The 144,179-nt window shown below is 43.8% G+C and overlaps 1 protein-coding gene across 1 annotated transcript; it reads right to left on the bottom strand.

Moving 5' to 3' along the window:
- Positions 1-50,452: 50,452 nt before the first annotated feature.
- Positions 50,453-131,334, bottom strand: PPP1R3A (protein phosphatase 1 regulatory subunit 3A). The gene is made up of 4 exons (XM_068276481.1): positions 130,539-131,334; positions 88,362-88,417; positions 88,149-88,273; positions 50,453-52,962 (listed from the first exon to the last, which is right to left on the bottom strand). Exons 1-4 carry the CDS (start codon positions 131,306-131,308, stop codon positions 50,767-50,769), a joined length of 3,147 nt encoding a protein of 1,048 aa, XP_068132582.1. The 5' UTR covers positions 131,309-131,334; the 3' UTR covers positions 50,453-50,766.
- Between the last annotated feature and the right edge of the window lie 12,845 nt (positions 131,335-144,179).

Below are 144,179 nucleotides of genomic sequence, written 5' to 3'. Positions count from 1 at the left end.
CCTTAGTAAGTCAGGCCCATAGTATCTTTGCCACTGTCTCAAGGTCAGCGGTAGGAAAAACTTGTTATTGCTATGTTTGTGAAAGCTATATGCGACATGCCAGAGATATCAATAGATCATGCACCACCTTCTGAGCCATATATAAACATGTCAACTCACATACATCATTCAGTCAATACACCTCACTGATGATTTAAAAATATTTTGACTTAATAAATAATACTTTTCAACCAAGATTGTTAAAATATGTAGTATGCAGATATAACAGTTAAGCAAGTTCAGCCATTTTTAAAGTGCAATAAAAGTTGGAAAGGAACTCAAGAAAAAAAATTAAATACTCAGGCCTCTTTTCCATGTTCCCTTATAAGGAATGCCATGCTGTTGGTTTACTTTTCTATTAGCAAATACCTTCATTTTAGTGATTTATTATTATTATTATAATTTTTTTGTTGTTGCTGACATCATTATTTTGGGCCCTTGTCTTTTCCAAACCCCAAAAATCGAATTAAGGGATCAACTGTCTCTCCTATGAAAAGGCCAGTGAACTCGTGAGTGGGGATTAAGGGACCCAGGCATTATAATAATTCTTAAATTCCAGTCCTAATATCTATTCCATTTGTTTTGTAGCTATTATCATTATTATTCATTATTATAGTGGCAGTATTTATGTAGCACTGTAGAGAGTAAAAAAAAAAACAGACAATAGTGGGGACCAGACCAACAAGCAACATAAGTGAAAAATACATACATAGTTCATATGTGGTTTGATACATCATTAATAATGGTACATGTTCATTTCATAAAGTACAGCAGAAACAGGAAAAATCTAGAGGCCAATGCTATTAGTTGCTGCGTGTTCGGGTCAGCGGAAAAACAGAAACTAGAACTCTTGTTTAATATTCACTGTATGAGAAGGGCCAAAAACATTATCAATGACAACACTCACCCTGGAAATGCCAGGTTTGAGCTCCCTCCATGAGGTAGACTTTTTAGATCAATCCACATACAAACAAACAGACTGAAACCAGCTTTTTCCCATCCGCCATAAACTTGATAAACTCTGAATCCTCTCTGAAATAATTAACACTGTATACAAATTGTTTAAATATTTGTAATATATTCATACTTATATAATTTATTCTATTTCTACCTTTATTACTATCACTATATTCCCTATATGCACCGTGGGGTTGTCATGAAAAGTAATTTCATTGTGTTACAAAATGGCAATAAAGTGCTTGAATCTTGAACCTTGAGACTCTTGAGAAATGCATTTTTAGCAATAAAAACAGCTGCCATCATCAGCCTGAATATGATTGTGTCCATCTTTGGCATTTTACAAATGTGTGCAAAAAGAACCATGAGGCAATGTACTGCACCAAGCAACGTTTTAGTATGGAACTATCATATGTACACATTACTGTTTTTTCATTCACAGTCCGGAGCTTTTCTTCATTTTTAAGTCAAACTCTGCCTGGGATACATTTAAAGAATCGTTTTAAGGATCGCTTTAAGGATATACTATATTGAATTTACCAGAATTCACCAGCAATACAGCAACATTAAGCAGTCACTAAGGTATTTGCATTATTTATAACTTTAAACACTGCTAAAACATCTCGGCCTACACAGACAATCCCTCCCTACTCTCAAACTCCATGACTCCACCTTTCTGCACACCTCTTCCTCCACTACCTACATATTACAATATGCTCTTCCTCCACCTGCTCCTTCACCACCTGGTCCTCACTAAGGTCACCTTATCTAACTCTAGCCTCCCATTTTGCCCTCCACCCTCACGCATCTCCCATACCACTTCAGCACTGACTCCCTGCACACCCCACTCCAAACAGGTCTCCACCCCCCTCACAGTCCCTTCCCGTACCCACACTCACTCCCTTTCCTCCCTCATTCCCATCCAGACCTCTCACAAGCACACCACCCCTCTCTCCTGTGGCCTCTGGAATTCTAGATCAGTCCGTAATAAACTCACTGAAATCCATGACCTTTTCCTCTCCAACTCCCTCACCCTCTTTGCCCTCACAGAGACATGGCTCACCCCCTCTGACTCTGCTGCAGCAGCGGCCCTCTCCTATGGGGGGCTTCAGTCACACCCCCAGACCAGAAAACAGGTCTGGGGGAGGGGTGGGTCTGTGTCTCTCCCCGTCCTGCACTTTCCATGTCCTCACGCCACCCCCTTCCCTAAACTTTACCTCCTTTGAGACACATGTTATCCGCCTCTACCATCCCATTCCGGCAGTCATTGCAGTCCTTTACCGCCCCCCATCCACCTCCATTAAACAATTCCTGGACAACCTGGCCTCTTGGCTCCCACACACCCTCTCCTCTGACCTCCCCACCATCTTACTTGGGGACTTCAACATCCCCATGGACAGTCCTTACTCCCCTGAAGCCTCTCAACGGCTCTCCCTCACTACCTCCCTTGGCCTCTCCCAACACACCAATTCCTCAACCCACCGCGCTGGCCACACTCTTGACCTGATTTTCTCAAAATCCGCCACACTCCCTAACCTGGACATCACACCCTTCCCCCTCTCCACCCATCACCTTCTCACTTTCTCGATCTCCCCATCATGCTCCCCCCACCCTCCACCACCCGCAGGTCGTTGGCAGAGAGATCTGCGTAACCTAGACCCAACTGCACTAGCCAACCCCCTCCACTCCCTCACATCCACCCTCCCAAACTTTACCTGCTCAAACCAAGCTGTGGCCAAATACAACCAGGCCCTTTCAGCAGCTTTAGACATTGCTGCACCCCCCACATTCTGCCCCAGCCATCCCATCAACCCCCAGCCCTGGCACAATGCACACACTCGCAACCTCCAAAAACAGACACGCGCCTATGAACGCAAATGGAGGAAATCCCACCTCAACTCCGACTTCTTGGAGTACAAGGCCAACCTGCAGCTGTTCTATTTCGCATTAACTGATGCTAAACAAAAATACTTTGCTGTCCTGATCAGATCCCAAGCCTCCAACCCTCGGCGCCTCTTCGCCACCTTCAACTCCCTCCTTAACCCCACCACTCCTCCCCCCACCTCCGCCCTCTCAGCCCCTGATCTGTCCACCCACTTTTCTGACAAAATAGCCAGCATCCGACGGGAAATCTCATGCCTCCACTCCACCACTTCTTCCTCTCCTACCTATAACTCTCCCCCACCCCACCCACCACTCACTGCCTTTACTCCTATCAGAGAGGATGAAGTCAGCCATCTCCTAGCCACTTCTCCTGCCACCTCCAGCCCCCTAGACCCTGTGCCATCCAACTGCCTCCGTCCTCACTTCCCTGTTCTGGCTCCTGTCCTCACCTCTCTGTTTAACCTCTCCCTCTCCACGGCCACCTTCCCCTCTGACTTCAAACAGGCCACTATACTTCCCCTACTTAAAAAGCCCTCACTAGACCCCTCACTTCCATCCAGCCACCGCCCTACTCCCTTTTGCATCTAAACTCCTGGAGCGTCTAGTCCACCAACGCATGACCCATTACCTTGACTCCAACTCCCTGTTTGACCCCCTACAATCAGGATTTCGGCCAGCCCACTCCACCGAGTCTGCCCTCACCAAGGTCGTCAATGACCTCATGGTTGCCAAGGCCGAAGGAAAATACACTATCCTTCTCCTCCTAGACCTCTCATCAGCATTCGACACTGTCGATCACTCCCTGCTACTCCAGTCCCTGCAATCTGTGGGTATCCAAGACCTTGCCCTAGCATGGTTCTCCTCCTACCTCTCAAATCACTCCTTCAAGACCTCCTTCAATGGTTCCTCCTCAACCTCCATCCCACTTTCAGTTGGGGTCCTCCAAGTTCTTGGTCCCCTGTTGTTCTCCATTTACACCACCTCCATCGGAAAACTCATCTACTCCCTGGGTTTCAACTATCACCTATATGCAGATGACACCCAGATTTACCTCCATACCACTGACCTCTCCACCATCACCATGGAGAAAGTATCCTCTGGCCTCTCGGCTATTTCATCCTGGATGTCTGCCAGGTTCCTAAAATTAAACCTGGATAAGACTGAACTCCTAATCTTCCCACCCCGTGCTGCCTCACCCCCCACTGACCTCTACGTCACTGTCAATGGCACAATCATTCATCCAACCACACAAGCCTGGGTGTCACCCTGGACTCGGCCCTCTCCTTCACCTCCCACATCCAAACCGTAGCTAGGGCCTGCTATTTCCACCTCCGCAACATCTCCAAGATCCGGCCTTTCCTGACCCCAGACACTGCCAAACTCCTTGTCCATGCCCTCATCATATCCCGCCTGGACTACTGCAACTCCCTCCTGTCAGGCCTCCCTCAAAACCGCATAGCCCCCCTACAATCCATCATGAACGCAGCAGCCAGACTCATCTACTCCTCCCACCGCTCTGTCTCCATGACTCCCCTACGCAAATCCCTTCATTGGCTTCCAATTCACTTCAGAATTAGCTTCAAGGTCCTATGTTTGGCCTACAAATCCATACACAAGTCCTGCCCAAGCTACATCTCTGACCTGGTCAACAGATATACACCTGGCCGCCCACTTCGCTCCTCCAACAACCTCCTCTTAACCACCCCACGCATCTCGCACTCCCATGCATGACTGCAGGACTTCACTAGAGCTGCCCCCATCCTGTGGAACTCTCTCCCACTGCCCATCAGGCTCACTCCCACCTTCAAAAAAGCACTCAAAACTCACTTCTTCAAGGAGGCCTAAATCAACTCAACACTGTCCTAATCCTTTCTGCCAATAACTTCTTGCTGCACCCCCTCCTTTTGTGTCACCAACCCCTCCCTCTAGATTGTAAGCCTTTGGCAGGGCCCTCTCTCCTTGTGTATCATACTTGACAGTGTGCACTTTACCCAGAATTTGGAACTTGTTACCACTACCACTCCAGTTTATGATCTGGCATTGTACTACTGTCTGCATTGTGTTGTGTATCTTTTTGCTATTACCTGTATTGTTGTATCTATTGTCTATTACCTGTATTGTTCTGTCACCCCTGTTATCATTGTCTGTAACCTTATTTATTGTACAGCGCTGCGTAATATGTTGGCACTATATAAATCTAATAAATAATAATAATAAATAATAATAAAGGAATATTGTAGGGGGGTTGGGGGAAAATGAGTTGAATTTACCCAGGGCTTCTAATGGTCAGCCGTAGACATCCTGTGCCCACGCAGCCACTCACCGATGCATCGGCCCCGCCTCCGGTTCATTTCTGGAATTTCAGACTTTAAAGTCTGAAAACCACTGTGCCTGCGTTGCTGTGTCCTCGCTCCCACTTATGTCACCAGGAGCGTACTGTGTAGGCACAGACCATACTGGGACTGCGCAGCACGCTCCTGGTGACATCAGCGGGCACAAGGACATGGCAACGCAGGTGCAGTGGTTTTCATACTTTAAAGTCTGAAATTCCAGAAGTGAACCGGAGGCGGAGCTGGAGCATCGGGGAGTGGCTGGGCGGGCGCAGGATGTCTGCGGGGGACCATAAAAGCCTCAGGAAAGTTCAACTCATTTTCCCCCGACCCCCCTACAGTATTCCTTTAACAAAAGCATGTGTAATCTTGGGTGCCAGGTATTGTTAATAGTTATTTCAGTAATGTTCAATTACCAATATTCTACTATCTACTACTATTACCTGCTCCTAACTCTAACCCCCCATCCTAAAGTAAGCCCCATCTATACACCTAACCCTTGTTCACCCACTAAAACAAAGAAAACCCAAATATTTTCAGCAATCCTTTGATTGGTCAGCAATAATCTCACAAATCATTTTAGTGAAACTGGCACATTCGATTAGACAAAACGATTGTAAGTTGAAGTTAAACAGTGAAAAATTGAAGTGAAACAATGAATAATAACAATGAATAAATCACATATTTCGATCAATATTAAGGGCTATAGTTGATAAGGTATAATTTACAATCATTTACAAGGAAAATCCTTGTCAATCCTCTTTCTTGCATGGATTTATGGTTACCTTGGCTGCAATTTTGCAAGAATCTTGGTAAGCTAAACTGGGGCAGATTTGCAGTGAGACTACTCTACCAAAACAAACCCTTCTCTACATGTCTAACACTTACATCCTCCCCCCAAAAGTAAACACCGGGCCGAGGCGAGAGAGGCTCCGGACTCAGGGCTGAGTGTAGGGAAGGGCGCACAACTCAATCAGCTATCATTCCCCTATTGAAATAAGAATACATGGCAGTGACTGAAAGCAAGATAACTAGAGATTAAGATGTTGTGGGGGTTGGGGGCCCTGGGGCGCCTCTTAGTCTAATAGCAATCAATTTGTGATGGTTGGGATGGGAGGGGGTGCAGTTTGGTGTCTCAGCCTTGGGTGCTGAAGGACCTTGTCCCGGCTCTACTCCTAACTATATGTCTAATACTTACCCCCTCCTCCAACCAATACAAAACCCTTATCTATATGCCTAATACCTACACCCTCCACAAACCAAAACAAACCCTTATCTATTCGCCTAACACTTACTCCCTTTCTCCAACCAAAGCAAACACCTATCTATACACCTAACACTTACCCCCTTCCCCAACCAAAGAAAACCCCTGTCTATCTAACACTAACTGCAGCCCCAACATACTAACCTCTCTCCTCTCTGCACCTAACACTAACCCTCACCACCTATGCCTAACATTAACATGCCCACACCACCACCACCACCACATACACCACCCTCATACCTAATCCTAACACTAACCTCCCCACACCTACACCTAACACTTCCCTTCCCCATGCCTAAAAACATCACCCTTACACTAACCCCCCTCCCCACCTATGCCTAACCTTAGAAGTTTCTAGGCTACACCCATTCTCCACCATGGCACAATGCACTCACCCCTTTCATCTTTGGATGGGGGTGTCATTTAATATCCAGCACTGGGTGTCCTGGACTCCCAGATTTACTGCAAATAGTTTTCTCTGCAGGTAATTGGCCAAACCACCATGTTAATTACAGTATCTATTGGCAATTCTTACTATGATCTGACATGACAGAAGTGGGCCTATTTATTTATAGCCTTTGCCACCTAACAGCAGGTCATTTTAAACATTTTCAGTCCAGGTTTCTTGGCTTAATGATTTCCATCCTTGAACATTTAAGGGCCTATGAGTTTGTCATCTAAGTGTGCTGTTTCTCAAGCTACAAGCACTAACTGAATAATCTGGCCTTTTAATGTAAAACTAAACAGGATACCTTGTAATAGAGACCTATAGTCATCTTAGGCTGCTAGAGGTAAGTGCACCGCTGTTAGAATAAACAAGCTCACATCTGCCAGCTTCCTGAAGGAAACACCTTTTGACATTGCAAGTATCTGAGAAAATGCATGTGCCCACCCACCTTCTGTTCACAACTAGCATTGTTTGTTTTTTTGTTTGTTTTTTGCCAAGGTCTACAGCTATTTTACATGAAGTCATCATGACAATTTAGATCTGTGTACTAGTTACAAGTTTTTCATCCTTTGGCTTCAAGTGCTTTACAAGTTTACAGTGCACATACATTTTGTTGGGCGTTCTGCAAACTATGTAATGCACAATATGTAGTTTGTGTTTTTTGCAGTTTTCTGTAATGCACATTACACAAGCAATGTATAAATTAGACTATGTACTATTAGCTTTTCTCCTGAGTTTTCTTCAATAAGATAATATTTCATCTAATCTAAAACATTACTTTTTAGCACTTTGTAATTGAAAAAGTACTAAAACATAAGTAAAAAGTTAATATCAAACTTATTTTAAATAATTTCTTTCTTGGTGGGGGCTTTAAAAGCACTTTGTTGATAAGGTAAATAATATCTCCTTGGAGAAAAGTTAATAAGATATGGCCCATCGTGTGTATAACGCAAGTTATGCAACCTACACTGTCTGCACGCAGTTTTTTTGTGAATATACCTCACTGTATGTTACTTGGACTAAGCCATCACCAATCATCTTATAATTAGTGATTAAATTCACATGGGGATTTTACCATATGTTTTTTTTTTATATTAAAAAAAACGTATGAGATAACGAATTGCATGTGTATAAATATCACTAACAAAACGTAAGGGCACCAACAAGTGTAATTCCTAGGGGATGTAAATTCACCAGCTGGGGATCAATGGAGGGGGGGGGGGCTGGGGCGACCTGGGGCAAGATGGTCAAAGAACCTTGATTAGGGGCGGTTTCTTCTGCCACCACTGTCCCATATCAACAGGACACCCCTAGTTTTGTGCATGGGGTGTAACCATGAATACCAGGAGGGACGATGCAGTTTGGGAACTGTTCACCCTCTCTTCTTTTTCTGGTTTTGTTCTTTGGACTTTCAAAGTTATGCAAGAAGAGTCATTTTGTATCTCATTGACTGGAAATGATGGTACTGTATTGTCAGACAATACATCTCATGTGTGTTATAATATTTCCATGATGTATCAATAATAATACCAATAGTTGTAGCCGATCGTACCAACATTTAAATCTATGTAGTAACCAATTGGCTACTACATAGAATTAACTGTTGGTATGATCGGCTACAACTATTGCAATTTGGCCATCTGAAAATTATTAGGGTTGAGATTAGGCATTGGGAGGGGGGGGGGGATTAAGGTTAGGTAGCTTGCATTTTGTGCCCAAATGACCAGCTGAGTGATGGTTTAACATAGGCTTCTATTAGATAAGTGACAGTCGCAGCACTGAATCCACCTGATACGAGTAGTACAAGGGATTCACTACTATCTCTGCAGATAAAACATGTGAAGCTGTTTATCCCTTCTTCAATAATGCCAACTAAAAATGATAGCATTGTCCATTGACCTCCTGTCCCATGACTGTAGTCAATGGGTCTATCGTGATTAACCTGTTGCTGCTCCTGTCTTCACCTTAGATTATAAGCATATAAAGAAGACATAGAAATCTACAAAACAAACTGTTTTCAAAAACTGCAGTACACATAAAAGGCATCATAAAATTTTAAAGGCAAAAATAAATAAATACAATCAAATTTTTTTGTGTGCAGTCCATTGCAAGCTCTGAGGCTTATTTTAGCAAGTGACTTAAGCCTCATACACATGCTAAACTGTTCTTGCCGAGGTGGCTGGTTGGGGCTGTCTTAGCCAAAAATCTAGCATGTGCACAGTTGTCCCCAAAGTCTGTTGAGGTAACAATGATCTAGCATGCTGGATCTTTAAAGGACAACTGCAGTGAGAGGGATATGAGGGTGACATACTTATTTCCTTTTAAACAATACCAGTTGCCTGGCTATCCTGCTGATCTTCTGCCTCTAATACTTTAAGCCATAGCCCCGGAACAAGCATATGCAGATGAGGTGTTTCTGACATTTTTGTCAGATCAGACAAGATTAGCTGCATGCTTGTTTCTGGTAGACAGCCACTAGCGCAGCCAAATAAATCATTGGGGCTGCCAGGCAACTGGCATAGTTTGAAAGGAAATATGGCAGCCTCCATATTTTTCTCAGTTCAGTTGTCCACTAAGCAACAATTGGTGGCCAAGTCTATTGTTCCCCTTCTTACCCTTCCGGTGTTTCTCCCCTACTCTCCTACCCATAGCAACAGAGGCATCACTCTGCTACAGGAAAGCAAGGCATCTGCACAGCACTCAAGTCCTGTACCAATCCTATTGGGGGACAAGGATTGTGCAAGTGTATGCACCTTAAATCTGACACTAGGAAGATGCCATTGCTGCTGCAATGAGTATGCAAATAATGTGCTGTAGTCTCACTGACTTTGTGTCTGTTCTAGAAGTGTGATTCATTTTAATCTAAGATATCAGCATAACATACAGGCAATTAATGTTTTTAAAAAGTGTGTAAAGATGGCATTTTTATACTCCAAGTTTTCTGGTGGTGAGGGGAGGTCAGAGAGGAAGAGCATTGGCATTATATTGGCAGATGGCATCTTTCTGAAATGTATGGGTCAGTGCAATGCGGTATGTAGAACTTGTGTACTCAGTGACCAGTCCTAACGAAAGCTGACTGTCCTTCTTGAAGCCACTGATTTCAGTCATACAATTAACATACAGTACTATCTCAATACAACCCTGGTGTAAATAACTCAAATTCTCTGTTAAACAGTGCTGGGCCGAAATTACGCATGCGCGTAATTACGCACCGTAATTTACCGTTATTTTACGCGTAAGTGCTACGCGTAATTTACGTCTTACGCGTAAGTATGTACGCGTAAGCCGTAAAGCGGTATTGTAATTACGCCGCCTACCGTAATAGCGTAGGTATGCGTAATTTTACGGCGAATTACGCGTAATTTTACGCGTAATTTCGTAGGCACAACTCCCCTTCTCCAAGAGTAGCCAATCAGTTATCAAGTTTGTTTGGGAGCTACATCCTAAGCAACCAATAGTATCTTCTCCCGCCCTTCAGTATATAAGCTGTCAGCCATGATCTGTGTTCTTTGTGGGTTGCTTTCACTTTCTGAGGAGAAGGAGTGAGACAGAGAGTGATACAGTTACACATCCATATTAAGTGCAATTCTATTGCATTTTCTTAGATCTTTGATCTGTGTGATTGTAAGCCTGTGTTAGGAAGTTGATTATTGTAGTTAGGGCTTTGTTTAGGGTTAGAATTCTGTTGTTTAGTGTTAGAGGCAGGGAAAACTGATTATAGGGCTTGTGATTTTACAGTGAAAGCGTGTAGATTGTAGAGACAAGAGAGGGCCTGTGATATGTAATAGAGTGAAATCAGTTAGATTCAGGGATCGTGTGCTGAGAGTGAATTGTATTTGTTTTTTTTGTTTTTTTTTTATCATTTTAATTATTTGATTTGATTGAATTTTATTTTCATTTTTTTTGTGGGGGGATTTATTTCAAGTGCGTTGTCCAAAAGCAATTGATATATAATTTGGACTAGCTCTCCAGTCCTCTCCTCCCTCATTACATTGAAATTTTAATTTGATTTATTTTTATTTTATTTTATACGTTTATCATTTGTCACTTTCCCCTACATTTCAATAAAACAATAACGTTTGGCACTTGCTGAACATATTCCCTACAATGTCTGGCAGAGGTGGAGCAGGCCGTGCCCGTGGCCGAGGAATTGAACCCACTGCAAAAAGATGTTTGTTTGACACCTTGACAGGCAGTGATCAAGAACCAGCAACCCAAAAAGTACATCCCTATTTCACAGCAGGAAGGGGACGCTCTGCACCAAGCAGGGGATGCACTGTACCCGGCAGGGGTCAGTCCAAAACTGGCAGGGGACAGTCAGTTGGTAGTGGACAATCAGTGCGAGGTAGTGGCCAATCCTCAACAGGCACAGTGAGGAGTGAAGATGTAACTCCAAAAAAAGTCTACAACCTTACGCGCGATTCTATGATGATGAAGGGCCCACGACGCCCCATTAGGGAGAGCCAGGCTGCTGATATTGTGGAGTTTGTGACGAGAGATAGCGGTTCTCAGTCCCCCAATCTTCAGGCCCTGGAGAGTAGCAGCAGTACCAGCAGCACACCCATGCCTGCTCAAAGATCTGCCACCAACATCCAAAATGAGCCTTCACTTCCATATACTGCACATATTGCAGACCTTGTGGACAAAGCTCTTTCGCAGTCCGACATAAACCTAGAGTCTGATGCCCAGAATTTTTTTAATGAACCTCAGAATGTTATCGATGAGGGATTGGCGGGTGATGATCATGATGACAACTTGTACCATGCCCGCGATCAGTCTCAGTCCTCAATGGGAGAACATAACATCCAGGATGAGGGCTCTTCCAACCTTCTTTCTCCCAATTATCCTGATGATGATGAGCTGGGTTCTTATAAGGGATGTAGTGACGATGATCTGGATAGGGACTATGACCCGCCTGAACATCATGATGATGCCAGCTCAGATGATTCAGAGCCGCAGAGGCTGCATCAGCATACCGTGAGACCTAGTGGAAGCAGTGGCTCCTCTGGTAGGCTTTTTCAAACGAGGCAGCAGCCACAGGCTGAGCCTGCATCTGAAAGCACCCTCTCCCAAATTGTTGTGCCTGAGACTGAAAAAACAGTTAAAAAATCATCTAAGAAAGCCCCAGTTTGGAAGTACTTTACCGTTGATGAATCTGATCCCCACATTGTCATATGCAACATTTGTGGTCATAAAGTGCGTTTAGGGAAGGACTTGTCAAGAGCGGGCACAGGTGGTCCACTCTCCCACATAAAAAAGCATAAGAGAGAAAATCAGCTTGTTCAGGAAGCAATGGGTAAAATACCCCGCACAGTGCCCCATCCTTCTTCCCATTCAGGTTCTGACATCGGCACCCCTTCCCCCTGCCTTCACTCCGCAACACAGTCTGGCAGTAGAGGCCACATGTCAGCTACCTCAATTGCACGTTTCTCGTCAGTGGCTCACAGCACCCAGCCCTTAATTACTGAGTCGATAAGGTCGACAAAGCCACTGCCTTCCCATCACAGCAGGATCCGGAGGTTGAATGGGCTGCTGTCACAGGCTATGGTCCAGCAGTTATTGCCCTACAGTCTTGTAGAGGAGGGTACAGCCATTCGCGAGCTGCTGAGGTTTGGCATACCAGAATGGCGGATCCCCAGCCGCCATTATTTTGCTAGGACAGCAATACCTGATCTGTATCGCCACACTGTGGATAATGTGACTCTGTCCCTTGACTATTCTGTAGGCAACAGGGTACATCTCACGACGGATTGCTGGACCAGCAGTCATGGCCAGGGACGTTATATGTCCTTTACGGCACATTGGGTCACCCTCCAATGTCAACAGGAGGGTTCCAGTCCTGGGGCGGCCAATGAGCTGGTTGCGCCGCCCCGTGGTGTCAAGGGGAACAGTTCCACACTTGCCTCTAGTCATGTCGCAACCGCTACAGCTGAGGCCCCCAGTAAGCGTGCCCGTGGGGCTGGCCACAGCAGAGTGGTACATCGACGCTGTCAGGCGGTTCTGGGTTTAGTCAGCGTTGAGCAGCAGAGACTTACTGCACCAAATGTCCTGGCCATTATCAACGGACAGGTGCAGAAGTGGCTGACCCCAAGAAGACTCCAGGCTGGTCATGTTGTATGTGACAACGCAGCAAATCTGATTGCCGCCCTGAATCAGGGCAACATCCCCCATGTGCCATGTTTTGCCCACATACTCAACCTGGTGGTGCAGCGCTTTTTACGCACCTACCCAGGTTTGAGTGATGTGGTGCAGCATGCAAGAAGAGTTGTATCGAAGTTACGTTATTCTTCAAATGCCAAAGATTCGCTGTCTAAATTGCAGGAGAAACATGGCCTGCCCCCCCATAGGCTCATTGCAGACAGTGCAACACGGTGGAACTCCACACTTCGCATGCTGAATAGGTTGTGCGAGCAGAAAAAGGCGGTTGCAGAGTACCTCCGAGGAGGACATGGCACCCAGGGCGCACCTGCCCGATTCACCCAGGAAGAGTGGCGGCTGATGTATCAAGTCTGCCGTGTCTTGTCCCCATTCGATCAGGCTACAACATTCGTAAGTGGGGCACAAGTCTGTATCAGCGAAGTGATCCCTCTCGTGTACATGCTGGACGAGAGTCTGAGTAGCCTGATGGCAGCTGGGGAGGATGCGCTTGATGAGCTTGAACAACAAAGCTTGCTCCAAGCCACCCAAACTCAGGCACATGAGGAGGAGGAGGAGGAGCTTACTTTCACGCGGGACTTACTTGAGGTGCCTGACCATTGTGAGGAGGGAGAGCAGGCCAGTGCGGCATCTGTGGTTCATGGGTGGGTAGACATTGGAAGGCAGGACGAGCAGCAGCAGCAGTCAGAGGATTTTGATGTGTTGAGCAGACCGGATGATTTGGAGGCGCAGGCTCATCTCTTCCCCATGGCTGTTCATATGTTGAAATGCTTACGCAGAGATCCCCGGATCCAAAACATTAAGGAGAGGGATGACTACTGGTTGGCCGCCCTTTTAGACCCTCGATGCAAGGGGAAACTGGGTCAGTTCATTCCAGCAAGCCGGCAGGAGGAGAGGATGCGGGAGCTGCAGCAGGCCCTAATACGTCATGTGCAGGAGGCCTTTCCACAGTCTGAGATCACAGCTATCCCCACTCATCGCACCCAGCAAGTAGCTGAGCCAAGCAGACCCATTCTTCCTGGAGACCTTTTTGGAGCAATGAGAAACTTTTACTTCTCTGAGCGTCCAACAATAACAACAAGAACAGTAGAAGGAAGTTTTCACCAGCGGCTGAGCCGCATGGTCAGTGATTACATGGGGTCACTTGGTGCATCTGACAGTATGCGTACAGAGGACCCTATGGAATTTTGGTCCGCCAGACTGGAAACCTGTCCCGAGCTGGCGCAGTATGCGCTTCAACTTCTGGCATGCCCGGCTTCCAGCGTCATTTCTGAGCGTGCATTCAGTGCGGCAGGTGGAGTGGTTACTGAAAAGCGATCCTGTTTGTCTACAGATTCAGTGAACAGACTGACCTTCTTAAAAATGAATCAGTCCTGGATTGATGGTGAATACTCAGCCCCTGCCCTCAGAGACAGAAACTGAATGAGATCGCTTTAAACTCCCTCTGATATACCTATATGTCTGTAAGATAACATTAAATATTTAATGTTCAGTTGTGTTCCCAACATTAGGGTGCACTGCACAATTTGATTCAAAGGTACAGCAGTCTTCCCACTCTTATGGAGCCCTAGGGTTAAAAAAAAAATAAAAAAATAAAAAAAAATGTTATTGATATCGTTGCTCACACCGTTAGAGTGCACTGCACAATTTCATTTTTTTTCTGCTCCTGCTGCAAAAGTATTTCAGTGTTCCTACTTTCATGGAGCACTGCTATGTCCTGCTATGTTTACTGGTGTCCCTGATGTTGCTGCTGTTTTGTTTATTGGTCTTCCACCTTTCGGGTGACTTTGCCTCCTACCTGCCACCAAAATGGCTTGGGCTTACTGAGGGTGATGGTCAACTTACTATATGACTGAGCCGCTGCTCCTCTCAGGGCCACAAGCTAGGACTTTGCCTACTACCTGCCACCAAAATGGCTTGGGTTTACTGAGGGTGATGGTCAACTTACTATATGACTGAGCCGATGCTCCTCTCAGGGCCACAAGCTAGGACTTTGCCTACTACCTGCCACCAAAATGGCTTGGGTTTACTGAGGGTGATGGTCAACTTACTATATGACTGAGCCGCTGCTCCTCTCAGGGCCACAAGCTAGGACTTTGCCTACTACCTGCCACCAAAATGGCTTGGGTTTACTGAGGGTGATGGTCAACTTACTATATGACTGAGCCGATGCTCCTCTCAGGGCCACAAGCTAGGACTTTGCCTACTACCTGCCACCAAAATGGCTTGGGCTTACTGAGGGTGATGGTCAACTTACTATATGACTGAGCCGCTGCTCCTCTCAGGGCCACAAGCTAGGACTTTGCCTACTACCTGCCACCAAAATGGCTTGGGCTTACTGAGGGTGATGGTCAACTTACTATATGACTGAGCCGATGCTCCTCTCAGGGCCACAAGCTAGGACTTTGCCTACTACCTGCCACCAAAATGGCTTTGGCTTACTGAGGGTGATGGTCAACTTACTATATGACTGAGCCACTGCTCCTCTCAGGGCCACAAGCTAGGACTTTGCCTACTACCTGCCACCAAAAAGGCTTCTGCTGACTTAAAAAAAAAAACTCACCTTTTTCTTTTTCAGTTTCTTGGTGTCCCCACCGTTAGGGTGCACCGCACTTTTTTAAATAATTTACCACCTTCTCTTGATTATAGATAGCTGTGTTCCCACTGTCAGGGAGCACTCCACAAAAAAAAAAAAAAAAAAAAAAAAAAAACTCACCTGTTCCTGTTCAATTTCTTGGGTGTCCCCACCGTTAGGGTACTCCACACTTTTTATTATAATGTACCACCTTCTTTTGATTATAGATAGCAGTGTTCCCACTGTCAGGGAGCACTCCACACAAAAAAAAAAAAAAAAAAAAAACTCACCTGTTCCTGTTCAATTCCTTGGGTGTCCCCACCGTTAGGGTACTCCACACTTTTTATTATAATGTACCACCTTCTTTTGATTATAGATAGCAGTGTTCCCACTGTCAGGGAGCACTCCACACAAAAAAAAAAAAAAAAAAAAAAAAACCTCACCTGTTCCTGTTCAATTTCTTGGGTGTCCCCACCGTTAGGGTACTCCACACTTTTTATTATAATGTACCACCTTCTTTTGATTATAGATAGCAGTGTTCCCACTGTCAGGGAGCACTCCACACAAAAAAAAAAAAAAAAACCTCACCTGTTCCTGTTCAATTTCTTGGGTGTCCCCACCGTTAGGGTACTCCACACTTTTTATTATAATGTACCACCTTCTTTTGATTATAGATAGCAGTGTTCCCACTGTCAGGGAGCACTCCACACAAAAAAAAAAAAAAAAAACTCACCTGTTCCTGTTCAATTCCTTGGGTGTCCCCACCGTTAGGGTACTCCACACTTTTTATTAAAATGTACCACCTTCTTTTGATTATAGATAGCAGTGTTCCCACTGTCAGGGAGCACTCCACACAAAAAAAAAAAAAAAAACCTCACCTGTTCCTGTTCAATTTCTTGGGTGTCCCCACCGTTAGGGTACTCCACACTTTTTATTATAATGTACCACCTTCTTTTGATTATAGATAGCAGTGTTCCCACTGTCAGGGAGCACTCCACACAAAAAAAACAAAAAACAAAAAAAAAAAACTCACCTGTTCCTGTTCAATTTCTTGGGTGTCCCCACCGTTAGGGTACTCCACACTTTTTATTATAATGTACCACCTTCTTTTGATTATAGATAGTAGTGTTCCCACTGTCATGGAGCACTCCCCAAAAAAATAAAATATACTGAAACTGAATTTCTGGGGGGAGGGTGGAAGGGGTTCAGGTCTGGTTACCTATGGATTACTGGGGGGAAGAGGAGAGGTCTGGCTACCTATGAACTACTGGGGGGAGGGTGGAAGGGGTTCAGGTCTGGTTACCTATGAATTTCTGGGGGGAGGGTGGAAGGGGTTCAGGTCTGGTTACCTATGATTTCCTTCAGGGAGGGTGGAAGGGGTTCAGGTCTGGTTACCTATGAATTATTGGGGGGAGGGTGGAAGGGGTTCAGGTCTGGTTACCTATGAATTATTGGGGGGAGGGTGGAAGGGGTTCAGGTCTGGTTACCTATGAATTTCTGGGGGGAGGGTGGAAGGGGTTCAGGTCTGGTTACCTATGGATTACTGGGGGGAAGAGGAGAGGTCTGGCTACCTATGAACTACTGGGGGGAGGGTGGAAGGGGTTCAGGTCTGGTTACCTATGATTTACTGGGGGGAGGGTGGAAGGGGTTCAGGTCTGGTTACCTATGGATTACTGGGGGGAAGAGGAGAGGTCTGGCTACCTATGAACTACTGGGGGGAGGGTGGAAGGGGTTCAGGTCTGGTTACCTATGATTTACTGGGGACAGGGTGGAAGGGGTTCAGGTCTGGTTACCTATGATTTACTGGGGGGAGGGTGGAAGGGGTTCAGGTCTGGTTACCTATGGATTACTGGGGGGAAGAGGAGAGGTCTGGCTACCTATGAACTACTGGGGGGAGGGTGGAAGGGGTTCAGGTCTGGTTACCTATGATTTACTGGGGACAGGGTGGAAGGGGTTCAGGTCTGGTTACCTATGAATTATTGGGGGGAGGGTGGAAGGGGTTCAGGTCTGGTTACCTATGGATTACTGGGGGGAAGAGGAGAGGTCTGGCTACCTATGAACTACTGGGGGGAGGGTGGAAGGGGTTCAGGTCTGGTTACCTATGATTTACTGGGGACAGGGTGGAAGGGGTTCAGGTCTGGTTACCTATGAATTATTGGGGGGAGGGTGGAAGGGGTTCAGGTCTGGTTACCTATGGATTACTGGGGGGAAGAGGAGAGGTCTGGCTACCTATGAACTACTGGGGGGAGGGTGGAAGGGGTTCAGGTCTGGTTACCTATGATTTACTGGGGGGAGGGTGGAAGGGGTTCAGGTCTGGTTACCTATGGATTACTGGGGGGAAGAGGAGAGGTCTGGCTACCTATGAACTACTGGGGGGAGGGTGGAAGGGGTTCAGGTCTGGTTACCTATGATTTACTGGGGGGAGGGTGGAAGGGGTTCAGGTCTGGTTACCTATGGATTACTGGGGGGAAGAGGAGAGGTCTGGCTACCTATGAACTACTGGGGGGAGGGTGGAAGGGGTTCAGGTCTGGTTACCTATGATTTACTGGGGGGAGGGTGGAAGGGGTTCAGGTCTGGTTACCTATGAATTATTGGGGGGAGGGTGGAAGGGGTTCAGGTCTGGTTACCTATGGATTACTGGGGGGAAGAGGAGAGGTCTGGCTACCTATGAACTACTGGGGGGAGGGTGGAAGGGGTTCAGGTCTGGTTACCTATGATTTACTGGGGGGAGGGTGGAAGGGGTTCAGGTCTGGTTACCTATGGATTACTGGGGGGAAGAGGAGAGGTCTGGTTACCTATGATTTCCTGGGGGGAGGGTGGAAGGGGTTCAGGTCTGGTTACCTATGGATTACTGGGGGGAAGAGGAGAGGTCTGGCTACCTATGAACTACTGGGGGGAGGGTGGAAGGGGTTCAGGTCTGGTTACCTATGATTTACTGGGGGGAGGGTGGAAGGGGTTCAGGTCTGGTTACCTATGGATTACTGGGGGGAAGAGGAGAGGTCTGGCTACCTATGAACTACTGGGGGGAGGGTGGAAGGGGTTCAGGTCTGGTTACCTATGATTTACTGGGGACAGGGTGGAAGGGGTTCAGGTCTGGTTACCTATGATTTACTGGGGGGAGGGTGGAAGGGGTTCAGGTCTGGTTACCTATGGATTACTGGGGGGAAGAGGAGAGGTCTGGCTACCTATGAACTACTGGGGGGAGGGTGGAAGGGGTTCAGGTCTGGTTACCTATGATTTACTGGGGACAGGGTGGAAGGGGTTCAGGTCTGGTTACCTATGAATTATTGGGGGGAGGGTGGAAGGGGTTCAGGTCTGGTTACCTATGGATTACTGGGGGGAAGAGGAGAGGTCTGGCTACCTATGAACTACTGGGGGGAGGGTGGAAGGGGTTCAGGTCTGGTTACCTATGATTTACTGGGGACAGGGTGGAAGGGGTTCAGGTCTGGTTACCTATGAATTATTGGGGGGAGGGTGGAAGGGGTTCAGGTCTGGTTACCTATGGATTACTGGGGGGAAGAGGAGAGGTCTGGCTACCTATGAACTACTGGGGGGAGGGTGGAAGGGGTTCAGGTCTGGTTACCTATGATTTACTGGGGGGAGGGTGGAAGGGGTTCAGGTCTGGTTACCTATGGATTACTGGGGGGAAGAGGAGAGGTCTGGCTACCTATGAACTACTGGGGGGAGGGTGGAAGGGGTTCAGGTCTGGTTACCTATGATTTACTGGGGGGAGGGTGGAAGGGGTTCAGGTCTGGTTACCTATGGATTACTGGGGGGAAGAGGAGAGGTCTGGCTACCTATGAACTACTGGGGGGAGGGTGGAAGGGGTTCAGGTCTGGTTACCTATGATTTACTGGGGGGAGGGTGGAAGGGGTTCAGGTCTGGTTACCTATGAATTATTGGGGGGAGGGTGGAAGGGGTTCAGGTCTGGTTACCTATGGATTACTGGGGGGAAGAGGAGAGGTCTGGCTACCTATGAACTACTGGGGGGAGGGTGGAAGGGGTTCAGGTCTGGTTACCTATGATTTACTGGGGGGAGGGTGGAAGGGGTTCAGGTCTGGTTACCTATGGATTACTGGGGGGAAGAGGAGAGGTCTGGTTACCTATGATTTCCTGGGGGGAGGGTGGAAGGGGTTCAGGTCTGGTTACCTATGGATTACTGGGGGGAGATGGGAGAGGTCTGGGTACCTATGAATTACTTGGGAGGGTGGGGGATTAGGTCTGGCTACCTATATTTAACTGGATGGAGAGGTCTGGCTACCTCTATTTATATGTGTATCAGATATACATGCATGGAGATTTATTATCAGATGCATATATATATATATATATATATATATATATATATATATCTATATATATATATAGATATATATATTTTATTTATACATATACTGTATATACATATGTCCCCAATATCCACCAGCTGTGATCACTTGAAGCCGTATTCATGTGCTTGTCGGTTGCTTACTTGAACCACCAGCAGAAAAAAACGCAAACCTGCTCCAAAATATTCACTGAAACCTCCAGCAAAATCTTTCAGCCCTCCTGAAACTCCTAGCGGCTTTCTGCAATCCTCCTTGCATGGAAGCCGGCGTGTTACCTGACCTGCCTAGAGTCGAGTGATACGCCTGCTGCCGTGAACAGAGTACGTCGGAAAGCCAATAGGAGCATGCTAGGAGCTTCAGGAAGGCTACAAAACGCCGCTGGAGGCTCGGTAAGTATTTTGTAATGCCTGCAAACCAGGCCCAAATTCTTCTCCCCCACCCTAAAGAAAGAACCCCTGAAAGGGACACTGAGCAGGGGCACAGGGTATGTTTTTAAAGGGACTCCAAGATCAAATGAAACGCAAAATATGAACTTACCCGGGCTTTGCTGTAGCCCAGTGTTGGTCTGTAGTTGGCCGGCGGATCCTGGCGACACTTGGGCCGAGTGTCGGGCTCCTTCTTCCGCATACATCACGCGTAACGTCATTACGCCGGCCGCCTCGCGTCATCACGGTGGCCGGCGTGACAGTACGGCGCATGCGCGATTAAACCACGCATGCGCCGTACTGTGACGCCGGACGCCGTAATGACGTTTCGCGTGATGTATGCGGAAGATGGAGCCCGACACTCGGCCCGAGTGTCGCCAGGATCCGCCGGTTCTCATTTTGTGTTTAATTTGAGCTCGGAGTCCCTTTAAGTATACCCAAGTGTATATGAAGTGTATACACTTCCTCTCTTAATCCCTCTCCATCCCGGTATGCCCACTCTCAATGCTATTGAAAACATGGCTCCTACAGAAAGTAGAGCTGAAACATGAAAAATGATGTCTGTGGGTCCTTACAGCGCATGCGCAGTCTCTGTCTCCTCGAATTATTTTCCGACTCTCTGCATCGCATCATAGTTCCGTGCACTATGACGCGTGCCACAGAGAGGAGGGGAGGAAGAAAGTAGAGTAGCCTGAACCTGCATGCGCTGTAAAAGAGAACTAAAAAGCAATGAATAATTGCTACATATACTCTTTACACTTTAAATGTCTATTTTGCACACTGGTGCTTTGTGTTGGACACAGAAGATCTACAAAATTAAGGGATTGCATCACACAAGCAATGTGACACATACAACTAAGTATTCTGCATAAATATATGTTTTAGAAATGCATTGTATTAACAATGTCATTGCATTTCTTTTGCGATTATTTAGTCCAACACAATGTGTCAGTGTCAGAGATCGTACAACAAAAGAGAAGAAACTTATCCTTTTTTAAGAAAAACATTTATTTTTTGTAAAAAGTTTTTCTTTTCTTTTTTTTTTTTCCTTTTTTTTTTCTTAAAGAGAAAATACAGCCACTGTGTAACTAGGAAAGGCTGCAGTAAGACAGAGCACATTAGAACAGGTATAGGAACTTATAGGATAGAAGAAGTATTGCTGAACATTTTGTTACCGAAAGTGGTAGGGGTGATGCAGCACCCTATAGGAAAAGACACAGGAGACAAAACGGGAGCCCAGTAGTGCAATATGTTTATAACACCAATATGATGAGAGAAGTAAAGGCACTACTCACAAAGGAGGGTTGCTGGGGGCAACCAACCACAGGAAGCAGGTGGAGACAATAAACCCGACTCCACTCGGGGTGGTCCTGGCCAGGACCAGATGAACGGTCGCTCTCTTAGTGGAAAAAAAGGATGAGACCACCACTGTGGGAACCCACTAGTGGCGTGTCACCACCCCTCGAACAGAGTCTGTTCGGGGGTATACTTAGCACAAACAGAGGAAAGAGGCGCCCTGGGATAATAAAAGCGTTTAAAGAGAACCTGTACTGAGTAAAAATATTTAAAATAAACACATGAGGTAACTTCAAATGAACATTACATAGTTACCTTGCCATCAGTTCCGCTCAGAAGCTCACCATTTTCTTCTGACAATAATCCCTTCCAGTTCTGACAACATTTTGTCAGATCTGAAATATATCAGTTGCTGTCAGTAAAATATCAGTTGTTGTCAGTTATAGCTGAGAGGAAAACTGATGTACCAGGTAATGTCTATGTTTCTCCATGGCTCAAGTGGGCGATGTTACAGTTTAACTGTGTGCTGACCAGAAAGCTGTTATGGGTAATGGCCATTTTCAAAATGGAGGACGGAAAATTCCCCTGATCACAATGAACAGACAGGACGCGGGACAGGAGAAAGACACTGAGGAGTAGACTTCATGGAAGGTAAGTATGACTTGTGTATGCTTATTTTGACTTTTAATTTTCAGTTCAGGTTTTCTTTAAAAACGGCTAAAAACAGTAGTTAATTTGAGGTAGCTTACCTCAATGACGAAATCTCTGCAAAGTATTACCAAAGATTTTATTAGCACAAGCGGCAACGCGTTTCACGGGTCACAGCCCGCTTCATCAGGCCAATTGCAGTGCCTATAACAGCATGTTGCTGTTATAGGCACTGCAATTGGCCTGATGAAGCGGGCTGTGACCCGTGAAACGCGTTGCCGCTTGTGCTAATAAAATCTTTTGTAATACTTTGCAGAGATTTCGTCATTGAGGTAAGCTACCTCAAATTAACTACTGTTTTTAGCCGTTTTTAAACGCTTGTATTATCCCAGGGCGCCTCTTTCCTCTGTTTGTGCTATTTTGTTACCGAGTCTCTTTAAAAGAAACTCTGACCAAGAATTGAACTGTATCCCAATCAGTAGCTGATACCCCCTTTTACATGAGAAATCTATTCCTTTTTAATAACAGACCATCAGGGGGCGCTGTATGACTGATATTGTGGTGAAACCCCTCCCACAAGAAACAAGAAAAGTACGTACTCCTGGCAGTTTCCTGTCTGTGAACCTTGCTGCATTGTGGGAAATAGCTGTTTACAGCTGTTTCCAACTGCCAAAAAACCATGCAGCAGCTACATCACCTGCCAGCAGTAAAAATGTTCAACAAAAATAAACAAAAAAAACAACCAAAAAAAACCCCTCAGTCCACCCTACCCCCTGTCCCCTTCAACTGGCGGACCTCCTCCTCCACATTCGCCATATGCTGGCGCATCTCCAGCATCTGCTGCTTCAGTAAGCGGATTTCCCGCTCATGCCTCCTCTTCGTCTTCGTCAGCCTCCTCACCTGGCCGCTCAGCCTCGTATATGTTGATAGAGGAACTGTAGAAAAAAATGTGCAAAATAGGTAAACCCAGCAATCCATCAACTTGTACATATTTCAATCTCATTGATCATCCCTAAAATTAAGAACCTGTAATGTAATACATATAACATAGCATTTACTTGCTTTTCCATAGTATGCAATGTTAATCATACAGTAAGAGAATTTTACCATAAAGCGGTGTCCTGGCTTGACTAAGATAAGCCCTCTGGCTATGATGGCTGGGGCCAGGTGAGGAGGCCCTTGACGAAGAAGGAGGCCTGGGTGCAGAGGATCCCCGGGGCCGGGCAGTGCGGGCACCACTTGCAGCTGTAGTAAGGAGTAATGAATAATACAATTTAATCAAAATATATGATAAAATGGATAAAAAGTAATAACTTTATTGTTTGAACTACAATTACTTTTATTTCTATTTTCAAGTGAACTTTGATAAGGACCTTACTGTAAACACAGAACAAAAAATCATATTCTTATTCCTTTAATGTATTTATTATACATGAAAGAATATGACTCTTCAATACAGTAAAATAAAACTAGGATAGGCTTTAAAGTGATCCTTTGCGGCTATTGCGGCCTCCGGGACGTAATAGTAGCATAGGGGGCGATATTTTTGCTGGGAACACGAAGAATCACTTGCGTTCCCAATGCCTGTCGGTTCCTGACGGCGAAACCGGAAGTGGTCGCCGTGGGGTCCAGGAGGATCTGAGCGAGGCGGCGAGGGCACCGATCGACTGCAGGGGGCTCAGGGAAGCCACAGTTGAGTCAAAATCTTTTTTTTTTTTACAGGCTTAAAGGGATACTGTAGGGGGGTCAGGGGAAAATGAGTTGAACTTACCCGGGGCTTCTAATGGTCCCCCGAAGACATCCTGTGTTGGCGCAGCCACTCACCGATGCTCCGGCCCCGCTTCCAGTTCACTTCTGGAATTTCTGACTTTAAAGTCAGAAAACCACTGCGCCTGCGTTGCCATGTCCTCACTCCCGCTGATGTCACCAGGAGTGTACTGCGCAGACACAGACCATACTGGGCCTGCGCTGTGTGCTCTTGGTGACATCAGCGGGATCGAGGACACGGCAACGCAGGCGCAGTGGTTTTCTGACTTTAAAGTCAGAAATTCCAGAAGTGAACTGGAGGCGGGGCCGGAGCATCGGTGAGTGGCTGCACCAACACAGGATGTCTGCAGGGGACCATTAGAAGCCCCGGGTAAGTTCAACTCATTTTCCCCCGACCCCCCTACAGTATCCCTTTAAGGATCACTTTAAAGAGAGCACTTGGAACGCAGACTGGGGCAATGGTTCATCTTGTAGTAGGAATACGACCCTGGGCACACAGTCAAGATATCAATGGTGTGGCTCCGAGACAACTCTGTGTATGTCCTTGAGTGGCCCAGCAAGAGCTTAGGCTTCAATACGATTGAATAGCTCTGGAGAGATCTTTAAAAAAAATTGCTGTGCAACAAAGCCGGACCATCCACAAGGCAAACCTAGCCACTTGCCTAGTGCCTGGAGAGGATATAGGGTCCAGATGGACGACAGCACCTATCAAATTTTTCTAAAAAAAAATAAAAGTTAATTGATCATCAGTGGTTATCAAAAACCAATGTTAAGCCTAGGGGCCCATTTTTTTTTAATAACTTTATTTGCATGAATGCAGTATAATCAGTACATATTGCACAAATATCATCACTATGCCCACACAGGAGCACAAAATAATATGTTTTAACCCATTTTGGAATAAGCCCCTAACAAAACAAAATGTGGGAAAAGTGCTGCACTGTGAATACCTTACGGATATATACTTTAACTGTACATACTGCACAACTCTATAGTATTCAGCCCATGGAATTATTTTTTAGGATAAATACATACAGCATATAAACCCCAAAATAGACATACATAAACTAATAGTTTGCTGACTTACATCCAATTTGAGCAACCACCCGCCTGAGCAGGTCCTGGTCCCTCCTCTTTAGGTCGCTCCAGAGCATTTGGACCTGCTTGGTGGTGAGGTCCCGCCGGTACTCGGCCCTCAGGATCCCCTGCACCCTTCTCACCACGTCCCGCTTCTCCCTCGCGGTGGTGAGGTCGTACCGGCCTCTTGTAAATTCCTGGAAAAGAAATATTACAGTATTAATGACCACTGTATTATACCTTCATTAATTAAGAATCTTCTTACTTACAGCATAATGTAAAAGATTATAATATTATTCATAATGACAGTTTTCAAAAATTGTGGGAAGCAACCAACTATGACTTCGGGCAGATACTAGGGATCAACGATGACTAGTGCCACCTATAACTGCTGACATTGCTAGCCATAATAACTACATCATTTCATTTCATGTGTGATTGGACTGACAGAGAAGATCCTGTGACAGCAAGCATCAAATATATAATTGAATGGATTCCATGAACTGGCCGCGGCGTCTATAGACTTTGTGCCAGTTCATAGCCATAGGCGTCCGCACAAAATTTTCCAGGGGGGGGGGGGGGGTGCAAAAAGGCAGGGAAGAAGTGGTGCGCCGCAAATTTTAGAGAAGATGTGTACGCCGAAAAACCTGAGGGTTATGTTGTGCGGCGCACGTACGCGCCGCCCCCAAAAATGGGTGCGGCCATGGACCAGAATGTGGGTGTGGCCATGGGTGGTGACAAATTTTAGTTTACTTAGCAATGTGGGACATTAGATTAGGACAGTGGTGGCGAAACTTTTGGAGGCCGACTGCCCAAACTGCAACCCAAAAGTCAATTTATCTATCGCAAAGTGGCAACAGCAATTTAAAACTTCATACAAACGTTTTAACTCATACATGAACATTATTGAAAATCCAAGTTGCAAATAAACTGTGAAGATAAACAATTTCTTTCATCCTACTCCTGAAAAATGTATTCGTTTTTTAGAACCTCACAGTTTTATTTTCCGTTTTAAAAAGCAAAAATGTAGGTTTAATGCTATTGTCTCATAGGATAATGATTCAGCTTTTCCCAGAGGCCCCCAACAAGACAAATGTAGCAATCATGAGGCCCCCAAGAAATCATCAGGCTCCCAACAAGACACATTCAGCAATCTTGAGACCCCCAACAAGACAAATTCAGCAATCATGTTGCCCCCAACAAGACAAATTCAGCAATCATGAGGCCCCCAACAAATCATGAGGCCCCCAACAAGACATTCAGCAATCTTGAGGCCCCCAAAAAATCGTGAGGCCTTCAACAAGACGAATTCAGCAATCATGAGGCACCCAACAAGACAAATTCAGCAGTCATGAGGCACATAAATAGACAGGATTTCACATAAATAGGCAGAATGCCCCCTTAATATGGTAGACACCTCTCACCTGGATTCTCAATTCTCCTCTACTGGCTGTTGTGCCTGGCAATACTGTTTTTGGTTGGATTGGGGATGACGTGCGGGCTGAAAGGCCTTGCGTGATGCTTGCCTGAAATGTGGCCCAAATTGCGATTTTTTTCCCTGCTAAAATGTGGCCTAAATTGAGTTTGTTTTCTGCTAAAATATGGCCCAAATTGCGTTTACTTTCTGCTGAAATGTGGCCCAAATTGAGTTTATTTTCTGCTGAAATGCAGCCCAAAGTGCGTTCATTTTCTGCTGAAATGTGGCCCAAAGTGCGTTTGTTTTCTGCTAAAATGTGGCCTAAATTGCGTTTGTTTTCTGCTAAAATTTGGCCTAAATTGCGTTTGTTTTCTGCTAAAATGTCTATATTTGCTGCTTTGGGGTTACGGTTACGCTCCACCCATACAATGTCATGACCACACCCATTTTTTGGCGGGGCGCCAAAAAATGGGCGTGGTCATGACATTGTATGGGCGGAGCGTAACCGCAACCCCAAAGCAGCAAATATAGACATTTTAGCAGAAAACAAACGCAATTTAGGCCAAATTTTAGCAGAAAACAAACGCAATTTAGGCCACATTTTAGCAGAAAACAAACGGGCCTGGGGGGCGTGTGCGGCGCGCATAGTGCGCCCCGCACTATGCGCGCCGCACGCGCCCCCCAGGCCCGTTTTCCGGCGCGCTGCGACCCCCTCCCCAGCCGTCCACAGCCCACCCCCCACCTTCACTTGTCCCAGGTTGGAACCAGAAAAAACAGGTCACTGTAGTGAATATGTCTCACTCTACTATTAACAGTACTGCTACAAATGCAAAGTTACAGAGATAAACTAAAAACAATTCTCTACTACACTAACACCTATGATATCCTTTTACATGATGGGACATATAAAGATTAGAGAAATGCAGTCAGAAACAGTAGCCAAAAACTATACATTCTGTTAATAGATTGCTTAAGTTACCTCAATTATCATCTCTTTCATCCTGAGGGGAATCTTAGGAGGCATGGTGGATGGTTGATGGCAGTGCTGTGTCTCTGATTCCTGTGATGCGTCCTCTCCACGCGTTTGCCGGCGCCTGCTCTGGCCAACTTCCTGTCTCTACGCATCAGCCAATCAAAACTTCCGCTTGTGACGTACGCGTGTACGTACGCCTGCGGAGGCAAAGTACGCATGCGCGTGCGCAGTTACTACGGAACGGATACGTATGGTTGTACGCTTGCCGCCTACAACATACGCATCGTTGGCAATCCGGTCAGCGCATGCGCGGTACAATCACGGGTAACGCGTAAAGAAAATCCGCATGCGAGCATAATGTTACGTATACGGTTACGATAGCTACGCGGAGATGCGAAGTGCAATGAATAGTTTACGGTATCCTTACGCGTAACGTCGTAAGTTTACGCGTAATTACAGCGATCTACCGTAGATAATCTCCTACGCCGTAACCGTAATTGCGTAATGCGTAATAGCGTAAAATTACGTGAAATGATCCGTAAGCGTAGATTTTTCCATTACGACCAGCACTGCTGTTAAATACAGTCACAAAAAGCATATAAGGCTTAATAGACTTTTAAAAATATATGTATAGCTTGTTGGTCAAGCATGTAAAACACAGCCTAGCAACATTATACTTAAAGAATCATATTACATACAGTATAGTGATATTAAATTTAATCATAGAAACAATACAGGGTGCTGATTTTCTTTTATTATGATGCGCCATAATTAGCTAAATACATGTAAAAAATGATGCAGCAGTGGTGTTGATAATCACGCCTACGTGCATTCTTATAAATAGCCTGCCTCTTATGTGAAGCAAGAAGCCAAATGTTGATGAGCAGTTCCAGGTGTACGAATGGCAACATCATCCAAATGAAAAGGTCATAGAAACAGTTGCTAGTATCAGATTCCTGACGGTCTCGGCCATGTGATGTCTGATTGTTTTGGAGTGATATGCTGCTGATCTCATGCTTCCAGCTAACAAAACTGACATGACAAATAATGTTTACTGATACAATGACTAGGATATTAGTCGCTCTCTCTTTCTTTGTTTTATTTATGACTTACACACTATAATGCATAAAGGCACCTTACAAGATGTACTGGTAGATTTATGTCTTGTTTGAATTTCAAATTATGTCAAATACTTCATATAGTACCTTTTCTGCATTATAAAAACCTCTATACAGTATTAAAATTATACTTGCTATTGTTATCATCAAACAGATATATATATATATATATATTAAAGGGGCACTATGGCAAAAAATGTTAACATTTAAAATATGTGCAAACATTAACCAATAAAAAGTACATTTTTTTCCAGAGTAAAATGAGCCATAAATTACTTTTCTCCTATGTTGCTGTCACTTACAGTAGGTAGTAGAAATCTGATAGAAGTGACAGATTTTAGACTAGTCCATCTCTTCATAGGGGATTCTCAGCAAGTCTTTTATTCTTTATAAAGATATTCCCTAAAAAGGATTTTAACAATGATGCTGGCCAGCTTCCCTGCTCACTACACAGTTTTTGGCAGTTGGACGCCGGAGCAACTGCCATTCACTAAGTGCTTTTGAAAATAAATAAATCCCTGAGAGTCCCCTATGAAGAGATGGACTAGTCCAAAACCTGTCGCTTCTGTCAGATTTCTACAACCTACTATAAGTGACAGCAACATAGGAGAGAGGTAATTTATGGCTCATTTTACTCTGGAAAAATGTACTTCTTATTTGTATATGTTTGCACATTTTTTCAATTTTACAATTTTTCGCCATATTGCCCCTTTAAACTATGTTGCATATACCCTACGCAATAATGAACTTATCGACCCTACCACACCTGAAGTGAGAGGGATATGGAGGCTGCCATATTTATTTTTACACAATAGAAGTTGCCTGGCTATCCTGCTGATCCTTTGCCTCTAATACTTTTAGCCATAGACCGTGAATAAACATGCAGATCAGGTGTTTCTGCCTGAAGTCTAACTGAATTAGTCCTGAGCTTGTTTTAGGTGTGTGATTCAGACACTACTGCAGCCAAAGAGATTAGCCGGGGTGCCAGGCAACTGTTATTGTTTAAAATGAAATAAATATGACAGACTCTATATTCCTCTCAGTTCAGGTGTACTTTAATTGCAATCGATATTTCTGACTGATTGTAACATTTCAAAAATCTGACCAATGTACCACACACATTTTCCCCAGTTATGAAAAAAAAATGATTGAAAACTCAGAATAAATTGCTTGGGTCTGTACATCATGTAATTGACAATCTACCACACACCATACAATTTTGATAAAAATTGATCAAAAAAATCCAACACTCCCGATCTTTAATCAAATAAAAACCGGAAATTTGATCACATTTCTTGAATGAATGAGATAAAGCTTCCAATTTTCGATTTTTGAATTGGTGTAAAATTGTATCTTTTAACTGTGTGGTGTGTGGCCACCTTTAGTCTCCAATAGATACTTGCAGTTCTGGGCTCATCTTTTTTTGTGTGGTTTTCTGGACACCACATAGCACTAAATGTCAATCATATCAATGTACAATTGTTTGAGGATGTCTAGAAAAAAGCAATGCATTAGATGAAACAACCCATTGATTTTAACTGGGCTGTCAGTTCATATGCATGTTTTTGTGTTCATACAAATGCTGACATTTGGGTCTGGTGGATACAGCCTATGAAGTTGAAAAACTTTTTGTTTGCTACCTGTAAAACAATGTTGTTGTCATTTAAAGGAAACCAGAGTTCAAATTATAGCAAAAATCGATACTTATCCGGAGCTTCCTCCTGCCCCATAAACATGTGCGAGCCCCACACCATCCTCCCGCGGTCGGCTATTCAACCTCGATCAGCCTCGGTAACTTGCTCAGTGACATTCATTCCCAGTCTACTGCGCATGGGCAGTAGGTCCGTGCATGCGCAGGAGACCGAGACTGGACGTGACTGAGAAAGTTACTGGGGCTGATCGCGGCTGAATGATAGACCACTGGAGGACATCATGGGACTCGCACTTGTTTATGGGGCGGGAGTAAGCCCCGGGTAAATATTGATTTTTGTATTACCTTGATCTCTGGTACATTTTAAGACTACAAACTAAGGCAGTGGTTCCCAACCTTTTTCAGGTTGTGATACATCACACCAAACATTCATATAGCCATGACACGTCATGTATGATAGAACAATAAGCATAATAATCATGAAATCAATACACTGCATTTTTCAGAATGATCTGCCCTGACTGACCATATTCACGTACCAAAGCATCACGTCCCATGTAGTTTCTGGTTGAACTCGATGGACATATGTCTTTTTTCAACCAAAACAACTATGTAACTATATACTTGAAAATGAGGCCTAGAGCTTGACAGGGCCACAGCAACAATGTGACTGCTGCTGGCACAATGGGGGGGGGGGGGGGGGGCTGCAGCAACAAATACAATTATGCTGCTGGCACAATGGGGGGAGGGGAGAGTGCAGCAACAATATGATTATGCTGCTGGCACAATGGGGGGCTCAGAGACAATATGCTGCAGCTAATACTATGGGGGAGAGGGGGTGGAGGGACACAATGCTGCTGCTACACAATGAGAGGGGGCTGCAGAGATAATATGCTGCTGCTGCTGGTACAGTAAGGTTGCTGCAGGGGCAATATGCTGGTACAAGGGGGATACAGGGACAACAATATGCTGCTGGATAGTGCAGAGATGCAAAATGCTGGATAGTGCAGAGATGCTCTCAAAATGTCTGCCAGAGGAAGTCACACCCTTTATATGTAAAGGGTGTGAACTTCCTTATTAAAAGGTATTATGTTGTTGTGTATCTTTAAGAGCAGAGAGGACGATCTGAGTTCAGGTCTGCTTAATTAAAGGTTATTATGCTGTTGTGTATCTTTTAGAGCAGAGAGCATGTTCTGAGTTCAGGTCCGCTTTATTAAAAGTTATTATGCTTTTGTGATGTGTATCTTTTAGAGCAGTGAGGACGTTCTGAGTTCAGGTCCACTTTCACTCACCCCTCCATAGCCACTCATTCACCTCTTCTCTTCCTCAGCTCTGAGTGTTCCCACTCTGGCTCCCTCCTCGCTGATTTTCTCTGCTTCCACTAAAAGTAGTTAGTGCAGGTCTACAAAAAAAAATGGCTGGCGATGTGCTCAAATGCAGACGTCGGCGGCCATTTTCTTGTAGCCCTGCTCTAATAGACTGAGCGAGCCGATCTAACAAGTGAAGAGGAGGCAGAGCTGGTGGACGCGGCGACACATACCCGGTGCTGCCGTGACACATGAATGTGTCGTGGCACACCGGTTGGGTACCACTGAAGTAAGGGTTTAAATATATCATATTTTCCAGTTAAATTCACAATGGCTTGCATCGGAGGAAAAAAAAGTCATCTATCTATCAATTTGCTACAGCTATGGTCTGTTCACATTTACAGAAGCGTACAGCACATTGCTTGCCACAACTGCCTGCATGAACTAAAATCTTGTCACAATTTCCCTTGTCCAGTATTGCAGCTTGCTATTTTTTCTCTTCAACAACTCCCAAGGCTGGAATTCGGCCCAATGCCAACTTTCTTGTAGCTCCCCTGCCATGTGCAACATCTATCCCATTCCATTTGCAGACTCCTCTTCCATCAGTCCTGCCTACTTTTCCCCACAATCAGCCACTTGTTTACAGTAATAATAAGGCTTCCACACTAATTCAAGGGACATTAGATTCTGCCCATATAATCTGCCTTCCTGTTCTGGTGTCTATATTTTAGCCATTCACAGACTACAAAAAAAGCAAGTCAAATAGCTTGGTGGGGCAATATCATATGTTAAGTGGAGTAGGATATTGAACGGGGTTTTTTATTTGGTGCATGGGAAAAATTATAATTCAAAAGGGATTATCTTTGGAAGGGGGTAGGAACAGTTGTAGTGTATGAGGCCTAATTCACTGCCAACTAACCAGAGGATTCCTCTATTTGTCCCACAAATTTTTAACTCTAACACATCATCACTCTTTGCATATACGCATTTTACGGGTCTGAGCCCACTTCCTCAGGCCAATAACACTGCCAATTGCAAATAGTCGTTCAGCAAAGGGAGCCTCCCTCTTGCAGATTGGCTATTTGCAATTGGCACTTTTATTGGTATTAGGAAGCGAGCTCAGACCTGTGAAACGCGTTGCCTGTGCTAAATAAATATTTATTTATCTATGCAAAGATCTCATCATTGAGGTAAGCCACCCCATCTTACCTTGTTCTTAAGCTAATTTTATTTATACTGGGGCGCCTCTTTACCCAAATTATGTATCACTCCTTCCGGTTGTTTCCTCCCTATTCCTTTAGGTCAGTGGTTCTGTTAGGCTTGGAGGTGTATTCTCCACAGTCAGCATGCAACACATAAGCTGACGTGAAGGAGGTACACACACCAGCACAAGGAATCAGGATATCCCCAGTTTAGTGGAGGAGAGGACTGACTCCAACAGGAGATTGTGGTGCACAGAGCCGGTGCAGATCCGAACAGCCACAAACAACACTTTCGTGATAACGTCTCAGCGCAAAGTAGCGCTGAGCGCATAAACCAGGACTGAGGAGATCAGGACAGGCAGACAGAATGAACGCTTGCTTAACTAGCCACTACTCAGTGACAGCAAGCGTCCACAACAAGACAGACTGGAATGAGGCAGCCAATGCGTTGCAGCGATGGCGTGCCTCACAAAGACAGGACAGGATAGTCAGGAAATAGGAGGATCAAGATAGATGAACAGACAAATATACAATAAGTATGTTTTCCTAGCGTATTACAATTACAGCTATCAATGAAACTATGTGTAACGTCTGACTAACATATGTATATATCGGCAATGAACCGATATATGACATAAGCAGGAACACTGACTAGGACTGGAGCAATACAGGGAACAGGACTCAGAAGGATTCGCTATCTCTTCGCAGAGATGAACGCAATCCACAAACAGAACCAGGAGCAGGATACTAACTCAGCACGGGTGATCACGATATGCGCAACCTACCAAAACGTGCTGGAAAGCTGACTAACTGAACATAGGATATAAACAGTTCGTGTACGTATATATCAGCGACACTGATGTATCAACGTAACACGAATACAAGGAAAATAACAAAACGTGCAAGTATGCGTATATATTGGCGATGAACCAATATATGACACAAGACAAGCAAAGTAACAACTTCTAGAACAAGAGCAGAACTAGGAGGACTCGCTGACCCCTTCGCAGGAGTCAGCGCAGTCCACACGGACTAGGAACGAGGTGGGGCACGAGCACAGTAACAGACAGAATCTGAGACTATAGGAGCCCATGGGGTATTGCAGGAAGCAGTTCTTTATACTGAGGTCATCCAATGGGAGCAGACCTGCAGATTCCCACACAAGTGAATGGTAATTAATCACAGGCTGACAGCAGGAAAAGGCAGACAATGATATGCAGCCTGCAGGAAAGGGATTGCCACTCCATTGCAGCAGACAATGTTTGTTTACACAAAAGCATATTAAACTGTCATTAACTTCAGAGCGACTGCAGATGGAATCAGCAACTAGTTTAAGTGCAAACCAAACTATGCAAGCAAATGCATGTAATGACATCAGAACTGCTTGGGTTGCAATACCACTGCAGCCAGCAGTAAACGCTGCAGAAGCGATCGTAACAGTACCCCCCCCCCTTAAACACGGCCTCTGGACGCCTATAAAAACTGACATATTTCTCCTGAACCACCCAAACCAAAAAATCAGAAGTGGAAAATCCAGCAAACTGATCTGACTGAATTCATGAAGGTCGGAACAGCCCGACAAAACCAAATTCCTGAATCAGCCTCACCAAAACTAGACTAATTGGAACCAGAACCTACCGAACCATGCCCATCAGCACTACAAGCCTCAGTGTGATACCCATCAGAACCACGACTTCCAGAAAAAAGCCCCCAGAAACTCTCTGAGCGATACCCACCGCCTTCCAGGGACTGTCCAAAAACGCCAAAGCCTTTGCACTGCCCACCGGAACTGTCCTTACCAACACAAAACCCACTGTTGAACCAGTCCAAGGTACCAGGACAAGTTTCCTCAGAGATTTCCTAGAACCCTTGGAAGCTCCAAAGAGATCCCCACAGGTTAGAACGCCCCTTAGGCTCACATGGAGAACTATCAAGAACCCCTATGGAACCCAGGGCAACTCTAGAGTCAGGGTCACAAGGACAAACATCAAGATCAGGGCTTTTAGGGACCAGAACCATCTCCGGGCATGCAGGCCAACCGGCAACATCAGAACATGTCTCCACTAGGGAAGCATGTGAGCACGCTAACACAGACACACTTGAGCACTCTGGCATACGAAGCACATCTGGGCACACCGGCACAAGAGAAACCTCTGGGCATGTCAAGGAACTGCGAACCTCAAAGTCAGTCAAGACAGGACCGAAACTAGGACTGGGCAAAAAAAAATCATCATGACTAGACTTCACAGTTACTGGATTCTCACTAAAAACTGCAGGATCAGACTTAGATGTCGCTGATTCCAGCAAGGTTATTAACAAATCAGGTTCAGGGGCATTTACAAGACAGGACAAATCTTCTGATGTATGCACCGAACTAGACAGGGTTCCCATAACTTCTTCTGGACTAGACAGAGACTCATCAAATACACTGGATTGGAGCTCATGAAGGGCTGCAAAACAAGTCAGTATTGCAGCAATCCCCACTGAACTAAGCAAAACTGAGGAACTCACTGGACAGTAAGGGGACTCTGGAACTACTGCCACACCGGCCAGAAAACCAGAATTTTTCCAGGATACAGGGCTGGGTTTCAGAAACACTCATTAACCCGGACTGAAATTCTGAGATTTCTATTATTTTTCCAGCGAGTCAGAATTATCCATGTTACAGGGCAATACTTCTGAAACATTCAGAGGACAGGGCTGAAGTTCCCTGACTACTGTGATATCAGAGAGGGACTCAACATCTTTAGCTAAATCAGACTGTGTACAGGGCAAGGTATCAAAAACGCTTGCTGACAAAGACAATGTTTCAATAGCTTCTGCTTCACTGGGCAGAGATTCATCAAGTTTTACTAGAGCAGACTGTAGTTCCAAAACAGCTGCTAAACAAGTGAATACTACTGCAACACCCACTGAAGTAAGCAGTGCCTCAGACTCCTCTACTAGAGGATCTGAAGTATCCAAAGTACTGGGTGAAGCATAAGACTCTGCGACCACAGCTTCACTGGACAGGGTCACTGAACAGGCCATATCGCAGGGCAAAACCATGGAAGCACCTGCTGGACAGCGTAATGATTCTGTGACCTGAGCTTCATTGGAAAGATCTACTGCACAATTCATGGTACAGGGCAAATTTACTGGAACATTTTCTGAACAAGGTAATAATTCTATGATTTCAGGTTCACATAGCAGATGCTCTGAGCTATTCATGAAACTAGAGCGAGGTGTAGAGACAGGAAGATCAAGACACAATGTTTGTGCACCTGAATCACTATTCAATTGTAACATTGGGAAATTCAGATGCTGGGGTTCTGAGGTTTCTAGACAGGATTGCTGGGACTCAGAAACTAATGTAGTGCATCTATTGGCATCTGCTGGATCAGACAGGAGTTGAACTTTATTAACACAGGAAAATTCTACAGAAGTGTTTGCAGAGGCAGGCAAAGATTTTCTAATGTCTGTTTCACTGAACAAAGACTCATGAGTACTGGCTAGGCTGGACTCAGAAGTCAGCAGGACCTCTGGGTCCTCTGCTGAGAAATTTGTGCAGGGCAAGGTTAAGGAAGTATTAGTAATTTCTGTCTTACTGGGAAGTAACACTGAGTTATCCATGGTACAGGGTGGAATTACAGGAACTTCAATTTCACACAAAAGGAGCTCTGAATCACTCGCTGAATCAGCCAAAGGTGCTGAAGCAGGCGAGTCCTCAGGAACTGAGGAAGTGGAACAATCTCCAATTGACAGTGTGTCTTCCCTGGTTTCAACTGATTGAATCGCATAAAAATCGTCCAAAATCATTCTCCACACATCGATCAATGGAGCCACAAAGTCATACCCACACACACCAGTCTTTATTAGGTTATAAGCCGACTTAATGCATGCATTCAATACTAATTCACTTTTTGCACTGTAAAATTGACAAAATGAACTTGAATCTTTCTTCCATTCATAGACCAGGGCCTCCATCTCTCCTTTCTCAAATGGAGGATCCCATGCATATTTAACAGCTGAGCATTCAGGCTGATCACAGTTTGCAAATGTGTTTGTGGCAGAAACATATATCGGGTTATTTAGCAGGCGATTGGCCGATTTCTTATTCCTAAGGATCTCCAATACCTGTAGCAGGTGTTGAACTGTAGTGTATGCAAATTTCCCTTGCTGCACGAATAAATTGATCTGTTCAATACTCTGTAATATATCTTCATAATCATATTCAGATAATTCATTTAAACAAGAACTTTTGTTTTCCCTGGCTAGCAATGAAAGTTCATTAGTAGTTTCATAGGTCCATTTGACTCCCCTGAATGGTGACTGAATTTCATTATCTGCTAATGGCGGAGTCTCATTACAGATCTGATGCGCAGTCGCTAAGGGCAACGACTCCGCTGATTGTAACGCTTTTCTTTTGGAGCGTTTACGTTTGGCTTTAGACCCTGCTGCCTTAGGTGATTTATTCAAAGCAGAAGAAAAGTTATCAGAACAATTATCTGCTTGCTGATTATTTTTGCAAGCAGTAGAAGGAGCAGCTGATTGACAAGCTGCCAGGAGCTCATTAAAAGGGTAAGGCAAGTTAGTTTTGCGCAGCCAGTTATGGATCACAAACGCTAGAAATTCCAGCGGTCTCTCTTTTAAATTAGTATGATCCAGGACATCGTAGGCCCACTGAAACAATCTTCCCTTAAACAAAACATAAACTAGCTGGGGGGCCCACGTTGAAACAGGAGTAGCCTGGAGCTCAGGATTGGCCAGGAACCTGGTACATTCAGAAAAAAACTCATTTTCTGTTTCAGAATTAAGTTTCTCAAAATTCTTAAAGGAACAGGAACCATAACAAACAGTGTCATTTTTGCTGGAAACCCCCCCCCCACAATGGGGATTGGTAAGGGGGCTACCAGAATGTTAGGCTTGGAGGTGTATTCTCCACAGTCAGCATGCAACACATAAGCTGACATGAAGGAGGTACACACACCAGCACAAGGAATCAGGATATCCCCAGTTTAGTGGAGGAGAGGACTGACTCCAACAGGAGATTGTGGTGCACAGAGCCGGTGCAGATCCGAACAGCCACAAACAACACTTTCGTGATAACGTCTCAGCGCAAAGTAGCGCTGAGCGCATAAACCAGGACTGAGGAGATCAGGACAGGCAGACAGAATGAACGCTTGCTTAACTAGCCACTACTCAGTGACAGCAAGCGTCAGACAGACTGGAATGAGGCAGCCAATGCGTTGCAGCGATGGTGTGCCTCACAAAGACAGGACAGGATAGTCAGGGAATAGGAGGATCAAGATAGATGAACGTAACACAGACAAATATACAATAAGTATGTTTTCCTAGCGTATTACAATTACAGCTATCAATGAAACTATTTGTAACGTCTGACTAACATATGTATATACCGGCAATGAACCGATATATGACATAAGCAGGAACACTGACTAGGACTGGAGCAATACAGGGAACAGGACTCAGAAGGATTCGCTATCTCTTCGCAGAGATGAACGCAATCCACAAACAGAACCAGGAGCAGGATACTAACTCAGCACGGGTGATCACGATACGCGCAACCTACCAAAACGTGCTGGAAAGCTGACTAACTAAACATAGGATATAAACAGTTCGTGTACGTATATATCAGCGACACTGATGTATCAACGTAACACGAATACAAGGTAAATAACAAAACGTGCAAGTATGCGTATATATTGGCGATGGACCAATATATGACACAAGACAAGCAAAGTAACAACTTCTAGAACAAGAGCAGAAGTAGGAGGACTCACTGACCCCTTCGCAGGAGTCAGCGCAGTCCACACGGACTAGGAACGAGGTGGGGCACGAGCAGAGTAACAGACAGAATCTGAGACTATAGGAGCCCATGGGGTATTGCAGGAAGCAGTTCTTTATACTGAGGTCATCCAATGGGAGCAGACCTGCAGATTCCCACACAAGTGAATGGTAATTAATCACAGGCTGACAGCAGGAAAAGGCAGACAATGATATGCAGCCTGCAGGAAAGGGATTGCCACTCCATTGCAGCAGACAATGTTTGTTTACACAAAAGCATATTAAACTGTCATTAACTTTAGAGCGACTGCAGATGGAATCAGCAACTAGTTTAAGTGCAAACCAAACTATGCAAGCAAATGCATGTAATGACATCAGAACTGCTTGGGTTGCAATACCACTGCAGCCAGCAGTAAACGCTGCAGAAGCGATCGTAACCCAACCCATGTGCCGCGACACATACATGTGTCGCGGCAGCTTTGGGTATGTGTCGCGGCTCTCGGAGGGGAGCAGCGCAGTGGAGGGAGAAGAACTGTGGGCAGCGGCGGAGAAGGGGGCCATCTCCCCCCCTTCTCTCACCTTAGGGTGCCTTGCCTCCCTCGCTCTCCCCTCCAATACTAACTGTGGCGGGCACCGGGCTGGCGGCACTTGGCAGTGGGCGGGACTTACCTTCCGTGTCGCTCCATGCGCCGGCCGGAAGTTCTGGTTCTGCAGCCGCTGCTCTGGTCTGGATCAGGCCAGAGTAGTGGCAAATCATCCCACGCCGGCGACGAGACCAGACGGGACAGAGACACGGAAGGTAAGTTCCGCCCCTCTGCCAGCCACCGCACTTCATTCCGTAGGAGAGAGCGAGAGCACCCTGAGGTGTCGCTCTCCTTCCCTCACTCTCTCCTCCTGGGGGGGGCTGCACCTGCCTACATATACTGGGCACATATCCCTGGCTACATATACTGGGGACATATACCCCTGACTACACATACTGGGGACATATACCCCTGACTACATATACTGGGGACATATACCCCTGACTACATATACTGAGGACATATACCCCTGACTACATATACTGGGGACATTTACACCTGCCTACATATACTGGGGACATATACCCCTGGCTACATATACTGGGGATATATACACCTGCCTACATATACTGGGGATATATACACCTGCCTACATATACTGGGGACATATACCCCTGCCTACATATACTGGGGACATATACCCCTGCCTACATATACTGGGGACATATACCCCTGCCTACATATACTGGGCACATATACCCCTGGCTACATATACTGGGGACATATACACCTGGCTACACATACTGGGGACGTATACCCCTGTCTACATATACTGGGGACATATACACCTGCCTACATATACTGGGGATATATACACCTGCCTACATATACTGGGGACATATACCCCTGCCTACATATACTGGGGACATATACCCCTGCCTACATATACTGGGCACATATACCCCTGGCTACATATACTGGGGACATATACACCTGGCTACATATACTGGGGACATATACCTCTGGCTACATATACTGGGGACATATACCGGGGACATATACACCTGACTACATATACTGGGGACATATACCCCTGACTACATATACTGGGGACAGATACACCTGCCTACATATACTGGGGACATATACACCTGCCTACATATACTGGGGACATATACCCCTGCCTACATATACTGGGGACATATACCCCTGCCTACATATACTGGGGACATATATCCCTGCCTACATATACTAGGGACATATACCCCTGCCTACATATACTGGGGACATATACCCCTGCCTACATATACTGGGGACATATACCCCTGCCTACATATCCTGGGCACATATACCCCTGCCTACATATTCTGGGCACATATACCCCTGGCTACATTTCCTGGGCACATATACCCCTGCCTACATATACTGGGCACATATACCCCTGGCTACATATACTGGGGACATATATCCCTGGCTACATATACTGGGCACATATATCCCTGGCTACATATACTGGGCACATATATCCCTGGCTACATATACTGGGGACAACTGGCTGTTTGTCATTATGTGCATTTACTGGTGAAAAGCTGTCTCTTATTATGTGCATTTACTGGTGAAAAGCTGTCTCTTATTATGTGGATTTACTGGTGAAAAGCTGTCTCTTAATATGTGTATTTACTGTTGAAAAGAGGTCTTTTATTATGTGCATTTACTGGGGAAACGCTGTCTCTCATTACGTGCATTTACTGGTGAAAGGCTGTCTGTCATTACCTGCATTTACTGGTGAAACGCTGTCTCTTATGTGCATTTAGTGGGGAAACGCTGTCTCTCATTACATGCATTTAGTCTACGTGTCACGGAGATCTGAACGTTTGGTTTGATGTGTCACGACTCCAAAAAGGTTGGGAACCACTGCTTTAGGTTGTAAGATCGCTAGATCAGAATGCCATCCCTTTTGTGTCTTGTAAGATGCTGTACATTTTTTTGATCACTATACAATCGTCAAGATAACTTAGTATATTGTCTACCACTCCTGTATAAAGTAGCAATCTCTGTATACTAATGTCTATATTTTTATATACCCATGTGTGTGTTTTTACGCTGTGAAGCTCCATGGAAGATGATGGTGCTAATTAAATCAATTATAATTTTTATATTTTGGCTTCATGAGGGATATATGATATAGGAGTATTTTTTTTCTGACTGCACGGGAAGCATGCAGTCTGTGCAATTTGGCCATATGGAGGAGGCAAATATCTGTGGCCATGTGGCAAAGTAGGTGTGTTCATTATAAGTGATGGGGAGCTGAATGTACATGAACCCAGCAGCAGGGTAAATCAAAGCTAATTGGCTTGCCCAGGAAAACTTTGGATGAAGCCCCCTCTCCTTTGATGAAAAATAAGTCCCAAGTTGCCATACAAATAATAATAATAATAATAATAACGTTAACATTTGTATAGTGCTTTTTTACTGAAAAAAGCTTAAAGCTCTCGAGAGCCACATCCATTAAGGGTAAATAGACATCCACTATCATTGATTATAATCAAGCAGGCATATCCAGCACATAACAATTAGGTACCCACCCCTCATAGCCATCAACTAGTTGCTAGCACCAGCATCTATTCACAGCAACTAGTTGTTAGAGGCAAGTGATAATGTGTAGCTGCTATTTCATGTGATCCAGTCAACCATACAGAGAATCCACTTTGGTATCTCCACAGAGATTTTGGTATTACAAGATTGATATCTATAGCATGATGGGAAAATCAAGAACTTCATGCCATAATTCTGTATTTACATTTCCATTAATCAAAAACAGTATGTTTAAGAAAAAGACTGAAAGCTTTTCAAACTTTAAAATGGAGTTGCACTTATAAAACAGCCCCACATTTTAGTTCTATATTTACATCTCAAAAGCCCATAGGCACAGATCCTAAAGTACCAAAACAAAACTTCATCTTAGGGGAATAGGTGGGCTGCCATTGCTGTGTTATATAGAAATGGTAGTTACCAGGTAAAGCTGATTTTTTTTGGCTTCATTAGTTTCTGAGTGCCACAACTAGTAGGCCTCTTTTACACAAGTGTTTTGGTACTTGTTTTCCTATTGGTTTACCCATTAAGAAACCACTACTTTCTTGCAGTGCACCTGGGCATTCCTTAGCGGCATTTAGTATTGCACTACATTGATAACAATGCAAGCATGAAAGAGATCTTTAATCTTTATGTGTACACCAGGTGAACGTTGGACCAAGTCAAAAGGAATAGGTGTCTAGGCTGATAAGAAAGCCCATTCTGCCATTTGAGTGTGTAAAGGTAGCCATACACTGGTCGATTTGCCATCAGATTCGACCAACAGATAGATCCCTCTCTGATCGAATCTGATCAGAGAGGGATCGTATGGCTGCCTTTACTGCAAACAGATTGTGAATCGATTTCAGCATGAAACCGTTCACAATCTGTGGTGGTGGTGCTGCCACCACTCCCCCCCCCCACATACATTACCTGCTCTGCCAGCGTGACTCCCCAGGTCTCCGCTGTCTTCTTCTCTCTGCTCTGGTCTGGTCGAAGCGAAGCATGCCAGACCCGGAGACCAGACCAGAGCTGAGAAGTCAGCGGAGACCTGGGGAGTCGCGCCGGCGGAGCAGGTAATGGTCTGGTCGAAGCGAAGCATACCGGACCCAGAGACCAGACCAGAGTGGAGAAGACAGCGGAGACCTGGGGAGACACGCCGGCGGAGCAGGTAATGTATTGCAGCTGTATTGCGTCGGTCATCGGGCACTCGAACGCCGCTAGCAACGCGCTCACTACCAGCGGGCGATCAACGGTAATTTCCCGCACAGAGCGATCGACGGGATCGATCTATTTCGGGACGAAATAGATCGAAATTTAGCGTGTAGCGTGAATGATGTGACAGCAGATTCGATCCCAGTGATCGAATCTGCTGTCGATCAGTGGGGAATCGGCCTAGTGTATGGCCAGCTTAAGTCTTTAAAGGCTTGCAGCTAGTGGAGTTAGAACCTATGATCTGCAGGCATCTTTGGAAAAAGTCATTTAGTTCACAATGGAGCATGTATGTTTAGTCCAGATGTTTAAAGGGGAACTTCAGCCTAAACAAACATACTGTCATTAAGTTACATTAGTTATGTTAATTAGAATAAATAGGTAATATAATTTTTTACCCACCCTGTTTTAAAAGAACAGGCATATTTTTGTGATTCATGGGGGCTGCCATCTTTGTCATGGGGCAGCCATCTTTTTGGTTGAAAGGAGGTGACAGTGGAGTATGAGACACAGTTCCAACTGTCCTGTGCCCTGTGTGCACGCGCTAGGCTTCAAATGTCAAATTCAAAATGTCAAAAAATGCCCGGGCAGTTTTCTTCTGTGCAGCTAAAAATGAGGCTTGTATAAGAGAAACAAAGTTCTGATGCTGTGAGACTGTTAAAGAAACACCAGGCCTTTTCAGTTCTGCTGAGTCGATTTTTAGTCTGGAGGTTCACTTTAACTTAAAAGCTATTACTAACAAAAGATCGCCTGGACAACCAGGCAAATAGTATTAGCATTGTTTAAATAAAAGTAGAAACTGCATTAGTCTTCTCATTTCAGTTTTTATTTCTGAGTGAACCTATGAGCATAGATCTGTCCAAATGAGAACCAACCCAAACATTTTCCTCCTTAGAATAGCATATTTATTGACATGTGATACACATAGCAGTATATTACACACAGATATGGAACAACAACTAATAACACATTTGCCACAGAGACAGTGAAAACTTTACAGAAAAGTTTTAAAAAAATCCTTTCGCTCTCACAGCTTTTCAGTTCAAAGACATGGATGTGCAGATGTTTTAATAGTCTAAAACAGAAAGCCAGGACATGATTTTTGTATAGCGTCTAATAAAAATGAAACAATTTAGCTTAGCATTATGTATTAGGCCCGGTTCACACTTCCGTTATAGTGGCAAACAAAATGGATCTGATTACCGGTTGATCGGATCCGTTTTCACTCCATTTGGCTTCCGTTCTGTTTCCCCATATCTCCCCCTTCACTATTGCAGTGCAGCTTAGTTTGAACAGCATAAGTTAAAATCCTCAGTGCACGCTAAGGGCTGTGTAGTGTGCGCTTCTAACTTATGCACGCTCCCTTGTATTTAGTGGCTGCTTCTTTACTCCCGCCCTGAGCCCTGTGGCATCTTGTAGCTGTTTAGGACATGATCTCCACATTTTGATTGGCCCAATAGGCTACCTTTCAAGTGGCAAGCCCATTGTCTCCTCCTAGACCCTGGTGCAGGGTTGCAGCTTAGCTCTCTGATGTTACTTAGAGGGAGCAAAAGGTGAACTGTATGAAAGATAACTGTGGCTATGTGCAGTTATCCTTAAAAGAAAACCTTTAAGAGGAACTGTTGTGAAAATCTTGAAATTTAAAACCCATACAAATAAGAAGTACATTTCTTCCAGAATGAAATGAGCCATAAATTACTTCTCTCCTATGTTGCTGTCACTTACTGTAGGTAGTAGAAATCTGACATTACCGACAGGTTTTGGGTTAGTCCATTTCTTCGTGGGGGATTCTCAGCATGGCCTTTATTCTTTATAAAGACACTCCCTGAAAAAGATTTATACAAAGATGCTGGCCGGCCTCCCTGCTCACTGCACATTTTTTTAGCAGTTGCACGGAGCAACTGCCATTTACTAAGTGCTTTTAAAAATAAAGAAAACCCTGATAACCCCTCCATGAGAAGATAGGCTTGCCCACATCTGTCGGTAATGTCAGATTTCTACTACTTACTGTAAGTGACAGCAACATAGGATAAAAGTAATTTATGGCTCATTTGACCCCGGAAGAAACGTACTTCTTATTTGTATATGTTTACATGTATTTTAAATTTTAAGATTTTTGCGACAGAGGTCCTTTAGTAAGAGGGGTATGTGGTCAACAATGAAGACAAGGGATCTGCATTACAGCTTAAAGCGGAACTGAATACTGTAAAAAGAAAGAAAAAAAAAAGGGTTTAATTTACCTGGGGCTTTTGCCAGCCCCTTGCAGCCTTCCTGTCCCATGCCTGTCCTTTGCGATCCTCCATTCTCCTGCCGCCAGCTACTTTCGTTACCACCGGCGCCCCCGGCCCACGCGTATCTTTCTTCGCATTCCGGCCCACAGGACGCCTTTGCGGGCTGGAACGTGAAGAAAGATACATGTGCCTCAGGGCACACAGGCGCAGCTGCCGTCGACTTACAAGTCGATAGTATGACGGTAAAGAAAGTAGCTGGCGGTAGGACAATGGAGGAATGCGGAGGACCTGCGTGGGACAGGAAGGCTGCAAGAGGCTGGCAGAAGCCCCAGGTAAGTGAAACACTTTTTTTTTATTTATTTTTTTACAGTATTCAGTTCCACTTTAAGAAGAACTATTTTTTTTAAAGGAAACAAATGTCAGACTCTGCATGCCCATCACTGCAGGTTGACTTTAAGGGAAAACTGTAGTTAAAATGTAAAAAAAAGTCAGCTAACCTTTTGGTCCCCCAGACCATATAAAAAAAGTAAGTTTTGCCTTTTACCTCAGATCTCTATCTATGCTATAGGTTGTAATGTAGTCTATGGGAGGACCTCCATTGTTATGGTTACAGACAAACAGTAGCTGTGAGATTTCAATTCTTGCCTCCAAACCTGCCTTTTAAGATCCATCATGTAGCTAGCAGATGATGTCCTGCCTTATTTACAAGTAATGTGGCAGAGTTCATGTAGAGCACCAACATAGGAGGTTATCATTTTATTCACTCTGGGAGGCAATACTATAGAAACTGTACTGAAAACAACATAATGAATAAGTTGTTGAGTCAATGTTTGCCCATAGTAAAATCTTTTCTCATACTTTCCTTACTCTGATTTACATTCTGAAATTTATCAGAGGTTGCAACATCTTTAGTTCTGTCAGGTGCATCTGTGCGGAATGTTTGATTACTGAGAGTTCCAAAGCCAGTAGAAATAATACCTGGTCTCCCAGAATGCTCTGAGTGGGGAATTACACATAGCTAAGCAGTCTAGGCTGTGACATCACTGGGAGGGCAGGGCTACATACCAACATACAGCAGTATATAGATATATTGTTTCTAATGCTGAAACAAGCAAAATAAACATAAAATTGGGTATACTGAATAATGAACTACATGTTACAATATGGCCCTACAGTGCCTCTTTCCTTGTGTAATTACATTTTTCCCCTAAGGAGAACATTATTTTTACTAAGATGAAGTCACTTGTAATGGTCAACCACAAGACCACTAGCACTCAGATTTAGAATGTTTTAAATCCAGACATACTGCTGTCAGAATGTGTTCCACATTTGACACCAGGAGCATTTCCTAGTATGGAGGTCTGCTCCTCTGCTGTCTTGTTTGAAGGAATTTCTTTATTGATCAGTGACAGAAGGCTAGCATGAAAGATGGGGCTACAATCCAGGAGGAGCTTTTAACCACAATACTGAGCATTAGAAAGAAGCAAAATGACTGAATTCAGGAGATCAGTGGTTCCATTGCAACTATTTGCACATGCAACCACATTTTGCAGCTTAAAGGAGTCATCAGGGGGATATGAGGACAATAAGTGCTACTTACCTGGGGCTTCATCCAGCTCCCAGCATGTCCCTCACTGCAGCTCTGCAGTGAGCCGTTTGCCTGTGAAGCTTCCCGGTCCCCGGCGATGACGTCAGGCCTGCGCGAGCGGCACTGTCAATCACCGCCACGTGGACCGGAGCGTACTGCGCAGGCACAGAACTACTGCACCTGTGCAGTACTCTCCGAACCATGTGGCGGTGGTTGACAGTGCCGCTCACGCAGGCACAGTACAGGCCGACCTCCAGGTTGGCCTGACGTCAACGCCGGGGACCGGGAGGCAGCGGCGGCGAACGGCTTACCACGGAGCTGCAGTGAGGGACATTCTGGGAGCTTGGGGCTGGACGAAGCCTCGAGTAAGTAGCACTTATTGTCCTCATATCCCCCTGATGACTCCTTTAAGTACTACATTAACATATTAATATGTCTAAGATGTTTAAAGATAAATTCTTGTGATTTACCTTTTCCTTTACATTTGGTCCACATCTTCTGCTTGGTTTGTAAAGCAATTGTAGTCTCCAGCTCCAGTTAACAGTGATTGTCTGTGTGGACAGAGACATTCTACAGAAGAGGAAGCCTGAATGTTGGATTCTGTAGCAACAAAGGAGAACAGCCTGGCCCTTTATTTCTGGGGCTTAGAAGCAGTTATAACTTTAGTGACTCCTGTTGGTATATTACTGGCATATATTACTGACATTTTGAAAAAGGCATTGCTATGCTCTTTTTTTATTTGTCATTTGTTTATTTTTATGTATGAAAATGTAAGCAATATATATGACAAACACCTCCCCTTAGTATCTTGAAATGAAAGAGTATTTAAATAAGATTCCTACATTACAAAAAAAGCTTAAATCCATTTAATGCCAACCATATAATGATAAATAGTATCCAGTTAAGTTTTGGATGACCAACAGGATTTTGTATATTGGGCTAAAAGGACATTAAAGCTTTTTACAGAAAGCGCTGTAAAGTACCATATTGTCTTCTCTAAAGTAAAAGGTAATAGCACGAGGTCACCACGTCTAACATTGGACCAAAAAGTAAAACTATAATGCACAATTTAGTGCGGTGGATGGAACCATCAAAATCTTTAACTTTTGTCCTTCAAGGGCAATCATGCATTCACTTCTTGTGGTTCTGGTTCTGGACACTTATGAAGACCAAAAGGAATTATTGGCATGGCTCTTCCCACTGTTCTGAAGTGATGCATTATTATTATTTTTTTTGGGACATATGCGGCAAGTGATGACCTGCATATATACAGTACTGTGCAAAAGTTTTAGGCAAGTGTGAAAAAATGCTGAAAACAAAGAATGCTTTCAAAAGTGGAAGTGTTAATCATTTATTTTCACCAATCAACAAAATGCAGTGAGCGAACAAAAGAGTAATCTAAATCAAATCAATATTTGGTGTGACCACCCTTTGCCTGAAAAACAGCATCAATTCTTCTAGCTACACTTGAACACAGATTTTTAAGGAACTCGTCTGGTAGGTTGTTCTTAACATCTTGGAGAATTAGCCACCGATCTTCTGTGGATGTAGGCTTCCTCACATCCTTTTGTCTCTTCATGTAATACCAGACACATTTGATGATGTTGAGATCATGGCTCTGTGGGGGCCATACCAGCACTTCCAGGACTTCTTATTTTTCTTTACACTGAGGATAGTTCTTAATTACTTTTGCTGTATGTTTGGGGTTTTGTCCAGCTGCATAATACATTTGGGGCCAATCATACGCCACCCCGACGGTACTGCATTATGGATAATAATTATCAGCCTGTATTTCTCAGCATTGAGAACACCATTAAACCTGACCAAATCTCCAACTCCATTTGCAGAAATGCAGACCCAAATGTTCAAGGAACCTTCACCATGCTTCACTGTTGCTTGCACTTATTATTGTACTGCACTCATTATTGTACCACTCTCCAGCCCTTCGATGCACAAAGTGCCTTCTGCTGCAGCAAACATGTCAAATTTTGACTCATCAGTCCAGACATCTGCTGCCATTTTTCTGCATCCCAGTTCCTATGTTTTTGTGCATATTTGAGTTGCTTGGCCTTGTTTCCATGTCAAACATATGGTTTTTGGCTGCAACTCTTCCATGAAGACCACTTCTGGCCAGTTTTCTCCGGGACAGTAGGTGGGTGTAAATGAGTCCTGCTTCTTTCTGATATATCAGAACTGATGGCACTGCTGGACATCTTCTGATTTCAAAGTTTAATAAGCTTGATGTGCCTATATGTTGCACTAAGATCCCTTGGCCGACCACTGCGTCTACGATCCTCAACGTTGCCCGTTTCTTTGTGCTTTTAAAACCCCAGTCTGCTTTGAATTTTTTGTCTGGGAGAGACCTTGCGAATACAGTATAACTACCTTGTGTCTTGTTACTGTGCTCAATCTTCAATCTTGCCATGACCTGAAACTGCCTTCCACAACCTCACCTTGGTAGCAGTTTGGCTAATCCTAACCCAGTTGTAAGCCTCCTACACAGCTTTTTCTGTTTCAGTTAATAACTGTGTTTCAACCTACATGTGACATTGATGATCATTAGCACCTGTTTGGTATAATTAGTTGGTCATACACCTGACTATAATACTACACAATCCTCGACTGTGTAGTGTACCTATAGGAGTTGATGCTGGTTTGGAGGCAAAAGGTAGTAACACCAAATATTGATTTGATTTAGGTTTTACTTTTGTTCGCTCACTTTGCATTTTGTAAATTGATAACAATAAACAATCATCATGTACATTTCTGAAAGCATCCTTTGTTTACAGCATTTTTTCATACCTGCCTAAACTTTTGCACAGTATTATATACATTTTTTTAAAGCAATAATGTATATCGAAACCATCGTTAGAAAATGTATAATTTACATACCAAGCAAGTAGTTCTCAGTTCACCTTACTTTAACTCGAAAAAGTAGATTAATTAATCTTTACTGGTTGATTGTATACATGATAAAAAAGAGAGAAGACCGAGAGCCCAATATAGTGTAGTATGTATTAAAAAGGGATGAAAGTAGTATGAAATGTAAGTAATATACTCACAAACCAGGGTTGCCTCCAAGGCAACCACTGTTCAGGCAGGTGGGGAGAACAAGCCTGTCCCCACTCAGGAGTAAAACGTCGCTCTCTGTAGATAGAGGGAAGTAGTAGGGTAGGTCACCCTTCCACCAAGGGTGGATTTCTGATTGCGCAAAGGTGTACAGAGGCGCCGGAAGGATAAAAGTAACTAAAAAGTTTAAAATTGTTTTGGTTGTGGTGGTGGACCAGCCAACCATAAACAGACAAGGCTGTCGGTTTTTGAAAACATATATACAGTTTATTCGATTACTCCCAATACAAGGTCGCAACGCGTTTCACGGGAAATAACCCGCTTCTTCAGGCAATAAAAGACAGGAGCAATACACAGCGTATCGTCTAGATGATGCTTGGCACCTCTGTGAACAGAGGTGCCAAGCATCATCTAGACGATACGCTGTGTATTGCTCCTGTCTTTTATTGCCTGAAGAAGCGGGTTATTTCCCGTGAAACGCGTTGCGACCTTGTATTGGGAGTAATCGAATAAACTGTATATATGTTTTCAAAAACCGACAGCCTTGTCTGTTTATGGTTGGCTGGTCCACCACCACAACCAAAACAATTTTAAACTTTTTAGTTACTTTTATCCTTCCGGCGCCTCTAATTGTATACATGATGCTCTGGAAAGAAGATTTTAAAACAATTACTGTCTTAAAACAACTTTCTCCTCCAAAGCCCAAATACATACTTAGTCCCTCTACCAGATTTCATCAGTTGTTTTTGAATATTTCAGTCTACCACTCCAAAGCATTTTTCATTATGGTCCTTTCTCAGTTGCTGGTTCATGGCTGAAAACTGAAGATATCAAATCATCAGAAACCTCCAGAAAGTCAGCTAATTGGTTTTCATTAAAATCAATTTTCCGTCGCAAAACTTCAGGAAGATTTACTCTTTTCTTACAACATTTTTCCTCTGTCTCCTTCCCAGTACAACCAGTATAGTGAAAACAAATAAAGTAAAAAGCATACCAAGAAATCATAATGATACATGAGACCTGCAAACACAACAAACATTATAAAACATAAGACCTTGGAGCCTACATGACTGACATTTACATGCTCTGTGGTCTCTGTGTCATTGTCAATCACTTGACCAGTATGTACTTCATCATCAGTATATGGATGGTAGTAATACTGCTGAGTGTCTTCTAACTTTACTTGTTCTTCCATATATCTGGACTGTGCCTCCCCTCCATCATCAGGTTCGCTAATAAGGATTGATGGCCCTAAGTGACTCTGCTCTGCTTCATACTGGTCTACATCTTCTTCACCAGATGCACTATCCTCCATCATTTCCAGCTCTAGGTCTGCATACTCTATCTGCTGTTTACTATTAGTATCCTTGATAAGGTCATCTGACATTATTATATCTTTGTCATCCTCCAAATCTGCCAAGCTTTTATTGGACGGAGTAGCAAGGTTTAACTCTATATGATGGATATCACTTTTACCAAGCAAACCATCTGACCTATTCTGGTATTCACCTAGTTCCTTACTTATATATTCAGAACCTTCATGAATTGAAAATTCTTCAGGAAATGCTGTCACATTCCAGTGATCTGTGTCTTCTTCTTCATTATCATCTGCTCTTTCACTGTCACCAGACATAGGTATGTCCTCAATAGCTCTACCACTAACAATCATGTCTGCTCCTGAAATTAGTGTAGTTTTCTGTTCAGACTGTGCACAGATTTCTGTTGGCTCTGTTATACCAGCACTGTCACAGATATCTATATATGACCTTTTACTGTCAGCTCTACCTTGGGAACATGTTTCACTTTGACCTTTTTCTTCTGTAATCTTTGCAATGATGACCTTGCTTCCCGATGTCACATCACTTGGAAAAGTTCCCAGCATTTCATTCCACACATGCAATGTGCTAGGGGTCACATTTTCAGTTGCAGTGCCCACTATAGAAGTAGACAGTGATCCTCCTTGCCAGGAGAGTTCTGTTTCTGTAACATCAGAAACTGGTCTGTCTGCTTGATCTGAGACAAGCTCTTTATCTTCATCTGAAGGATACTGAATATCATAGTGTTTATCATTATCTGATAAAACAACATTTTCCTTATCATGCATGTCATATTCTGTGTCTAAGTCATACGGCTTGAGGCTAGAGTTATAATCCAGTTCTGTAACATTGGACGGCACGGCTATCAGGGAAGGCATACTTTGAAAATGAGAAAGGTCTGGATCTTCCGCAGTAGTATGTTTGTTTTGATCTGATTGTTCACTTATATCATCTGTTGTTGCAGGAGTTTCACAAATACTTATAATAAGATTTTTGTTTTGTCTCGTTTCCTTCTCACCTTTTTCCTCGCTTTCTGCAAGCTCATCAGCTTCACCTGATGAAACAATATTGAAGTCTGACTGCTTTGATCCTGAATGTTTTGTTTCGAGGAAAATGCTGTGAGAAGTTTCATGCTGACATGGCAAATCCTGATAGTGGTCCAGCTGTGAAAACATTAAGGGGTTTTGTCTTCCTGAACTTTCTGAACTTTCCTGCTGCGAGTTATCATTGTTAGTGAAGACCGGGGTTTCTAACTGTCTGCTTTCTGTTTCAGTTTTTATGCTTTCACTTTGTTCTTCCTGTAGTTCTGAATAATCTGTTGAAAAATATGTTGTTTGAACTGGTGTTTGTCTGTAACTGGGATTGGCATTCTGATCTAAAATCTCCATTAGATCCATAGTTTCAACCTGTATAAAGGATGGAGATTCTGATGATTCTAAGCCATAAGTGTCTCTAATGGAGTCTTTTTTTGTCTCTGGTAGAGGAAATGCAGGTTCTTCTGTTTCATACAGATATCGCTGTGATAACGCCTCATGATCACCAGAATGGTAATTTTTAGACCCAGCAGTCAAATCCTCAGCTTCCAATGAATAGACTAGTTCAGCTGGAGGAGAGTGTTCCTGACTGTTATCAACTGGCTGTGGTTCCTGTGAATAGTGGTCCTGTGTAACAGAATTATCAGTAGAATATATTGTGTAATTATCTTGCTGTCTTTCCTTTTGTGAAGATGATTTCTGGGAAAAATCACTACTGTACTTTTCTTCTGAGGATGTAATTTTGGCTTTCATGAGACGCTGACTTAGCTGAAATAAAACACAGTAAATAGGTTTTAGGTGTTTGTATTTTTTCAGCTTTTTATCATTTTAAGAGGCAAAACTTAATAACTTAAACAATGCAACAAAACTGCCTTTTTAATACACATGTGCAACAATGTTCCTGTATTTCAAGCAGTTAGGAGACATAGTTTTAAGTGCAAAATGCAAAGATTATATAATCTTAATTAATTTTTCTTCACATGGACATTCACCTATGCATAACAAGCAGGTTAATTTGTGTCAACCAATTTCCATACTAATTAATAACCCAGCAATCAAAAAGGTCAATACATTCCAGACACGCTGATTATTGCTCTTGTGACAAATAGAAGGACAGCAGAGCATAAGAGTTGTGGCAAGCATATGAGCCTGATAACTGCAGAAAATGAACGCACCTTGCTTAATACTGTCAAAGTCCCAGTACAGGGATACAGCTAAGCATAGAACTGAAATAGGATATACATAAAATATCTTCCCAGTAAGTTTACAGCCAGTTCTGGAGTCCAGATATTTCATTACAGACTAGCTAGACAGCACTACCAGCTTCTTGACCTCATTTTTCTCTGTTGCATTCCACGCAAACCCAGCCTGGTCATAAATTTATACAGTCTACTGGTTGAACTGTGAAATGCAGCAGCATACTGTAATCATCACTGTGATCTCATGTTTTCAGTGTAACATTTGGCAGCAGTTGTTCACCTCCATGCCCAGGTCTGAGTGCTGCTGAGCAGGGGATTGCAGTAAGCCAATAAAAATAGATTATTTGCTCTATTCTATACTTAAAAGTACAATTAATACATTTTTTTGATAATAACTAAGTTAAATTGACAGGTTATTTATAATTTCCTACGAATGTGAAACAAAGACAGTAGATCAGGATTAGGGCTGATCGGAACAGCTGAATTCCGATTTCGTCGAAATTTTGTGTACCGCATGCGAAAACCGAATTTCGTGTTCCGAATTTTCATGTTCCGAGTGCACTTCTATTGAAGTCAATAGTGCCAACTTCTACGGTTAATTGTAAAGCCCCCTTACATGCTATCATCACCAAATTTGGCATGTAAATTAAGCAGATGAGTAGGAACATGGTAAAAAAAAATTGTGAAAAGACCTTATAGTTTTTGAGCAAATCGATTTCAAAGTTTCATAGGAAAAATGTTTTTTAAACTGTGTAAAATGCATTCCGAGTTCTGTATACATATTGTATACATTTCATGAAAACAGACAGCATGGGGTCCCCCCTCCCAAGTCTCCTTAACCCCTTGTCCCCCATGCAGGCTGGGATAGGCAGAATGCGGAGCCCCGGCCGACTGGGGCTTTGCACCCTGAGCTATACCAGCCCGCATGGTCCATGGTATGGGGGGCTCTGGAGTAGAGGGGCGGCCAAGCCTCCCCCTCTCCCCCAGAGCCCTTGTCCGATCAATGGACAAGGGGCTCTTCCCCACCTCCAGTGCCCCAGGAGGAGGTGGGGGCCGCTGACGTCTTGGGGGGTTCATGGTGTCATCCGGGGTTCCCCTTTAACAAGCGGACCCCGGAAGCCGCCCCCTCCCCAGGAGAAATGAGTATAGGGGTACACGGTACCCCTTACCCATTTCAGCAGAGTTAAAAAAAAGAAATAAAAACACGACAACGAAAAAAGTCTTTTATTGTTCTAAATTAACCAGGGAAAATCCTTGCGAAAATCCCACGCCAGTATCCTTAGGAGTGGCCCCACGCCAGTATCCTCTTAGGACATCTCACCACCCTCCCACACCGACGAACTCTCGCCACTGTATGGTCACAGTCAGCCTCTGCATCTGTATAGCAGAGGCTATGAACACGAAAGTGTTGCCTTTGAAAAAAGAAATTTCGGCAAACAGTGATGCGATCAAAATGGCCACTGGGAAATCCCGGAACGCTGGAGGCCACTCTAGAGTGGCGAAACCAGCCATTTTTCGCATAGATGGTGGGTCCAGGTGACCAGAGCAAGAGGTGCCCTGGTCCCCTGGGCCCACCTATTTATGTGAAATAACACTCAGTCTGACACTCTGAGGTGGACTCCGGGGAACGGGGATTCCCCAGCAGCCATTTTGTTTATGACACTGTTTGCCGAAAATTCTTGTATTAGCAAACAATTTTCGTGTTTCTAGCTTATGCAATACAGATTGCAGAGGCTGTCTATAGCCATTCAGCCCCGGGAGTTGGGCGGGTGTGTGGGACCACTCCTGAGGATACTGGCGTGGGATTATTGCAAGGTAAGTATCCCTCTTTAATTTAGAATAATAAAGGACTTTTTTCGTAGTCGTGTTTTTATTTCTTTTTTTAACTCTCTGCTGAAATGGGTAAGGGGCACCGTGTACCCCTATACTCATTTCTCCTGGGGAGGGGGCGGCTTCCGGAGTATGCTTGTTAAAGGGGACCCCCGGATGGCACCAGGATCCCCCCAGGACGTCGGCGGCCCCCACCTCCTCCTGGGGCACCAGAGGTGGGGAAGAGCCCCTTGTCCATGGATTGGACAAGGGCTCTGGGGAGAGGAAAAGGCTTGGCCGCCCCCCCCCCCCGGAGCCCCCCATACCATGGACCATGCGGGCTGGTATAGCTCAGGGTGCGAAGCCCCACGTGGCCGGGACTCCGCATTCTGGCTATCCCAGCCTGTATGGGGGACAAGGGGTTAAGGAGGCTTGGGAGGGGGGACCCCACGCTGTCTGTTTTCATGAAATGTATACAATATGTATACAGAACTCTTTTCACAATTTTTTTTTACCATGTTCCTACTCATCTGCTTAATATACATGCCAAATTTGGTGATGATAGCATGTACAGGGTGCTTTACAATTAACCGCAGAAATTGGCACTATTGACTTCAATAGAAATGCACTCGGAACACGAAAATTCGGAACACGAAATTCGGTCTTCGCATGCGGTACATGAAATTTCGATGAAATCGGAATTCAGCTGTTCCAATCAGCCCTAGAAGCGATCACCTGCGCAGAAGCGTATTGCAAAAATACGCTTCCGTGCAGTGCATAAAACTTGCGTGGCTAACGTGACTTACGTGGCTTCCGGTCCTCCGCAGTAACTGCGTGGTGACAAACGTATGCAGTCGCGTGAGGGATGCAACAAAAACGTCACTTCCGTCACATAAAGCCGCACTGCGTCAGTATAAAAAAAATACTACGCAGATGTAGTCCCGTTTTTTTTTTTTATGGGACCCATTGGATGGGGAGACATCCCTGTTACCAGTGACTCACCTCTCCCCTCACACCCACATATCTATTTTTTTATGACGAGTCAATTGCTATTTATAACCCCTTATTTCTGCAGTTTTCACCTTATGCCGAGATATTTAGTTCTACAACCCACACGTAGTTTTACAACCCCCAGGCTACACAGATTCATTAAAGAAGTCTTGATCCTGAATATGTAGCCTAAATCTAATGAAAATTAGAAACGATGGCCCTTAACAGGCAAAACTGGCCAGAGCAATGCACCTGTGACTAATTTGCATAACACGCCTCCTCCTGATGCTACCCTTCTGGTATCCCAGCCTGCATGGGGGACAAGGGGTTAAGGAGGCTTGGGAGGGGGGACCCCACACTGTCTGTTTTCATGAAGTGTATACAATATGTATACAGAACTCTGTACTGCAGCACTGTCATTTTATACAGTTTAAAAACCATTTTTCCTATGAAACTTTAAAATCGTTTATTTCAAAAACTATAAGGTCTTTTCACAAAAAAATGTTTTTTACCATGTTCCTACTCATCTGCTTAATATACATGCCAAATTTGGTGATGATAGCATGTAAGGGGGCTTCACAATTAACCACGGAATTTAGCACTATTGACTTCAATGTAAACGCGAATTTGGTACTCAGGATTGCCGAATTTTCGAGTTTCGAGTGCTTACTCGGAACTGCCAAAACTCAAAATTCGGAATCCGAGAGCTCAGCCCTAATCAGGATTTGGCAGAGACAGAGCAACAGCAATGTTTAAAATTCTCCCTATAAAATATAGTTATTTACAGGGATGCTCATCCGGATTCTGGATATCTGTGTAACTCGGATATCCGAACTTTTTTACGCTATCCGAGTCGGATTCCGGATTTTTAAAAAAATCCGGTTAGCTATCTGCGGATATTTGGCCGCTTAACGCGGATATCCGCGGATATTGAAGATATCCGGATCCGAAATACTGTAACTAAGGAGATGACGTCCTGGAGCCAATCAGGGGGCTCCCAGCAGAAGCCATAGCAACCAATCACAGAGGGGAACCCTGGCCAGCCCCACCTGACCTCATTGAGCCAATCAGAGGGCTCCCAGCCTAAACCTTGGCACCCAATCACAGAAAGGAACACTGGCCAGCCCCCCTGTATAATAAGGAGGGCTGCCATGATGAGACACTGAGAGACATGCTCCAGTCCTGGTGGCCTAGCAAGGGCTGTACACAGTTATAAACCTAAAGCTGTTCAGTGATTAATCCCTTCACTATCACTACACTATTGTTAAATCGTTAATTAGCTTGATTGATGTCATAGTGTGACAGTCAGAGTGTGTGCTCCAGTGCTGCTGGGCCTAGCAAGGACTGTACACAGTGATAAGCTGTTCAATGATTAACCCCTTCACTACTATCACTACACTATTGTTAAATTGTTAATTAGCTTGATTGATGTCATTGTATGACAGTCAGAGTGTGTGCTGCAGGCAGCTGCTATGTGTCTGTGTGTGCTGTGCACAGACCAGGCCAGTTGCTGCCTTCTGGCCAGCTATTAGCCTTAGGTATAGGTTAGGTTAGGGGATAGGATTACTGTGTTATTGTGTAGTTAGTACTGTAGTACTGCAGTCAGTGCCAGTAGTTGTTAGAGTAGTAGTACTACTGTGTTAGCTTTCTACAGAACTGCTGTGCTGTGAGCAGTGCCAGTGTGACAGTTAGTGTGCACTAGTGTCTTCTCCTCTGCTGTCGGTCGCTCAGCACTTGGCACGTGTCACGTGGCATTTGGCAAGTGCCATGGCCATGTGACACGTGGCAAGTGCCACGTGACACGTTGCAAGTGCCACGTGGCAGGTGTCAAGTGCCAATTGCCACGTCCAACATGCTCATGGCACACGTTACACATGCTGCTGCTGCATTACCCTTCTCCTGCTGCCTGTGCAGCTCCCACCGCCAGGCCAGGGTGCCACAGGCCACTGATACCACCTATATTTAACCCAAAACACAATTGCTGCATAATTTTCACAGAGGCGCTCAGTGTGGTTTTGATGCTATTAAGCTGTATGCTCCTTTTTGATTGGCCTGATGAAGCAGGATTGAGCCCGTGAAACGCGTTGCCTATTTTTACCGTGCAGTATAAATAAAATTGTTGTTTGACTGTTGATGCCACAGTCCTTCCTTTGTTGCTTTGTCTGCATGGATGGGATAGGCCCACCACTTCCCCATCGGTTTTAAGCTCGTTTAAGTGACTTTTATTCTATTGGCGCCTCTGGAAAGCTTCTACATATTGCTAAGTCCACCCTTGGTGGAGGGTTGTACCCATCTTCTTCCCATCTACAGAGAGCGACTTTTAATCCTGAGTGGGGTCAGGTTAATCTCCCCACCTGCCTTCACAGTGGTTGCCTAATGGTAACCCTGGTTTGTGAGTATTAAATTGTTATATTACTCATTATTAATTATCATCTATACAATATCACACTATTGGGCTCTTGGTGTCCCCCCTCCCTTTATAATTTTTTGGAGGTGTCTTGGCTGAAAACTGTCATGTCCCAGTTGTGCGGTTGGACTTTGGACACAATGTGGGCTGCACGAAAGCTGTCTGGAACCTAGGCCTAATGTTAATTGACAGCCATTTTTTTTGGAGGGGGGGGGGGGATTTTAAGTCCCCACATCATCAATTAGTGTTCCCCTTTAAAAAATTAAAATGGCACTTCCAGTTTTTCTATCCGGATATCTGAATCCACCTGGATAGCCCGAATAATGCGTTCGGATATCCGCATGAACGTGGATATCTGAAAGTTCTGATTCGGATACCCGATCTGGATCCGGATATCTGGGTATCCGGATCTGGATCAATTCAGATTTTGAAAAGGGGTATCCGAGTACCCCTGGTTATTTAGACAATTTAATAAAATGTTTGTTGAGCATGCCTTTTGCAGTCACTGTCCTTTGTTTCAATAGGCTTTTACTGAAGTTTATCTAATAAAGGTCATTGATATGTGTGCTCTCACTGATATATCTAGCAATCTGTTGCTTACAGCTGAAATGTTTGGGTAGCTATTAGTTAAATGATGCACTCCAATTTGGAGTATAGCTATAAGTTAAGATACATACAAATGCTGGTCTGAACTTAGTCGTGGTGGACGATAACGACTGCCATGGCCAAGAATCGGGTATCAGACCAGCATGTGTACAGCGACTGCACAACATCTGCTAAAGATCCACAGAATCGCATTGTTCTCCATGCTTCTCCACCAGTGGAAATTTTCACATGCCGCTTGTTCTTCCCCCTCCTGCATAACAACAGGCATATCCCTAGCCAGGAGGGTAGTACAGTGTCGAAAAGGATCTGTCACCCGGCAGGGATTGCAACATGATCCCTTGGTCAAAAGAGCCCTCCCCTTTCCCGTATGTACTAGGATGTAGGGTTGCAGGGGATGTAATAAACTCACGTAAGGAGGTTTTCTGCCATAAAACATTTAGTTTGTTTATACAGTAGCCTACTTAAAATAGGATTGGGTTTTATTAGTTGAAAGTTAATGTTATTTCAAGTTTTGAAGTTTATTTATGGTAGGTGTAAACATTAAAGAAAATTAGGCCAAACTGTACTGAGTTTGTTAATTTGGCTCACATAGTAACACCTGGGTTACTGCACAAACCAGTGCTATGCTGTAACACCTGTATTTATGCTGATATACAAATTGTCTCTAATCGATAAATCGATAAATCCTGTGTTTTTAAAGCAAACCTGAACTGAAAATAAACCTATGAGATTGTATTGTAGTACTAATGTTAAACTGGAAACATGTTTAAGACTGCATTGTAAACAGCAGCCACGACAGTCTCATTTGAAATTTGCTCTGTAAAACAGAGAAAAAAACCTTTAAACTTTTCAGCACTAAACTGTAATCAGCAATGGTTTAAACAGCCAAACAGTAGTGTTTTACCTTCCATTTACTTTTTGGGATAGTGGACTGAATTTCACTTGCTGTTCAACTGCACACTTGCAATGCAAGAAAATAAAATGAGACTTCAGACAATTTCTTAGTAAGACTAGTACTACATGTATATATGTTTATCTCATCATGTCATCTGTCAGTTCAGGTAACCCTTTAAAGCAAGGTGAGTTCAACAGGGATATATGAGGCAGCAGGCTGGTGTTGTACTTTATTTTCTGGTTGAACTCGATGGACTTATGTCTGTTTTTCAACTCAAATAACTATGTAACTATATATGCGTTATTTCGCATTCCCATGTGTAAAGATCCCTGTGTAAGTGTGCAATGAACATGCGAGTGGTACATACTTTTACACTAAGTTATGCAGAATTACAGTTGCACATAAACTTTAATACCACAAACATTTACTTGTGTTATTAATTAATGCTTGATACAACACATGAATTAGTTCAATAAAATGCATGATTGTGACTTCATGGTGCTAAATTTGACATGATGTTATATTGTAAAAATAGCACAAGGGAGTTGCACAAAAGTATTTTGTTAGTGCATCAATCCCATTATATACAACATTTTATTATATTTTCTGGACATAGACTATAAAGACTAATGATATTTTGCGTTTATTGTTTTATTTTTGAACTAATGCCATAACTGTGTTTCTAAGATGGGTTAGATTATTTCATAACAGCAGCTACAAGTTTTGTTTTTGGAGTTAAAAATTAGAATTAAAATTTGTAGAAATATTTAACTAACAAGGCAGATGCTGGTCAATGTAACATGTCAACTCATATGAAGAGGAATCAGGAGACCGAGTACAGTTTTTGGTAGTCGTGTGGGAACACAGAGAACACCGAGGCCAGTCTACAAAAACTGGGAAAAAGATGGAGCAACTTTTCATACTCATATCTGCAAATAACAAAACCTGATCACTTGCTATGTGTAGCTTCTCAAGGATTTAATTGCTCCAGCTACTGAAAAAAAAACTGATTGACTGACCTCTACAAAACTGATAGCCATCAGGAACCAACCTCATTTTTAGGGTTAGGTTTAAAATCAAAAACTGAATGAACACATTGCAGTTCTGGTCAATTTTAATGGCTACATCAGCTGATCAAATCTGCTTGTATTTATTCAGGATTTATTAGTAGGAGAAAGTCACATACATGGATGGGGCTTCAGGCATCAGGAGTGAAAATTCTGAACCCTCATACACAAAATTACCTCATACTAATAATTGTCCAATTGCATAAATATGACTTTCATAACAATTCTAAGAAAATGAAAAACACAATTATTGGTATGGTATAAGCCAAGCATTGGTTTGTCTATGAAAATGCATAAACTTAAATTGATAAGTATAAAATTAACATAATGGCAAAACACATTTCAGTCATAAAATTCTGCTAAAAGGTTTTTTGGAATGTGGGTTAAGACATTTTTATTTCCATGTCAAACTTCAGTCAAGCAAGCAGGTTAGTATTAAGAAGTTATAGCAATATTTGACCAAAACTCATGAAACGTATACTTCACACACACTTATATCTGCCTGATTTGATAATAACAATTGTCCTAAGCCAATCAGTGAAATGGTAAAGAGATTCTGGGGCTGATGCACTAAACTGTTGTAATATTGCTGTGCACAGATAGCGCACAGCAATATTGCCATTACTACCAGCAGTAGTGTACCGCAAGTTATGCTATTGGCACAACCATTGTATTCAAGTGATCAAAGATCAAGTGTTGCTACTGTAAAGCACATTAGTAATGAACATTACCATAACAACGCTCATGCTACGAGTACCACAGGTCTTGCTAATAGAATAACTCGCTGTACACTGCTGCCGATAGCAACAGTAATATTGCCATACTCAGCCTGGGCAAAGCAATATTACCACAATTTAGTGCATCAACCTCTCTGTGTCTTGTGTTTTGAATTATTGATTCAAAAGGTCAATTTGACACTTGGCATTAAATATTTTTTCAAAGATTCATTTTTGGTGGATTTATTAAAAAACAAAACATACACAGGCTGTTTTATAGAATTTACACCAAATTCCAATCTGCGAAAACAGCAAAAGATGTATAATATAGCCCATATTTTTCTTTTTTACAGCTATGGGATAAACTTTAGAATTTACATCATATGTTTTGCCCATTAATATTCATGATATCATACACTCCATATATTAAAGCACATAAACATTCACTCTACAGTAAATTAAAGAGACACTGAAGCAAAAAAAAAAATGATGATATAATGAATTGGTTGTGTAGACTGTTTCAACTGCCAACTGAAGGAGAACTCCACAAACACCAATGCAGGTAGTAAAATTCAAAAAGTTTATTGAAAATAAAAAATTAAAAATACACCTTCTACTCCATGTAACCAATGAGAACTACAAATAAGACATCTATAATATCACAGTCTTCTGAACATCTTCTGATCTTCTTCCACAGAACACTTTCGGTAGCTAGGAGAAAACAATTGGTTAATAAAAACACATAACCTTCCCCCCTGGTAAGTATTTCTGAGCGTACCCACCCACTTTAATGACCAGGAACCTTATTTGAATTTTCCTAAAACCCTGGGTACTAGAATAATTTCAGTTTTTAATCCTTCTTACTAATGGTACCATACTATATCAATTTCACCTATAAATTTGCTGATCAGCAAAATCTTAGTAACCAAATAGTAAATAGAGTATTCTTTCTTTTTGTTTCTGAACCGGTAAAATATTTCTGGTTATTATTTATCCAAAATGGCAGCCAGGTACATATGAGAATTGGTTGGTTAAAAGGTTAATAAATTGGTTGGTTAATAAAATAAAAAAATAAAAAATGGGTTAGTGAATTAGTAGATTTAGTAAATTAATATGGTTACTTGGATTAGATGGGTATAAAGAAAAATGACTCCGTCACTTGTTCTCATAAACAAACCATTCAATATGCTTGCTCCAAAAATACAAAAACACAAAAAAAATATTTTCTCTTCAGATCCAAAATCTGTAACTCCTGCATGCAATTACTCTGTTCTTTTGCAGGATCAGTCTACTGCCAGGAAAAAAAGTCTATTTACAGGTACTTATTCCAAATCTTTCACTACTGCTGGTAAATTGACATATTAATAATTTCTCCTTTCTTTTACAGGAATCCAGCTGGACGAATCTTCTCAAAGGTAAGTATTTCTCCAATATAACTTCGCACTGTCTTGTACACCACACAAAAAAATAAATAAAACTAAAATATCTTCTGGCATTTATTACTTTGTAAAGTCAATAGGCTATAAGAGGATATGATAGGCCTCTAGCGGACAGGGCAATAGCCTATTTCATTAACCAGATTCACTTTCTTCTCAGTCTCACTATTTCATAGTCTTATGCACAGTATATGGGTAATATGCAGGTCTTTGACTTTTATAACAAAACTGTTTCCCCATTTCCGCAACAATCCAGTCAAACTTATAAAAATACAAGTGAGATTATAATCATCACCAATAGGGACGGCCAGTCTTAATTCTCATCCTCACTAACACTATGCTTCAGCAGTGAGGGATATTAAAAGAGCCAACTTCCCTGTAATCAAAATATTCAAGGACCTTCCTTGTCACATGCTGATTTATCATCACATTAATCACAGTTCATACGTGTCATCCTGAACGGTTTCTTTTTCAGCATCTTTATATCAAGAATCACTGGTTATACTTCTGTCTGGCTCTTTTTCTCTTTTTTGTGAAGTTGCCTAATAATTATGCACAGTTATAGTCACCTGCACACACAGATATCCCCCTAAAATAGCTAAAACTAAAAATAAACTAAAAACTACTTTCAAAAATATTCAGCTTTGATATTAATGATTTTTTTTTGGTTCATTGAGAACATGGTTATAATAAAATTATTCCTCAAAAATACAACTTGCCTAATAATTCTGCACTCCCTGTATAGTGATTTTTCTAACATTGCATCATTCTCTAATATGTGCATTTTACACAACACTCAGCATTCTAAATGTTTTTAAAGAGCAGGCTGTGAACTATTGACCTGTCCTCTGGCAGAGAAAAAGAAAATCCTTGACTGAAAGCTCAGATAACAACCTTCAGAACTCAGAGCTCTCTGCGACTTTGAAATTTGTAGAGCTCAATGGCTTTTTTGTATAGATAACAACTTAAGTCTCTTAACTCTCCCTGTACTGGAAACAACATTAGACTTATGTTTCTGCTCCTAATGCTTTATTTCTGAGCTGTACTACACATACAAATTATTATATCATAATGTTTTTTCGCTTCAGTGTCTATTTAACCACTTTACCACCACAGGTGCGTATATCTACGTTCCTTTTAACACCCTTTCCCCACCAGGAGCGTTGATATACGCACCTCCCGTCGCTACCGCCTCTGACCGTGCTCCCACTTGCTCGTGCGTGCACTCCCTTGCTTGTGCACGCCGCCGGCCGCTTGCCCGGAGATCAATGAACAGGAAAAAAACGTTCCCGTTCGTCGATCTCAGCCCCCCAGCAATGATCGGCTGCTTCTATGAGAAGCAGCGCGATCATTGTGAAAAAAAAAAGTTTCCCAGCCTCATTGAATGTCCTGTAAGCGTACTTCCGACCCTTACAGGACGCATGCACAAAAAATTACTGTGGCCGTCTTGTGGCCAAATAGTAAAACTACATCCAAAACATTTTTCATATACAAATACATACTTTTACACTATAAATTAACTCATTACTTCCCACACTCCCTAATTTATTTATTGTTTGTAATAAAAAGAAAAAAAATTACAACACTGTTACTTTTTAAATTATGGGCTTTTAATTAGGGATGGCCGCAAAACTGAAAAAAGTGCACCTTTATTTCCAAATAAAATATTGGCGCCAAACATTGTGATAGGGACATAATTTAAACGGTGTAATAACCGGGACAAATGGGCAAATACATTTCATGGATTTTAATTACAGTAGCATGCATTATTTAAAAACTGAAAAATAATGATTTTTTCCCCACATTTTTTCCTATTTTCCCATTAAAACACATTTAGAATAAAATAATTCTTGGCATAATGTCCCACCTAAAGAAAGCCTAATTGGTGGCGAAAAAAACAAGATATAGTTCATTTCATTGTGATAAGTAATAATAAAGTTATAGACGAATGAATGGAAGGAGTGCTGAAAGGTGACAATTGTCTGGTACTCAAGGGGTAAAACCCCTCAATTGTGAAGTGGTTAAGTTTAATTCCTTTCAAGTATAATTTTATAGTAAATATGTATGATTCAACTCAACTTCCATTGTGACCTGGCCTTACATGTGCATGCACATCTTGAGCATCCATGAACAGATTAATAACAATGGCAATAAATAAGCTTTAGTATGGGTATAAAGTAAATAAGTAAGAGTGATCCATCATGAATTTCATAATCATTTGCGATGAAAATGTTATTAGATATATTTTTTTCACCTTAGTTAATAGTTACAGTCTAAAAAGAATGATGCATTTAAAAATAACTGTGCTTTTAAAAATTTCCTTACAGAATTATTTAACCACTTTTGGTTTTTGGGCATAAGTCTCATGTCCAAATTAACTGCGCTGGAGGTTCCTGGATATGAGACTTAAGTCCAGCACTAAAATCTGCTGCCTCCACGATTGTGCACGTGCCAGCTGCCGCTCATGCATGATCATGCACGTGCATACTAGTGCACTAATCCCATTGTGAATTATGGCTGCTAGCAGCAGTCAACTTTTTCTCCTGAGTTTCCTCCTAGGAGATGATTTTTCATCTTCTATTTTAAATAACTTTTCAGCACTTTGCAATTGGTGGTGTAAAACGCATTTTATTGGCAAGTTTAAAAATACCACATAAGAGAAAATTAAGGAGAAATAATTAATTGCATATTCATGTTCGATTTAACTTTTACTTAAAGTTTTTTCCAAGTTGATATTGTTATACCTTGCCAATAAAATGCCTTTTAAGCCACCAGGAAGCAAGAAAATACAATGAATAATTTTGACTGTACTTTTTCACCTACTTTTGGCATTTCTTCAATTACAAAGTGCTGAAAAGTTTTTTTGGTTTTTTTATAATCTTTATTTTCAAGAGTATTAACCACTTCACCACTGAGGGGTTTTACCCCTTGAACACCAGAGCAATTTTCACCTTTCAGCGCTCCGTCCATTCATTCGTCTATAACTTTATTATTACTTATCGCAATGAAATGAACTATATCTTGTTTTTTCCGCCACCAATTAGGCTTTCTTTAGGTGGGACATTATGCCAAGAATTATTTTATTCTAAATGTGTTTTAATGGGGAAAATAGGAAAAAATGTGGGAAAAAATTATTATTTTCAGTTTTCGGCCATTATAGTTTTTAAATAATGCATGCTACTGTAATTAAAACCCATGAAATGTATTTGCCCATTATTCCCGATTATAAAACCGTTTAAATTATGTTCCTATCACAATGTTTGGCCCCAATATTTTATTTGGAAATAAAGGTGCATTTTTTTCAGTTTTGCGTCCATCCCTAATTACAAGCCCGTAGTTTATAAAGTAACAGTGTTATACCCTCTTGACATAAATATTTAAAAAGTTCAGTCCCTAAGGTAACTATTTATGGTTTTTTTTTCTTATTGTATATATATATATATATTTTTTTTTAAATTACAAAAAAAAAAAAAGTGTGGGAGGTAATGAGTTAATTTATTATGTAAAACAATTTATTTGTATGTGTAAAATGCATTAGGGTGTAGTTTACTATTTGGACACAAGATGGCCACAGTGAGTATGTTTACATGCGACCTGTAAGCGACCAGAAGGACGCTTACAGGAAGCAGTAGGAGGCTGGGAGACTCACAATGATCGCGCTGTTTCTGAAAGAAGCAGCAGATCATTGCGGGGGCTTAGATCAACGAACGGGAATGGATTTTCCCGTTCATTGATCTCCGCGCAAGCGGGCGGCGGCGTGCACGAGCGGCGGGTGCGCGCGCACGAGCGGCGGTAGCGCGGACAGCGGCGGGAGCGCGGAAGGTACGGATTTCTCCGTCCCTGGTTTTTTAGGAGGGAAAAAAGGGACGGAGAAATTCGTACCGCCGGGGGTAAAGTGGTTAAAAGTGCAGTACATAACATCACAACTGGTCAAAGACAAAGTCCAAAGTTTGAGTCACGTGACTTATAAGAAACACAACATTCTTCAATCTTTTAACATATGAAAGTGAGAACTAAAGTTACAGCTATACAAATAGTTAACTCTTACTTCAGAGTTGAACATTGGTAATGTCGCAAAAGACAGTGTGTTATAAGTAACAGTACAACTTTGAACAACACCCTCCATTATCTGGCCATACCCCCCCCTCCCACATTCCCTCCCCACTGCCCCCCCCCCCCCCCCCATGGACGGGTTCTCTCACATTGCCTAACCTAACTTATGTGTACTGGTCAATGATATGTGTAATCAGATGATCTGTCCATCACTTTTGGCCTTGTAGGTGGTTCTTAATATAAGAGTCAGTTAGCACTAAGAATATTTTCTAACTCCAGGCCCGTTTCTGGGCCGTGCAGCCGTGCAGCTGCCCTGAGCGCTGAGGGAGGTGGGGGCGCTGTGATGGAAGGGGGAGGCAGCCACGGGGAAGGCAGCCCGACCTCTCCCCGGGCCTCTCTCCGTGCTCCCCCCTCCAGACTGCAGAGTGAGAGTGCAGGGAAGCACAGTATACAGCTACTCACCTGCCTGCGTTCCACTCGCCGCTGATCGTCTCCTCTCTGCATAGATGCTAATACACACGCTGCTTCCTGTTTAGCAGGAAGCAGTGTGTGTATCAGCGTCTATGCAGAGAGGAGAAGATCAGCGGCGAGTGGACCGCAGGCAGGTGAGTAGCTGTATACTGTTTAGCAGGAAGCAGTGTATGTATCAGCGTCTATGCAGAGAGGAGAAGATCAGTGGCGAGTGGAACGCAGGCAGGTGAGTAGCTGTATACTGCACTTCCCTGCACTCTCACTCTGCAGTCTGGAGGGGGAAGCACGGAGGGACGGCCCGGGGAGAGGAAGGGAGGGAGAGGTCGGGCTGCCCTCCCCGTGGCTGTGGCTCTCCCCTCCATTATGAGGGGGGCACCTAACTACCTAACCTATACTGGGGAAAGCTACCTATCTAAACTATACTGGGGACACCTACCTATATCACCTATTCTAGGGGCACCTACCTATCTAACCTATTCTGGGGGCACCTACCTATCTAACCTATACTGGGGGCACCTACCTAGCTAACCTATACTGGGGGCACCAACTTATATAACCTATACTGGGGACACCTACCTATATAACCTATACTGGGGGCACCTACCTATATAACCTATACTGGGGGCGTCTACCTAGCTAACCTATACTGCGGGCACCTACCTGGCTAACCTATACTGGGGGGGCCTACCTAGCTAGCCTATACTGGTGGCAACTATACTACTACCTATATTGGAGGAATCTACCTAACTAACCTATACTGGGTGCACCTACCTAACTAACCTATACTGGGGGTCACCTACCTATCTAATCTATGCTGGGGCAACTATTCTGGCTACCTATATTAGAGGCACCCACCTAGCTAACCTGTACTGGGGGCACCTACCTATCTAACCTACTGTATACCAGGGGCACCTGCCTATCTAACCTATCATAGGGGCAACTATACTGGCTACCTATACTGGAGGCCGGAGCAGTGCTTTTCAGCGCTGCTAGATTTGGGCGCAGCCGGCGCCACCATAGACTATAAAGGGAATCACATCCACAGCGATGCTCAGTGAGTAAAGCCAGAGTTGCTTAAAAAACACAATAATTCGGCCTCCAGCAATCGCTGGAAGCCGAATTATATCATTCCCCCACTATCCATGGCGGCCTGGAGGGGGAATAGTAATTAACACGGCCCGGACTTGTGCAGAAGCAGGATCAGCCGTATGCTCTGGCTGTATCCTGCACCCAAGTCTACCGGTGCCAATTTCAAAAGTATGCACTGGAGGCACCTACTTGGCTAACCTATACTGGGGGCAATTATACTGGGGCACCTATGCCTGGCTACCTATATTGGGGGCACCTATGCCTGGCTACCTGTACTGAGGGCACCTATGCCTGGCTACCTATACTGGAGCACCTATACCTGGCTACCTATACTGGTGGGACCTATACATGGCTACCTATACTGAGTGCAACTAGACCTGGCTAACCTATATTGTGGGCACCTATACCTGGCTCCACGGGGGGGGGGGGGGGGGGGTGCAATTTTTACACTCTCGCCCTGGGTGCATTTTAGCCTAGAAACTGCCCTGTTTAAAGGGACTCCGAGCAGTGCAGAAACCATGGAAAGATGCATATCATTTTAAAGCTCTCTTTCTCCTCTTTCCAATGATATATAAATCGCCACCCTACACCTTTTAGTTTTCGCTTTTTTCGCGATTGAAATTGCCGCGGCTGCGATTTCGATCACGAAAATAGAGAAAACTAAAAGGCGTAGGGCGACGATTTAGGGGTCGTTAGAAAGAGGAGAAGGAGAGCTTTAAAATGATATCCATCTTTCCATATTTACATATTTACATTGTATTACACAGGGCAACTTTTTCCTAAAGTCAGCAGCTCCATTCTGACACTACTCCATACAGACACTACTGCAGCCAAGAATTCACTGAGGAGCAGGGAATCAGACTGTGCTGCAGCCAGGGATTCCCTGATGGACTGGGAAGCAGACTGTACTACAGCCAGTGGACTCCTGAGGGGTAGAGACCACTGCCTCAGCTGCAAGATGGTCTCCTGAGGAGCAGCTCACAGCTAATGAACACCTGAAGAGCAAGTGTCACGGACAGTACAGTAAGGCTGATCACCCAAGGGATGAGTGACAGCCAGAAAGGTCAGATAAGCCAGGTCGGCAACACACGGACAGATAAGGTACAGAGACGGAAGACTGATTCGGTATCCGGGTACAGGCAAATGTTGGCAACAGGTAATCAGATAGGCAAAGGTACCGAATCAGTAAGCAGGAGAGTTGTCAGGAAAGCCAGAGATCATAACAGGTAACAGTATATATCAACCCTAGTCTTAGGTGTAAGGTCCGTGGTCTCAACACCTGGGAACTAGTCTAACAGATAAACAGTAGCAATGTAGCAATCTCCTAGTCTTAGGTGTGAGGTCCTTGGTCTCAACACCTGGGAGCTAGTCTAATACATACACAATACAATAATTTTTTTAAGGCTATCAACGGAATCTGACTAAGTGTGAATTCCCAGCTGGTTCTAACACACTGTAAGATCTGACTGGGGTCTGAGCGCTCAAACGTAAGCATTCGCAACAGCAGACAACTTGCAACTGACAGGCAAGTCCTATATATACCCAGAGTGCTCCACAGCGCCACCCCGTCACTCAGCCAATCCGGAGCATTGCTGGGATCAGCTGATCGGCATGATCAGCTGACTCCCCTTCTGCTAGCATAAAGGTCCTGTCGCCTGGCAGGCGCGCGCTTGTAGCTCTCAATCTGTGTGCACTAGAAGGACCAGGCGAACCAGCAGCATGTTGCTGCGCGGCAGAAACCGCCGGCTGGAACGCGGAGATAGCCGCCCTGCCGCTTGCCCACGCGGCGGCATCTCCGCTATTCATTACAGTACCCCCCCGAGGAGTGGACTCCGGACACTTCCTACCCGGCTTCTCAGGGTGTAAGTCATGAAACTCTTTCTTTAATTCTTCAGCATGCATGCGACAATTCGGAACCCAAGTTCTCTCCTCCAGACCATACCCCTTCCAGTGGACCAGATACTGCACAGAATTTTGCACTAACCGAGAATCTAGAATCTTCTCGATCTCATACTCAGGTTGGTCATCAACTCATTAACCATCACGGGGGGGAGAGGAATCCACGTGCACTGCAAGCTTCATCAGAGACACATGGAATGATCTCACACCTCATATGCTGGCTGGGAGATCAATTGCATAAGTGACATTATTAATCTTTCTGGCCACTGGGTATAGTCCTACAAATCTGGGTCCTAGCTTAGGTGACGGTTGTTTTAAAGCTAAATGCCGAGTTGATACCCACACCATGTCCCCTGGAGAAAACTTCCACTCTACAGACCGCCTCTTATCTGCCTGTTTCTTCTGAGTCTGGAAGGCTTTCCCCAAATTCCTCTTAACCATTCCCCAAATCTCCCTCAATGCCCTCTGCCAATCCTCCAGGGCCGGAAATGGGGTAGATGCCACAGGTAATGGAGCAAACTTGGGAGATCTTCCCGAAACTACTTGAAACGGGGAAAATCCAGAAGAGGAACTCTTCAGATTGTTATGTGCAAATTCTGCCAATGGCAAAAACTTTACCCAATTGGACTGTGCATCTGCCACATAACATCTGAGAAACGGCTCAAGGGACTGGTTAACTCGCTCGGTCTGACCATTGGTCTGTGGGTGGTAGCCTGATGAAAATGAAAGGTCCATACCCAGCTGACGGCAAAAGGCTCTCCAAAATTTTAACACAAACTGGACTCCCCGATCTGACACCACATTCTCCGGAATGCCATGCAGCCAGAAAACGTGCTGGATGAAGAGATCAGCTAACTCCTGGGCCGAGGGGAGTCCTTTCAAAGGGACAAAATGAGCCATCTTACTGAACCTATCTACTACCACCCAAATGACCGTCTTGCCCTCAGACTTGGGGAGTTCTCCTACAAAGTCCATTGACAAATGAGTCCATGGTTCATTTGGCACTGGTAAGGGTTGTAGTGTACCCACTGGTGCCTGGTGAGAGGGCTTGCTTCTAGCACAAACTGAGCACTCTTTTACAAACTCCTTACAATCTGTTGCTAGCGTAGGCCACCAAGCGCATCTAGCCAGCAAATCCTGAGTTCTGGCAGCCCCAGGATGCCCCGCATTTTTATGGGAATGGAATAGTTGTAAGAGTTGCAGGCGGAAAGCCAGTGGTACGAACATAACTCCCTCAGGCTTCCCCTCTGGAACATCCTGTTGAAAAGGGTCCAGAGAAGCCGTCCAGTCCTTCCAGGTCTCAGTAGCTGCCAAGACTACTTTCTGAGGTAGGATTATTTCAGGGGTTGAAGGTGGCACTGTCTCGGGCTTGGAACACCTAGATAGGGCGTGAGCTTTGACGTTCTTACTACCTGGTGTATACGTTATGACAAATCTGAATCTTGAAAAGAATAAGGACCAACGGGCCTGTCGAGGACTAAGGCTTTTGTCCCCTTCTATGTACTCCAAGGTCTTATGATCCGAATAGACTGTGATGGTATGCTCTGCCCCTTCTAGCCAATGTCGCCATTCTTCAAAGGCTAATTTAATGGCCAAAAGCTCTTGGTTGCCAAAATCGTAGTTCTTCTCTGCAGGAGAGAACCTACGGGAAAAGTAGGCACATGGGTGAAGTTTTCCCTGCAAACCAGAGCGTTGAGACAGTACAGCCCCAACCCTGACCTCTGAGGCATCGACCTCTACTATAAAGGGGAAGGTGACATACACATGTCTCAAAATGGGAGCAGAACAGAACAGTTTTTTCAGTGTAGAAAAAGCAGAATGTGCCTCTGCTGACCAGTGATAAGTGTCAGCCCCTTTCTTGGTAAGACTGGTGAGCGGTGACACTACCGAGGAGTACCTCTTGATGAATCTCCTGTAGTAATTGGAAAAGCCCAAAAATCTTTGGAGTGCCTTCAAACCCACAAGTTGTGGCCACTCCAAGACAACAGAGACTTTTTCTGGATCCATGGAGAGACCAGATGTAGAAATAATATAACCCAAAAAAGGAACAGACGTAACCTCGAAGAGGCACTTTTCTAACTTGGCATAGAGTGAGTTATGTCTTAATTTCTTTAACACGAATTTGACATGTTTACGATGTTCCGTCAGATTAGGAGAAAAAATCAGTATGTCGTCTAGATACACTAGCACGAATTTCCCCAGCACCTCCCTGAAAACCTTATTAATCAACTCCTGGAAGACGGCAGGGGCGTTACACAACCCGAAGGGCATAACCAGATATTCGTAGTGCCCGTTGGGCGTGTTGAACGCCGTCTTCCATTCGTCACCATCTCTAATCCGTACCAAGTTGGATGCACCTTGTAAATCCAATTTCAGAAAAAATACTGGCATTGGTCACCTGAACGAACAAATCGTCAATCAACGGCAACGGGTAACGATTTTTCACTGAAATCTTATTTAAACCTCGGTAGTCAATGCAGGGTCGGAGGCCTCAATCTTTTTTCTGTACGAAAAAGAATCCTGCCCCAGCTGGTGAGCGGGAAGGGCGGATAAAACCCTTAGCCAAATTCTCTTTGATGTACTCCTGCATTGCCACTTTCTCAGGTCCTGACAGATTATAAAGGTGACCACTAGGAGGCATACAACCAGATCGTAGCCTCCCTGGTGGTAAGCCCGACCTGAGCTCGGGCTGGGAGAGATGAGCAGCCAGCGGTAAGCCCGAGCTCAGGTCGGGCTAAGGAATTCCCTGCTTTTTTGGAGTCCTGCACGCGATCACTGCTGCTCAGCGGGACTCCACCATCTCCCCCGGCTCTCCTCCGCCTTCCCCAGCCTTTCTTTAGGCATTGCTGGCCGCCGGGAGCCCCACAGCTCCGTTCTTGTTCTGGGTACCCGGCGGCCAATCAGAGCATGGCGTGACGTCACGGGGCGGGGGCGGAACAAAAATTTAAGGTGGCCCTGAAGAGTCGCACAGGGCAGAAGAAAAAATACATACATAAAAGCCAATCTGCATTTGTGTATACATATATACTGTATATATATATGTATATACATAAATACTGTATATATATGTATATACTGTGTGTATATACATATATATGTATATACTGTGTGTATATACATATATATGTATATACTGTGTGTATATATGTATATACTGTGTGTAAATACGTATATACGTATATATACTGTATATACGTGTATACATATATATACATATACATACACATATACATATAGTATTTGTATATATATATATATATATATATATATATATATATATATATATATATATATATATATATATACACATACTATATGTATATATATATATATATATATACACATACTGTATATATATATATATATATATATATATATATATATATATATATATATGTATATATATGTCTAATTTCTCCTCATTTCTCTATAAACACAAAATTTTATCTCTCCTGTGTCACCTGACTGCCAAGGCAGAGATGGCAGATAAGCTAATTTGAAAAGCACAGGATGACACTATATATAAAAAGAGTTACCATTTTTTGTCTGGATTTTCACTACTTTCTGTCTGACTTATTTGTACAGTTTCACAATTTTTAAAGTTTATTCATAAATTTAATTAAATCATCAAATTTGTGTTCCATTCTTCTATTTATATGCAGAATGTCTACCAGACATATTTGGGTGAGTTATGACTGAAAAATTGAAGGCCTAAAATTCTTGGAATAAATGTACCGCTTTTGACTCATAATTCCAGACAGAAATGCACCGCCAGGGAGGTTAAATCAATGGGACAATCGAAGCTACGGTGAGGTGGGAGTTTATCTGCGGATTTGGGACAGAACACATCAGCGAATTCCGCTTACTGCACTGGCACACCTTTAACCTGAATCTTGGTGGCACAAATGGTTACTTTCTCCAAACAATGATGATGACAATGGGCCGACCAGCTCTTTAGCTGACCAGAAGCCCAGTCAATCTGAGGGGAGTGAAGTTGTAACCAAGGCATACCCAGAATAATGGTGGAGGTTGCCATATGCAGAACAAAGAACTGTAAACTCTCTACATTACACACCAACAAGGGGGTTTGAGAAAGAGGTTGTCTACTCTACAAAGGAGAGTCATCGACTGCAGAGACCAAAATCTGTCGGTCTAATGGGAGTAAGGGAATTCCCAATCTTTTTACAAAATCATAATCTATGAAGTTGGCTGCAGAACCAGAGTCTATAAAGGCTTCTGTGGGAACAGTCTGACATCGTGATAGAGCAGGGAAGGAGCAGATGATTATCGTTTAGAGGTAAAGACTGCTCGCCTAGGGTATTACCTCTGACTACACCTAGGCGGCAGCGTTTTCCTGACTTCTTAGGACAATTCTGAACAATGTGACCCTCCTCAGTAAAGTATAGACAGAGTCTTTCTGACCTTCTGCAATTCTTTTCCACTTGTGTCAACCTAGAGTGTCCGATTTGCATCGGCTCGTCTGGAGGTGACGAGGGTGGAGAGGAGGCGTAGGAGACAGATCTTATCATCGGCTCGTCTGTGGGTGACAAGGGTGGAAAGGAGGCGTAGGAGACAGATCTTATAGCATTTCTACCCCGGGTCTGTTTTTTGATAGCGTAAACGGCGATCTACCCGTACTGCCAAAGAGATTGCCTCGTCAATGGACTTGGGCTCAGGGTGTCCTAACATCAAATCAGAAACTGCATCAGATAAACCTGACAAGAAACAGTCCAACAGTGCATATGTTTCCCATCTAGCTGATACAGCCCACTTCCTGAATTCTGCTGCGTAAACCTTTACCGGATCTCGACCCTGACGCAGGGTCTTTAGCTTCTGTTCAGCGGTGGAAGCAATATCCGGATCATCATATATAATGGCCATGGCTTTAAAAAATTCCTGAACTGATGATAAAACCTCATGCTCTGCATGAAGACTATATGCCCATGTTTGTGAGTCCCCTGACAAAAGGGTCTTTATAAATGTAACTCTCTGAGTTTAAGTTCCCGACAGGGTAGGCCTCAACTCAAAATATGATAGCACTCGATTTCTAAAATTAAAATTCTGAAAGTCAGATCTATGTCCAGAAAACATTTTTAAGGTACAGACATGCGAAGGTCTGTAACTGGAGGGTATCGCACTGCATTCACAGCCGTTTGGAGGACCTGTATTGACCCACACAAAGCGGTGATCTGAGTCTGTTGGCCATCAAGCACCCTGATGAGATTATCCACCGAAGTGGCTAATTCATCAACTCGGCTGTGGAGTGCGTCCATATTGTTTTGGTCTGCTGTACTGTAACGATTGGTGTCAGCAACACAGAGTTTTTTTCTGATCATTGGTGATCTGCAGTATCACCAATAATACAGATGCTATACCTGATTATGTGGTGATCTGCAGAATCCCCAATAATACTAGTATAGCTAGACACAGGACACCCAATGTGATAATGTGTTTGGTCCAACAGTAAACAGAGAAGTTCTCTCCCAAGGAGCGGGAGATACAGACACTACTGCAGCCAAGGATTCACTGAGGAGCAGGGAATCAGACTGTGCTGCAGCCAGGGATTCCCTGATGGACTGGGAATCAGACTGTACTGCAGCCAGTGGACTCCTGAGGGGTAGAGACCACTGCCTGAGCTGCAAGATGGTCTCCTGAGGAGCAGGTGACCCTCACAGCTAATTAACACCTGAAGAGCAAGAGTCACGGACAGTACAGTAAAGGCTGATCACCCAAGGGATGAGTGACAGCCAGAAAGATCAGACAAGCCAGGTCGGCAACACACGGACAGATAAGGTACAGAGATGGAAGACTGATTCGGTATCCGGGTACAGGCAAATGTTGGCAACAGGTAATCAGATAGGCAAAGGTACCAAATCAGTAAGCAGGAGAGTGGTCAGGAAAGCCAGAGATCATAACAGGTAACAGTATATATCAACCCTAGTCTTAGGTGTGAGGTCCTTGGTCTCCACACCTGGGAACTAGTCTAACAGATAACCAGTAGCAATGTAGCAATCTCCTAGTCTTAGGTATGAGGTCCTTGGTCTCAACACCTGGGAACTATTCTAATACATACAAAATACAATAATTTTTTAAGGCTATCAACAGAATCTGACTAAGTGTGAATTCCCAGCTCTGGCTGGTTCTAACACACTGTAAGATGTGACTGGGTTCTGAGCGCTCACACGTAAGCATTTGCAACAGCAGACAACTTGCAACTAACAGGCAAGTCCTATATATACCCAGAGCGCTCCACAGCGCCACCCCAGTCACTCAGCCAATCCGGAGCATAGCTGGGATCAGCTGATCGGCATGATCAGCTGACTCCCCTTCTGCTAGCATAAAGGTCCTGTCGCCTGGCGCGCGCGCGTAGCTCTCAATCTGTGTGCACTAGAAGGACCAGGCGAACCAGCAGCATGTTGCTGCGCGGCAGAAGCTGCCGGCTGGAACGCGGAGATAGCCGCCCTGCCGCTTGCCCACGCGGCGGCATCTCCGCTATTCATTACAATAACATATTATTGTTGCTTTAAGCCAGCTGTTATGGTATCATACAAATACCACTAATTACTATTATTATGTTTTATTTATAAAGCACCAACATTTTAGGCAGGGCTGTTATAGAAAATGTATAAATGTTTTCTGTTTTACATATAACACAATGTTTACAAACAATAATGTATATACATTGTTACCCTCTCCCAAAATTCAACAAATCTGGCATTTTATCAGTGTAGCTAAAAATACACTTTCACGGTAGATATTACAGTGCATAGTGATACATAGTATGCTGTCACTGTGTGCTTGCTAGAAATCTGTGCTCAGAAGCAAAGAAAACACTGCCATTCCACGGTCTTCTCTCAGTCAGAGCATGGTTTGCTATGATTTACCAGAAGCGAATCAGGACTTTTATGTATAAGGCTAGTACCCTGTCAGAGTCTTTCTTAATGTCAGAACCATGTTTTCCAGGTATAAATTTAGTAGTGACTGGCTAAGCAGTCCACACAGTGGTGACAAGTGTGTGGCTGCAGTGCTGCTCATCAGTAGAGCATTCATACAAGAATCAGGGTCAAACCGCATAGAATCCCATCTGGATGCAGATGTTTCAGAGCTACAGTTGTAGGATTTAATAATGAACCTAATTTCTGGTAATAACAGGCTATTGGATTTCAGACTGGCTATACAAACTCTGTACTGTCCCATTTTTGTAACTGTTTGTTGAGATTACTGTTAGTCACCATGAGTCATGCTGAGCATATTCCTTCCCACCACTATTGTTCCTGCATGAGTGACAGGGTAAGTTACAGCAGAAGAGAGAGGGAGGGAGAGAAGATAAATTAGCTTTAGCTTACAGACCTGCCATGCAATGGAATACTGAGATGATACATTAGTTATAATTTTTTAATTTCTTCCACATGTCTGACTGTTTGAGCCATGGAGATTTCATTTTTTTTTTCAAGGGAAGAGTCCTTGTTTTTTTAAAACTTAGTTTAGTTTTGTTATGTGACAACATTACTTTCATTTGATTTTTACAGAAGTTATTGTATATGTCCCTGGAAAGCAATGATTAGTTGGCTTAGGTTCAAGCTTAGGTTTAAATGTACTGGGCTAGAGTTAGACTTAAATTAGGGTTATTTCAACAGCTTGCTAAATCTAAAATAAAATGAAATATATACTGTATTTGTTTTGACTAAGGATGAAATAGTAATTTTGTCAAAATTAATTGTTCGGAGGACTTGTTATTTGATTTAAGTACTAAAATACTATACCTCCACAAGGATCTTTAAGACCCTTGCCACCCCCCCCCCCCCCCCCCCCAATTGAGTCTTTACGATCCCTGTGGGGGTGGATAATGCAGTCCCCATCACCTGGTTCATACCCAAGACTTTGAAGCTTTACTTCATTATGTTAAATAGTGGTCTCAAACTGGGGCAAGTATGCTACATATCAGTGTGGCCTTATCATTCTCAAGTGACCTATCTTCTCGCTTATGTCCCAGATGGTAATAGCAGAGACCAGATTTATACATGCCTAGCACAGAATTTTTAGTCATCTCACTGCTATTTATAGCAGGACGCGTGGTCACATGATAGCAGGACGCGTGGTCACATGGAGTGTGACCTTGGAGAGATGGTAGATATGGTGATGGTGTCTAGTGCTCCTCACTCTGATTAGGCAGTACTATTATACATAGATAAAGAGTGTGGTGGACTAATTGGCTGACGGGCAGTCTGAAGACTATCTATATGTGGCAGAGTGCTGTCAGGGAGTGAGCATTTCTTTTGTGTGTGTGGTAAGTTGAAAGAGTAGTGGAGGCAAGTTCCTGGTGGTGGGAACTCCGGGGCCTGCCTGCGCTCCCTAATTGTGTTACATGCTGGATTTGAGATCCCGAGCAGTGGCAGTGCTCGGGGCCCCTGCCTGTCATGTGTACTAGTGTTTGCATATTTTAAACTTACATTTGCAGCTCCTTATGCAGTTTAGTTAGGAGGGGGCGGATGAGAGGGAGTTTCCTGCACGCTGGTGCCCCCTGCTAGTCATATAGCCTTTGTCTATATGCAACTGAAGCCCTCTCCAATGATTGGCTGAATTGCTCAGCCTCTGCTTAATTAAGTACTGCAGACTAGGTGTAATGTATTTGCACTTCTTATTGGCTGATGGGCAGTCTGCAGACTATATATAAGTGGCAGAGTGCTGTCAGGGAGTGAGCATTCCTTTTGTGTGTGTGACTAATACACCTCTGACGTTTTTATCTCCATTTTTGTTAAAGCACATCTCCATTCTAAAAAATGGCATTGCACAGATTTATTACTGCCTGGCTGATGTTCAGTAGTATAGCATACTATACCATACCATTACTGTACCATAATTGTTTACATGTTTGCTGTAATTACTGCTTAAAACATACTACTGAGTGCTTCTATGATATGCTTTTTGACACCAAACTATGACTTTTGTAGCCCCCAGAAAGCAAGTTAGGATAGAACTTTTCTATCCCTCTCTGTGGATTTATCAGTTTCCCAAGAAACACACCTTAAGCAGAGGGATGATCCTGAGCTGGGTTTACCATGCAACCCTCATCTGGCCTTGAATGTCCAACACAGCTGCATTACAATTAATTTCTGGTAAACCACTGCCGCAAATTGGGTATTTTTCTGGTGAAACGCTGCCACAATAAGTGTATTTTCTGGTGAAACACTTTCACATTACAATTATTTTCATGTGGACAGTAGAATGGAGGGATCCGCAACAATGTCTCTTGAAAAAGCTCAAATTCTTTATTTAGGACGTATCCTCATAGCAGTGGAAGCACAGCTGTGCTTCCACTGATATGAGGATACGTCCTAAATAAAGAATTTGAGCTTTTTCAAGAGACATTGTTGCGGATCCCTCCATTCTACTGTTTATCTCAATTGGCTTGAGCAACCTATGGTCCAGCACTGTCTCCACCTGTCTGCAGTGTAGCGGTGCACCTTCTATTCACCTATTTTCATGTGGGGCGCTATGGGGTGGGGGGAAGGGGCCCCAGTCCAGAACACTCCAGAATTCCTATAATCTGCAATTAGTAATTTGCAGGAAGCAGACATTTTTGAATCCTAGGCATCATCTTTAAAGGGACTCAGAGCTGAACAATTAAAAAGATTTTATACATACCTGGGGCTTCCTCCAGCCCCATCCGCTCCGATCGCTCCCACGTCGCCGTCCTCCGCTGTCTGCAGCTTCGGGAACCAAATATCACTGATATCAGTCGCAGCCAGCTACACAGGAAAAGTGCACCCTCTACGTATCTCTCCAGCGGTTTCTCTTACTTTAGACTGGCTCCGACTGAAGGAAGTGTGGGGACCCGGTTCGCAAAGCTGCGGGCAGCGGAGGACGGCAGCGTGATAGCAATCGGAGCAGATGGGGCTGGAGGAAGCCCCAGGTATGTATAAAATCTTTTTAATTGTTCAGCTCTGGTACACTTTAAGGGGATTCTGGAACACTTAAAGATGAAACCACCAAACCTGGGAAGTCATTGTATTAGAATAACACTGTCATTTAGCATTTCCTCTGTAAAACACAATTCAGTGTTTTTTTCTGTAAAACACAACTCAGTGGTTTCTGTTTCTGGTAAATAAAACATGAGAAAGTGAAAAAATATATTACATGTATTATTTGCACACAAGTAATTTGTAACTTATTAATATTAAAATCATCTTTCCATTTCACGTTTGCAGCCTATTGTGCATACTCTTAAGGATCTGGACACCGAAAAAAGCATTTTTCCAGGCATGAAATCATTTTGGCCTCCTCTGTAAAATACAGACTGCTAAATAAAACCTCTCTTCCTATGTATGTAATTGGCTGCGCACAGTCAATAGTATAGCAACCCTGGTTGGACTTGATGGACGAATGTCTTTTTCAAACTATGTAACTATGGAGGAGTGTCACCTCTATTAATGAGAAAACTGACATACTCAATACTAACTTTTTTGGCAGTACTAACTTTGTGAACTGTGCATGTTCCTATCACTGCAGTCTACACATACATCTAAGGTAACTAGTATAAAATAAGGTTTTAAAAATAATGATGTATAGAATAAAGACACTGGAACATGACTTTAAGCTTTAGACAAATAGTAGTCTAATGGCTGGGGTTTTAGAGACTTTAGTTCCGATAAGAAAAAATATATAATTAGCTAACCCGCATAAATGAAAACTATCTTCTTATATGTGAAATAGGTATAATTTTTCTACGAACATAGAAAACGATAAAAGTTATAGACTTATCAGCACCCCCTATTTACAGGAACTGCATTGGGGCTTTAGGAGACACTACAGTATTTCATTATCATTTTACAGGGTACACAATTAAGTTTTGAGAAACCAGCACCGGCAGGGATTTTTTTTGTGGGCCTAAAGGAATCCCAAATCCCTGTACTGAACATGCACTCCAAAGTAAAGTTCTGACATGCTAATACAGTACTTTACAATTATTTTAGCAATCATGAAATCAAATTTGATCACTTGTTAATGAAACATTAGCAAAATGAATTTAGTGAATTGGCTCATATCTACTAATTATTATTTACCTTAATAATATAGACTCAGTATAAAGCTAGAGGAAAGCCCTGGTTGTTATTTTAAAATCATTATGATTTTTATCTCAATATTCCAAGCAGAGCAGTATGAAATAACGTAAGAAGTACCATCATAGCATGTAAACCAAGACAACAGCTCAGGCAATTAATTTGTAACATACCTCTCTGTTGTGTAACTGTTAAATCTATAGAGATTCTGAAATCAATGCTGCTGCATTGCAGACAGGTTACTTCACTGGAGCAATGTAGAAAGTAAGCACGTAAAATTTAAAGGTAAAGTTAGCAATGTTTATCACATATAAATAAGGTAATCCTTCTGGCTTTTATTTTCTAAAAAGTAGTTAAATGCCTTATCTCTTTATATAACAATATTAGTGTCATAACAAGTTTGGACAAATATTTACAGCTGCTAAGTTTGAGCATCATGACTTTAAATGATGGCTACTCACTGACAGATTCTAAAAAATTATATATTATTATGGCAAGGCAATTACAAGCAATGTGGAACTATTTCTCAAAACCACCAAATGTAATATATTGTATAATTTTATGATTGATATGTGCTATACCTATACATCATGTAAGATATAACTCCTCCAAGAATTGCATATATATATATATATATATATATTATCTTTAGAAAATCAACTTTTATATATAACACACACTGAATGTATTATGCCATTAATGCGTAACAAGCTGAAATTTCAGTCCTAGACTCTTCAGTTTATGTTGATTGCTTTATTTTGTAAGTTTACGGGGCATCGGGAATTGTTATTTTTCCATTTTCTAGTTAATGTTAATTTTCTGTGTGGAGGTAGTTCATTTTGTCATTCCATTGGAAATTCTGCAGTCATTTCTGTCTTTTCCTCATATGTCAGAACCATCATTTCTATCTCAACTTTATGCATATGTAGTGTATATTGATAGCTTCTTTCAAATCAATTAAAGAAGACTCGCTGTCCCCCATACTTCAGTATGCAATTTTTATGTGGAAGCCCACTACAACTTATCTTGCTAGCATGTTTTCTGGAAACTCTCAGCCAACTATAAATAGCAAACTATCACTCAAAGAAAAGTGAGAGTGTTAATGTATCTGCAAATTCTGTTTTAATGACCTTCTGCCAACTAGTACTCAAATGCATTTGAGCTTTTCAGTGATGCCAACTGTCAGGATTTAACAGTGAAATGCCTGTGTTTTTTTATATTCATAACTGACATTTGCATGATCTCAGTAATTATATGCAAATCTTACAATTTCTTCTTTTTCTAACATAAGGTTCATGCTACTTGTCAACTGCTCAGCTGTCTTGTGAGCTAATGCCTGTGGGTTTCAACCATGCTGAATGGCTGCATTTCAAGGTCTTATACCACTCCATTGTTTAAGTCACTAAAGTGTTGGAAGTATAAATCTAAATTACAAATAGCAAAAGAATCTACCTTTAGAAAATCAACTGAAATGGTCGTATCATATTTTATTACTTATCTGATGTATTTACTGTGTGGTAAATATATTGCTAACTTTACAGAGTAGCTAAATGATTGTCATTCATAGTAATACTTATTGTTGCCATTTAGTGTATAATCTGCTATTGAAATATTTTTTAAAAGTACTAATTTCCACATTTTTTCTGGTCAAGCAGTCATGCACTGTAGTCATCAGTATCATAGAATATATAATAAAAAAAACATAGGCATGTACAATGTAGAACAAATGTCTCTTGAAACAAAATCAAAATGTTCTTGAAGATAAACACCAGTCAAGAATATCATTTTATCTTTCAATTTTAGTTCTCACATATACTATAAAGAAGAAAAACAGTACCCCATGTTCGCTGCAGTTTTGTGTAACCCAGATCAGAACATAGCGGTGAAATCGCTTGATAAAAGTGTTCTTGTCTGCTAGGAGTCTGCTCCTGCTCTTTTTTGCAGTTCCATTAAATGCCTCAAAGCTGCTTTAGGACATGCTTTCTGTATGCTTTGGAAGTAGGCGAATAATGATGATGTCATCACATCAGTCCTCCTCACACCATCTGGAAAGACACTAATGTAGACATGCTGCGTAATGGGAGGCTTACCGGTATGCCAGGTTTGATTGAGGGGGTGGAAGTAAGTATTTTAAATGTTAAGTACTTTTAATTTCTATTGGAAATTAACATATAGCATATTTCATTACTCTGTACCCTCTTCTGAAGTTTAGCTTTAACAGTTTAAAGTAGGAATAAACTCCATTGGACCGAAAAATTAAAAAATACATATATTTTTACAGTCCTCAACCTTTGGACAAGTTGGACTCCTTTCTGAATATAACTCACTGACACAACAACCCTGACTGTAGACCTTATGCATTTCCCCACCCTTTCTATTTCTTCTTTTTCCTATTCCTTTAGATTATAAGCTTTCAGAGGCAGGGCTTTCCCCCTTTTGAGTCCTAATAATGCAGTATGCTTTGTTAATCATCATACAATTTGTCCCTTTGACTACTATATTGTCAACCACTTCTATATGTACCAATTTCTGTATTGTAATGTACACCAATGTCTGGATACGCCTGGAAACATACCCCTGTTTGTTTATCCTACTGTACAGCACCATGGAAGATGATGGTGCTATATGAATCAGCAATAATAATACCCTCCCCAGTGCACATACAGTCAGCACCCCCCCTCCCCACCCTCTGCTGCACTGCAAAACTGTTTTTATAACAATCACTTTATTGCATGGCCCTAACTTAAGCAAGGGCAACTGAATCAGGAGGTGTCTTAATAGTTTACTATGACCATTAATTCATTTCACAGGCACTTTACTTGTTCATTGACTGTTCTCCTACTTTCCGAAACAATTAACCCTCACTAAGAGATGAAGAATTGTCAGCATATACATGATTTTAAGCTTTTACTAGAATACATAGTTTGACTATACTTAAAGGACTTACGAGGCCAGGAATTCAGAAAAAAAAAAAGTTAGCTACCTGCTTCAGCTTGTCAGGCACGGAGGACGCCGTCCGCTCCCTCCGTGCCGTTCCGCCGGGTCCCCGCCGCTCACTAGCCCCCCTAACGGTCCCCGACCGTGCGGCCCGGGTCAGGCTCTCCAGCCTGTACAAACATGGCGGCCGGTGCTGGCCGCGGCTGCGCAGTACGCATAGCCATGAGTGCGGCTGCGCAGCTCTAAGGCCACACCCACGTAACAGTAGCGTGGATCGGTGGTTGGCCTTAGAGCTGCGCAGCCGCTCTCGCGGCTATGCGTACTGCGCAGCCGCGGCCAGCTCCGGCGCCATGTTTGTACAGGCTGGAGAGCCCAAACCGGGCCGCGCGGTCGGGGACCGTTAGGGGGGCTAGTGAGCGGCGGGGACCCGGCGGAACGGCACAGAGGGCGCGGACGGCGTCCTCCGTGCCTGACAAGCTGAAGCAGGTAGCTAACTTTTTTGTTTTTTTTCTGATTTCCTGGCCTTGTAAGTCCTTTAAGAGTGATTAAAAAACTTAAAGGGAACCTGAAGTAAGAGAGATACAGAGGATTACATATTTTAAACTTTATCAGTTGCCTAGCAGTCCTGCTGATCCTCTGCCTCTAATACATTTAAAGGGAACTAGAGGCCCCAGAAAAAAGATTCTATACATACCTGGGGCTTCCTCCAGCCCCATATGCACGGATCGCTCCCACGCCGCCGTCCTCCGCATCCTGTATCAGCCAGTTCCGGGTCCCGTAGTTTCGGCTAGTCGGCGGCAGCACGCGGCCAATTGTCCGCATCACAGGGGCTCCCGGCATACCCTTACACGTGCGGCTGCATACTGCGCAGCCGCATGCGTAAGGGTATGAAGGGAGCCCCTGCTCATGCGGACAATTGGCCGCGTCCGCCGGAAGTGACGGGACCCGGTACCGGCGGATCCAGGAAGCGGAGGACGGCGGCGTGGGAGCGATCCGTGCGTATGGGGCTGGAGGAAGCCCCAGGTATGTATAGAATCTTTTTTCTGGGGCCTCTGGTTCCCTTTAACCTTAGACCCTGAACAAGCATGCAGCAGATCAGATGTGTCTGACAAAAATCTGACTAGATTAATTGCATGCTTGTTTCAGGAGTGTGCTTCAGACACTACTGCTGCAAAACAGATCATCAGGACTGCCGGGCAACTGGTATCATTTAAAAGGAAATAAATATGGCTGCCCCCATATATACCTCTTACTTTATGTTTCGTTTAAAACAGATCTCAGATGTTTCAATACAAGCTTGTCACTGCCATTGTTTACATTACAAAATTAAATCATCACCTGCCCAGACTTCCTGCTCAATGCTTGTAGTGTTCTAGATGTAATTAGCACTTCATAAGAGTCATAATACGTTTATAAAGTAGTGGGGAAAGTATCTAACTAGCAGGCAGCTATAAGTATATCCAGACCAGTCTAAATGATTATTAAAACCACTTCGCATCTTCTGTACAGTATATCTACTCCGCTTTAAACTTCATTTAAACGCCCAGGGGAGTAAATATACGCACCCCCGTTGTTACCACCGCTGTCCGCGCTCCCGCTCACTTGTGCACTCGTTCACGTTGCTGTCCGCTCGCCAGGAGATCAATGAATGGGAAAGCAATTCCCATTCATTGATCTAAGTCCCCGTAGCAATGATCGGCGGCTTCTATGAGAATCTGCACTATCATTCTAATAAATAAAAGTTTCCCATCCTCAGTCCACTTCCTGTAAGCGTACATATTTCGCTTACAGGACCCATTAAAAAAATGACTGAGGCCATCTTGTGGCCAAATAGTAAAACTACATCTAAAAGCATTTTTTTAAATGCAAAGACCTACTTTTACATTTTAAATTAACCCCTTACCTCCTACACTCCCCAATAGTTACCAACATAATTTTTTTGTAAAGAAATAATAAAAAAATTACAATAAAAAAATACATAAATAGTTTTTTCTTAGGGACTGAACTTTTTTTTTTAATATGTATGTCAAGAGGGTATATTACTGTTACTTTATAAATGATGGGCTTATTAGTGATGGACGCAAAACTGAAAAAAATGCCTCTTTATTTCCAAATAAAATATTGTCACCAGACATTGTGAAAGGGACATAATTTTAACGTGTAATAACCAGTACAAATGGGCAAATAAATTATGTAGATTTTAATTATGGTAGCATGCATTATTTAAAAACTATAATGGCTGAAAACTGAAAAATAAGTATTTTTATTCCAATTTTTTTCTATTTTTCCCATTAAAAAACATTTAGAATAAAATAACTCCTGGCACAATGTACCACCCAAGGAAAGCCTAATTAGTGACGAAAAAAAACAAGATATAGTTCATTTCATTGTGATAAGTAGAGATAAAGTTATTGGCAAATGAATGGAAGGAGAGCTGAAAGGTGAATATTTCTCTGATGCTGAAAGGGTAAAACCCTCAGTTGTGAAGTGGTTAATGATCTCTAGCCTACACATACGAAATTCAGCACAAAGTGTGTCTGCTAACAAAATAGCGCTAGATACAGCATTACTTGTATACCCTTCTGTGTCTTTAAAGCAGTTGATTAAAATAGTAAATCAAAAAAGGTGAAGCAGATCTGTGCACTGCTGCACTCTCACCTTCTCTTAGAACAATGTCCTGTGCAAACTTTGGAGAGTAACCAACTAACCATTCAGGCCATGTACTGATGCCTCTGTGCTGGATGACCGTGTGAGTGGGAGGATACTTCATCTATAATCACCTTTTATATTCCCTGTGATAAAACTGTAATACAAGTTCTTTCTAGTGTGCTCTATTATTTAAGAGCCCAAAATAAGCTAATTTTATTTCATGTTAGCTTTCCTAACATCCATCTGAGATGCTGAAAAACAGCAAAATAGAACAAAAATAAACCGTAATTAACAAAGAATTGAGCACAAATATGAGCTGAAGTGAAAAACACAATTATCCCCAATGAGAATAAAAATATAAAGTGAATGAATAATAGAACCATTTCCTATTAAACATGATAAATAGGAAGAATATATTTAAAAATGCATATTGTAGCTCACACAATAAAGCCAATGCTTTGTAAAGATGTAAAAAGGATCCAAGTGTACAAAAATGAAGTAACAATGGAATACCTTCCTAACAAAGAATGGAATGCAATAGAAGGCACACTATCTTTATCTTTTCAAAACTGTGTGTATATGAAAGAAAAGTAAATTACTCCAATTTGTTAGAATTAAAACAAGAACACTGACACTTTCAATATCACCCCCCTCCCCAAACAAAGACTTACAAACAGTTCCAGATCACTTTCTTCCTCATTATTTTTTTCTTCTCCTTTATCTTCCCCTTCCCCATCATGGCTGCCCTCGGTAAATTCATCATCATGATGGGAACAAATTATTCTGGGGATATTTTCTGAAATAAATAGATAAATATTTTAAGCAGAAGAAGGTAAGATCTAAGTGATAAACTTTGAATATCAGAGCAGAGTTTTATAATTTACCTGTTTCTGTAGGCTTTTCTGCTTCAAACGCGTCCGCATTGTCATCTTCCTCCTTACTATGAAAAGAAACAGAATCATGACTTTTCAGCTTCAGTAAAGAGTTTTGGCTTTTCTAGGCTATTGAAAAATGTAATCACATCTGAAAATACATATGGAAGTAAATTGAGATTATTTCATTTCAAGCTCAAGTCCAGTGGAAAGTATTTTGTTATAGTGTACAAAGGAATTATGTTTCGGGGTTTATTTCTGTCTGTATCCAAATCAGAGGAGGTTCTCCCCAATACTATGTTCACGGAACTCCATAACTTTTATGTGAACCCTAGTACTGTCGGATACAGGAAATGATTGGAATAAAACCTGGAAGGGAAAGTTAACTTTACTCACAAAAAAGGGTGAAGTAGGGGGTGATTTTTTACTTTCTCTGTCTCTTTTGGAGATTTGATCCAATTTTTTGGTCTAGGAGCTGAAAGCAATTCTCAACTCTTTCAAATGGCACTTGACTAGCGTGACTATTGCTAAGGTAACACACCCTACTAACGGTCACGCTCATTATAATGTGTGTTCCCATAGCACCGGTTGTGCTAGTCGAGTACTGTGGGTTGTGCTAATAGCATAACTTGTGGTAAACAGTACTGGTAGTAATTGTAATATTGCTGTGCGATGTCTGTGCATGGCAATATTACAACAAGTTCATTCATCAACCCCAAGAGTCACATCAGATGACCTTTTGTATCTCGTTCTTGTGTGGATTTGCTACTATACAGTAATAATAAAATACATTTTTTATTTTAGTTGACCTTTTGTATCCCGTTCTTGTGTGGATTTGCTACTATAATAGTAAAATACATTTTTGTTTTTAAATACCTATCTTTCCCCAAACCAGTAATACAATGTTACTGTATTATTGAGCTTAAAATGTAATATTACATTACAATGCCTTTTCTTATTTACATGGAGCAAGCTGAAAGAAAAGCCTCATTCCTTTAGAACAGACACACCTATGCCCACTTTCAACTCTGCTCCACTCTGCTCTTGCTGAACACTCCAAAATGGCTAATTAACCAAACATCTATCTGCTCTGTTCACTTGTGTAACTCTAGTTTCCTGGGTTATTCACTGGCAGTAGCTTACTTTATGGGCAGTGGCTGCGGAAGATATCTGAAAAAGGAAGACTGCTAGAAAACCATGAAGTAGAGGTTGCCTGGTTTAACAAACAATGGCCTCGATTTATCATTGTCTTTGCGATAACTTTTTCCAGTTTGTTAAATTACCGATTTCAAAGTTTATCGATTTCTAGTTGTATTCATCAAGGTTTTTCCTCAATCGGTGTGACTTTGATAAAATATCGATACCAATACGGTAAACATTCGGTAACGTGTCGATATTTCCATTTTACAGTGGTAATTTAACACAAGGCCATAAGATTCCTGTGGAATTGTGGGTAATAAGGCAGTTCTTTGAACACCATGTAGCAACATTCCGAACAGGGCTTAACACCTGGACCAGGATTCTGGAAGTAGCTTGGGACAATTCCGCCAGCTACGGCTTGATAGGAGCCTTTTCTGAAAAAATGTAGTGCAGCTAGCAATTTAGTTAACCCTGACACCAGCGGCGTTCCTACCATTGGGTGCAGGGGGGCGTGGCACCCCGGGTGATAAACAGCCAGGGGGGTGTCACCACGACCCCCCATAGGTGCAGAGCAGGAGGGGAAGAGCAGTGCTAGAAGGAGGGGTAGCAGGGACAGCGGCGGGGAGGGGGGACAGATCCCCCCTCCCTGACCTGGGTACCCTCCTTCTGCCTCTCTTCCCCTCCAAAATGCGGGCAGCGCGCACCAAACAGGCAGGGCGGGCGGAGAATACTCATTTCACTTCCGCGTTCCAGCTGCTGGAATGCTGCATCGCCGTCACGTGCCTCTTCTGCGCCTCCAATGCCGTGACCAGCATTGAAGGCGCAGAAGAGGCACGTGACAGTGACGCAGCATTCCAGCGGCTGATACGCGGAAGTGAGGTGAGTTATTCTTCTCCTGCCCATCCTGCCTGTTTGGTGCCCACTGCCCCCGCTGTCATTTTGGAGACTAAGAGAGGCAGAAGGAGGGGACTCAGGTGAGGGAGGGGGGATCTGTCCCCCCTCCCCACCACCCCTCCTTCTAGCTATACTGGGGGCCCACTATACTAGCTATACTGGGGGCCACTATACTAGCTACACTGGGGGGCACTATACTAGCTACAATGGGGCCACTATACTAGATACACTGGGAGCCACTATGGGGGCCACTATACTACCTACACTGAGGGTCACTATACTAGCTATACTGGGGGCCACTATACTAGCTACACTGGGGGCAACTTTACTAGCTACCTTGGGGCCACTATACTAGCTACACTGGGGGCAGCTATACTACCTACACTGGGGGTCACTATAGTAACTAAGCTGGGGTCCACTATACTACCTAAACTGGGGGCCACTATACTAGCTACACTGGGGGCAGCTATACTACTTAAACTGGGGGCCACTAATATACTACCTATACTGGGGGCCACTATACTAGCTATACGGGGCAACTATACTAGCTCCACTGGGGGCAGCTATACTACTTACACTGGGGGGCCACTATACTACCTATCTTGGGGGTAGTCATACTGGGGGCCACTATACTAGCTACACTGGGGGAAGCAGCAATACTTCCTACATTGGGGGTAGCAGCTATGCTGCCTATCCTGCGGGCAACTATACTAGCTATACTGGGGGCAGCTATATTGGGGCACTTATACTACCTTCACTGGGGGCAACTAGCTACCTATTTTGGTGGTAACTGTGCTAGCTACCTATACTGGGGGCAACTTTATTACATATACTGAGGCAACTATATTACCTATATAGGGTGCACCTATACCTGGCATTACCCGCCGTGGCGCGCTTAGTATGCCACACTCGCTCCTTTACTTTTTTGGGGGGAGAGTGGGTGTCTTATAATACCCAGCACCGGGTGTCAAATGCCCTAGGTACGCCACTGCCTGTGTTCTCTTACAAGATGATTCAAGAGAAATGCCGATGTCCTGGTATAGCAAATAAATCCATTCTCTTGCAAATTGATATGGTTCTATACCTTATTCTTGCCCCTCTGTGCCTTCGGATCACTCTCAGCTGATACTTAACCACTTCAAATGGCTCCATCTTCTCTGTCAGCAATGATCTGACAGGAATAACGACAGAGCAGTGAAGGAGATAACTACCGTAATTTTTGGCATACAAGACGCACTTTTTCTTCCCCCAAATGGGGGGAGGGGGGGAGGAAGTGGGTGCGTCTTATATGCCAAAGATACAAAAAAAATGGGTGCAGAGTGCGCAGGGAAGCTCTTATCTGTCCTGCCGCGGCGCTCCTTTCCCTCTTCTCTCCAGCTGCGATCCTCTTCTCCCTCTGAAAGTCAAGTTCGGTGAAGCTGCTGCCGCCGCTGGGTCCTTTGTTCCTCCTGTGATGAAAATAAAGATAGGTACATCAGCGGCATGTTACCGATAGTTTATGCGCATCGCAATCCCCTTCCATGCACCTCACGGAAAGCCGCCCCTGACGCTACACGCTGGTTCCTTCTCACTGGCCGCCTCCTACCCCGTCTTCACTGCACGTGCGCCGCGTCATGCATGACGTCACGCATGACGCGGCGCACGTGCAGTGAAGACGGGGACGGAGGCAGCCAGCGAAAAGGACCCAGCGTGTAGCGGCAGGGGGCGGCTTTCCGTGAGGTGCATGGAAGGGGATTGCGATGCGCATAAACTATCGGTAACGTGCCGCTGATGTACCTATCTTTATTTTCATCACAGGAGGAACTGGAGACGCAGCGGCGGCAGCAGCTTCACCGAACTTGACTTCCAGAGGGAGAAGAGGATCACAGCTGGAGAGAAGGGGGAAAGGAGCGCCGCGGCATGATCAGGTGTAGTATTGACGGTGTTGTAGTGTTAGTATAGTGTAGTGAAGTGAATTGAAGTGGTGTGTTATGTTAGTGCAGGATAGTGTTGTGAAGTGTATTGAAGTAATGTGTTGTGTTAGTGCAGGATAGTGTAGTGAAGTGGTGTGTTGTGTTAGTGCACGATAGTGTAGTGAAGTGTATTGAAGTGGTGTGTTGTGTTAGTGCAGGATAGTGTAGTGAAGTGTATTGAAGTGGTGTGTTGTGTTAGTGCACGATAGTGTAGTGAAGTGTATTGAAGTGGTGTGTTGTGTTAGTGCAGGATAGTATAGTGAAGTGTATTGAAGTGGTGTGTTAGTGCAGTGTTGTGTAGTGAATTGCTATGTAGCTTAGTTGGTAGGGCAGCAGGGGATAGAGTAGTGTAGATAGAGTAGGTTAGAGACAGTTTTAGGAGGTGAAAGGTCCATAAGATGCCACTGCATTGCAGACGCACCTAGGTTTAGTTATTTTTTTTTTTTTCCTAATTTTTGCCCTCCAAACTTAGGTGCGTCTTATATGCCGAAAAATACAGTAATCCTAAATTTAACGCTAAACCCCGCCCACTTTCATTTTCATGAATTGCACTTTCTTCCATTTTATCGTATTATGATTACTGAATACTCGCTAACAGCCATAGATAACTTTGATGAATCCTGAAATTAACTTATCGAGTTCGGTATTTTATCGAGCTGTCGGTAATTGATTCAATACATCTAGATGAATCAAGGCCAATTAATTCATTTAAGGATTGTATGCGGCCTTTTTAGAGTTCTCAGCAGAAATATTGTGAAGTGCTGCAAAAACACAGCAGACCACTCACGCGGATTATGTGTTAAAATGAAAACTTTTTAAGATTTCTAACTGGACATTTGATCTCACATGATCAGTCTTAGTGACTGGCCTGAGCGGCATGCTGGGTAGGTTCCGCACTACAGCTTTGAACAAGTGATCCACAATAAGGTCACTTTCAAATATAAGCTCTGTCTTTCTGTCATGTAAGCAGGGAAAGAACCCTTTCAGTTCTAGATATGCCTTATGCTCTGTATTTTCTTTCCAACACATTACATATCCAGAGATATCCTGAGAGATCAGCAGTTTGCTCATGCCTTGATAATCTTTTCAAAAGGTCAAAACATTGCCTAAAGGACACATTTGCCGATAGTGCACATCTCTCTGCAATGCCTCTAAAAAATTGCTGCTTGGACCCCCCCCCCCCCCCCTTCCCCATACAGTACAGTACAGCAGTGTAACAGTGCATCCAGAAACATTGTGAGGTGGTGGAGGTGGGCAGTTCCATTCACTCATATTGCATCAGGGTGTTCTGCTCTGTGCTCCACCTCAGACAGCAACAGTGTGACTAAGTGCTATATTGTTGAATAATCAGTCTATATTTTAATGTACTGATCAGCTGCAGGCTCTAATATATCATTAATATTGCAGACTGACTCTGAAGTATATACTGATAAAAAGGATTTATGTAGCAAAAAACTGAAGAAACTTGAAGAGTTTACATGCAAAAATACAAAAGATTTTTATTGAAGACAACACTTGTGCAAAAATATTTATAAAAAGTATCCGTCAGGGAACATTTTCCATAGCAGAGAATGGCAAAAATGCATCAGTTGTTAACAGTGCAGTTGTGCAAATTGAGGCGACAAGTTTCTTCAGTTTTTTGCTACATATATCCTTTTTTATCAGTATAAAGTCTATGTAGGTGTTGTGGCACACCTGAGAGGATATTATTACCACTTCTTCTGTTTCCCTGTATACGGAATATGACTCTGAAGTATCACATAATGCACTGTAAGTATCCTCACTCTGCAAACCTGCTTTAAATGTACTGTAATAAAACATACCAGAATCTTTCTTCCGGACGATACATTTGACCTACGTAGTTTAACTGACTCAATCAATTTTCTTCAGATTCTATATTTTTTATTGAATCTGCCTGAAATTTTCTACTGCACTGAAGGTTGATTCTTAGTTTCCATTTGATTTTAAGAGTCTGATCAAACAAAAATTCAGTTGGAAAATGTTGATTGGATTTGCTCATTATCCTGCCAAATCTATTCATATACTGAAAATCCAATGCTTAAAGTTGTCCTTAGGGAATTGACTGTTTGTCTGGATAGTTTAGTTACATTTTAAAACTAAGGTATTGCAGCATTGTTATATTCTGTGATCAGATTGGATTACAACATTTTACAGTCGCTGGAATGTGCGGCTGATTTAATTAAATAAATAGCACCTCATAGGCAACCTGAAGTGTGAGGAATATAAAATCTGCCATCTTTTCTAACCTTTTAGCAGCCATATTTGTCAGCAGGGCCAAATTTTTCCTCCTGCTGGGGAAACGTGCCTTCCCCAGCCTGGCAGGCTAGGCAAGGTATGCAGAGCGGGGCGGGGGCAGGGAGCTTTTATAATTACCTGGCCAGATGGCTGGATTGGCTTCTTCTATCCTCCATAGCAGTGGGAATGTAACTCCGACATGTCTTCTGGGTTCCGATCACATGATATGACGTGATTGGGATCCAAGAAGAGTCTATTCCATCACTCCTCTTCCACCACTGGGTGGCACTGTAATGCTGACACTGTCTCCTAGGTCCCTGATCTCATAAATCCCGATCACATGTCATATCATGTGATCGGATGTGATCCTGACCCAGAACACATGTTGGATGTTCAGAGCCACAGGTGGAGACAGAGAACATGCCATCCGAAACAGGTAACTATAACTGCTCCCTGACATCCGCTCGTTTGGCTGCACTAGGCAGTCTGCCGCCAGAGGGTTAGAGTGCAGAGCAGTTTCAAACAAAATATGCTGCTAAAAGGCTATACAAAATGTAAATGTCAGCTACCTTGTTGTCATGCTAACCTTTTGGCTTCTGAAATGTCTGAATCACCTGGGACAGGCATGTAGCTGATGGAGTCAAGCTGGAGTAAGAGCTCTTGATTTGTGGCATGATTGTTCTGGACCTGTGATTCAGGAAGTGTTAGTAGTAAAGGATCGGCATGATGAGCAAGTAAAAAACTATTTTTAAAAGACAAGAAATTTGGCAGGCTCTGCATTCCTTCACTATAGGTGTTCTTTAACACCACTTCTTGTGGCACCCAGCCTTTTCAGAATCACATCAGTGGTGCTTTTCATAGCAATTCCACGTATTGCCTTGCAGCTAGCAACAGTTCTAACCATATTCCAGTGAACTGCTGTCACATTCTGCTTTCCCTATTATTCAGAAAATAAGATGACTAATAATCAACAGGAGAGGCCATTTTTCTGCTTGGAACAGTAGAATATGTCACAAGGTGTCAGGATGATAACTACGAGTCCTGGACGTGGTAATAAATTGATTTATCCCATCATGAGCTTGGTCTCTTGTTTAATTCTTTCTGTCTAATTTTCGATGGAGAAACAGTTTCCTTCAACATTCTTTCTATTTTGTATCACTCCACACTGTCAAAATTAGTAACACAAAAACAATATGAGAAGAATAATAAGACACAGCAGGAAATTTACCAAATGTAATAACTGACAAATTTAAAATAAATCATACCTGATGATGGTATTATTGTTAAGATATAATTCTGACCACATTTACAAGATACTGATATTGCAAAAACTACTACTACTACTAATAATAATAATAATAATAATGCTGCAATATAGGCAGATTGCAGGGCAATTTCTAGGCTATAGAGCTCCCAGGGCAAGAGTCATAAATTTGGCCCGTGCATTCAAATGTCACCCCAATTGTCAAGCTGCTCCCAGTCTCGTTTACTGCCAGGTGCGTCACACAATCTGCTATACATGACAACCATTTGGGGCAATCATGCAGAAGCAGGCGACAAGACCAGGAGCAGTAGGACAGCCGCGGAAGCAGGAACAGGAGAGATTTCAATGCGCAAGCCCCGAAGGTGACACATTTGTGGGGACAGTGGTGGAGGCAGCGTCACAAGGCTGATTCCCAAGAGAGTTCATACTGAAATTGATTGGGAAATGGCCTGCACTATGACATGATGCCGAGTGGAGGAGGAAATTAGAGGAGACAGAGACTGCAAGCCTGCACATGTGCGGAAAGGTTCTGCATACTTCCTTTTCCGGGTCACAGAGTGACTTTCTGTTGGAGACGTTGTTTCAATGCAATCCTTGGCAAGCAAACCGCGAGGCGAAAGGATTACCAAAGGGGCTGGTGAGCTGCTCTGCTCAGGGTCCCTTTAACAGCTCACTTGTCAAAGACTTAAGAATTGTCCTCAATCATTACTAAAATACAATGTATACTAATAATACATATATGCGCAAAAGGTGGATCAGCGCATCACCAGGCCGCTTCCGAATGACCTACAATCAGAGATGCGCTGAGCCCCCCCAGAAACTGCAAACGCACCTTGAACCCAAACAGAAGCTCTGCATATACACCAAAAGCATGGCTGCTAAGTGGGAGCAGCTGACCAAAAATGAATTAAATTAGTACATGGCAAAGAAATGAACAGCGCTACTTAAAAACAGATAAGTGCCTACCTGCAAGAGAGTGCAAGCCCTAATTGTGGGATAAAATACACACCTAGCATACACATAACCTGTCTACCACTGGAGGATGTTGGTTTCATGTAACAGCTTGCATGCAACTTGTTAAAGGGAAGGTTCAGGGAGGGTGGGTAAAAAATAAAAATCAATTTCCACTTATCTGGGGCTTCCTCCAGCCCGTGGCAGGCAGGAGGTGCCCTCGCCGCCGCTCCGCAGGCTCCCGGTGGTCTCCGGTGGCCGACCCGACCTGGCCAGGCCGGCTGCCAGGTCGGGCTCTTCTGCGCTCCAAGGCCCGGAACTTCTGCGTCCCATGCCGGCGCTCTGACGTCATCGGACGTCCTCCAGGCTCTACTGCGCAGGCGCAGAACTACTGCGCATGCGCAGTAGAGCCCGGAGGACGTCCGATGACGTCAGAGCGCCGGCGTGGGGCGCAGAAGTTCCGGGCCTTGGAGCGCAGAAGAGCCCGACCTGGCAGCCGGCCTGGCCAGGTCGGCCACCGGAGACCACCGGGAGCCTGCGGAGCGGCGGCGAGGGCACCTCCTGCCTGCCACGGGCTGGAGGAAGCCCCAGATAAGTGGAAATTGATTTTTATTTTTTACCCACCCTCCCTGAACCTTCCCTTTAAGTACTCGTCCCTCCCACTGCAGAGAAGTCATCCTCATATGGGAGGGGACCTAACACTAACCAAATCCTAACCTATGCATATGCATAGCCTGGGTGCGCTACCAAGTAAAATCGAAAATTGAAAATTGCGCAAAAGGTGGATCAGCGCATCACCAAATAAACTGACTAATTGGATAAGTTAGAAGCTGCAAACTGGAAGTGTGTCACAAGTGCACTTAATGGCTGCTGGATATCAGGACGCTGCCATTACAACATCAAGGATCCCGAGAGGGCCTCCGGGTGGGTGAGTATGACTAATATAACTGCCCTTAACCTGTGATACTGAACAGCGCTGGGTGAGGGTCCGTTTTCACTATGTACAAATATGCAGCGTTTTCCCACATGTGAGTCGGGAGGGGAAATGCTGCCTATTCAGACTGGTGCAACTCTGAATGGCATGCAGCAGTTTTTCATAGTACACATCCAAATCCCTATAGCCATAGCGATTTGGATGCAGCCGCGTCTGATTTGGAAATGCATGCGTCACCCAGTGGAAATAAACCATGACAGCTGTGGCTGGGTCCAGTTGTGGCTGACACAGGATCTGCTTGATTTTGAATACTGCCTTCCTGACCACATTAGAGGTACTAAACATGTATTGGCAAAGATGTCAGAGTTTAAGTGAACTTGCCCCTTCCTGCATAATAATAAACCAGTTTTTTCATTACACATAATACACCTACTAAATACTTGAAGAGCATGATGTACTGAAGAATCTCCAGACACCTCCAAGCAAGTTATCCATCAAACCTGGACTGAAAACTGGAACACACAGTAGGCAGAGCTGAAAGTTTAGTAAATCTGAAAGATTAATACATTAGGAGTTCCAGTCTTATTCAGCCCTCTGAAGTGAATTTGTTTTGGCTACTCCATACAATCTCTATAATAGTTACTCATTCACAAACCTCTCAGCAAACCTGACAGTTATGTGGTATGATCTAGGCAGAACAGTAAACTACCTTATCAGGTGCCCTTTTTAACAATGGCCTCAATTCACTAAGCTTAACTCCTGTCTTTAATAACTCTTCAGAGCTGTTTTACAGTTATCACAATTATATCACCATGGTGATAACTGTAAAACAGCTCAGAAGAGTTATTAAAGACAGGAGTTAAGCTTAGTGAATTGATGCTGGTGGGTCTGACAGGGTTAGGCGTCAGCAAGGCTGTTAGGGGCCTTTTACACTTAATGCCTTGGCAGGCGTTAGTGTGCGTAGGCATGCATTAAAGTGCGTTGGCATGCGTTAGTGTGGGTTTGCATGCGTTAGTGTTTGTTTGCATGCACGTGTGCTTTTTTCATAGCAGTGGATTGGGAAAAAGCTTTCAATTAAAATGTGTATAGTGGGAACTGAGCCATAGGAAAACATGGACATTACTTTGAAAATCAGGTTTCTTTCAATTATAACTGAGATCAACTTATTAAGTATAAAAGGGCCCTTAAAGGGAACCTAAACTGAGAAGGATATGGATGTTTCCTTTTAAACAATACCAGTTGCCTGGCAGTCTTGCTGATCTCTTTGGCTGCAGTAGTGGCTGAATCACACCCCTGAAACAAGCATGCAGCTAATCCAGTCTGAATTCTGTCAGAGCACCTGATCTGCATGCTTGTTGAGGGGCGGTGGCTAAAAGTATTAGAGACACAGGATCAGCAGGAGAGTCAGGCAACTGGTATTATTTTAAAAGGAAAAATCAATGTCCTTCTCAGTTTAGGTTCCCTTTAAAGCGATCCTGAGATGGGGCCACATGGATACAATATACATACCTGGGGCTAGAGAAAGCCCCCTCCAGCCTGATTGCTCCCATGCCATCCTTTTCTGACTTGCCATTCTTTCGCAATTGGCCCCAGAAAGTCATCTGGCCCGGGTCCAACTGTGCATGGGCGGCCAGGCTGCGCGGGTGCTCCCGCTGCATTCACGTCATGGGAGAGATCAGGCCAGAGGGGGCTGGAGGAAGACCCAGGTATGTATATTTTATCCATGTGGCCCCATCGCTGGTACACTTTAAAGGACAACTGAATTAAGAGTGATATTGGGGCTGCCATATTTATTTCCTTTTAAGTAATACCAGTTATTTGGCTGTCCTGCTGATCCTCTGCCTCTAATACTTTTAACCATAGACCATGAAAAAACATGCAGCAGATCAGAGGTTTCTGACATTATTGTCAGATCTGACAAGATTAGCTGCATGCTTGTTCCTGGTGTTATTGAGTACTACAGCCAAATAAACTAGCAGGGCTGCCAGGCAACTGGTATTGTTTAACAGGAGACAAATATGGCAGCCCCCATATACCTCTCACTTCAGTTGTCCTTTAAGGTTAGGGACCACCAGGGGGGTTTAAGGTTAGGCACCATAGGTATCACTTTTAAAGTTGCTGCTGTAGATGGTTGTAGATCACTGGAAATGCCCTAATAAATCAGCCTCTAAATGTACTTCTCATTTAATATTTGTGGATAAGTAATCATGTAATTGCTTATGGTCTGTATTGTGTTGTCTGTCACCCCTATTATCATTGTCTGTAACCTTTTTTATTGTCCAGCGCTGCATAATATGTTAGCTGTAAAGCTGACGGCGTGGCGGCTGTTTCCGCGTCTAGTCCGGCGGTTTACGTGCGGTGACATGTGTCTGATCTAGTGCAGCCTTCATGTGCACTAGATCAGACACAGATTGTAAGGAGTTTGTGAGAGAGTGTGCTGTGTGTGCTAGAAGCAAACCTTCCCGACAGGCTCCAGTGGGGACCTTACAGCCTTTGCCGGTTCCAAATGAACCGTGGACCCATCTGTCCATGGATTTTGTGGGTGAACTCCCCAGGTCTGAGGGCATGACTGTCATCTGGGTGGTAGTAGACAGATTCAGCAAGATGGCCCATTTTATCCCTCTGAAAGGACTCCCCTCCGCCCAAGAGCTGGCTAATCTCTTCATCCAGCACATTTTCCGGCTGCATGGCATTCCAGAGAATGTAGTGTCAGATAGGGGAGTCCAATTCGTTTCTAAGTTCTGGAGGGCATTTTGTCATCTTTTGTCATCTTATGGGCATGGATCTTTCATTTTCATCAGGCTACCACCCACAGACAAATGGCCAGACCGAGAGGGTCAACCAATCCATGGAGCAGTTTCTCAGGTGCTATGTGGCTGATGCACAAACTGACTGGGTAAAATTTCTGCCTTTCGCGGAGTTTGCGCACAACAACCTGAAGAGTTCTTCCTCTGGGTTTTCTCCTTTTCAGGTGGTGTCAGGAAGGTCTCCTAAGTTTGCTCCCTTGCCCGTGGTGTCCACTCCTTTCCCAGCTTTAGAGGATTGGCAGGTGGCGTTAAAACAAATTTGGGCGCTGGTGAAAACAAATTTGGGGAAGGCTTTCAAGTCTCAGAAAAAGCAGGCTGACAAGAGACGCTCTGCTGAATGGGACTTTTCACCAGGAGATTTGGTCTACGCGACATCGGGCACTGAAACAACTGTCACCCAAACTAGGGCCTAGGTTTATTGGGCTGTTTCCAGTCACCAAAATAATTAATGCTGTTGATCTTCCTACCAGTATGCGTGGTGTAAGATCATTTCACGTGTCATTGCTCAAGCCGACAGTCCAGGTGGATTCCACTCCCCCCCCCCCCCCCCCGTATTAATTGATGATCAACCCGAGTATGAGGTTGAGAAGATTCTGGACTCCCGGCTGGTGCAAAATTCTGTGCAATATTTGGTACACTGGAAAGGTTATGGTGTGGAGGATAGAACTTGGGTACCAGAATGCCGCATGCACGCAGAGGAATTGAGGAAAGAGTTCCATGACTTACATCCTGGGAAGCCGGGTGGCAAGTGTCCGGAGTCCACTCCTCGGGGGGGGGGTACTGTAAAGGATAGCGGAATAGCCGTCGCGTGCTCTGACGGCGTGGTGGCTGTTTCCGCGTCTAGTCCGGCGGTTTACGTGCGGCAACATGTGTCTGATCTAGTGCAGCCTTCATGTGCACATAGGCTGAGGAATACGCGCGCGCGGAGAGGCAGAAGCTTTATGGGAAACAGAGAGGGATCAGCTGACTCCCTTGGTCAGCTGATCCTAGGATGCATGCGGATTGCAAACACCAAGTTCGTAAGGACAGGCCCTATCGGTACAGGGGTATACAAGCGTATAACTTGCTAAAGTAATAATCTAAAATAGATGAATGTGAGATCACATAGTTATGTGACCCCTCAGATGGGGAACTGATATACAATTGCAAAGCAAGCTACTAAGTGTGGAGGTCCTTGCTGATCCCCCACACTCTGTATCTCCTATCAGAGTGTGGTGTAGCTATCCCACACAAAGTAGTGTAAAAAATCAGGCCCCACTGACACTGAATGCAATACACTCTAACAAAGGCTCATCACTGATTGGGGAAAGTATATGACCCAGATTGAGAGCTGTCAGTAGGTAACAGTGCATTCATTCAGTATTGCAAAGGAGGTGTATACAAAAGTGGATGTGCTCTATAATACAAGTGCTGCAATATGGTTCTCTGACATGTTTCACCTCACGGCTTTTTCAAAAAGATGCTATACATATTTAAGGTAAAGAGTAACAAAGTTATATACAAAGTGCACCCCCCACCAACAGTATAACCCCCAGCAAATGCCCCAGTCAGAGCTGTCGTGCCGCGTTCGGCAAAGGATTAAATACTGGGAGGAGAGGAAGGGTACGCCCACTTCAATGTAAGTGGGTAGTGTCTGTATGCCAGTTCCAGGGTAGATTCGGCATACAATATGTGCTAGATTAGGACATATGTGTGTCCCAATACCTGTATATGCGCATAGCGCGGCAAGAGGGAATGGCGCGAAATCAGCGTGCACTACCGGTGACGTCACATCCGGAAACGTCACTTCCGGATTTCTGTCTCATTGTTTTCTATTCGTCGAGCGTTGGTATAGTAACTAGACGCTCTATACACAGGGCCACTAGCCTATTGTATACACTTGTAGGCATGGCAACGGCGGCCATTTTGGATGTTTGTTTACATCCACATAGAGGCCACATATATTACGATTAGTGTGCTTGCTCCTAAAGTAAAAATGCTGCTTGTACCTCCAATGGATTATACCATATATACAAGAGGTGAACCCCCTATAGGTTATACAGGACGCACAGTCATGAGTTGTCAAAATAAAAGCTACATTACACATTGCATATTTATGCTTGGCAGATACATAGGTTAAAACCTATGTGACACATAACGACACATATCTCCCTATGTCTGATCCCATAAACCTACAACCCGATCCTATGTGAACTGTATATAGATCTGCAACCCCATATAGTATACTGTTATAAAAAACATGCTAGGTTGAAGTCCTCATTGAGGCCATAGGGTGCGATTGTATTCAAACGAAAGATCCACTGGGACTCGACTTGTGTCAGTTTCTTATCAAGGTTTCCTCCTCTCACATGTTTTCTCCATTGTTGTATACCCCAAAATGATATATCAAATCTAGAATGTGGGTGTACCTGGTTCATATGTCTAGAGATGGGAGTATCATTCTTATGTTTTATATCCCCAATGTGCTCTAGTAGCCGTTCTTTTAATGCTCGTGTTGTTTTACCCACATACCAGAGGTTGCACTTGCATCTTGCTCCATATACCACAAAATTGGTCTTACAAGTGATGAACGAGAGAATCTTATAACATCGTCCATCTTGTGGGCAGATAAATTGTTTTGTTGTTGGCATATATTTACAGGCGGATTGGCTGGAAGGGACTGGGCGGCGCTGATCGGCGCTGCACTATATAACCACTCGTCCCTCAGTCTCACGTTGTCTGCCGTTGCAAATGCTTATGTGTTAGCACATAGACCTCAGTCAGATCCTACAGTGTGTTAGAACCAGGACGGACCTGGGAAATCACACTGACCTAGATTCTCTCGCTTTGTCATGCTATGTTATGCTATAGACTAGTTCCAGGGTGTTGTGACTACGGACCTCACACCCAAGCTTAGGAAACTGTCTCAATGCTATGTTATGCTATAGACTAGTTCCAGGGTGTTGTGACTACGGACCTCACACCCAAGCTTAGGCAACTGTCTCAATGTTATTTTATGTATGCTAGTTCTAGGGTGCTGTAACTACTTTCCTCACACCCAAGACTAGCACTGTGTATCTTTACTTCTTTAGCTCGCCACTAGGGTGAAGAGAGCCAGGATCTCTCATCCAGTAGGGCAAGTTGGTTCATTTAGCAGCAGGGCTTCCTGCAACCTAGCCCAGGCCCCTCTCCTAGGGAGCCTTTGGGCTTATAGGGATTCACCCACAGTCCGGGGTGAATTCCCTTCATCTTCCGACCTCCAGTTCCTCTGGTGGTTCTAACTCAAAGTGTTACTGTTACACCAAACGCTCAGATATCTATAGGTGTTCAGAGGTTAGCAATATATCTGATTATTGGTGATACTGCAGATCATCAATAATCGGGTATATATCTGCATTCTTGGTGATACTGCAGATCACCAATAATCAGATTCTCTCTGCGTGCCGACACCGTTCATTACATTAGCGCTATATAAATTCAATAAATAATAGTTTCATTTTAGAATTGGCCAAACAATCCGCTTCTGCTTTCTGTGACAGAGGTTTAGCATAATCTTCTCAGTCTTTCCAGCAGGAAAGTTCAGAATAAAATGTAATTGCTTGAATCAACTGTCTCAGACAACTGAAATCTGTCTGGTAGACCTTTGGATCATATGTAACCAATGTGGACTACTAGCAGAGCCAAACAAAGGGATGATAGATACTCATAGTATAAATGTTATTACTATTCATCTATTCAGTGTTAAAACCACAGTCTTTTAAAGAGACTCTGTAACAAAATGTTCAGCCTTATTTCTTCTATCCTATAAGTTCCTATACCTCTTCTAATGTGGTCTGTCTTACTGCAGCCTTTCCTAGTTGCACAGTGGCTGTATTATTTCTGTAATATAATCTAATCTTCTTTCCTCTGACGGCTTTTTCAGGCTCAGGCACTCAGGCAAGAATGTGCTGCTCTGCTTGTTATAGGCAGAAGCTACGCACACCCTCTCCATGCCCCCTGCAGGCTCTGTATGAGTCACAGACTGAGCTCCTCTCAGCCTATCACATGCCATGCCTTTTGTTTGTAAACACTGCCTAAAACTGGCAATTGCAAGCCAAGATTGCAGCAGGGAGTTGCAGAAACAGCACAGAGGGGCACAGGAGAACATAATGAATAGAAAGGTATGCTTTTTATTGTAAGAATTTTAGAGTACAGATTCTCTTTAAAGACTACATTGAACAGTTTACCTGACTGTCCCTAAAAGAGCTTACAATCCAATGTCCCTATCAGGGCCAAAGCTGGGGGGAGGGGTTAGAGTATTCACTAATATCTATATATAAAACAGAGCTTCTTAGTTATACATCCCTTGTTCAGGCCATTCTTTTTGCAAACCCTGTATATTGTGTAAGGCAACAAACAGAAGTCCTGTGCAGAATATCTTATTGGGAATGTGGATCAGAGCCCTTATGTTTTCAAAGAGGTCATACAAAACACAGGGGATCATTGTGACAGAGTTGAAATCAGTGTTTCATATAGAACCAATGCAATACCAGTACAATAACTGAGAATGCAGATTTTATACAGCGCTAGCGTACTAATGAAAGTTTCAGAGTTATGCAGTATGCAGAAGGTGAATACAATAGTTAGCAGTGGCTGGGCTTCTGTTCTACGTGTGAAAGTCATTCTGCTGCATATGAATGTGGTAAATGTAAATGCAATGCTTGATTAAAAAGCACCCCTTTGCCACCTCTTTCAATCCAACCTGTATAAGATCTTTACGGGAATTATGATTATTTTATTATTATTTAATGTACTTATAAAGCACCAACATCTTATGCAGCGATGGACAATAAATACATACAATGGTACAAAGGATGATTAACCTAACTTAATAAGGTTATACAACACAGGACAAAGTTATACAAGGCAAACAAGGTACAAAATACATGATCATGCAATTTTGGGCTAGTTAGGCAGGTCCAGTAATTCAAGTACAAGGCAGTCATCGGAAAGGAGCAAACGATCATGTAGAATACACTAGGGAAGGGAGGACCCTGCTAAAGTCTTACAATCTAAGGGGAGGGGAGATAGACACACTAGGTAAGGCTGTAAAATAAGTATTCAGTAGAGAGTTGCTGTGTGGAATTGGGTGGGTAGGCCATCCTTAAAGGGAACCTTAACTGTGGGGGAAAAAAAATTCACTTACCTGGGGCTTTCCCAAGCCTCCTGCAGCCGTCCTGTGCCCACGCCGGTCCTTCGGTGCCCTCCGGTCTCCTTCCATGGCTAAGTTTCGTTTTCGGCCGACTGCCAGTCTTCCTCCGGCGAAGCCTCCTCTTCTTCCGCATTCCCCGACGTAAAGCGCCGTAAAGCGCGTCATTCGGACGCGCTTTACGGCGGGGTGTGCGTTCCATGGACGTGCTTTACATCGGGGAATGCGGAAGAAGAGGACGCTTTGCCGGAGGACGACTGGCAGTCGGCCGAAAACAAAACTTAGCTGCGGAGGGAGACCGGAGGGCACCGAAGGACCGGCGCGGGCACAGGACGGCTGCAGGAGGCGTGGGAAAGCCCCAGGTAAGTGATTTTTTTTTCCCCACAGTTAAGGTTCCCTTTAAGAGGAGGATTTTGAGGGCTTGCCTGATTGTGTTGGAGGGAAGGGCAAGTCTGATGTGCGGTGGAAGGGAGTTTCAGAGGCTGGGGGCGGCTCTTGCAGAAATCCTGAGGGTGCGCATGGGAGTAGGAAATCCGCAGAGCAGTTTGGAAAATGTTGTTGGAGGATCGAAGGGGGTGGCTTGGTGTATATCTGTGAACAAGCTCCGAGATGTAGGTAGGGCAAGTTTCATGTACAGATTTATAGACCAGGCACAGAGTCTTGAAATTTATCCTGAATGGGATAAGGAGTCAATACAGGGATTTACAGAAGGGGGATGTGGATGCAGAGCGGTGAGAAGAATGGATGAGTTTTGCAGCCATGTTCATAACTGATTGAAAAGGGCAATGTGGTACAAGGGGAGGCCAAACAGAATGGACGTGCTGTAATCAAGGCGGGAAATGATGAGGGCAAAAGGAATGAACAAAACTTTGTTTGCATCTGTTAAGCTTGGAGGTGTATTCCCCTCAGTCAGCATACAACGCATGAGCTGACGTGGAGGAGGTACACACACTAGCACAAGGAATCAGGATATCCCTAGTGTAGTGTAGGGGAGGACTGACTCCAATAGGAGATTGTGGCGCACAGAGCCGGTGCAGATCCGACAGCCACAAACAATACTTTCACGATAACGTCTCAGCGCAAGGTAGCGCTGAGCGCATAAACCAGAACTGAGGAGATCAGGACAGGTAGACAGAATGAACGCTTGCTAGCTAGCCGCTACTTAGTGACAGCAAGCATCCACAACAAGACAGACTGGAGGCAGCCAATGCGTTGCGGCGATGGCGTGCCTCACAAAGACAGGACAGGATAGTCAGGAAAAAGCAGGATCAAGATAGATGAACGTAACACAGACAAATATACAATAAGTATGTTTTCCTAGCGTATTACAATTACAGCTATCAATGAAACTATTTGTAACGTCTGACTAACATATGTATATATCGGCAATGAACCGATATATGACATAAGCAGGAATACTGACTAGGACTGGAGTAATACAGGGAACAGGACTCAGAAGGATTTGCTATCTCTTCGCAGAGATGAACGCAATCCACAAACGGTAACAGAACAGGATTCAGAAGGATTCGTTATCTCTTCGCAGAGATGAACGCAATCCACAAACAGAACCAGGAGCAGGATACTAACTCAGCACGGGTGATCACGATACGCGCAACCTACCAAAACGTGCTGGAAGGCCGACTAACTGAACACAGGATATAAACAGTTCGTGTACGTATATATCAGCAACACTGATGTATCAACGTAACACGAATACAAGAAAAATAACAAAATGTGCAAGTATGCGTATATATTGGCGATGAACCAATATATGACACAAGACAAGCAGAGTAAACAACTTCTAGAACAAGAGCAGAACTAGGAGGACTCGCTGACCCCTTCGCAGGAGTCAGCGCAGTCCACACGGACTAGGAACGAGGTGGGGCACGAGCAGAGTAACAGACAGAATCTGAGACTATGGTAGCCCATGAAGCATTGCAGGAAGCAGTTATTTATACTGAGGTCATCCAATGGGAGCAGACCTGCAGATTCCCACACAAGTGAATGGTAATTAATCACAGGCTGACAGCAGGAAAAGGCAGACAATGATATGCAGCCTGCATGAAAGGGATTGCCACCCCATTGCAGCAGACAATGTTTGTTTACACAAAAGCATATTAAACTGTCATTAACTTCAGAGCGACTTCAGATAGAGTCAGCAACTAGTTTGAGTGCAAACCAAACTATGCAAGAAAATGCATGTAATGACATCAAAAACTGCTTGTCTTCAATCAAACTGCAGCCAACAATACATGCTGCAGACATGATCATAACAGCATCTGGTTATTGGACAATAATATTTAATACAAAGAATATGTTCTATGTACTGTCCTGTTCCTGTGTCTATGTAAAAAAAGGGCAGTTAGAAAATGCCTCACCTGGAAAAATCAAAAAAAATTTGCTTTGCCAAAAGGTGATATTTAGAACTCAATTGATCCCAGGAGAAAGATCATCTCTTGGCCAAGAGGTCTTTGATTTTAAGGAGCGTATAGAAAACCAAGTTTCCCAACCTAGGGGGCTACATCCAGGGTCAAAATCGCAATTTTAAATGTCTCAGTAGGCTCTGATTTTGTGACATGAATTTCCACAGTGCTTAGATTTCAGTGATTGTAGCCGGTGGGTTACCAGCCTGCAGAAGGGGATGCCTAATCCAGAGCAATGAGGAAATGGGGGATCATGACTGCTTCAAGGTCCAACCACCAAGTTTGGCTGTATCCCGATGACCATTGGGCCAATTGAGCCAGCCTGGCTACATGGAAGTATTTTAACAGGATGGGGGCCCCCAGCCTGCCACGTGTCTTATCGCTTGCTAAGAACTTATAGCTAATTCTAGGGGTCTTGCCCAACCACACAAAGCTTGTGAAGTGATTGGAGCTTTTTACAATGGAAACTCCGATAGGCAGGGCAGGAAGCGAAAAAGGTACTATTTTTTTTAGCAGAGCTGTCATTTTTAAGGTGTTTACCCTGACCTTCAGAGTTGTATTGTACTAAAGGCGCATTCATTTTAAGAGATTTTACCAATAATCTTGTTATTTCTGCTATAATAAAATATCAGTAATTTAACTGATATTCCTCTATTCGCCATGATAGAATATTGGTACTTACACCGATATGCTACTATTCTAACCCTCACCTATCTACAACTAACACTGACCTCCCCCACCTACTCCTAACACACACCACCTCCCATTAGCTGCTATTTTACTCCAAAATGTGGCTATAGTATAGCTAAACTCTGGTAAAATACTGCTCCCACCATGCCCACCACCTCATTCTGCTGTATTGCACCGAGTTAGGCTACATTGTATCCAAACACCGGGTGTCCTACTGCTTCCTAGCATGCCTGCTGCCATTTCTGTAGCGTTCGATTACATAGAAGTGAAACCACCACTACTGCCACTCATTTATTGTTGCTCACAAATTCAACAGTCATAAGGTTTGGTATTGCAATTATTGGTACAATGATAGTGATGGCAGCAGGTCTATTAATTTTGATTATGTTTCTGCCAAAATGTGAAAGAAATGGTGCTATGTTGTAAAATGTTTGTACTTCCTTATTAAATTCCAAGTGTGTGTGATCAACTGTTTATTGAACTCTGCTGCTGTCACATGATGGATGGCTTGGCTAGCCTTCCTCACACATTATAACCTCATTCTCTTTATAATCACTTAATAAGATCCAAGAGTTTGTAACAAACTCAATATTTTAAATAGCATATACACAACTGCGCAAAAATCATGCAACTAACACTTCTACATGGAATACAACAATGGTTAAACAGAAGATGTATGGGCAGACTGACCAAGAGGCTGTTTCTGACCCCCCCCCCCCTCCTTGGTGGCCAGTGCAGTATACTTTACCTATCTTTTGCTGGCTCCTGGCTCTGTCTGTCGAAATGGATGTGCCCCGCGTGGTTGCCGGCGTATACGTGGGCACGCGTGTAACCAAAATAAGTGGCATCTTTGATTGGGCAAGCCCTTGGCAGCACCAATTTTTTTTCGATCCAATTATAATAATTGAATCGGATGGTCGATCAGCCGCCAAGTTGTCTGATGTATGGCCACTTTTAAAGGGCATAAAGCAAGAAGGAAATCTCTACTGTCTGAGTGCCAGCAAAAAGCTCACCTCTTCTGGGTGCTGCAGCCTTGACAGCAATGCTGGTAAAAGTGGTATTTAGTGATGAATCCACCTCCACTTTTTTCATTGCTACAAGCAATGGTACAGCATGTGTAAGAAAGCATCATGGTGACAAATTCAAGCTAGAGTACACCAGGAGAATACTGAAGTACCCATCATCTGCAATGGTTGCACCTGGCATTTGAAAACTGAATTATTGATGGAACAAGGAATGCACAAGTATACAGTATTGTATATCGGTGTTCTAGCTGACAATTCACAACTTTGTGTACCAAAATGACAATGAGGATACACGTAACCGGATTAGTATGGATCCAAATGCGTTTCTCGTTTTACTGGCATGTGCAATCACATGATTACAACCTAATACAATGCCATAAAGTCAGTGTAGAAATATCAAAGAAACAGCAGAAAAATAAACAAGATGTTAAATGAAAGATCAATTCACAGAAGACATAGTATGATGTATCTCACCTCTCAGGAAAGAACTAGTCCATACAATGCATAAAAGGCGTGAACTAGTGATTTAAAATAATGTCTTTCCAATGCAATCTCACATGCACTTTGTTTCAACAAACCTATATACAGTCATGTTATCCATTATCTGTTTTTTTGCAATTGAAATGTGAAATATATTCATAACTGATTTGTTACAAATTCTTGATAATAAACACTAACTTTTTGACACATGCAGATTATTTTTATCACATACAAATTAGAAATTGTAAAGTTATTCATTTTCAGGTTGGATTTGAAATCAACATTAAATGTCCTTGTATTTGTTATGTAATTTAAGTTATTTTCTGTTTTTATTACCTTCTCTCTTTTCATATGTACTGTATTCCATATAGGTGTTATACAACTATTGCACACCTCTGTATTATCTATGGATCGGCAGAAAAATACTGTATACTATAAGCTTTAGCTTCTCTTTGCAGAAGCTCATCTGAGTAAACAATTGCAGCGGATGACAGGATGACACGGGCACTGGCACTGCTGACCTGGTTTCATGTGGCTAGCTCTGCTCACCTATGTGTTTCACCCCATGGGGCTTCCTCGGGGGCTGTCAAACAAACCTGGCACAGCTGGAGCAGCCTGCTTGGGGCCAAACTTCCTGTAGAGACTAACAGAAGTCTCATTGAGACCTACAGGAATCACTTGTTTGCAGTGATTGCTTTTAAAGGTTATGCAGCTTTATGATAGGTTAGGGTTCCCGTCATTTTTGTCTATGCTATTTCATGTGTGCTATTATTTGAAATATTCTGTTGAGCTCTAAAGCAAAGCTTGATTTTTGTTCAATATTAAATAAACATCGATGAATTTCAATTGCTTTTGCCATTTCAAGTTGATTCAGAGACAGCTTTGGATCCTTCAACATCCCCCCCCCCAAAAAAAAAACATTATAAAGCTGTGTAAAATGTAAATAAAAGGCAATTGTAAAAGTCAGCATATTAAATGTAAAAAAATTAAAAAATGGTAATTAGGAAATTGATGCCATCAACTCATGGGCAACAAAAAATGGGAGATTTTGTAATTAAAATAAAAAAACCCAGGGAACAGTTCACAAATAATTAGGTTAATTGGCAACAGGTCAGTAAGGCTACCTTCACAATGGCCATTTGCAAGCCCAGTAACAGCACAAACATAATGGAATGGGAGTGCGGCGGCACACATTATCCGCATGTTGTGAAGGATACAGGCACTGAAATGTATGCTTTGATGTAACTGTTATATGTATGCTTTTTGCATTAATGCACTGCATGCAGTGCATTATGATGCCTCACAGCTATGGGCCTTCACACAGCAACAATTGGCCAAGGAGAAGAAGCCCAGGAGAGGTAGCTATGGCAATCCCGCATCAGTACAATCAGCAGCACACTATTCAAGGTGGTGGGATGCTCTGCAGCACTAGACATCTATATATATAGACTCACCCGCAATCCAAATGAATGCCACATTACTTGACTTAAACATAAATATACACGTATAATGTTGGACATCCGAATTTGGTTTTTAATCCTTCTCTACAAGGCTTTTCTAACTATAAAAAGGGATGACTCACTATTTCCGCTGTGTGATGTAGAAACTGAACACACTTTAATGGAAATTCTATAAATTATGCTTTCTTTTGTCCCCTAGAAATGGCACAAACAAGGACATTATAAGGTTAGATCTGCAATTGTTAAATGTAAAGCGAAGGCATTTTAACAACAAAGAACTAGTGATTTTGAAATAAAAGGCGCCTGTGACACATTTGTATCTATACAGAATGAATGAGATTGTTGTGTGCATCAAAAAGGAAGTTATTCAGGTCGAATTATCAGCATATCTGTAATCCTTTTTCTGCTCAGAGGAATCTGTTATTAGTGGCAAAGAAACGTGATGGGTTTGACTGTGCAAAGGGTGTGAAATATATTTTTTGCTCTTTATATTATTGCAATGCCAGTAATTGTACTTCTATGTCATGAAAACCTAATTATGCTTTAGATGAAGCAGGGACATCTCTTATCCTTCTCCTTTTAGAGAAACATTGGGGGGAAAGAAAGATCCTTAAAAATATAAAGCTTTTATGCTGTCATTATTTTCACATTGTTTTCTTTTTTTTTTCTTGTCAATGCTAACACAATATTACAAAAAATATATTATCCTCTAAAAACCCTTACAAGTTTCATAAATTGTTAAACCGTTAATTCAAATGTAAATTTGGTGGCAATATAAAGGTAACCAAATTGGTACTTAGAAATAAAGAAAGAGAAATAAAACAGCTAACTACTAATTATGTTCATTTGTTTTTCTTAAGAACCAACCTATATTTGGTTGCAAAAGTAACTTAAACATCTGAAAAGCAAAACACCTTATCATTCAGTGTTCTCTTGCAGGTTCTTAGAGGCTATTTTTATGGTAAAATGATGTTTTATCTCTTTTGTCCTTGCATCACTCCACATATCAGTATAGTATCTCCTTCCTCACCAGGCCACACTTTACAATTTTGTTATGCTTTTTAGTATGTTATGCTTTTAAGTCAATTTTTTTGTTTTTAGGTACCAACCTGTGAAAACCTGTTTCACTTGCATGGGGCTTCCCCAAGCCCCCAGCAGCCGTCCTGTCCCGTGCCGGTCCTGCACAATCTTCTGTTCTCCCCCGCGGTGCGGCTTCATTACCATCGACTTTCAAGTCGATGGCAACTGCGCCTGCGTGCCCCGGGCTATGCTTTCTTTGTGTTCCAGCCCGCAATAGCGTCCTGCGCTAATAGCGCGGGACGCTATAGCGGGCGGGAACGCAAAGAAAGTTTCACATAGCCCGGGGCGTGCAGGCGCAGTTGCCGTCGACGGTGGTAAGGGAAGTAGTTGGTGCGGGAGAACGGAGGCTTGTGCAGGACTGGTGTAGGACAGGATGGCTGCTGGGGGCTTGGGGAAGCCCCAGGTGTAATGATCCGCTCAGCTGTCTGCACAGGCAGACAGCTGTTTGACCATTCCTTAAGTCTGAGGGCTGCAGGTCTCTGGAAAAGAGACCTGTCTTTACTTTGCAAGTTTCAGACTTGCTCTGTCACTGAGGAATTTGCATACACTTGTCATGCAAATTGCCTAGCAGCCTCCTTTGAAGGCTTGCAGTATAAATACCATGTTCTCCCAGGATCCTTTGCTGGACATAATGGTTTGTTACTGCTAAAACAATCCTGGAGTGTCAGCCTTGCTATTGTTTGCTAAAGATTATCTTAGAGTATTCCTGGGGACTGCACTAGGCATCCCTCTAGTGCAGTCAGGTTGTATTATCTGTATTGCCTGTTCTGTCTTGTCCTTGCGATTGCACTGTCGCCAGCGGTTGGCGATGGTGAATCGTTTGGTCCAGAACCTGGATCGCACTTGCCCTAGCGTTAGTGGCAGTGGATCTCTCTAGTCTATGTCTTGGAGTTTTACCGTAGCGGCGGTTGCTACTGGTTACTCCTTCTGTCTGTCTTGCCGCGTGGATCGCACTCGCTCTGGCGGAAAGAGCAGTGGATCCTGCTAGGCCTATTCCTGTACTCGGATCACACTTGCTCTGGTGGAAAAGAGCAGTGGATCCTGCTAGCTCTGTTTCTGTACTTGGATCACACTTGCTCTGATGGAAAAGAGCAGTGGATCCTGCTAGCTCTGTTTATGTACTTGGATCACACTTGCTCTGATGGAAAAGAGCAGTGGATCCTGCTAGCTCTGTTTCTGTACTTGGATCACACTTGCTCTGGTGGAAAAGAGCAGTGGATCCTGCTAGCTCTGTTTCACTACTTGGTTCACACTCGCTCTGACGAAAAGAGCAGTGGATCTTTCCTGTCCTGTCCCTGAACCTGGATCGCACTCGCTCTGGCGGAAGATTGGTGGATCTTATCTGACCTATTCCTGTTTTCCCTTCCTCTGTCTGTCTGGAGCAAACGCTTGCCTGAGGTAAGGCAGCCGTTTAGCAAGCGTTCCTGTTATTTGTTCATTTGTGTTCATTCGTTAGTCAGGGTGGCGTGCTTGTCTCTGTTACGCTTATCGTGCAGAGACCGCGCCGTAAACGCGCTTGTCGCTGTTGCACCTAACGCGCGGTGACCGCGTTTAGGTAGTGCGTTTGTTATTTTCGTTGACATTCTCATTTTATGATTTGCTGTGCCTTTCTCTCTGCTCCTGTGTTTAACCCTTACTCTGTCTTGTGTCACTGTTGGCAATTGCCACTCTTGCGATTTAGTTCACACTTTGGTCTTCGCTGTTGTGTGTCGACCGTCGCCGGGCGGCAACTAGATTGGTAGACATACATCCATTCTGTCTCTGTGCTCTCTCCCTCGAGAGAAATTATCCTGCTCTGTATTGCCCCATTACGTACAATCCTTATCTGGCATCTGTGGCTGGGCAGAGGATCTGTTCCTCTGCACTCCACAGCTCTATCTGCCGGTTGGAATTCCTCTCTACGGGTGCATCCGCACCTTAGCTGGGTTCTCTTATCCATACGCTTGTGGAGGATTTCCGTGGTGTCGGTGCGCAGGTTGTGCGCTGACCACGGAGATAATTCCACAATCGTTACACCAGGTAAGTGAAACAGTTTTTAACACAAAATTACAGTTCTGCTTTATTAAACTTAAGCTAGACTTTTTTTTTTTGTCTTTGCTAAGTATGCTAAAATGTATATTTTATCATCCAAACGTGGGTGTCTTTTGTATTATTAAAATACCACATTTACCCTAAGAAGTACTGAACACAGAATTTGAACTTTGGGTTGCTTTCTGACTTTAGCCAAAGCTCAAACTGTCAGAGACATATGAGTACACTTGGAAAAGGAGCACATTAATTCCAACTGCAGTTGACCTTCAGTCAAGTTGCATTGCAACTAATGCTAAAATGACAGCTGAACTGAAGTCAAAGGTCTCACTAAACAGTCCCTAAGGGCAAACATAAACAGGGTTTTGAATTCAGGCTGCTTTTGACTTCAACATGAGCTGAAACTGAAGAAAAATGATGCTATACAGTATATCAACACCTCCAGGCACGTGCAGAGGGGGGTGCTCTGGGTGCCCAGACACCCCCCCCCCCCTTTTAAAATCTTCAAAAAAGGCCCCTCTCGCTCCACAAAATAAGCTCCGCCCCGATAATGATAAGCCCCGCCCACTCCCAGGAAGCTTTGAAGTGAAGAGGCCCAGACAGGAATCCTAGTGTGGCATACTGACCTCCCCCTCCACCTAGGACCCATACTGACCTCTACCTCCCCCAGCACCCATAGTGACCTATCCCTCCACCTAGTACCCACAGTGACCTCTCCATGCACCTAACACCCACAGTGACTTTTCCCTCCACCTAAGACCCATACTGACCTCTCCCTCCCCAGTTCCCACAGTGATATCTCCCATCACCTAGCACCCACAGTGACCTCTCCCTCCACCTAGCACCCACAGTGACCTCTCCCTTATTCAGCACCCACAGTGACCTTTCCCTCCATCTAGCACCCACAGTGACCTCTCCCTCCACCTAGCACCCACAGTAACCTCCTCCCCCCCCAGCACCCACAGTGACCTCTTCCTCCACCTAGCACCCACAGTGACTTCTCCCTCCCCAGCTCTAGCAGTGATCCTGCCCACCCCAGCACCCACACTGACCTATCCCTCCCCCAGCACCCACAGTGATCTTTCCCTCCCACAGTGGCTACCCTCCTGTCCCCTGCAGCACCCACAGGGACCTCCCATCCCAAAAGCAGCACCTACAGTGATCTCTCCCATTGCCAGCGCCCCCAGTGGCCTCTCCCAACACCCAGCATCCACTCCCTCCTCCAGTAACTACACTGACCATCCCAGCATCCACAGTCACCTCCCCTTCCTCCAGCACCCATACTGATCTCTTCCTTCCACAGCACCCGCAGTGAATTACCCTTCCCCCAGCACCCACACTGACCTTTACCTCCCTTAGCAGCAACTATGCCATTCACAGTAGCACCCATAGTGACCTCCTCTTCTTCCAGCACCCACAATGACCTCTACCTTCCACAAGACCCACAGTGACCTCCCCCAAAGGACCCACAGTGACCTCCCTTTCCTCCAGCACTCATACTGACCTCTACCTTCCACAGCACCCACAGTGACCTACCCTTCCCCCAGCACCCACACTGAGCTCTACCTCCCCCAGCAACCACAATAACCTCTACCTCCCCTAGCAGCAACTATACCATTCATAGCAGTACCCACAGTGATCTCCCACCCCCTGCATCCACAACAATCCCACCAATATTCAGCACCCACATTACACTCAACCAGTAAACCCCACTATAGCAAGCACCCAGTACTTGCACCCTGCACCCAATACTCACATCCGGCCTCAATATGGCACTTAGTACTTGCATCAAACAGCCACATGACACCCAGTACCTGCACCCCTTCACCCTATAGCTGGCACCCAGTACTTATACCCACATGGCACAGTACTTGCACCCAGCCCCAACATGGCACTCACTACTCACATCTGCACACCGCCTTCACATGGCAGCCACCATCTGCACTCACATAACTAGTACTAGCACCCAAAGTACCTGCACTCAGAACCCACATAACACACAACATAGCTCCCAACTGTCCCTGCCCCTCTTTCCTCCTCATTTGTCCCTCTTTCAGGACTTTGTCCCTCTTTCTATGTAAATATATGTATTTCTCTACAAAAAATGTGTTTGATTGACTCTAAACTTTATTCCCATCCTTTAAATTGATTTATTACTAATTTTAAAATGTTACTATGAAGGAAAATGAACCAGGATAGAAAGGACCAATGTGGCTTGAATTATAAATCAACATATTTTTCTTATGAAATCTTTATGGTATGCGTGACTAGGGGTGTGATGGGGGCGTGATCAGGGGTGTGACAGCGGCATGGCTTAAGTGTCCCTCTTTCTCATCTCAAAAAGTTGGGAGGTATGCACACAATGCCCAACCATAGCTAGCACCCAGTGCAGGCAGGGCACCAAGTATTCGCACCTATGTGATACCCAGTACCTGCACCCAACACCCACATGCTTCATCTGCAGTAGTTCCAGTTGCACTAAGCCTCCACTTAGTGCCCAATACAAACACCAAGCACTCACATCGGACATCCAGTTTTTGCACCCAGAACTCACAAGGGACTGAGTACCTGCAATCAATACCTACATGATAGTTGATACACACCCATATAGCCAGAATCCACATGACACCCTGTGTCAGCACCCAGAACCCACATGGTACCCAGCATCTGCCTTTAGCACCCACATGACAACAAATACCCCACTATCCAGCATCCATCACCCATATGTCACCATGTACTCACTCCCAGTACCCACTTGGCACTCAGTATTTGCACCTAAGACCCATATACCCCCATAATCAACACCCACATGGCAAAGTACTCACACGTCACCAAGTTCCAAAGCCATTATATGCACCCAGTACCTGTCCATGGTCAGCACCCAGGGCCTGATTATCGACCAGGCAAATCAAGCATTAGCTTGGGGCCCCAGTAAGAGTCTAAGGGCCCCGTCTAAGGGCCCCATCAGCCAACCGCGGAGCCAGCATTTTACATTCTGTTAGCCGCTCCCTGGCTGGAGCCCCTCTGTGCCTCAACTCCTCTCAGCACTCTGCTGACGATACAGCAGCATGTGATCCAGCCCAGACGAATGAGCGAGCAAGCAGCGGCCGTTGCTCACTTCAGTCCAGTCTGTGCAGTCAGACGTAGACTGATGTCAGCAGCGTGCGCCACACTGCTGACATCATCAGTCTGTGTCTGACTGCACAGGCTGGGCTGGAGAGAGCGAGGCTCACATGTGGCCACATCACCATAGCAACAGCCGCTGCTTGCTCGCTCATTCATCTGGGCTGGATCACATGCTACTGCATCGTCAGCAGCAGAGTGCTGAGAGGAGTTGCAGCACGGAGGGGCTCCAGCCAGGGAGCGGCTGATAGTAGGTAAGATGCTGGCTCCTCGGTTGACTGCATGTCGGGGGGGGGGCTGGGGGGCGGGGCCTGGGGGGGCCCAATCTGTAAATCCTCTTAGGGCCCCATTCAGCCTTAATCCGGCTCTGCCAGCACCCAAATAGCACCCAGTACCCATCCTTGGTCCGAACCCATATGAGACTCAGTACTCTCCCATGGCACACATCCAGACCACACATGGCACTCCCTACTCACTCATGTCCAACACACACATGTCTCCCTGTTCCAATTAACACTCACATGGCACCCACTATTGTTTATCACCATCTGCTATTCATTCAGCACCCAATACTGCATAGCACCCACTGCAATAAAACACCCAATACAAACTGGACCTTGGTACTCACAGCAGCTTGATAAAGACTGTACTTTGGCATCCCGGCACCCACTGCAACTTAGCACAAAGTGAACCTTTGCATCTTACCACCCACTGTATCTGGGCACCCGCTGCACCTTGGCACTTACTGCAGTTTTGCACCTACTAATGCTTAGCAACCACTGCATATTGGTAACCACTTCTTCTGAAAAGAAGCTTGGGTGCTGATCAAGAGGGACAGAGGTCCCAGTAATGAAAGTTGAGTCTGTGCCTCCACTTTGGGCTCCACTGTGCCCACTCTAACCCACTAACAGTGGGCACCTATCACTGCTGATTTGAGAGAGGTGGCGCCAAAAGAGTTAGTTGGAAGGAGACACAAAGTCTGCCTGATACTGCTATAAAGGTGTGTGTGTGTGTGTGTGTGTGTGTGTGTGTGTGTGTGTGTGTGTGTGTGTGTGTGTGTGTGTGTGTGTGTGTGTGTGAAAGGGGGGGGGGTTGGTGGTTAAAACTGCCTTAAGCTTTCTGGAGAGGGGATATTACATACACAATTTAAAACGATTTATCGATTTCAAATTTCACCACCCCCTTGAGGATCCTCTGCACGGTCCTGCCCCTTCCTGCAGCACCCACACTGACCTCTACTTTTCCCAGCACCCACCCCTTCCCCTTATAGCTGGCGCCCAGTACTCACACTCACACGACACCCAGTATCTGCACCCTGGCCTAAAATTGCACCCAGTACTCACACCTGCACACAGCTTCCACATGGCCCCCACTATCTGCACCAAGCACCCACTTAACCCGTACCTGCACCTAAAGTACCTGTATTTAAAACCCATGTGATGCCCAAAGCCCACCCATAGCCAGCACCCAGTACAGGCATGGCGCCAAGTATTCGCACCCATGTCACATTCAGTACCTGCACCCAGCACCCACATGACATCCAGTACATGCACCCAGATCTTACATGGCACTAAGTACTTGCAATCTTCACTCGCATGACACTCGATACCCAACCATAGCCAGAACCCACATGACACTCTGTACTCACACCCAGAACCCACATGGCACCCAGCATCTGCATTCAGCACCCACATGACAACCGGTACCCCCTAAATTTGAGCACCCCCCACTTAAGGACCCTCTGCAGGGCCCTGAACACCTCCACTGCCTTAAAACACAGTACAGACTCATTCATGCTATATACCTTTGCACAATGGTTCACAGCATTCAGCAACAACCCAAAACCATTGCTGGCTATACTGCAAGATGGAGTGGGCTCATTCAGTTTACCCAAATAGGGTCATACATCTATCGCATTAAAATACTGACAGCCAGGCCTGTTTTACTGCACTACAGCATACTGCACAAGTGTGAACAAAGTCTCTAATAGTAATTCTGATACATTGCTGAACAGTGTGCACCACTTGACAACACTTATAGTGTAAGTGAGCTCTAAGAAACCCTCCCATAGTGTGGTGCATCCAAAAGAGTGTCCTTCCAAAACATCTGGAGAAGATCTATTATGATGACTTGATATTGATTTTAATAAACTGTAATTCCGCATCCGAGTTTGTGTGCCCTGGATGGGAAATGCATAGATGGAAACAGCCTAAAGAAAGCAGGTGCAGACCAGGGTTCGAATCCTGGCTAGGGTCAGTACCTATTCAGTAAGAAGTCCTTAGGAAAGACTTCCTAACACTACAGGGTGGCCTCTTCAGCACGCCCTTAGTGGCTACTGCTCTTGAGCGCTTTCAGTCCAACAGGAGAAAAGCAGTATATTAATGTTAGGAGAAGGATTTAAATAGCACTGAATCTTAGCCTCCATGATTCAAATCCTCTGCCTGTTTGTGAGCATTTCTAACAGGATGGAAATTGAAATAATTTGTTTTTGCACACCCCACCATGATAGGTTTTGCAACAGCTGACATTTCCCAGCAGTTATCTTATTGTCCTATGACCACTATGATCTTGTGGTCATACCTATCACTCATCCCAGCGCACCTACCACAACCAACAACAGAGATAAAAGAACAGATATTGCAAACAATTGTAAAATTTAAAATTGCTTTTGAAAAGGATGAAGGAAATATTGCAAATCCCAGTGAGTAGATCTGTCAGATTTTTACTACCCTATGTAAGTAACAGCTACATAGGAAAAAAATGAATTTACTGTGCATTTTACTCTGGGACCTATGTACATCTTGTATATTCGCATGTATTTTAAATATTTTAATTTTTCACATTAATTGTCCTTTAGGCTGTCCCTTTTCAAAATAATCACTGATTTTACAGTACTGCAGAACTTGTGGTTTTCCCTGTTTATCCCTGTCAGTGCCTTTTCTCTTGAAAGGGAGATACTTCGTTTTACATTAAGAGCACACGCACGCACGCACACACACACACTTTAATATTATGCTAGTATAATAATAATAATAATAACACTATTACTGTGGTAGGAATTAGATTTTGTGCACATTTGAGAAACAGTTAAAGGAATACTATTGATGTATGCATTTATTTTTAAATGCTGTATGTTGTAGCACACATTAGCCACAAAGATAGTATTCGTCTCTACCTTTAATACTATTAGTGATGAGGTACAACGTATTGTTACGAAACATTGGCGCACCCTTAAAGATTCCCTCCCACATGTTCATGAATTCCAGCAGCCTCCCTTATTTTCCTACAGAAGGGCCCCCTCTTTAAGATCCAGGCTGGTTCACTCTGACCCTAACCGTGGATCTAATATACAGGTGCCCCGCGTGTGTGGTACCTTCCCTTGTCTCAGCTGCCACATGTGCCATAGCATTATTAGAGGTGATGTTTTTTCTCACCCTTCCTCTGGTAAGAGATATGCGATTAGAGGTCGCTTTTCTTGTTGTTCACGCTTTGTTGTTTATATGCTTAAATGTCCATGTGGCAGCTGTTACGTGGGAAAAACCACACAGGAGCTCAAAGATCGTGTTTCCAAACACAAATCCAATATTAGAGGTAGAAGCTTAGATCATGCAGTCTCAGAGCATTTTGTCCAATTGAGACATGATGTTAGTCAGCTCAGAGTCCAAGTTATTGATGGGGTGCCCCGTGGGTTTAGGGGTGATAGGGGTAGAGAATTGTTAAAAAGAGAGGCGCGCTGGATTAGGGAATTGGGGACTATTGGTCGTGGGGGACTAAATAAGGAATACGACTTAAATTTTGTGTGGTAGATGTTCTATGGCTCTGGGTCTGTTGTTTGGGGGTGGGGGGTGTCCTTTGGGTCCCCTTCTTATTTGTCACTTATGTATCATAGGTTCTTTTGCACATTTTTACCATGCATTATTGAACTAGGGGTGTTATTTTATGGGTGGAGTCCAGGTCATCTATTGATAGCACTGGGCATGCGTATTTTTGTTTGTGTCTGTTTCGTATTTTTATACGCATACTATGCGTCTGTTTTTCCGCATCGCGGTGGCAATAGGACGCCAGTATAGGCGTCATTGCGTACGTCCTTCCGCATTGGTTGTCATGTGACGGTGGTTGCCATGGTGACGGCGGGCAGCGCTCGGTGTTTGTTCATTTACAGTTTTATACTGTATTTGACACATCCAAACCCATGCCCTCTGCATCAGGATGCCCTGGATTCCTCCCAGGATCTTTTTAGATATTCAACAGGTGCCATAGATCAGAGTTAGAAATGTTTCTATTTATGTGTTTATGTTCCTGCTGTGACATCATACATTTCAAAATGTTTGACCAATGGAGTGGGAGGGCGGTACCCTTTGTGGACAAGCCCTGTAGTTCCCCATCAGGTCCAGTCATTTGCATAGGTTCCTCTGATTGGTTGCCCTGTTGGAGCTTTGACTATATAAAGAGCATGTCTGCAGTTGTTCATTTGGCTGTGTGGCGTGAACAAGGACTGTGATGGTCCGAAACGGTGGACCGTAGCCACTATGCAGCTTTAATATTTGTATTTTTATGATCCAATAAAATAATCTTCTGATTAAAAGAGCTGTGCTGGATCGTTTTGGAGGAATTGTAGCACACATTAGGACAAGTACTAGGAGCAATTTGATTCCTCACACAGCTGTTCCTCTCAGCTGTAAAATCCTCCGTCAGTTTTGGCGTCAGTGTTGGATACAAAATGTATCTAATACTGAGGCTCCCAGAGGGCTAGACCATGTCTCTGCACAGGGGAGTTGCTATCAACTCCTCAGTTTATAGTTTAATTATCACCTTGCTGAAAGAATCTTGTTGATATGGTGGTAAGGGGTTAAAGATTCTAGCAATGTGTGTTTATTATCTTTGCTTCTCTTTACTGATAAAGATACTAATAATGCTAATTGTAGACAGTGGTCTGCCCCTCTCAGCAGCTTGTAAAGTGGATGCAGCCTGGAGTGAATGCCTCAAGCAGGCAGCCAGTCTGAGTGTAAACACAGACTCGTGGTATAGCTAGTTATATTCCAGCAATATTCCAGCTCATTTAGTTACCTGTTACAACCTCAGATCAGCCTATTTCTCCTCATGTCTGCTGCATGCTGTGAGTGACACAGTGATATATATTTGTGAGCTGTGTGACAGTAACCAAGCAGCTCAGGGTGACCCAAACTACTATGAGCTGTGTGAGAAATGAATTTTTAAGCAGGGATAGTGAGAGAGAGACCTGGGTGAATAAATAAAGTGCCCCTAGCACTAGTGGTAATGTGTACACTAATATAGAGTATTAAAAAAAAAAAGTCGTTTCAATCGATAGTACTCCTTTAAGCTAGGTACTCATTATGCAAATTCCTAGATTAGACATTAGATTAATTTAAAAAAAATTGAATCTAATAATAATCTGCATTAAAGAGAGCCTGTAACAAAAAAAAGTTCCCCTGGGGGGTACTCACCTCGGGAGGGGGAAGCCTCAGGGTCTTAATGAGCCTTCCCCCACCCCTGTAGCTGCAGGCAGTCCAGCGCTGGCTCCCCCGAAGTGTCCCTGAATTCTCCCTTGACAAGCCTGAAAAGTGCTGATTTGCGCTGATTTATTTACCCTTCCTGGCTCCAGCGGGGGTGCTGTTGTGGCTTTCCACACAGAGATAGGCGAAAATAGCCTATCTCCATCGGGTCCGCTCTACTGCGCAGGCGCAGGAGACCTGCGCCTGCACAGTAGATCGTCCCAACAGCGATCAGCTATTTCCTGCTATCTCCGAGACGGAGAGCCGATACTGCACCTGCGCTGGAGTCAGGGAGGTAAATATTTACATCCCCGCTGTTCAGGGAGCTTTATCTCTGCCGCCGTGGGGCTGAGGAGGACGGTGGGAAGCCTCTATAGGATTCGGAGGCTTCCCCCACCCAGGTGAGGTTTTTTTCGTTACAGGATTTCTTTAAGGAGGAACTGTTGTGAAAATAACATAATCAATAAAATTGCTTATTTTTTACAATATTCTGTCCATTATAAAATCTTTCCTCATCCTGATTTACTTTCTGAAAATTATTACAGATGGCAACATCTTTAGTGCTGGCAGATGCATCACTGGGGAATGTTTGTACGTTGTGTGTTCTGAACTGAATAGAAAAAAACACCTGGTCTCCTAGGTGCACTGGAAGAAGAAGGGTGGATCTTAGCTTATTAGCCAAGGCTTGACATCACTGGAAGGGCAGAGCTACCCACCAATATTCAGCAATATATAGATATAGGAAGTGTTTCTGATGCTGAAACCAGGAAAATGACTGAGAATGTGGGTATCCTGAATAATTTCCCACATTCTAATATATATTGTTACACATCCTCTCTTTAAAAAAAAAAGTAGCCTTCAATATTTTTTTTTCACTTGCTGACTCGACAGCATGGACGGAAGTATCACATAGATATCAATTATCGACCACATCTAGCTAGTGTGTACCTGGCATTAGTGACATGACTATGGACTTTATAAAATGCAGCAGAGAATGTCAGTATTATAGGAAAAAAAAACATAATAACATTGTAAATTGCAGAGATATATATATATATTACCAAACTGGGCAGCTGGTTGGGAAAGAGTCACTCTGGGTGGTGCTGGGGGTTCAGCCACACTGCTTCCAGCCTCTCTGCTGTGTATGGGATGCTTGCAGCAGCAAACGTTGCTACGTGGAGAAACTTCTGAGGTATGCAAGTATGCCTGCCTAGCATGCAATTGTCTGCAATTTTTATCATTACAACTGTGTAACTGGCTAGTAGACTTGTTTGGTCTTTGGCCCAGACTATAAAATCTACCACGACTTGTTGCTCTGTGGTGTCTGCGTCTGCATGTATTTGTCTCTGCTAACAATGCTTAGCAAAAATGCTTGGCTGGCTTGCATTATTTGTTCCTATGACCTGTGTTTTACAACACATGGACAGTGCCTTATACCCCTCTGGTTTGCTGCAAAGGGACATTGAACAATAGGTGCCTGGGCAATACGGTGGCAGAGTGTGTAGACACCACAGAGCAACAAGTCATATTGTAGATTTTATAGTCTGGACCACAGAGCAGACAAGTCTACTGGCCAGTTACACCACGCAATTGCAATGATAAAAAATGGCAGGGGACAGAAACGCAGACAATTGCATGCTAGGCAGGCATACTTGTGTACATCAGACGTTTCTCAAGGTAGCAAAGTCTGCTGCTGAAAGCATCCCATACACAGGAGAGACTGGGAGCAGTGTGGCTGAAGGTGGCTGTTAGTGCTGTCAGGCAGTGGTGAAATGTTGGTTCCATCTTCTTTATTTTGTGGTTACGTTTATGGCACAATTCATGGTGCTCGCTTGGCTGTACAGTGATGTTCTTTTGCCCTTTAATGGGCCAGGAATTTATTGTGACCCCTCTCTCGGGCAATAATTGTCCTGTGTTATTTGCATATTTCTGTACAACTGTTTTTTTTTTAAATGTTTTTTTTTTTTTTTTTGCCAATAAACAGCACTTAAAAAAAGCTAACTGAATAGTCATGAATGAAGGCACAATGATAATTAGTATTGTGGCCCCCATATTATACAGTTAACACCATTACAAAATATTTATATTGCCCCAAATGGGGCGCCCAGATTAACAGGAGCTATTATTCAATGTTTCAGGCTTAAATATCTTTAAAAAAAAGCAGCCTTTAATAAGGCTGATATTTCAATTTACAATGTGGTGCAGTGAGCAGTGATGTGGGGTGAGTTATAAAGTGGCAGTGTATGGCAGCTTTATATATAGACCCCTGAAGTGACACATCTATTCTTGAAGCAAAGAGGTGATATAGCACTGGTGGTAATAAACCTCATCACATCCTTATAAATAGGACAACAGCATTCTTCAGTCAGCTTGCATGCTAACATCCCTGCAGCATGTGGAGGGGAGAAGGCAGTTAGGAGTAGTAGTGCTGCAGCATGCATGTGAAGGAAGTACGTACCGGAAACATTAAGTGAGAGGGATATGGAGGCTGACTTTTTTTTTTTAAACAATACCATTTGCCTGGCTGTCCTGCCAATCCTCTGCCTCTAATACTTTTAGCCATGAACACAGAACAAGCATGCAGATCACATGTTTCTGACGCTACTGATGCCAGAATGATGAACAAGACTGCTGGACAACTAGTATTGTTTAACCTTTAGCCGACCGCGTCACGTAAAGTCCTGGGGCTTCCTTTTGCAGGCTACGCACGCATCTCCTGCTTGGCCACTCGGAGATAGTTAGACGGCATACCCACCGTCTGTTAACATAGTACAGCGATCTACAGCACGGCTGTGACACGGCTGTCCCCTGGGTGGCAAGACAGTGATCCGCTGTCATAGGCTGAAGCCTATGACAGCCGATTGCTATGATTGGCTGGCTCTGGGATGGAGGGAGGGGGGGGGGAGTGAAAAAAACATTTGTAACATTTATAAAAAGAAAATAACGAATACTTGTAAAAAAAAAAAAAAAAAAAAAAACATCTGGGGGGCGCTCAGGCCCCACCAACAGAGATCTCTGTTGGTGGGGAGAAAAGGGTGGGGGGAATCACTTGTGTGCTGTGTTGTGCGGCCCTGCAGCTTAGCCTTAAAGCTGCAGTGGCCTATTTTACAAAAAATGGCCTGGTCTTTAGGGGGGTAAAGCCTGTGGTCCTGAAGTGGTTAAAAGGAAATTGATATGTCAGCCTCCATACACCTCCCAATTCAGGTTCCCTATAAGTGCTGTATGGAAGCTAGGTATATGAGACCAGAAGTGGTGTTCGAATGTGCATTTGTAGGTGACAGTAACTGTGCATCTGTTTGGGGGTGGTGCTATAGTCACGTTTGTTGTAAGGCATCAAATACATTATTGTACAATACAATAATTTTGTAAAGTTCTTTTCTTCTATAGAACTCAAAGCGCATGATTATGTCAAGTCAGATCAGTTTATTCCAGTGCTGCTAATTTGGCACTGCCAACAGCTGTACCATCACTGGTGCTTATCCACTGCATGGGCTAATTTGGGAACCAGCTTTGAGCTATTATATAGGTGAAATGCTAGTTCTCAGGGCCTGAGCCCACTAACGCAGTTGAACGCAGCTGTACGCAGTTGTGTCCGCTTTACAGCATCTTTAACATTGATGTGTTTCTGAAAAGTGGACACAACTGCGCACAACTGCGTTAGTGGGCTCAGGCCCTTAACATTTTAACTTAAAGATGACAGAGGGGTGAAGTTGTCAATTGGGATTAAGTGTCATTTTGTCATAGTGTTTAGGGATAGGATAGTGAGTGAGGGCTCTTTTCCAGGGGCAGCTGAAGGCGGTGAATTCACCACATTTCAGCTGCTCCTCACCCCTGGCTGGGCACTTGCTAATCCTTGGCAGGGGTGGTGGACAGGCGGCCAAACCCCCATGGAGTTGCATCTAAAGGTGGCCACTAACGATCAAATTTCTAGTGAAAAATCATTTGAGCGATCAGATAATTCTTATGGGAAGAAAAATCATTCACTACAATGTCAGTGAACGAATCTTTTCATCCTATCTATCACAACCAACAAGACAATCCAAATTTTGGTTTTGACGAAAATCCAATCGGACAACCATTTTTATAATCGTTCATAATCGATTGTGCCGATCAACAGAGATTATTTACAACCAATCCGATCAGAATTTCTGATCGCTCAAACGATTTTTCGCTAGAAATTGGAACGTTAGGGGCCACCTTAAGTATGGCGGCTGCTGTCTTTAAATGTGGCATGAGACATTTTTTCACCACCAAGTAATGCCACCGCATGTCAAACGTGACATAAATGGTGCTACCAAACACTTTCAATTGGCATGTAATTGCAGCCACATAGTGCTTGTGGGCAGCAGTTGGGAGACTGAACTGCCAGACAATTGAACAATTCAGCTGTCTGTGAAAAAGAGGCCTAAGTGTGTGTGAGTGTGTGTGGGAAGGGGGGGGGGGGGGGGAAGGCTGTGCATGTGTGTGTGTGGGGGAAGGGGGTATGCCCTGCTCAAGGCTAAATTGGAGAGACCATTTTATGTTTAATATTATGTTTTAAAGAGGTTTTTATAATTTAATTCTGACCTAAGTCTTATATTCCCTTTATATACCCCACCTTCATTATTTGTGAGCATTTTTTTAAGGCCATGAGGGCAATATTCTCACAGCTCTATGTGAGACAAATAGTTTTCGTTTGAAAAAAAAAGGGGGGGACAGAGCCATCCCAGTAAATACAATGCAATGGACCTGTTTTGCTAGAATACACAATGGCAGTTCATGAAGATAAGCCTGGTCCTTGCCAAAATGCAAATTGAAACTCCAGGTAAACAAAATATTCAGTAAGCTGTTTCCATTACAAAAGCCTGAGGTAGTTTATTACAACAACGTTCCTGCGCTCGGGACCACCTACATCTCTCAGCTTTTTCCACAGCAGTCTGGGGCATGCTATCCTCTTAGCAGCATATGCAAATGGGATGAATGAGTGGTGTGTCACCATCATGTGACAAATTGCTATTTCCTCCAAGCACAGGGAGCTCCTAGAAGAGAGGTCATTTTAACTACTTTCCAATTCTTGAAATGAGATATCTTAAACCCAGAGCTTTGCTTTGAGGAGCCTGGCTGCTCTCACTGCTTTCAGCTCTAAACTGACATTTACATCAGTCTGTAAACTAGCTCAGTGTTTCTCAACTGTGTCTCTCAAGTATCTCCAATGGCTCATGTTCTTATTCCCCAAGATGAAGCAGTTGTGATAATTCCATGAATTCTGATTAAACACACACACAAACCGCACGCACAAAACAAAACAAAATTCTTTTCCCTAGGTATAATTGTTTGGTAAACAGATATTAAGAAATTAATAACTGGAATAATTATTATCTAATAGAAAATGCCAAGTGACGTCGCTGGCTATGGGGGCTGGAGGAAGGCCCAGGTAAGTAAGTAAGCTCAGATTTTCATTTGAATGCTCTGCTCAGGGTCCCTTTAATTCTAGTCTAAAATGCAAAAAACTGAATGGCATCCATTATCTTAGAGGTGCTATTGGCTGTCAGTCCTCCTCCTCTGCACTGCAGCCTGTTAATACTGGCATCGGTGTAAGCAGATCTTCACAGAGAGGCAGGGCTTGCGTAGCAAAACATATAGAGGATAATGGTAATCACGTCACATGGTTTACCTTTCTGCACAGACTGCAGTGCCACAAAAAGGTCTGTAGTCTGCAGCAGGTACAGTTAAGCGCTGACATTTAATTTTTTACTGTGTAGGTCAAAGTAAATATATAAAACCTAAACTTACATATCCTTTTAGTTACTAAGCTGACTACTCCAGGGAAAGTATGCAAGTTTCATTTTTTATTGCAGGGCAATAACAGGTTGAGTTAGTTGTATTGCCCTCATAAGCTGTTTTGTCCAACATTACTGATGTTAGCTGAAAGCACTGCCTGCTGATGAGGCTTTAAAGAGATACCCTAAACTATTTAATTTCCGATTTCACCACCTTTTTCACATGACAAAAGTGTATTTGTCTTCATCTGCAAATTAATACTGAATTTAGATATTGTAACCAATAACAATTCTCAAAGTCTGTGTCATCACTGAATAAATTACATACATAATTATGTCATCTAAACCTTTCTTATGTAATGAAAATAATGCTTTATAAAACTTTAGCCTCCCTTTTTTCATATATATTTTACAAATCCATTCAAACAGATTTCATGCCAGAGCAGTGAGCACTATGTACACATTGGCCTCAATTCACTAAACTTATCTCCTGTCTTTAATAACTCTTCTAGAGTTGTTACCATGGTGATAAGGCATGTAGTATTCAGGAAACATTTTACCTCAGGCAAGCCTAAAGTTAACTCTTCTGTCTTTAAATTAACTCTCCGATCCTTAAAATAACTCCAGAGTTAAAGACAGGCTGTTAATTAGCTGCATGTGAAAATAACTACAGAGGAGGTAAATTAACTACAGAGGAGGTAAATTAACTACAGGAGAGGTAACTTAAGGAATGAAGAGGTAAGATAACTCTCTCACGTGTGGAGGTAAGTTTTCTCTTGCCTTATTATCTCTAGCATGATCTTAGTGAATTGAGGCTATTGCTTTGTAGGACTGGTTGCAGCATACTTCAGCTGATCAGCAGCTGCTGCAAGCCATACTGATGACAACAATCAAATCATGCATGAGGTTGTAAAGATTTTTAAGAATATATATTTACACCTTCAAACTTTTCTAAAACAACTATTCAACAGTTCAAATTTGCACGTGGGAGTCCCAGCAGCAGTAGGAAGCATACAAATGGGGATAGTTAACATAACGTAACAGAGAAATTGTAATTCTTGCAAACCAGAAGAACCATTCATACTTCATAAGGCTCAAGATTTACTGGACTTTTAACTTACTGAGCTACTCTCTGCCCTTTTGTCTGAATGAGCCCAGCAATCAATGCACAGCACAGCAAGCAAGGTTAAATAAATGTTTTCTCATTCGGCAACATTCTATTCTTTAGATAAAAAAAACTTACCTTAGTGCTGGCTTTAAGCAACTCTTTTTATTCTTCTCAGTTGCATCCTCAATTAATAGTTTTTCAACTTCCTCAAAGCGCTCCCTTTTCTGGCATGTTAGTACATAATTGTGTCCAGAGTTGCTGTCCCAGAATGTTCCCACTGCTGTTTCATAGCATATGCAGAAATGCACTTGTGCACCTTCTTTTTGATATGGGCCTGCCAGTGAAATAGTGAAGAAGAATTGATCAGTTTGCCCATTGCAAGAATCAGGAACATATTCTGCTTGTAAATCATAAGAGCTGCGCCAGCCATCAAGAGACATTCTAACATAAACCCGTTTTTCAAAAGACAAGTTAAGAACTCTGATGATGCCCTTCATCGATGTTGTGCCTGGTATAAAATCCACTGTTTCCAAGGCCACCTTGTTTGCATACACTCTTTCCATTAGACCACCAATTGGAGGTAATATAAAGCTGGGTGTTAAATAAAATTCCTCTATTTTGATGCTTTCCATTACAAAGGTTTGGGATACTGTTGGTATTTCCCATGTGTCAAACTCTTTAACTGATACCAGATCAAAGCCAAATGCATCTGCAAAAGAGACCTTTCTCGCATATGTGGTTGGTGGCTCCAGGTCTCCTTCATCTGAGGATGTAGAACCCCGTCTTCTAGGAAGTGGCGATAAACGAGGCTTGAATGTAGCTCTTACATCATCTTCATCTGCAGAATAATCTATCGGTTCCAATAGTTTGTCTTTATTCAAACTATTTTCTTCAAAACTCTCCATCTTGCTCTTAGATGTGTGCAGCAGAAGAGCAGGAAGGCTTCTGACAGTTGACATTTGAGACTCTGTGACTTAGGACAAGGATTAACATTACACATGACATTGCAAAGAGAAGTCAGGCCTATTAATAAGCATTGTGGCTTGTGAACTATGCTGGCCTTCCACGTAAAGGCTTTCATTTGGATGTCCTCGGTGTTACATGATTAAAACTAAAAGCATTTTCTCTTTTTATGTACTAGCTGTGTAACAGTTCCTAATTAGTCATTTGCCAGCTACTGTTTATCCTGTGGAAAGTTAAAACATGCAGCAATAAACTTTAGATATTATTGGTCAGACATTAAATTGTGTAATGTAAATAAAAGACAACACTATGAAACATTGATTTGTTTATTAAGCAGATAAAGCAGATACATGGGAAACAGCCATTTTTACAAAATGTATATCTTTAATATTCCTCTCATTGGGCCATATCCTAATAACTTTTCTCCAAGGAAATATTTTTAAACTTTATCAATAAAATACTAGGCAAAAAGCTAATAGGATAATATGATATGGCCCATGGTCTCTCAGAACGCAGTAAGACAAAACTTAAAGTAAACCTGTTACATCCTAGTACACAGATTTAAAGAAATATATGTACTACAAAGAGTATGATTGCTGCATAACATAGATGCATGTCTTAATTTAACCTCTAAGGGTTTTTTCCCCTAAAGAACCAGAGCAATTTTCACCTTTCATTCGCCAATAACTTAATCACTACTTATAACAATGAAATTATCTATATCATTCATCTTTCTTTCACCACCAATTAGGCTTTCTTTGGGTGGTAAAGTTTGCTAAGAATTATTTTATTCTAAATGCATTTAAATGGGAATAATAAGAAAAAAAATGGAAAAAAAAATCATAATTGCTCAGTTTTCAGCCATAATCATTTTAAAATAATACATGCTACTTTGAGTAAAACCAAGGTATTTTATTTTCCTATTTGTCTTGGTTATTACACCATTTAAATTATGTCCCTATCACAATGTATGGCAACAATATTTCATTTGGAATTAAAGGTTTATTTTTTCAGTTTTGAGTGCATCACTAATTACAAGCCCTTATTTGAAAAAAAAAAAAATAACAGTAATATACCCTTGTTACATACATATTAAAAAAGCTGAGTTCCTAAGGCAACTATTTATGTAATTTTTTTAAATGCAAATGTTTTATTTTGATAACTATGGGAGAGTGGGGTTTTAATGGGAGATGTATGTATTTTTATTTAAAGAGACTCTGAAGCAAGAATAATTCTCGCTTCAGAGCTCATAGTTAGCCCCTGCTAAACCGCCGCTATCGCGCCACTAAACGGGGGTCCCTTCACTCCCAAACCCACCCCCGCAAGACTTGGTCGCAAAGTTGGTCGTGAAATGAGGCAGAGCTAACGGCTGCAGCCCTGCCTCCAGTCGCGTCTATCAGACGCGCATCGCCGCCTCTCCCCCGCCCCTCTCAGTGAAGGAAGACTGAGAGGGGCGGGGGAGAGGTGGAGGCACGCGTCTGATAGACGCGCGGGAGGCAGGGCTGCGGCGGTTAGCCCTGCCTCAATGCGGAAGAGATTCCGCTCTGTACGGGGTGGGTTTGGGGCTGAAGGGACCCCCGGTAAGCCGCGGGATAGCGGTGGTTTAGCAGGGGCACACATGCCCCTGCTATCTATGAGGTCTGAAGCAAGATTTATTCTCGCTTCAGACTCTCTTGTATGTATGTAGGTGTAATTTTACTATTTGACCACTAAATGTGCCCCCCCCCCTCCCCAGTTTTATTCCTCCTGTGTAATGTGAACACAGGAGGAAGAAGTGTGTGTATGTTTTACTTTTACTTTATTAATGACCATGGCATCTCATTGAGGCCAGTGGTCATTAATCACAGGTGCTTAGATCAGTGAATGGGAACTGTGTCTTCATTCACTGATCTGTAAACTAATGGGCAGCGATAAGAATGTGCACGGGTGCACTCACAGCAGCGGTGGCGGCGTTAGACGAATATCTACGTCCCTGGGACTTCAAATGAAGTCCTGCAGGTCGTAGCTATACTACACATGGTACAGTAACCAGTTAATATCAGCAGCCACTGCAGAGATTTTTGTGGACAAGCAGCCTGTCCCTCATGTTATTTCTGAAGACTAACCAACCATTTGCTTTCTAGGAGAAAAGTTATGTCACTTCCCAGCTAAAGCTACACACACATTTTCAATTACTGTCACCTGCAGGGATTGGGACTTGATCCCTCGGGCAACAGTTCAGGGTGACTTCTGTATATATGTGTCACTAGCCTCATACACACATAAGAGTCTCGGCCGAGGTAGTCTTTATCGGCTGCCATGGCTGAGTTTAAACCAGCATTTGCACGTATCTTAACTATTCCAGTGGCTGCTTAGCTACAAATGTGACTCTCCATCATCACGTTTCCTAAACCAAATCTGCATTCAGGTTCGTGTCAACAGTCCTGGGAATAATACAGCATTTATGCATACTTTCCAGTTAAGAACTGCTATCAGAGTACCAGGTGGAAGTGGTACATTGGGTGCATTAGATCATAGCGCATGAAAGAAGGATTATTTCAAGGGCAGGCTTATTTTACTGCAAAGTTGCCATAAAAAGAAATGGTGATTGTCATTGTCCATTTATTTCCTAGCACTAAAAAGAGGCAAGGCTTGCAAATCTTATTCTGAGCACAGTACATCTGCAAGCAGGCCAGGTCTCAGGGATCCCATTAGTGGTACATAAGGCTGTCCAACTTTTATTTTACATGTATGAATTTTTGCAGCTGCCAGTGACAGGAACCTAACATTATTGACTGACAGTTGGTACACACTTCCTTTGTGCTCTACCTTAACTCCTTTGTGCTGTACCTTAATGCTACAATGCAGCACACTTTTTAATTTTGCAAAGTCTTCAATGAGAGCAACTGACTAGTGAAGGAGCAAGACTGACCACGAACACCTATACGATTCCATAACATGTGGTGGAAAAAACACTGCTGGAACCAACAACCCTTCTGACTACTTTTGTGATCTCTTTATTGGAAATTAGGACCATGAAACCATGGAAGATGGGGGGTTATCACCAAATAACATTAAGAGCATAGGTGTAATAGATTGCGGAAAAGCCGCCGCGCGTACTGGCAGCGAGGCGGCTGGTTCCGCGTCCAGCTCGGCAGTTTGCACGCGGCAGCGTGCGTCTGATGTGGCTGGGCCTGTTAGTGCACACACATTGAGGAATGCGCTCGCGCTGAGAGGCAGAACCTTTATGACAAACGAGGAGGAATCAGCTGACCAGGTTGGTCAGCTTATCCGAGGGCCAATGGCTATTGGTTGATCAGCGATGGGTGGCGCCGGGGAGCGCCGCTCTATATATAGTTATTGCTGGTCAGTCTCAAGTGGTCTGCCGTTGCGAACACTTACGTGAAAGCACTCAGACCATAGTCAGATCCCACAGTGTGTTAGAACTAGGAGGACCTGGGAATTCACACTGAGCCAGATTACTTCTGTGTTACTATTGTGTTGTACTTCAGACTAGTTCCAGGGTGTTGAGACCACGGACCTCACACCCAAGACTAGGGATACTATGTTACCATTGTGTTATACTTCAGACTAGTTCCAGGGTGTTGAGACCAAAGACCTCACACCCAAGACTAGGGATACTGTGTTACCATTGTGTTATACTTCAGACTAGTTCCAGGGTGTTGAGACCACAGACCTCACACCCAAGACTAGGGACACTGTGTTACCATTGTGTTATACCTCAGACTAGTTCCAGGGTGTTGAGACCACGGACCTCACACCCAAGACTAGGGATACTGTGTTACCATTGTGTTATACTTCAGACTAGTTCCAGGGTGGTGAGACCACGGACCTTACACCCAAGACTAGGCATTGTTTGATATCTGTTATGACCTATTGCTTTCCTGACTATCCTTCTGCTTCCTGATTCGGTACCTACGCATATCTGATTACCTGTTGCCAACCCTGCCTGTTCCTGGTTACCGAATCAGCCTTCTGTCTCTGTACCTTATCTGCCCATGTGTTGCCGACCTAGCCTGCCCGACCTTGCGAGCTATCCCTCTCCATTGAGAGATTAGTCTCCAGTCCTGCTTGTTACGCCCACCTTCTAGGTGTCACTTAGCCACAGGGCCTTCCTGCTATTCAGCCTGGGGCTCTACCCCTTTGGAAGTCTCAGGCTGTTGGAAGGTCTTCGCACTTCCCAGAGGGAGGTATTTCTCATACTGCCAAGGATCACCTGCTCCTCGGGTGGTCCCACTCAAAGTCATTACTGTTGCACCAAACACTCACACTATATAGGTGTCCAGAGGTTAGTTATACTTGTATTATTGGTGATTCTGCAGATCATCAATAATCGGGTATATATCTGTATTCTTGGTGATACTGCAGATCACCCATAATCAGATTCTCTCTGTGTGCTGACACCGATCGTTACAGAACAGCAGACCATAAAAACAAAATGGACGCAATTAACAGCCGTCTTGATGCACTCATCACCTCGGTGGAAAATTACATCCGAGTGCTGGACAGTCATCAGACCCAGATCAACGCTTTGTCTGGGTCTGTACAAGTCCTTCAGACGGCTGTAAATACAGTGCGATCTCCTCCAGGTACAGACTTACGTATGCCTGTGCCCGAAAGGTTTTCTGGTCACAGATCTGACTTTCAGAATTTTAAAACTCGAGTGTTGTCATACTTTGAGTTAAGGCCTAATTCATCAGGAACCGTGACACAGAGAATTACTTTTATTAAGACTCTGCTGTCAGGGGATTCCCAGACCTGGGCATATGGTCTCCAGACAGGGCATGAGGCCCTAACTTCAGTTGAGGAATTTTTTTAAGCGATGGCTATAATTTATGATGATCCGGACATTGCCTCCACCGCTGAGCGGAAGCTCAAGACTTTGCGGCAAGGCAAGGATCCGGTTGAAATTTACACAGCTGAGTTCAGGAAATGGGCAGTATCAGCTAGATGGGGGTCATTTGCACTTCTGGACTGTTTTTTGTCAGGGTTGTCAGATGCGGTCTCTGATCTAATGTTGGGACATCCTGAGCCGAAGTCTATTGATGAGGCCATTTCATTAGCAGTCAGGGTTGATCGTCGTCTACGCTACCAGAGGCAGACTCGGGGTAGGAACAATGTGAGATCTGTTTCCTACGCCTCTTCTCCACCCGCTTCACATCCGCCGGAGCCAATGCAGATTGGTCGGTCAAAATTGTCCCGGGTGGAGCAGAATCGCAGAAAAACAGAACAGCTCTGTTTATACTGTGCAGAGGAGAGTCACAGAGTGCAGAATTGTCCTAAAAAGTCGGAAAACGCTGCCGACTAGGTGTAGTCGGAGGTAATACCCTAGGCGCGCAGTCTTTACCTCTAAACGATGAACGTTTGCTCCTCCCTTGTTCTATATCATGGGAAGATCAAACAGTTGCTACTGAAGCCTTCCTAGACTCTGGCTCAGAAGCCAACTTTATGGATTACGAATTTGCGAAAAAATTGGGGATTCATATTTTCCCTTTGAATCAACAGATTCTGGTCACTGCAGTAGACTACTCTCCTCTGCAGAGTAAATACCCTCTGTCTCAGACCCCAGAATTAAGGGTCACGGTGGGGGTGTTACATAGAGAGAGTCTACAATTTCTGGTTTTGGGGATGACAACTTCCACGATCATTCTTGGCATGCCATGGTTACAACTTCACTCCCCTCAGATCAATTGGGCTTCAGGTCAGTTAACGAGCTGGTCTACCCATTGCCATCATCATTGTTTAGCAAAGGTAACCATGGGTAGCACCAAGATTCAGGTGGAAGGTTTGCCAAGCCAGTATTCAGAATTTGCTGACGTGTTTTGTCCCAAATCAGCAGATAGACTTCCTCCCCACCGTCCCTTTGATTGTCGCATCGATCTCAGGTCTGGTTGTATGCCCCCTAGAGGTCATCTCTATAATTTGTCTGGGCCAAAGAAATTGGCTATGCAAGAATACATCAGAGAAAATTTGGCTAAAGGTTTTATTCGTCCCTCTCGGTCACCAGCAGGGGCAGGATTCTTTTTCGTGAAAAAGAAGGATGGAGGCCTCCGTCTCTGCATTGATTATCGGGGCTTAACCACTTGACGACCAGGGTAATTTCCAGTGATCGGTGCTGCGTGGGCTCTACAGCCCGCAGCACCGATCAGGAATGCAGCAGGGCGATCAGACTACCCCCCTTTTTTCCCCACTAGGGGGATGTCCTGCTGGGGGGGTCTGATCGCCACCGGCTGCTTGTGCTTGCAGGGGGGGGGGGGCTCTTTAAAGCCCCCCTCCGCAGCGCTTCCTGGCCTCCTTCCCCTTCCCTCCCTCTCCCTCCCTCTGTGAGCGGCGCAGGACGGAATTCCGTCCTGCGCCTGATAGGATAGGCTTCTGCCTATCAGATGCGCCGTGTGATGTAAACAGCAGGGATTTCTTCCCCGCGTGTTTACATTTTGCCGGCGAGCCGCGATCGGTGGCTCTCCGGCTGTTCACGGAGACACCCTCCGTGAACTGACATGGAAAGGCCGCTCGATCGAGCGGCCGTTTCCATGGTAACCCGCAGACGACCAGTTTACGCCAATCGGCGTTAGCTGGTCATCAAGAGGTTAAATAAGATTACAGTGAAAAATCGATATCCTTTGCCTTTAATTGACGATTTGTTTACTCAGGTCACCAATGCTAAAATTTTCTCGAAACTGGATTTGAGGGGTGCATACAACCTTGTACGTATCAAGGACGGTGATGAATGGAAGACGGCCTTTAACACACCCGACGGGCATTACGAGTACCTGGTGATGCCCTTCGGGTTGTGTAACGCCCCGGCCGTCTTCCAGGAGCTGATTAACGAGGTGTTCAGGGAGGTGTTGGGCAGGTTCGTTTTGATGTATCTAGACGATATACTGGTTTTTTCATCCAACCTCTCAGAGCAAATTGGAAAAATGCATTTTCGAAGTGACCTCTGTCGCCTTTTTGGGGTACATTATCTCGACCTCTGGCCTCTTTATGGACCCTGGAAAGGTTTCTGCTGTCTTGGAGTGGCCTCAGCCTGTGGGACTGAAGGCACTCCAAAGATTTCTGGGGTTCGCCAACTATTACAGGAGGTTCATAAAGGGGTACTCTACGGTGATCTCGCCTCTCACCAGTCTCACAAAGAAAGGGGCGGATACTCACCACTGGTCCGCAGAAGCCCATGCTGCTTTTTCCACTCTAAAGAAACTGTTCTGTTCTGCACCCATATTGAGACATGTAGATGTCACCTTTCCCTTAATCGTGGAGGTTGATGCCTCAGAGGTAGGGGTGGGGGCTGTATTGTCTCAGCGTTCTGGTTTGCAGGGAAAACTCCACCCATGTGCCTATTTTTCCCGTAGGTTTTCACCCGCAGAGAAAAACTATGATATCGGCAACCGGGAACTTCTAGCCATCAAGTTGGCCTTTGAGGAATGGCGACATTGGCTAGAGGGGGCAGAACACACCATCACAGTTTACACGGACCACAAAAATTTAGAGTAAATAGAGGGCGCTAAGAGACTTAGCCCCCGACAGGCCCGGCGGTCGTTGTTCTTTTCGAGATTCAGATTTGTAATTACGTATACCCCTGGTAGTAAGAACATCAAGGCCGATGCCTTATCCAGGTGTTTTGAGCCCGAGACAGCACAGCCCTCAGCCCCTGAGACCATTCTACCTCAGAAGGTGGTCTTGGCAGCCACTGAGACCTAGAAAGATTGGACTGTCACTCTGAGCCCATTCCAACAGGATGTTCCAGAGGGGAAGCCTGAGGGGGTTCTGTTTGTGCCATTGCCTTTTCGCCTACAACTGTTGCAGCTGTTTCATTCCCACAAGAATGCTGGGCATCCTGGGGCCACCAGAACTCAGGACCTGCTTGCTAGATCTGCTTGGTGGTCGTCATTGGCAACAGACTGTAATGAGTTTGTGAGAGAGTGTGCAGTGTGTGCTAGGAGCAAACCCTCCCATCAGGCACCTGTTGGAACGTTGCAGCCGTTACCAGTTCCGAGTGAACATTGGACCCATTTGTCCATGGATTTTGTGGGAGAGCTCCCCAGGTCTGAGTGCATGACAGTCATTTGGGTGGTAGTTGATAGATTCAGTAAGATGGCTCATTTTATTCCCCTGAAAGGACTCCCCTCGGCCCAGGAATTGGCTGATCTCTTCATCCAGCACATTTTCCGGCTGCATGGCATTCCGGAAAATGTAGTGTCAGATCGGGGAGTCCAATTCGTATCTAAGTTTTGGAGGGCATTCTGCCATCAGTTAGACATGGATCTTTCGTTTTCATCAGACTACCACCCACAGACCAATGGCCAGACCAAAAGAGTCAACCAGTCCCTGGAACAGTTTCTTAGATGTTATGTTGCAGATGCACAAACCGACTGGGTAAAGTTTTTGCCATTTGCAGAATTTGCACACAACAATCTGAAAAGTTCCTTTTCAGGATTTTCCCCATTTCAGGTGGTGTCGGGAAGGTCACCCAAGTTTGCCCCATTGCCAGTAGCCTCTACTCCGTTTCCAGCCCCGGAGGATTGGCAAAGGGCCTTGAAACAAATTTGGGGAATGGTTAAAAGAAATTTGGGGAAGGCTTTTCAGAACCAGAAGAAACAGGCTGACAAAAGACGATCCATAGAATGGGAATTCTCTCCAGGGGATTTGGTCTGGGTGTCCACACGACATTTGGCTCTGAAACAACTGTCACCCAAACTGGGCCCTAGATTCATAGGTCCTTTTCCAGTGACCTTTTCCAGATTAATAATGTCACTTATGCTATTGATCTCCCTACCAGCATGTGAGGTGTAAGATCATTCCATGTGTCTTTGCTCAAGGCGGCAGTGCACGTGGATTCCGCCCCCCCCCCCCCTGTGTTGATTGATGACCAACCTGAGTATGAGATAGAAAAGATTCTGGACTCCCGGCTTGTGCAGAACTCTGTGCAGTATCTGGTTCACTGGAAGGGATATGGCATGGAGGAGAGAACTTGGGTGCCAGATTGTCGCATGCACGCAGAGGAATTAAAGAAGGAATTCCATGACTCACATCCTGGGAAGCCTGGTGGGAAGTGTCCGGAGTCCACTCCTCGGGGGGGCACTGTAATAGATTGCGGAAAAGCCGCCGCGCGGACTGGCAGCGAGGCAGCTGGTTCCGCGTCCAGCTCGGCGGTTTGCATGCGGCAGCGTGTGTCAGATGTGGCTGGGCCTGTTAGTGCACACAGATTGAGGAATACGCGTGCGCGCTGAGAGGCAGAACCTTTATGACAAACGAGGAGGGATCAGCTGACCAGGTTGGTCAGCTGATCCCAGAGCAAGTGGCTATTGGTTGATCAGCGATGGGTGGCGCCAGGGAGCGCCGCTCTATATATAGTTATTGCTGGTCAGTCTCAAGTGGTCTGCCATTGTGAACACTTACGTGAAAGCACTCAGACCATAGTCAGAGCCCACAGTGTGTTAGAACTAGGAGGACCTGGGAATTCACACTGAGCCAGATTACTTCTGTGTTACTATTGTGTTGTACTTCAGACTAGTTCCAGGGTGTTGAGACCACGGACCTCACACCCAAGACTAGGGATACTGTGTTACCATTGTGGTATACTTCAGACTAGTTCCAGGGTGTTGAGACCACAGACCTCACACCCAAGACTAGGGATATTGTGTTACCATTGTGTTATACTTCAGACTAGTTCCAGGGTGGTGAGACCACGGACCTCACACCCAAGACTAGGCATTGTTTGATATCTGTTATGACCTATTGCTTTCCTGACTATCCTTCTGCTTTCTGATTCGGTACCTCTGCATATCTGATTACCTGTTGCCAACCCTGCCTGTTCCTGGTTACCGAATCAGCCTTCTGTCTCTGTACCTTATCTGCCCGTGTGTTGCCGACCTAGCCTGCCCGACCTTGTGAGCTATCTCTCTCCATTGAGAGATTAGTCTCCAGTCCTGCTTGTGATGCCCACCTTCTAGGTGTCACTTAGCCACAGGGCCTTCCTGCTATTCAGCCTGGGGCTCCACCCCTTTGGAAGTCTCAGGCTGTTGGAAGGTCTTCGCACTTCCCAGAGGGAGGTATTTCTCATACTGCCAAGGACCACCTGCTCCTCGGGTGGTCCCACTCAAAGTCATTACTGTTGCATCAAACACTCACACTATATAGGTGTCCAGAGGTTAGTTATACTTGTATTATTGGTGATTCTGCAGATCATCACTAATCGGGTATATATCTGTATTCTTGGTGATACTGCAGATCACCAATAATCAGATTCTCTCTGTGTGCTGACACCGATCGTTACAATAGGATATGGAGTAGTAGCACACAGTGACCCAATGAGGGAAAGGAGGACCACTCATACCAATAAGACTCCTTAACTGAAGAATGGAACATTATTATCACCACTGATCAAGTGACAGAGAAATGAAGTCCTTTATTAGGAGACATATTTGCAATCAATACATTTGGAGATTTTTATGGACCAACAGCAGAGAATTTAATGCTTATCAAGGTGGTACATACATGCACATTAACTACCATTTCAAGCGAAGACTATCCATGGTGGAAATTAAATTACACTTTTGACCACCAATGTGAAGATGGCTATCAAAAGAAGAGTTACATAGGCTAAATGAAGCACCAATGTCAGGAAAGATGTTTTCCATGGATAAATGTAAACTACTATTCACTGATGACTGGGAGTAAAATTAAGCTAAATACAGTTATGATCTTTTATCATCTAAAACATCATTCATGGCTGATTGGGATAACAGTGTTTCCAGCCATCTTCGATACAAACCTTTGAAAGCACTGAAGCAATGTTCAGTACTTTCAAAGGTTTGTATCGAATATGGCTGGAAACTAATGGTGTCAGAATGACGGCATGCCAAATATTCTCATAAACATCACCTTTTTTGTTTCATCAATCAAGAGCTTAACACACAGGGTTGAATGTCACATTTAATGGCAATTTTAGGGGAACCCCAGCTTAAAGCTCACACGAAGCCACAGGATATACAGATAAAACCCAAAATACAGAGATTGTATATATATCAACAGACGTGGGTGAATCCTTAAATGGACTCCGAGCTCTGAATAAAAATGAAATTGGTACTCACCTGGGGCTTTCTGCAGCCCACCGTAGGTCGGGAGGTCCCACGGTGTCCATCTAGCTCTTCTCCCCGGGCCTGTCCAGAAATGGCTGCCCAACGGCTCCCGGCGACACTGGGCCCAAGTGTCGGGCTCCTCTTCCTTAAACGTCACAGCTGTCGTCACCACGCCGGCCACCTTGCGTCATCACGGCGGCCGGCGTGACAGTACTGTGCATGCGCGGTTTAATCGTGCATGCGCAGTTCTGTCACGCCGGCTGCCATGATGACGCGAGGCGGCCGGCGTGGTGACGACAGCCATGACGTTTAAGGAAGAGGAGCCCGACACTCGGGCCCAGTGTCGCCCGGTACCCGCCGGGCCGCCATTTCTGGACAGGCTCAGGGAGAAGAGCCAGATGGACACCGTGGGACCTCCCGACCTACGGTGGGCTGCAGAAAGCCCCAGGTGAGTACCAATTTCATTTTTATTCAGAGCTCAGAGTCCCGTTTAAGAGAACGCGAACTGAAAATTAAAAGTCAGAATAAACATACACAGGTCATACTTGCCTCCTGTGTAGTCTCCTCCTCAATCTCTTTCTCCTCTCCGGCGTCCTGTTTGTCCACCGTGATGAATGGAATTCTCCGTCCTCCATTTTGAAAATTGACATTACCCCATAACAGCTTCCTGGTCAGCACACTGTTTAACTGTAATATCCCCCACTTGATCCATAGGGAAGCATGGACATTACCTTGCACATTCAGTTGTACCTGACAGCAGTTAATATATAACTGACAACTACTGGTATATTTCAGTTCTGACAAAATCTTGTCAGAACTGGATGGGCTCACTGTAAGGAGAAAATGGTGAGCTTCTGAGAAGAACTGATGGTGAGGTAAGTATGTAATATTCATTTGCAGCTACATCACGTGTTTAATTTAAATAATTTTATTTTTTAGTTCAGGTTCCCTTTAAGCCAGCATTAAGGACAATTTCATTCATCAGCTGTGGATGCAATCACATCCTACACACACAAAAACGCTTATTTATAATAGGACACATCTAATTGTATAAAAATCTTGAGATCAGGCTTATCTGAAGTTGTTTACAGGGCCTTGGGTCCTAAAATTAGTGGGATGCAGCTAAACATCAGGAGGAAACCACCAGCAGAATATACCTGAAATACTGCATTAACCATGTCAGACATGCAGAAACATTTTAGTTTCCTCAGTTAGGCTGGTAACAAGTATGAGAGAAGCTCAGAAGACTGGAAAGATGAATACAAAGCAATATTTAATGGGATCTCAGCTAAAACTCACCTAAAGTCAGTGGATACACATAATACCTCCAAAAAACCCTGAAGGTTACACATATACACAGTAGAATGAGCAAGTCTCTGAGCTAGTATCAAGACCAATCTCATTCAGGGGTCATACATCCTACACATACAAAAAGCATATTAGCGATGAGCCATATACAGTATCTAATTGAATAAAAATCTTGAGAGTGGACATACCTGCACTTTCTCACAGTGCCTTGGGCCCAAAACCTTGGGGTGCAGTTGAATGATCAGCAAAACAAAATTTAAAAGGACTTCTGCTCAAACTCACATAAAGCCACCCCATCCCCCAGATATTGCCATTCACAAGTAAGAATAATGGGGGGTGCAGGCTCTATAGCTTAGCAGCCCTCCTTATCACTGCCTGTTACATAGGGAAATACTTGACATTTATGATTAGCAACTTACTATTAGCA

Source organism: Hyperolius riggenbachi, chromosome 3 (genome assembly GCF_040937935.1).
Source record: "Hyperolius riggenbachi isolate aHypRig1 chromosome 3, aHypRig1.pri, whole genome shotgun sequence".
In the NCBI taxonomy this organism is placed as follows: domain Eukaryota; kingdom Metazoa; phylum Chordata; class Amphibia; order Anura; family Hyperoliidae; genus Hyperolius; species Hyperolius riggenbachi.
Note: the sequence above shows the minus strand (reverse complement) of the source record. Positions and strands in the feature narration are given on the sequence as shown.

Coding starts and splice junctions, on each gene's coding strand:
- PPP1R3A (XM_068276481.1), bottom strand. CDS start 131,308: ATGGAGAGTTTTGAAGAAAATAGTTTGAATAAAGACAAACTATTGGAA. Junction 88,418..130,538: donor TGCTTAAAGCCAGCACTAAG/GTAAGTTTTTTT, acceptor TTCTTTTCATAG/TAAGGAGGAAGATGACAATG. Junction 88,274..88,361: donor AGAAAAGCCTACAGAAACAG/GTAAATTATAAA, acceptor TATTTATTTCAG/AAAATATCCCCAGAATAATT.